General features: G+C 46.1%; 1 protein-coding gene across 2 annotated transcripts; it reads left to right on the top strand.

Annotated features, from left to right (window-relative positions):
- The first annotated feature begins 18,571 nt into the window (after positions 1 to 18,571).
- LOC144755296 (uncharacterized) lies at positions 18,572 to 60,791 on the top strand. 2 transcript variants are annotated; one of them, XM_078644084.1, is made up of 4 exons: positions 18,572 to 18,687; positions 19,712 to 19,844; positions 25,052 to 25,132; positions 58,425 to 60,791. In XM_078644084.1, exons 3-4 carry the CDS (start codon positions 25,082 to 25,084, stop codon positions 58,719 to 58,721), a joined length of 348 nt encoding a protein of 115 aa, XP_078500210.1. In that variant the 5' UTR covers positions 18,572 to 18,687; positions 19,712 to 19,844; positions 25,052 to 25,081; the 3' UTR covers positions 58,722 to 60,791. The 2 variants fall into 2 exon arrangements, with proteins under 2 accessions (XP_078500210.1, XP_078500211.1); XM_078644085.1 differs by lacking the exons at positions 18,572 to 18,687; positions 19,712 to 19,844 and adding an exon at positions 20,253 to 20,555.
- Positions 60,792 to 144,179: the final 83,388 nt, after the last annotated feature.

Here is a 144,179-nt window from a genome sequence, read left to right on the forward strand (position 1 = left end):
ACGCTAGGCTATTTGCATGCTTTGCACAGTACAGACTAAGTGTAAATGCGCTCCACACCGGTATTGTATACAGTTAACACTTGGTTATTTGTAGCATTTATTAAGTTTAGGTATACTTGCTCACAAGTGTCACCCATAGTGGTTGAAATGACACTCATAATAACACTTAATTTATGAAAATGTCACACATAGCAATCTAAAACCTTGGCAGCTATGACTTAAATGTTGGTGGAGCTGCTGGGCTCTGGATATTATAAATATCCATACTAATATTATAAAGAGAGAGCCCAAACCTTTGAGGTGGGTAATCTCAGTAACCACAGCATCAATCACAACACCCAATACAGTGTTGGGAAGGGCAGTTGCAGCAGAAGGACATAGGCTATGCAGACGACCACCATATACATTAAAAAAAATTAAATAAAAAAAATATATTACAATTTCAATATTTTTAAAAACATTTTTTTTCAATTTATATTAAAAATATGTAAAGTAATTCAAAAAAATAAAATATCTAAAAATAAATACTTTAAAACAATGTAGTAAATTAGTATAAAAAACCAATTAATACATTTAAAAATTATCATTTACAAAACCTTTGAAATTCACTGAAAAAACCATAGATTTCAGCCACGTTATAGTTAGGAATTAGCATTTAAAAAACCTTAGAAATTCACTGAAAAAACCATAGGTTTCACACATGTTATAGTTAGCTGGATATTTCACTCATTCAAAACCATTGAAATTCCCCCGTTATAGTTAGTTCAGCTAACTATAACTTGCGCGCCCACAATGCACTGCTGATGACGTCACATATTACATCACTCATGACATGGTCAGTGACATCACTCATGACATCACTGATGACATCTCAAATTACATCACTGATGACATCATCCTTGTGAAAGAGTGGCAGACCTCCTCTCAGAGTAACATAACCTTTGATACACACCTTCAAAAATAGAAACTACAATTTTCAAAAAAATGGAGATACCAATACCAGTTAGAACAACCTATTCAGTAATTCCAAAATCTACATACACATCCACTCATTCACCAACAGTTCTATATAGTCACTCATACATGTACTCACTCATCATATGTACTTATACACCTATACATCCTGTTACACACCGATACTCATCCATACAGTTACTCACACACATACTCACACATGCAAATAAACTATCAAACATCCATTTACTTGCATATACAGCTATACACACACCACTACACTCACTTTTACAGAAACATTCACATACTTACTCTCTTAAACAATCAGTTATAGAAACACATACTTATTTATACAGGAACTCTTCTAATCTCTCACACTCTCACGTATAATCACTTATATACATCAATACTCACATATAGTAAATTAAAACATATGTAGTCCATACTAATATTATAAAGAGAGAGCCCAAACCTTTGAGGTGGGTAATCTCAGTAACCACAGCACCAATCACAACACCCAATGCACAGTTGGAAAGGGCAGTTGCAGCAGAAGGACATAGGCTATGCAGACGGCCACCATATACATTTAAAAGGTAAAAGAACCGTGCCAGCAAAGTAGTCTCTTGTGGGCGTGTCTGCGTTGTGCTGTGGGCGTGGGATGGGGGCGTGTGGGACGGCCATCATATCGTGGGCTGTGGGCTTGTGACGGGGTGTGACAAACGCTGGGGGCGTGTGTCCGCCCTTCATGCCATGTGAGTCATACATACAAGTGCCAATTACGTTGCTGTGCAGCATCAAGGGGCACGCTGGGGGCGTGACACGCTGGGGTCGTGAGAAACGATGGGGGCGTGTGTCCGGCCTTCATGCCATGTGAACGCAATTGCGCCGCATCAAGGGGCACGCTGGGGGCGTGAGAAACGCTGGGGACGTGTGCTACGTTCCGCCCTTCATGCCATGTGGGTCGTACATTAATCAGAAGATCGTCTGCTGTGGCCGTGTGCTGGGGGCGTGACAAACGCGTTCAGCTGGAGGCGTGGTAGGTAACGTTACTGCAGCCTCTCCTGCGTGCTGTTACTGAACTCTCTCATTCAACGAAATTACACGCGCCTGCTACCATCAACCAGGGCTCTAGCCGGGCTCAGGCGGCGGATCAGTACACTAATTACACGCGCCTGATAACATCAACCGGGGCTGCCGCTGGGCCTCAAGCGGGTTAAACACGCGTCTGCTAACATCAAACAGGCATGCATCTGGGCCTCAAGCGGGGAACACGCAAATGAGCATGTCTGCGGGGACAATTACTGCAGCCTCTCCTACTCGCTGTCATCAACTCTCTCATTAAACGGATTTACCTGCGGCTGATAACTCGCTCATTCAACGACATAACACGCGCCTGCTAACATCAACCAGGGCTGTAGCCGGGCTCAGGCGGTGGATCACTACACCAATTGCACGTGCCTGCTAACATCAACCAGGGCTGCAGCTAGGCCTTCTCCGTCCCGATTCTAATGAAACAAAAAATTTTGTCTACCGCGAGATTTTAACATAAATTGCCCTTGCCAAATACACACATTACACACATTCTATTTCATACCCGGACAACGTCGGGACGGGCTGCTAGTATATATATATATATTAGCTAAGAGCAGAGAAATGTTTTTGTACCAAAAAGCACACATTGCTATACTAGTACCTGGTACTGAAGGTTACTACTTTGGGTGTGAATGTGCTCTTGTGAAAGAGTAGCATGCCATCACTCACACTAAAGTTATCCAATGGCTACATAGGGCTGATCCATTGGCTCATGTTGTATGCTACGGTGGGCGGGAGAAACATGTGAATGATGCAACAAGAGACCAATGGTTGAAGAAGACTGGCTGAAAGTGGCTTATAGCAAGTATTATTTTATATATAGTTTTCCTAAAATGTAAAGGTCTTGTCTACTTACAGACATAATAATTACAATTCCTGTGACCGACGAGTAGGCCAAGACCTGGAATCTGATGAGGCTTAGCTCCATAATAAAAGCAATGCACACTATTTTTTAAGAAGATGGTAAAAGGAATTAAGGAGTAGATCACATAATATATATTGTTTACCCAGAGTACACTGAAATACTGTGAATGTGTCTCTGAGCTCTAAAAATACGTCACTGCCTCTACAAAATAAATCTGAAAAGAACACACAATTTCAATACTCTGATGGAATTGAGAAGGCCCTCCTGGAAAGGTTTAGTGGTCGCAAACCACAGAGTTTCATTCCCCATCTCAAATTTAAGCAACTTTTTTCTTAAAACAAATGAAGGAAGTGGAGGATGAGAGAATGAAGGTAGGTAACCAGACACACACGGAAGAGTTTTGATTACTTACTTTAATAAATACAGCAGGGAGCTAGATGATTGCCAGAACTGAAGGCCTATTGGGGAGCACTTGTGAGCCATCTACAAAAATGCTGCACTTTGAAGACTTTCTTTGACCCAGTCGGCTATGCTGAAAACTAACTGGCCCCCCGCACATCGTCAATTGACTATCATCAGAGGGTTTGTGCGCCACTGCTGTATGTGCATAAAAAGATCACCGAGGTCTGCCCTTTACTATGGGTCAACACACCCTTACCATTGCATCCCCTCCTGCAGAGGCCCAGTAGAGAGTGGGTACGCTGGCTAGCCTGCAGGTCCTGGAGATGCTCAGAGCTACAATGTTGGAGGGCCAGGCGGTAGCTAAAAGGACTGGAAACTGCCATAGGACCAAAAAAGATAGGAGCAGAGAGAATAGAAAGTGGAAGATTATTTAACAGATTAGGAGGCGGCAATGTGAAGAAGTGAAAGCGTGGGGAAAAACAAGAATAAAACTAAATAGATGTGGAACCAAAACTAAGAGAAAGAATTTGAGTACACCGAGACATCAAGTAAGTTAGCTGGGGCAAGAGAGTGAAAACCCTTGAAGATTACACAAAGTTAACAAAATCTAAGCTGGAAGGAAAACAGTGAACAAAAGAATCTGAGCTAAATAAGAAGTCGGAGTAAGATAGTTAAGAGAAACGAGGAGGCAAACGTTTTAAGTAGCTTTGGAGTAGGGAGAGCAGCGATTAAATGTAAATGTAAATGTAAATGTAAATGTAAATGTAGTATACTTGTAAAGCGCACAGCTGCCCCAGCAACGGGGCGTCCCGGCGCTGTATAACTCTGGGGAACCCGTCCTGGCTTTCCCTGTGGGATGGTCCCTGCTGGGAGTCCCCAAGGTGGAGCCAGGCATCCCCAGAATTGGTGGGGCCGTTGTGGAGATTAGGCAAGCTAATGCCCAGAGTTGCCGAGTGTGATCCCTGATTAGAGTAAGCACCGAAGCGAGAATTATCGAGTCCACTGACCAAGGTCCATGACCCTGCCGCATCGGGAATCGAACCCTGGTCCCGGGCCGACTTCTGCTCTCGGGTCTGCCGCCTCTAACCAGTGAGCCACACTACTCCACATGTAGGAGGCAGGTTTTAAGGATTCGGTAATTTACCGATTCCTTATATTAAGGAATCGGTAAATTACCGAATCCTTAAAAGCTATGTAGGTGGCACTCAAGTGAGTGCATTTTTGCTATCAGGATTCGTTATTTACCACCAACTACAAGTTGGTGGTAAATACCGAATACCTTAAATAAAGCAATTTTTTGCTTTTTTCTCAGTGCCATGTGGCAGACATACATGCCCTTAGGGCATGTATGTGTGCCACATGTGCACACATGCACGAATCATGGGTGCAACAGGGTGTCAATGTGACACCCTGCCACCCTTGAATATGCTCCCCCTATTACCGATTCGGTATTTACTGAATCGGTAATAGTGAATGGCTTTCCATTCATTCCTATGGGGCTCCAGGCCCATAGAAATGAATGGGAAGGTGATTCCTTATTACCGAATTGGTATTACCGATTCGGTAATAATGAATTTTACCGATTCAGTATTTTTTACCTAATTTTTAACTACATATGAAATACCGATTCCTAAATACGGAATCTGTAAAATTCGGTATTTAGGAATCGGTATTTCATATTTACCTACATCGGGCCCTTAGCGCTTTGTACTCAGAGGGGATAGTGGTAATGTGGGGTGTTCTTTCGTACCCAAGTCACCAATTGTTGGTCTTCTGTTCTATTAAATGTGTGATGAGTGTGGGAGTAGTATGACTAAATTGTGTCAGTCGGGTGCGGATTTCTCCACATATCCATCAGGTCAGCCTCCCTCATTATCTTAACTAATGCATTCCCCATTCTTTGCTTCATCCCTATTTTGGGGTGGTATTTGTCTATGTTCCTGTAACACAATTTCGGTATGCTGCCCATATGAAACTAGCATCCAGATAGGGGGATGCTTCCTGCATTATTTCACAAAAAAACAATTTGTCGTAAGAATTTGGGGCATAAATGTGTACCAAGCAAGGCCCAAGTTTATATCTTCAGCAGGAATCAGACACTATCTCCCACTTTTGAAAGCAAATGCCCACAGCTCTATGCTCTCTTTTTGTTTTGAACGTGATCGATAGTCCATGCACTTTGAGCACCTGAAGGATCCACTTCTCCAGCAACTGTGAATTTGATGTTTCCTAACTTCCATAGAGAAATCACAGGAATAAGTAATTATAAATTAGATATCACCCTTCGGCTTTCTTAAAAGGTTTTGTTTCAAGTAGATCTCATACAATTTCAGTGTTTTGACATCTTCCTTGTTGTTTGGACCCTTTCCGCTATTATCTTCAAATCCATATGCAATAAGTTGGCCCCTACTGTCACTGTCTTTTTAATTCTCTGCTATCCCCTCGAGATAAGAATTGTCATTAGTATAATATTGTAGATTTCTTAAGCTGTTTGGCCAGACCCACTTTCAGGGACTTCCAGCAGAAGGAGTCCTTCTTAGGGTAGTGCTTTTTGGATTGTGTATTGAGTTATCGAGTTCCCCTATGTGGCCTTCATTGCTTTATCCTTAGCCATGTCTGCCTATACTGATCAGAGGAATATTCACCTGTGTATATGCACAGTAATGTCCTATTACTTACCGGTAATCTTCATTAATCCGGGTCCCGTAGTCCTCGACACCTTCATACTTACAAGTGGAGATGATCATCTCCCGACTGAACAAAACAAGAGGAATGCTGGGATACTAATACTGCCCCTCCCTCGGGAGTACATAAGCAGTACTTACCCAGCTGCCCTCCTGTACTAACAAGCCCAGACAGGAAGGCCGGCCGCCCGGGAGGGAGGAAGGGACCTATGAAGGTGTCGAGGACTACGGGACCCGGAGTAATGAAGATTACCGGTAAGTAATAGGACATTACCCCCAGGTCCCTCCGTCCTCGACACCTTCATACTTACAAGTGGAGAATACGAAAGCAGAAAACCCGGCCTTCCGCACGCACAAGCACACCCAGGAAACCACAACATAAGCAGCCACCCAAGGGAGCACCGAGAAGGAGGAAAGGAAGACCGCAGGAAACAGCCGGCCCGCAACCCAGAACAGGACAGCAGGGACAAGGACCGGAGATAAAGAAAAAAGGCCAGGGCTCCAAAGAAAGGAGGCCGCCAACCCAAGACACCGGAAACTGGAAGCCGGACCAGGACCAGGACACCAAGACCAGCCAAAACAACCCACCGGAGAAGACCGCCCAGGCCAGAACCAGCAGGCAGGCACACAGGGCCAAGCAGACCCACCAGGAAGACGAGACAACCCGGAAGAAAGCCAAAGAAGAAACGGCCAACAGAACGCAGGCACAAGCACCCAGCCCAAAAAGGAAGGAGAAGCACAGGCCAGAAACACGGCCAAACTCCCAAAAAGAAAGGACTCGAGCCCATGAGACCCGAGGAGGAAACCCCGCCGAGGAGGCCCAGGAATCAACAAGCACCCAGGAGCTGAACAGGATCGAGAACCCGACCCAAAAGACAGGGACGGGGAAGAACCCCAGAACCCAGCCGAAAGCCCACCAAACAAGGAGAGGCCAACAAGACCGGAAACCAGCAACAAAGAAAACTCAACCAGGTCGGGAACAGAGAAATCGACCACAAGCCCAGAAAACCCCAACCCCAAAGGGATGGAACACAAGGCAGGAGGGGAGCACAGAGCAACTGGGAAACCCCAGCAGCCGCCCAACGAGGCACAGAGGGCAGCACAAAGAAGGCGCCCAAAAGACACAGGACCGCCCAGGAACCCCACACCCAGGCCAGGCAAGCAGCAAGGGCAGGAGCAGCGGGAAAAAGAAAGCCCAGGGAGCACAGCACCCAGACCATAACCACAAGGCCCCAACCCAGCAACGCCGGAGAGGAGCCAAGCAAACCGCAAAAAAGAGGCCAACAAACCCCAACAGAACCGGGAAGCCAGGACCAGAGCCAAGCAACCCGACCACGCAGGAGAAATAGCAGGCCCAAGCAAACCCCGAAGGCGAGCAGAGGACCAAGCAGCAGGAAACCACAGACAACCCGCAGCCAGGAGGGAGGGACCCGCAGAGGCACGAGCACCACAGAACAGCACCCCAACCAGAGAGGGAGAGGCATCCAAACAGACCCACACTGGGAACAAAGCTCGGGAAAGCAAGGGAGGAAGGAGCGAGCCAGGACCACAGAACCAGGAAAGAACCCGGAAAAGGCCGGCAACAAACCCCCAGAGCAGACCAAAAAGGGTCAGCACAGCCCAAAAACCCAGAAGGCACAGCCCGAAGCCACACACAACCAGCAAGAAGCCGGCAGAACCTTAGCCACAGAACACCACACAGTCCCACAACACCGGGAAAACAAGCCCGGGAAGAGAACCAACTGCAGGAGAAGGCCCAGAAGGAACCACCAGGAAACGGCCCCAACGCAGAACACCCTGCCAGGACCCAAAGGGATACCAGCAAGGAAGCAGAGCCAAAAAAGGAGCCCAACAAGCAGGAGCAGCACGCCCCAGCCAAAACCTCAGCCAGGCATCCACCAAGGGAACCAGACGAGACCAGAACAACCCAGGGAGCAAACACCCCCACGAGCAGAAGGACCAAGAAGCCAACAGCACCCAGCAGCCCCAGGAGGCCAGGCAGGCACCAACCCGGCCCGACTAGGCAAACCCACCGAGCAGACAGCGGAGTACGGGGACAGCATACCACACCGGAGAACAGGAGGCACGACAGGGCACGGCAGCAGTCAGGAACAACCCAGGCAGGCACCAACGACAGAAACAGGAGGGGCGGCCAGGAAACCCCAGCAGCAAACCAAAGGAAAGCACGGGGAGGGCCATAGCACAGGCAACCAGGCCAGGCACACAGAAGGCCCCGGGACAAACACCAGAAGCCCCAGGCCGGAGCAAAGGGAAGCCCACAGCACCAGGAAGACCCAGACGGGCGCCCAAGCAGCCACCAACCAAGCCAGACCCAGCAAACCGCAGGGAACAGACGAGAACAGGCGCAGGCAGGGCGGAACAGAACAGAACAGCCGAACTCAAGGCAGCACAAGCCACCCAAGTGCAGGCAGAGGGGACAAAGCACCCCAGAGAGCCCCTGGCACGACACCGGCAAGCATCCAAGGACAGGAACCAGGCGCAGTCCAAACGCCGACCAACCTGAAAGAAGCCAGGAAGTGGAGGCGAAGAACCAGGGCACACCACCGGAGCAAGGCCACCACAGCCACCCCGCTGTGGAGACAAGGCCACCCACAGAGAAGGACGCCGAAGAAGCCACCCCCAAACAGACGAGCAGCAGAGGGCAAGACCAACCAGCACCCACCAGACACCCATGCACCGCTTGGAGGGGGGGCAACAGAGTACACAGAAGCACCCGCCACTGAGCACCCACAGGAAGCAAGCAGCGCGGGCACCGGAGGCAGCAGGAAGACCATCCAAAAAAGAAGAGGGGACGAAGCATAGCGCCGAACGCATGCACCCCAAGGAGGAGGTCCCCGCACAAACCCCGGCACCCCAGGCGACCAAGACGCCGGAACACGTCAAAGCCAGAAGGACAGCCAGCCCCACAACCAGGACAAGCCCACGAAGAAGAACATGGGGGCGAAACAGCCAGAGCGGGGACCAACAGCACAACAAGGCCCACACTGACACATGGAAAAATCAACACAGACCCAGAGAAGGGCGCAGGTGTACGAGCAGCCAAAGACAACCCAGAACACCTACAGACAGGCGAGGGACAGGGAAAGGAACACGGCACTCCAGTGCCCGAGACCAACAGCCACAAAACCCCCCAGCAGCCCGCCAAAAAGAACGGCATCCCAGGGTCACCAACCCCATGAAACCCAACTCGCCGAGCGCGGAAAGGCCAGGGCCAAAGGGACGATAAGTGACAGCGAGGGCTCCAGCCACATGCAAGTGGGCGAGCGTCCAGCAGAACCAACCCAGAAGCATCCACCAACAGCACAACCATGCCCAGGAAGGAGCAGGGGGCCCGCCCGGAAGCAAAGAAAACGAACACCATGAAGGGCAAAGCGGAGCAGAAAACAGAGGTAAAACGACACCCAACACAATGGCAATCACACCAACGAACCAATAAGGAAGACGTCACAACATGAGCATAGGACAATAGGCATATGGAGGGTCGGACACACACATTTAGAAAGAAGTAAAGACACTCTAGCAAGGGCAGTCCGTACTCCAAGATCAACCCCCCACAGCAAGCAAAATGGTACATGAAAAACCAACCAGCTGACCCAGGGGAGGCACGCACTCACCACCTCCGCATGGCCCAGGGCAAGCACTGCATTAGGACAGAACAGAGGGCACCCAGCCAAGGCAGGGGAGCCCCCGGAACCCGCAGCAGCAGCCGCAGAAGGACAGCACCGGCCCGGCATCGAGGCAGCCCGGGAAATGCAGCAGGGAGGGGCCGCAGAGGCAGGGGAGCTGCCGGAACCCGCAGCAGCAGCCGCAGAAGGACAGCGCCGGCCCCGGCACCGAGGCAGCCCGGGACATGTAGCAGGGCGGGGCCGTAGAGGCACAGAGCCAGCCGGGGAACACCGGACACAGAACGGAGGAAGCACTCGCCCAGCAACAGCCACACAGCACAGAGCAAGGCAACCTACCAACGTCACACCAAGCACAGGGGAAAAGGCAAAAAACAGCGTCAACCCCTAAACACGAACACTGCTGAAGGGCCCAAGGAAAGCAAGCGGTGAGAAAGAAAAACCCCGCAAGCGGGACCTACCCAGAGCGGGGGCCAACCCCAGGAACAAGGCCCCCACCCCACCGGCCTTCCAGAACCCAGCAGGGGTCAAAGTGTCCTCAGCATGCGTCACAACCACCATGCAGGGAACACTTCCAGGCCGGATACCAGAGTCACATAAATCGATGAAGCATGTCAACAGCACATCAAAGTACACCAGGAGTCCAAATGTTCCAAGTGCGCAAGGCAGGAAATAAAGGAACCCCGAAAACAGAACTTACCCTGAGCGGGGGGCAATCCCAGGAACAAGGCCCCCACACCACCGTCAGTCCAGAAACCAGCAGGAGCCCATCCAGCGAGGCACGGCTCCCCGGTCAGGCTCGGGAATCCGAGCCCGCGACCCAGAAGCAACCGGGAACTCCAGCACCAGCCATAAAGGCCCGGGAAGTGCAACAACCAGCACACAGCAAAGCCGGGAACATCGTCATCCTTCCAACACCGGCACCAAGCAGAGACTGACCCCTCAGCAAGCCAGGCAGGCCAGGAGGCAGTCCAGGGAACCCCGCGCCCACACAGCCAGGCAGCTGGGCGGGGGGAGAAGAGAAGAACCGCCACTCAAGCCCAGCAGGAGCAGCACCAGCACACCAACCAGCCTGTCGACAGACAGAAGAAAAGAACAGGAGGGCTGTTGGGTAAGTACTGCTTATGTACTCCCGGGGGAGGGGGAGTATTAGTATCCCAGCATTCCTCTTGTTTTTTTCTGTCGGGAGATGATCATCTCCACTTGTAAGTATGAAGGTGTCGAGGACGGAGGGACCTAGGGGTAATGAGCAGCACAATTCTTCGTCTGTCTTGTCAGAGGCGGTGGTGTCTGGTTCACTGTGGCAGGACAGAATTCTTAGAGCCTTTATCCAAGTCTAATTTTATGTTATGTTATAATAATTTGTAAAGCGCACAGCTGCCACAGCAAAGTGGCGTCCCGGCGCTATGTTGGACAGAGTAACACAACCAAATGGAGATACCAGACAGAGCTAAAGGAACAGATTAGACTAGTGGGAACAAAAAAGTTTTGACAGCTCTTCTGAAAGGCAGTAGATCCGGTATGGCACGGATATCAACGGGTAAAGTGTTCCAGAGACTCGCTGCCAGGACACCAAAGGGGCGGCCACCAACTCTGGCTTTCCTGAAGCGAGGAACACAGGCCAGAAATTGACCCGTCGAGCGTAAAACTCTAGAAGGAATGTAGTAGGAAATCGCCTGTGCAAGAATGGGAGGAGATGAAGCCTTTAAGATCTTAAATACCAGGCACAATGCTTTAAACTTGATCCTCTGCCCAACGGGCAGCCAATGTATGTCATAGATGGTACGCCTGGCAGAACAGAATTTAGGCAGGCCTACCAGCATTCTGGCAGCCGCGTTTTGCACACGCTGGAGGCGTGTAAGTTCAGCTTGGTTAACGCCCAAAAGAAGCGAACTGGCGTAATCCAATCTAGAGAGCACCGTAGCTTGGACGATGAGTTGCCTGGTAGGGGCATAAAAAAATTTAAAAATGGGTCTAAGGCTCTGAAGAACACCAAAACAGGTACCATCAACTCTTTTAGTATGAGGGATAAAAGACAAGTTGGAATCAAGCCAGACCCCAAGGTTCTTTGCCTCTGTCACAGGAATGGGGGCTTGGCCTAGCTCCGGTGGCCACTAACGGTCTCCCCAGAGATGAACCTGTTTGCCCAGAACTAAGACCTCTGTCTTCGCTGCATTAAGTTGGAGACAGTTGTCCGTCATCCAACTTGCCACCTCCTTTAGGGCAGTCTGGAATTTAGGGGCATCGACCGCAGAGTCCCCATTTAGTGCAACCGCTAGCTGGGTGTCGTCAGCGTACGACACCATAGTTAGACTCCATCTCATGGCGACAGCAGCTAGCGGCTGCACATACAGGTTAAAAAGGGTCGGGCTGAGTGCCGAACCTTGCGGGACCCCTTGGGAAATATTACGGGGGGCAGATTCAAATGGAGGGGTGGATACTTTGAAGGTACGCCCTGATAGAAATGAGCGAAACCATTCAAATGCTGTATTCTCCACACCGGCCTCTCTCAGACGTTGAAGAAGGATGGAGTGGGAGACAGTGTCGAAAGCGGCACTAAGATCCAAAAGGATCAGTGCCGCCGTCTGTCCTGAGTCCAACATCCTCCGCAAGTGCTCCACCATCGCCAACAGGGCAGTCTCCGTGCTGTGGCCTGTGCGGAAACCATTCTGAGATGGATCTAGGATGCCTGAATTTTGAAGATGGCAAGACAAGATTTTGTTGGCGTGGGCCTCCGCAAGTTTGGATACCCATGGGAGGAGAGAGATGGGTCGGTAGTGTTCAGGTTTTGATGGGTCCAGGGTGGGCTTCTTTAAAATTGGAATGACCGTAGCCTGCTTCCATTTACTGGGAACAGTCCCAGACTCAAAAGATAACCTAATAAGATCATACAAAGGGGGAAAGCAAACCTCAGCGGATTCTTTAAATTGTATAGGTCTTAGTGGATCCGCAGGCGAGCCCGATTTGACTTTCGTAACAAGAGATTTAAACTTCCTGAGATGGCTTAGGTAATGACGAAAGAGACCTAGAGGTCACAGGAGTGCATCCTAGGTTATTAGCAGGCACAGTTTGAGGGGGGAATGTTCGGTAGATCGCCTCGACTTTCTCCACAAAGAAGGCCGCTAGCTCTTCACAATGAGTCAGGGAGCGTTTTTCCATTACCGCAGTTTTCTTGCTAGTAAGATCTTTACAAACCTTAAAGATAAGTTTTATAGGGTTAGGGCTGTTCTTAAACTCCAAGGAGTAAAATGTAGCTCGGGTTTTGCAAATGGCTCGATGGTAGAACTTAATACTAGCCAGATAAATCTGCTTGAGGTCGGGATCGTATGCCTTACGCCAGGCTCTTTCAGCCCGTTTACATGCAGTCTTAAGAAGCCTGAGGGAATCATCATACCACGGGCTAGAGGGGCCAGACCGGACTTTACTCCATCCCGCTGGGATTAAGGTGTCCAGGGCTTGGGTCAACCACTCGCAGAAATGGTCATATCCCAAAGAGGCATCTTTAGGAGGGTCCGGTGGATGTAGTGACAGAAGCTGATGGAAGTCGGCCAGTCTCAATTTCCTCCAGGGGCGCTTAAACGTACTGCTTCACAGTTAACAGCATGATGCCAGCATTTGCGGTATTAAAAGCCTGTACTGATATTGAGCTGAGATGTTTCAACACTGTGTGCTTCTTTTACGTGTAATTATCAGCTCATACAATTACAGCAATTATCCTGCTTTCTAATGAACAGTTGCACCAATGGGTCCAAGTAAACCACCTCCCTTCTGGGCCCGAACCAGGACCAGTAGGAGCCTTGCTCCGCCACTACCCCATTCCTGCAATGGTATTGTATTGCCCTCCGATCCAGGCCCAATCAGTTATTCACGGGCAGACCAAGACACACGATCAAGGTCACTCCAGCCGTCCATGGCACAGTGATTGCTTCTTTCACCAGTTTCAATTAGGGAACCTGGCAGCCCCCCCCGGCTATCTCTCTAGTGCTGGGAAGATTGTGGGTTTAAGTATTCATGTTAATCACAGCACCTTCACGAGCTGTGATTAACATGAATATTTAAACAAAAGCACACCATCTCTCTCGCAGCCGCGCTTTACTAACAAGTATACAGCAAGTTTAAGAAAGTACACATTGTGTTTTTAAACTTGCTGTACTCTTTTGTTAGTAAAGCGCGGTGCGGGGAAGATTGTGGGCTTTTGTTTAAGTATTCATGTTAATCACAGCTCGTGAATGGGCTGTGATTAACATGAATACTTAAACAAAAGCCCACAATCTGCCTAGCACCGTGCCCAAAAAACAGCAAGCAAGACCCAAGCCAGCCTTACCTGCACTCCTGACACACGCGGGCCAAACCACATCCAGGGAGTGCATGTTTTTCGCGCCGTTCGCTTTTTAAAGTGGCGGCGTGAACTGTCTCTCGGGATGCCCTGTGTGTGTGCTCCCCTCATTGGGAACAGTGGTTGATGCCCCTCTTTTTATTGCATACTCACTTTGTTAGGTCTCGCCTACGAAGCGCACAAGTGCTGCTTAGGGGCACCTTTAGCTATCGCTCAGTACTTTTGCCTAAACGTTTGCATGTTTTCCATTTGTTTGTATTGCAACTCGTGCACGTTTGGGCGGCGCGATCTGTTTTTAATTATCTTGATCACGCTTTCAAAACAGATGGCGCCGCTGCTCGCTCCAGCAAGGGAAACGCCAAACGTGCACGAGTTGCAAAACAACCCAATGCAAAACATGCACACGTTTAAGCAAAAGTCAACGCTGTGTGTGTCTGGTCCCTGTTACCATGGTGAGACTGCTTGTTGTTTCTAATATTCAGCCTCTTTCTGCTCTCCCATGTGCCACCTTAGAGATCCTCCTTTCCTTCCGCATTCTGCCAGCACCCTCCTACCCAATAGTTGTCCACCACCACATCCACCACCACGTCCACCACCACCACCACGTCCACCACATGTCCACCACCACCACATCCACCACCACCAAGTCCATCACGTCCAATAACACCATGTCCACCACCACCACCATGTCCACCACCATCACCACCACATCCACCACCACCACCACGTCCACCACCACCACATCCACCATCACCACCACAACCACCACCACGTTCACCACCACCAACACGTCCACCACCACCACCATGTCCACCACCACTTCCACCACCACCATGTCCTCCACCACAACCATGTCCACCACCTTGTCCACCACCACGACATCCACCACCACCACATCCACCACAATCACATCCACTACTACCACGTCCACCACCATGTCCACTGCCACCACATCTACCACCACGTCCACCACCATGTCCACCACCACGTCCACCAACCCCACCACCACCACTACGTCCACCACTGTGTCCACCACCACCACCACATCCACCACCACCACCATGTCCACCACCATGTCCACCATGTCCACCACCGCCACCATGTACACAACCACGTCCACAACCACCACCATGTCCACCTACACCACACCACCAGCACCATGTCCACCACCACCTTGTCCACCACCACCACGTCCACCATGTCCACCACCACCACCACATGCACACCACGTCCACCACGTCCACCACCACCACATACACCATCACGTCCACCACCACTTCCACCACCACCACGTCCAACATATCCACCACATCCACCACCACATCCACCACCTCCACCACCATGTCCACCACCACCACGTCCACCACCACCATGTCCACCTACACGTCCACCACCACGTCCACCACCACGTCTACCTCCACCACGACAACCTCCACGTCAAGCACCATGTCCACCACCACCACGTCCACCACCACATCCACCAGGTCCACCACCACCATGTCCACCGCTACCATGTCCACCACCACCACATCCACCACCATGTCCACCACCACCACCACATCCATCACCACCACCACATCCACCACCACGCCCACCACCACGTCCATCACCACCACCATCACATCCAGCACCACGTCCACCACCACCACTACCACTCCACCACCATCACATCCACCACCAGATCCACCACCACCACGTCCACCACCACCACAACCACGTCTACCACCACCACCATGTCCACCACGTCCACCACCACATCCACCACCACCACATCCTCCACCTCCACCACCACGTCCACCACCACCAGGTCCACCACCACCACAATGTCCACCACCACCTCCAACACATCCACCACCACCATGTCCACCACCACCACATCCACCACGTCCACCACCACCACATCCACCACGTACACCACCATGTCCACCACCACATCCACCACCACGTCCACCACATCCACCACCACATGCACCACCACCACCACCACACTTACCACCACGTCCACCACATCCACCACCACATGCACCACCACCACCACACTTACCACCACGTCCACCACCACCACATCCACCACCATCACCACCACGTCCACCACCACCTGTGACGGGTAAAGTGTCACTGGAGGGTAGGGGTAATAGGAGTGTCAACCCCGGCTGTACATGGGACATTTGAGGATGCATTGGGTGCGAGAAGACGGTGATAGGGGCTAGAAGTATTACACCAGACCCAAGGTACATTTTGAAGAGGTGCAATGTCACAGGGGCTCCTGTAAAAGCACTTGCAGAATCTCTACCTTACAGTGGCATACCTGCACGAGCCACTCACTCAAAACTCCTTAAATGTCCCATGTACACTTAAAAGGTCCCAAAAGTGAGACCTATTGGTTATGCCAATGCTTGTTTTTATAAGGCACCGGAGCAGTTGTATGGACAGCAGTTTTGACAATTGCTATAAGTTTGAAAGACATTTAAACCTGTTCTTTAAGACGAATAATGTGACTACTGTTTGTAATGGCACTTTGTCAAATCTAAAAATGCTTTGAAAGCTTTTTGACTTGAAAATTTTTAACATTGTATATATTATTGTCAATTGTAATGGTTTTAAGTGACCACACAATAACGTTTTATCTTATCACTCTCCGGGGCATATGTACAAGGAATGGCGATAACTACAGCTAAAGCTTGTTAGCAGCAGAATTCTTACCGCCATGTACCGCCGAAAACTATCGCCTTGTTAGTGAGGTATTTACAAGACGTCACTACATGGCGATAGCTTCAGGGATCTGCGGTGAAAACTGCCGCTAACATTACCGTGATGGCGATAGGAATTCCGGCGTAAACGGGCAAAAAACAATGAAAGCCCAATTAGTGGCAAAAAAACGCATGTTAGTCAGCCTAACGTGAGTTTTTTTGCCTCTAAGGGAAAACATTGCCTATCAGTCGACCTCCAATAGGAAAATAGGCACACACAAGAAATGAAATGCAGAATGGAGCATTCAGCGTCAAATGCAGCACACATCAACAACCCCCTCAAGCCACCCAACATCCAGGATGACCTGGATGAGAGACTGGATGCTTCGCAGGACCTGCGTCTGGAGCCTGGATGCCTCGAAGGACCTGCGTTTGGAGCCCGGATGCCTCGCTGGACCTGCGTCTGGAGCCTGGATGCCTTTCTGGACCTGCGTCTGGAGCCTGGATGCATCGCAGGACCTGCATTTGGAGCCTGGATTGGGATGCAGAGTAGCTGTGGAGTTGGTGACCCGTGGCAGTAGACATTGAGGTGCGGCGATTACCCGTTCCTGGTGGTGAAGTCTGGCCAGTCTCATGGAGACACGTTGCTGACCTGTGTGAGAAGACCGCCTTGTGCCCCTTGGAGCTGTGAATGGTAGAGGCGCTCCTGTGCACCAATGTAGGGAGGTCTGCATCGAATACTACAATCCACCACTACACCGGGATGCACGGAGGGGATTACCAACGGTGGGCGGCACCTCTCTGCATCACCGGCTGGATGAGGTTGCGCTGGCCGGACGCCGTGAGGGTGAGGCCCCTGAGCTGCGACAAACTTGTGTTACAGGTTCATGTCTAAGGGGGCCCTGCTGCATCAACTGCATCGGGAGGTTCACCAGCGGACTTGGCGGCGACTGCTGAACTTAGGCTTGTGCACTCCCACCTGGCTGAGGCTCCTGCTGCCTGAGTAACAGATTTGGAGGGAGTTCATTCTTTTGCTCACCACACCACCCCAGTTTGCCCTGTGTGCCAGTTCACCGTAAGGGAGAAGGGTATGCCCAGACATGGGTCCCGTGCCCACTACACCACTGGATTCAAGCTAGCCTGGCTGATGAAGGGTGATGCCCTGAAACTGGTCCCAGAATGCTTGTTTCCGGTCCAGGGAGGACCTGATTTGGCAGTTCGGGTTGGACTGTTCCCACAAGGAACAGGGTCCACACTGATTTGCATATGAGTGGGTCCAAACTGGGGTGGTGTGGTGAGCAAAAGAATGATGGATTAAACCCAGATCATTGTGACTGGGGGTGAATGGATGCATTGTCCATCATTCCGTCCATCAATTATTTCTTTTCTGTACTTTATAATTCAAGCAACAGCTGGGGCCCATTTCCTTCTTTGCAGTAGGGCCCGTAACACGCTGGCTTAGCTAATGTCTGCTTAGTTACAATGCATTTTTGAAATGAACACTTTCATGATTCGGAGGACTTAGGTAAAGTAGAATACCCATGCATTGCTATGCAACCACTCTATAAAGGGGCGGAATGATATGCGAAACAGCCAAAAGCATGAGGTGAAAAGTACCTGCTACTGTGGGCATAGCTAAAGCATTCCATGTGGTAACAACAGCTATAGGACAGCTGAGCTATCAAGCCGGAACTAAAAATGAACGGTGTTGTTCTGACAAGTCACGCAAGTGTTTCCAAAGTTTTGAATGAAATATTCCGTCTCCACGCTTGGCTGTCCCAGCCCCACCCTCTCTGCCGCTCCCCACAGCTCAGCAGGAAGAGCAGGAATGTTGGCTGCCGGGCGCACGCGGATGGGAAGCGGCGGGGGGTGTTCCCGGGATTCACGGTTTCTGTCTCCTCCCCGTTCAGTGCCCTTCATGGGCAGAGCTCGAGGCGCTCAGAAGGATCCCCGGCGCTGCGCTCCTCACAGCCACTCAAGAGCCCAGCACCAGGCTTCAGGCCGCTTCTGCGGACCACAGGTAGGGGGCGCTGGAGGCGGTGAATCGGGGCGATGGATAGAAAACGAAGGGGGTGGTGGGTGGGATGCCAATGTTACTCTACTGCGCGAGTAGGGCACCATAAAGAGTACAGAAGGGGTGCCAGACCGGATATATTGAGGGGCAGACGCTCTGTAGGACAGTGAGGAAGGACAGGAAGGGACCTGTTGAAATACAGGACAGACAACGGGAGCTAGACGGGTGAAGGGTGCCAGGCGGAACCGGTGGGAGTGCGGTCTAAATAGGACATTGAAAAGTTTGTTCAATCCCTGGATATAACTTGCAGATAGCGCTGAATAAAGGTAGGAGGCGCTTGACAGGACAGATAGATGGAGATAAACCGAACAGGTAGGGGGCTCGGGGACAGCAGGTGAATGCACCTACGGGCGCACCTGGAGCTAGGTGTGCGTGTCTGAGGAGGAGAGGTACGGAAGCTGAAAAGGCCGGGTGGCACTGACCAGGACAGGTGACTGATGCCAGCCAGAACAGCTGGCATGAGGAGAGACGCATCGGGGCGTCTTAGAGGACACTGTGGGCTGTTTCAGGGTGAAGGTATGGTGCAGTACCCATACAGAACTCAATAAGGTACCAGGCGATGGTTGAGGGTGTTTGGCAGGACAGGTAAGTGTACTTGACAGGACGGGTAAGTGTGCTTGACAGGACAGGTAAGTGTACTTGACAGGACGGGTAAGTGTGCACCACAGGACAGGTAAGGGCGCCTGAAAGGACAGTGGGATGATTCTGCTTAGGACGGGGAGAGGTTGATGCGGGAGGCTGGTGCAGGAAGTGCTAGGGCAGGCCGACAGGGCCCTGGGGAGGACAGAGGGGGGCTTCAGAAATGACAAGTAGGTGGTGCCAGAAAGGATGAGTGGGGGAGCACCAGAGCACAGAGGGAGGCTCTGGACAGGCCACTGGTGAACCAGACACACTTTGTAGTAGTATTTTCTGCAGGGTGAGTGTTTAGCTGGAACAATCTTTAATATTTTGGGACTTTTCATTGGTACAGGGCAACGCTGAGGACCCGGGCAGAGGGGCAAAACTCGCACCCTCTAGGTGGGCGCCTGAGGCCCCGGAGCACCCCCGCACAGCCCGAGCAGTGGACACAGGAGGACGTGCAGAAGGACAGCGCCGAGAGGCAGGTGCGTGAGTAAGAAGAGCCCATCAATTCTGTCATGTACACCTTCAATCACTGATAACCGCACAGTGCCATGCCACAATATACCTGTCATGTCGGTACTTTCTGATACAAGCCTATCCAGGTACTGTGACACCCACACACCTCTGCACGATGGTGCACCTAGGCCTGGCCTGCAGGGGCTTAGAACCACACACAGACAGACTAACATCTGCAGTTTCACCCGCACCGCCTTTTCTTATTTGACAAGTGGAAACCCATCCATGGTTCTGCCTATGCAATCTGTGGCAGTGCTGTTCTGCCCAAGTCAGGCAATGCTTGAACCCTCTGGCCTCTCAAAGTACAGCGCATCTTCTGCGTCACCTTTATGATCGAGTCATTGAGAAATGAGTGTCCGCCCTGCTCCAGAACCGTCTAAATAAGGAAACCTGCCGGGCCGGTACCTCCCAGGTCTCTCAAGCGCACTAAAACGCTTTCCACAGACACGGAAGCAGGGAGCGGCGAGGCCGTCCTCGGATACCCTGTGGAAAAAGCCGAGGGCGGCCTCTGAGGTGGAGCAGCCCGCTCCCTGCTTCCGAGCCTCACGGGACCCTGCGCCTTTCCGGCTGGATTCTGTGCTTAGCTGTCGGTGCGCCAAGGAGACTCGCGGGGCAGGGCCGGCTTTAGCGCCAGTCAGCACAAAATCAACGAATGTTTGTGGCTCACAAACTGTGAGGTATGGGAGATTTAGGGCCCCCTCATCACAATCCGCAGGGGGGGGGGGGGCATCCTTTTGCATCATGCACTGGCATGGGATACTTGTCCACACCTTCATGAGCAGAAGGAAAGAGACTGCCAAAGGTAAAGATTCCCAATCCTCTACTTGGCCGAGGCCCAGGATGTGCGTCATGCATGACCCATCTCCCTGGCAGGGCCGGCTTTAGGGCAGTGCGACTGGTCCAACCACTCTGGGCACTGACCTTTGGAGGGGGCGCTGACCTGGGGGGTGGGGGGTCGCTGTGTTAAGCAATAACTTATGATTGGAGAGATGAGGTTCACTTTTGCTGCTTGGTGGTAGTGAGAGAATACGAGGAGACAGTCATTGGGTTGGGGGCAAACATGATTGTCGCACAGGGTGCCACCAGTGCTAAACCCGGCCCTGCTCCCTGGTCTGGAAGTCCCAGCTCGCCCAGCCCAGCACCGGTGATGCAGTGTCCTAAAGTAGTGCAAGGATAGCATTTTTGGAATACGGTTTTGGGTCGACACCTGGGTTGAAACTAGCGTTGTTAACGCTCTTGTAAAGTGTGTCCCAACAATTATGTGTGACTCGGAAACTTTCATTTGTTGTATAGGAAAGTAGGTCTGTAATTCTTGATGGAGAGGTTCTGACGCCCATTGGGACCTCATTCCTACAAATATAACATATCCTATATAAAAATGCAGCATGCAGGCTACAGACACCTCACACACTTGCACGCACATGTAGCATAACGGAATTTTCATCCAAGGATACTTTTCACTGCCTCTGCCTCTGCAGCATCACCTTCATAGAGATATGGAAGACATTGTCTCATCAGAGTCCCCATCTCTTAATGATTACATGTATCCTGTTGTCATCCCCTAAACACCACAACCTCTGTCCTAGTTTACCAAGCCTCTCTCGATTTAAGTTTCACCCTCCACCCTGAGCAGCTTTATACACCAACTTCTTCCTCTTCACCACTCAGTATGTCCAGAGTTCACCCCACCTTCTCAGATAACTACACCATGCATGCAAGCCATCAGGCCCTGAAGACAGAGCTGGCCTTTACTCAGAGAGCGCCCTGGGTGAAACTAAATTTGAGGCCACCTCCCACTCGCCCTCTTTAAATGTCCAAGTGTTGACAATTTGGCAGGAGTAGGAAGAAAGTGAGGGGAGCTAGATTAAGGAGCTCCATGAAATGAAGCAGAAGAAGGCTCCTCAAACCTCCAGTAAAAAATGTGTAAACACACTTTTCTTTGGACCTAAGCTGACAGGGAGACTGCTGCAGGGAGCTCTACAGGCCGGCACCCTGGGCGAGGGAACAGCTCACGCATGCTAAAGGCAGGCCCTGCTTCCGGACTAGGCACTTGGCTCGACTTTCTCGACAACTAACTCAAAATCTTCACCATAGACAAACCACCATACTTAAACCAGGTGAGCACTTCTTCTACAATAGATCAACCATTTGTACAGTTAAAGTCAACCAACCGAACTTATATCAACTTTCACCCAATCCGAGTCACTAAGCGCTGCTGAGCTCAACCCTACACCCAAATAGAGTATCCTACATCAATCAAGAGGATTCCGTTCTCAGTAATTGCCAACCTCCATCAACCAAGATCAACTCTTTGCCCAATGACTGTTACAATATGTTAATCATGATCTATCCTTGGGTAGTAAGTGCCATTGAATGTCAACAAAGATCAAGTCTTTGTCCATTCACAGTAACCCTGCATCAACTGAGAGTAAGTAATGGTTTGCCCAACATTAACCAATGTCACAAAACCAAGGGGGGCCATTTCCACAATATAAACCACCCTATGACAACCAAGATCAAGCCTTTGACAATATTAAATTAAATTACACTGACATAGAGACTGCTGGGGATGACAGCAATGGAAAAACTCAGAGACAGCACATTTTAAAGGCTTACAGTAGTAGAGAATCCTGCCCTCAGCATGGTGTGAAGTGGCACCATAGGTTGTATTAATAAAAATACATTGACAGAAACCAATCAAACTGTAGAAATTCTATTATATACAATAGACTTGTAAAAAATGGTGTTACTGCTTGGGCGAGGGGGTGAAACCCTACTCAAGCAGGAACCACAATCCTTATCAGGGTGATCTAACAAACAAACCCCAAATTAGCCTATCCTTAACTTAACCCTCTAGTAGCTTGACACAGAGCCGTCAGGCTTAACTGAGAGGCAGTGTGTAAAGTATTTATGCAGCACTTCAAACAGTAATACAGTAAAAACACAATACAAGGAAGATCCCACACTAAATTAGAAAAAAAGAGTACATTTTATTAGAAAAAACAAGACCAATTCGCAAAAAAAATCTGTAGAACCAGAGATATGCACGTTTAAAGGTTTCAGTGAAAGTAGCTCCACAAAGCACAAATCACCAACTGTGGGTATCAGGTCATAATAGGACAAAGTCACAAATTCAGGCTGACTGTGAGGGGGTGCGGGTCGGGTACAGGGACCCAACCATGTTCGCTGAACATGAAGGGGCTTGCATTGCAACATCCTGCGTTGAGGATGCATCATGTACCGGCTGGTTCCGAAGAAGCTGCAAGACTTGCAATGCGGAGTATTTAGTCATTATCGAGGAGGCCGCTGATGATGGGCTTATGATGCAAGGGCCTGCATCAGGGATGCATCGTACAACGGCAGTTCAGATGAAGCTGCGAGCTGTGAGGGGAATGCAAATCCTGGTGCCAGGAAAGTCTAAACAGCAGAGGCGATGCTTTGGTTTTACTCAGGGTTGGGCAACGCAGCAGAGGAGATGCACAGCGTATGGCTCACAGTTGCAGAGTCCAGGTGCTGGTTTCAAGGGACTAACCCTTGTGGTCACTCTGGTAGTGTGGGGTCCAGGTTGCAGGTCTAGTCCTTCTCACCCAGGCAAGAGGGCAGCAGGTCAGAAGGTCAACACAGCAAGGCAGCAGTCCTTCAGGCCAGTAGTCCAGTAAAACAGCAGTCTTTTCAGCAGCACTGTAGGCCTTCTTCCTGGCAGTCTTCCACAGGTCCAAAAGTGTACTGAAAAGTTGGAGTCTGACGTTCAATATTTATACCTGGTGCCTTCTTTAAAGTAGGAGAAGCTTCTAGAGGATTCCCTTTGAAGTGCACAGATCTCCTGCTTCCCCTGTCCTGGTTCGGGACTAACTACAGAGGGTATACAGCCCTTTATGTCAAGCCAGGCCACAGCCTATTCAGGTGCAAGTGGGGCTGTACCCAGCTCCACCCTCCCATCCTGCCAGTGATGGCCCAAACATGCACACCTAAGATCTCTATTGTGTGTGGCTGTTTGGAAGGAATACACAAAGACAAAGCACCAACTACACTTAGTCTTGTGTCCCAGGGACAGTCTGAAAGCACTGAATGGCTAAGGCAGGAAAATGTCAACTCTTTAAAAGTGGCATTTTCAAAGTTGCAATTTAAAATCCGTCTTTACCATAAAATAGGATTTCTCATTACAATTCCAGAGACATCCAACATGAACTGTTTACCTCTTCCCATTTGGAAGTTATCCTTATGAAGTGTAATAAGGTTACTCCAATGTTATCATATGGGAGAGGTAGGCCTTGCAATAGTGAAAAACACATTGAAGAGTTTTTCACTATCAGGACATATAAAACATATAAGTATATTTTCCATGTGTTAGGTACATCGCACCCTGCCCTATGGGCTGTTTAGGGCTACCCTGGGGGTGACTTATATGTATTAAAAAGGAAGGTTTGGACCTGGCAAAAGGTTTATTTTACCAGGTCAAAATTGCAGTTCAAACCTGCACACAGGCTGCAACGACAGGCCTAAGACATGTTTAAAGGGCTACTTAAGAGGCTGGCACAATCAGTGCTGCAGTTCTACTCGTAGCAATTAAGTTACAGGCCCTGGGCACATGTAGTACAACTTTACTAGGGAATTATATGTACAGTAAATATGCCAAACGAGGAGAAACCAATGGTACCATGTTTTAAGGAGTGAGTACATGCACTTTAGAACTGATTAACAGGGGTAAAGTCCACATAGTCCTATGGCCAACAAAAAAGAGATCAGGAAAATATGGGGGAGTGAGGCAAAAGGTTGGGGCCATGTTTCTTTAGCTGACAGTGCAACCAGACCATTAGTTATGCTAACTTAAAAAGCTTCATAATGTTTAATACAGCTCAAGTATATAATTTATGACCCATACATGTTAACGAAACAGACTTCAATTATTTATTGAAAATCCAGTTCACGGCTGCATCACCACTGCAAATTCCATGACTAGTGATCACTCACAGCCCCACCAGTGCACCTCATACCTGGCTTTTAATACGCTTTATCCCAACTCTAGACAGCACGGTGGCCTGCTAATGAGCCGCAGTTCTGAACTGTAACAGCCCATGCTTTACCAGCGCGTGAGCCCACAAACATCTCTTCCAAACCACCCCCGCCTTGATCTGCAGCAAATTCTAATGCTGTACCTCTCTCTCCCCACCAGGGCGGCAGGCTTCGCAGCTAGCAGCGGATAATGACCCGGGCATGCAGCTGTTTCCATGTCTCTGAATCTTCAGAAGATGAGGTAAGGCAGCAATTCATGTGAAACCGAAGTATAAAATGACTACTGTACAACAGCCCTTCACTGAGAGGCCAATGAGTGAATGACCAGGGAGCCAGGACGTCCACAAATTCAAGCAAGAGAAGTGCCCACAGTGCTGCCCTTACAGTGACCATTCTGTGTGCGAGGGAACCTTGTAACCGAGCATCGCCCATTTGAGACTTGGAAAGGGAGTGCATGCTGCACCTGTTCGAAGTGTCTGAAGGAAGTTTGTACAGTCTGTGCTGTACCTGTCGCATGCACGTGTGTTGTGGAGCCATAAAGAGCCAGGACCCTCTGCCTGTGTGACGGAAGCCTGCAGTTGTACGCTTGTTATGATGGATGCCTGTTCTGCTGTAAAGAAAAGAATTATACATACAACTAGATTCTATTTGCCTAAATGTGTCCTGTGCCTGTAGTTTGAAGAAGCTCTCCCCCCTCACAGAGGCAATATTCCACTGTTATTTCCTCCAGCTGTCACATGCCATGCTGCCATCCCCTTGTTATGTTACGTTAGCGGAATTTGTAGAGCGCATTACTGTCCGAAGGCTTCTAAGCACTACCCAGTTCCAGCTCAGAGTGTCGCAGGACAGTAAAAGCTACCAGGACCTGAACAACCAGGTCTTTACAGCTTTCCTGAAGGCAAGGGCTGGGTGCTGTTTTAATGCAGAGACGCAGTATGTTCCATGCGTTGGATGCTTCCATCACAATGCTCTTTCCCCCCACACCCTCATTTTTTGACTCTTGGAAGTACTGCTAATTTAGCGTTTACTGATCGAAGATTTCTGACAGGGAGATACTGTTTGAAGGGATGTATGACGTTATAACGCATACTATTACTCCGCAGACCATTACAACGCGACTTTTACTCCGCATACCGTTACAACGCATAGCGCCTTGGGGCGCTGGATAGTGGTAAGTATAATTTTCTATTCCAACACCAGTCCCCGTGGACACTAGGGAAGGTGTTGGATAGAAAATTAAACTTATTCCCTATCCTACAGCGCCCCCCAGCGCAATGCGTTGTAACGGTATGCGGAGTAAAAGTCGCGTTGTAATGGTAGTGCGGAGTAAAAAATGCGTTGTAACAGGTGTATACCGTTTGAAGCTATGATTCAAAAAGTCAGGACCAAGATCATGAAATGCTTTATAAACTAGTCATACAATGTTGAATGCAATTATTTGTTTAATAGGAAGCCAATGCACATTTTTATGTCTTGAGACACAGAGCAAAATTTGGGAATTTTTAACAAAAGTCTAGCTGCAGCATTTTGCAGTACCTGAAGTTTGGTCATATTGTACTCGTGAGTGGTCAGAAGAAGGCTGTTATAATAGTCTATTTTAGATAAGATTAGAGAGATGACTAATGTCTTTTGCAATTCAGCAGGTATAAAAGGCAACATCTTGTTAACTATTCTAAGGGTATTAAAGGTGGATGAAGTGAGCTTAAATACCTGATCTGTGAAGTAAATTTTCAATAAGCACTCCAATGTTGCGAGCTTTTTCCACTGGAAGAGGGATAGGGCCCATAATAACTGGCCAGGCGGATGGGCCCCAACAAGACGAATGGGGTCCAAAAATAAGAACTTCTATTTTACCTGCTTTAAATTTAGGGCAATTACTATCCATCCAATCGAGGACAACCAGCATGCAGTCATGAAATCCAAGCCCTTTGCCAGCATCATCTTTCCCTATGGAAACAACACTTTGAGTGTTGTTAGCGTAGGATGTAAGGGAGAATCCAAAGCTTCTTATCAGATCATATAAAGGGGAGACATAAATATTAACAAGCATTTGCAATGCAATGGTCTCGGCATCATTAAAGGTAGAGCTATTGGCATTGCTCATGACATTTCTTTTTTTTTCTTTAAATCATAAATAAATGGCATTGTCATTTACATTGCCAATACACAGCACTCTGCACTCAACAGAACACAGCACTCTGCACTCAACAGCACACACCACTCTGCACCTGCACTCACTGCTCTGCACACTCACTCTGCACTCACTACTCTGCACTCACTACTCTGCATTCTGCACTCACTACTCTGCAGTCACACTCTGCACTCACTACTCTGCACTCACTTCTCTGCACTCACTACTCTGCACTCACTAGTCTGCACTCACTACTCTGCACTCACCACTCTGCACTTACTACTCTGCACTCACTACACTTCCCCATTTTACCTCTGAGTGGTGACCATCCTCACCAATTATGTCGTGCGCCCGTCCTCTTCTCTGCCTCTCCTCATTTTACCATATTCATTCATTCACCATTCATCCACAACCTTCTTCTCAACCATGTGTCAACAACTGCCATTGTCAGCATTTATCCGCAACAACCTACTATTAACCACTGACAGATATTCAACAAGTCCACCCGAGTCTGTTTCACCCCTTTTAGCAAAGAATCTACGGGACGGAGGAGAGCTGCAGGCGGAGGGAGGGGGGGAGAGAGCGGGACGGAGGAGAGCTGAGGGCGGGGGGAGCGGGACAGAGGAGAGCTGCGGGCGGAGGGAGGGAGGGGAGCGGGACGGAGGAGAGCTGCGGCCGGAGGGAGGGGGGAGCGGGACAGAGGAGAGCTGCGGGCGGAGGGAAGGGGGGAGCGGGACGGAGAAGAGCTGTGGGCGGAGGGAGGGGGGAGCGGGACGGAGGAGAGCTGCGGGCGGAGGGAGGGGGGACGAGCAGAGCAGCTCTGGAAACCACCACCGTCTTTCTCCGAGGCAAAGCAGAAATGCCTCGGAGAAAGCATGGTAATTTTCGCATTTGGGGGCGTGTGTTTTGTTGTTCTGAGTGACGGGTGACGTCCCTGGTGAAAGAACAGCAAAATGTACGCCCCCAAATCCGAAAAAGACGGAGCCTATTCGGAGGGACAGCTCTCTCCTCCAATGGCTGGCCTCCGTTTAGGAAGCCAGCCAATGGGAGAGAGGCAAAAACAGAGGCGGGACAAATAGTCCACACTAAGAAACATTAAATCTCGGTACTTCCGGTTCTGCCTTCGGCAGACCGGATATTACCTCGACCTAAAAACAGTGGATACCAACAATACAAGACATTCCTATAAAACACAACTGTACTCATAGACTACAATTTCCAACCACCTAGATTCCCAAATCTCTTCCCAAATTTTTGTGAATGATCATTTAGTCTGTAAATCAGCTTTGCATGTGCAGCTACACCATCATTTCCAACCTTCAGTCCTCAAAAGCAGGAGGGATCGAGAATTTCCATTTGCTTAAGACATAAATGTTTGCAACTTCTCGCAACCTTTATGTTTGATTAAACCTTGAATATCAGACCTGTCATGTAGCGGGCATAGAGGGCGTGGCTTGCAGGGACAAGATGACGGACGTCCCTTAACGCTGTTATGCCACCCATCCCCGTTATCCTTTTTTTTCCTCTTCCAAATAACGGCATTCACGCACAAATGATGCCCTGCCATCCTACTTAAGTACCCCCACGTGCATACTTGTTGCATGCTGGACTGGGTTGTCTTTACCGTTGCCACTGTGGTCTGGAGGCCTGCTGCCAGTGGTGTGACAGAGTGGAGGGCTGTGCCTCACGGCTGGAGGTAGCTGGCCTGCGAACCCACTGACACCCGACACAGTTGGTGGTTGTGGGGCAGCAAGGACTGAAACAGCAGCAAGGTCCCTAGGATGCTGCTGCTGGGACATCCTACCTGCTGCTGCTGTGGACCGGGGGCCTGCTGCAAGTGGTGCAGAGGAACAAGGGAGTGCAAATTGTGGCCGGAGGCTCTGGGCCCACTGACCTTCTGACTCCTGACGTCACTTCCGACTGACTACCAGCAGGGAACGGTACAACTGTAGGGTCGTTGGAGTGCCGGCTGTGCGGCGGCCCATCTGCTGCTACGGTGATCTGGAGGCCTGCTGTGAACGACGCGGAAGGGCGGAGAGGCCGCGCATCGCAGCTGGAGGCGTCTGGCTTACGGACCTGCTTACGGACTGATGCTGCAGGCGGCCGATGGGCAGTATGGATCAAAACCGCTGTGGGGCCTCTAAGGTGCCGGCTGCCAGGTGCCTCCCAGACGTGTGGTAATTACAACTGCAGCATTACATTGAAGGAGATTCACAGCTAATGGCTGGAATCTGAGTGTCCCGGAGAACAACGCAGAGAGTCAGCACCCACCCCGCCTGATCCTTGAATAAGTGTGTGCTTTTGGGCTTTGGCTGTGCTTTGTCTTGTTGCCCACATCGCACAGGGTGTAAAGTCATGGGGCCCGCCTGATAAACTGTTGGCGCCCGAAGTGCAGTTAATGCCACCCTGTGACATATGGCTGAGCTCTCCACACAATCCCTGGACACTGGGGACCTGGATTTCTCCCTCCGGACATTGAGAGGGCTTCTTTCCTCAGGCTTGCCAGCACACTCCCCTAATACTGAATGCTGCTCGATATGTTATTTCCCATCTGAGATTACAGCAACTCTGTTGGGGTTACATGCAACGCGTTGCGCCACAATGCGCTGGTACGAGATCATAAGTGGATCTACAAACTGTTACATGCCAGCCCCATTCTACCTGTTGCTTGTAACCGGGCGGAGGGAGGGGGGGGGAGCGGGACGGAGGAGAGCTGCGGGCGGAGGGAGGGGGGAGCGGGACAGAGGAGAGCTGCGGGCGGAGGGAGGGGGGGAGCGGGACGGAGGAGAGCTGCGGGCGGAGGGAGGGGGGAGCGGGACAGAGGAGAGCTGCGGGCGGAGGGAGGGGGGTAGCGGGACAGAGGAGAGCTGCGGGCAGAGGGAGGGGGGACGAGCAGAGCAGCTCTGGAAACCACCACCGTCTTTCTCCGAGGCAAAGCAGAAATGCCTCGGAGAAAGCATGGTAATTTTCTCATTCGGGGGCGTGTGTTTTGTTGTTCTGAGTGACGGGTAACGTCACTGGCGAAAGAACAGCAAAATGTATGCCTATTCGGAGGGACAGCTCTCTCCTCCAATGGCTGGCCTCCGTTTAGGAAGCCAGCCAATGGGAGAGAGGCAAAACCAGAGGCGGGACAAATAGTCCACACTAAGAAACATTAAATCTCGGTACTTCCGGTTCTGCCTTCAGCAGACCGGATATTACCTCGACCTAAAAAGGGTAGTGCTCAATGAGTTTCCCGACGGGACTCCACATGGAAGGGATAAAGGACAAGAAGCAAAGTTCTCCAATTTTACCACTTGCTCCCGATCCGTTAAATAAGATTTTAACAAGTGCCAAGCCTATCACCACACAGGTTGCTAACAGATCTAGTAGTAATTCATGACTGACAGTGTCAAAAGCAGCAGAGAGATCAAGCAGGATAAGGGCTGCCCTTTTTCCTTGATCCAATACTTGCCTGCCTTGAGGTTGCCTTGAGCAAAGCTGTCTCCGTGCTGTGGCCTTTCCGGAAACCCAATTGGGTGGTATCTAGGAGTTTGTTGGACTCAATAAAGGTTACCAGCTGGTCATTCAAAAAAAATGCAGCAATTTTGCTGGTAATGGAAGACGAGAAATTGGACGATAATTGGTTGGGTCATTATGGTCAAGTGAGGCTTTTTTTTAGAAGGGGAATCAAGACTGCTTTCTTCCAAATGTTTGGGAAGATGCCCATTTTACACATGGCTTGATAGATAAGTGTTAGTTTAGGCAGGATAACTTCTGCTGCCAGTTTAGCTATGTTAGGCGGGCAGGGATCATATGGGAACCCAAAGTAGAAGTTTCCAGTAGATTTCTAATGTCCTCATTTGATGGGGCGATAAATTGTGTCAGGATTTTAGCTGTCTCGAAGGGCAGATTGCACATATTGGCAGATGATTTAGTGGGCTCTAGTTTAGAGTTTGAGAATTTTTCAAAACTTGTTTCTACTTTTTCTAAAGAGACCTTTGCCAGAGTATCACAAAAAGATTGATTAGCAGTCAGGGATTTGTTGTAGCAGTTATTAGTTAATTCTGTGATTGTACAAAAAAGTTCTTTAGTTTAGTCTTTAACTTCCTCAATCTTTTTTGTAAAGTATGAGGCCTTGGCTTTCAAGATAAGATCTTTATAAATCGCTCTATATTGTTTATATTTTGCCCCCTCTTCCTCTTTATATGCCATTCTCCAACTTCTTTCCTGTTTTCTACATATTTGCTTACACTTCCTAAGTTCCTATGAAAACCATGGGGAAGAGGGACTTTGTTGTTTTATTTTAACCGTTCTGACAGGAGCTACTTGATTTGAAGCAGTTTCCAGACATTTAATATATTGATTAGCTGCTGTCTCCATATCAATTGCAAGAACTAGGGGTGTATTCTCCGGTACTTAATTAAGATGGTCTGGCTGCACATTTCACCAAGCTCATGAAAGGAAAGTAGATGGTGATTTCTTTATATTAAAGTTAAATTGCAGAAGAGACAGTTCAAAGAAGACTGATCTATGGTCGGACCATGCTACATGAGATGTCTTTACATTGATTAGGTTGGGGTTATTAGTAAAAATCCCATCAAAGGTGTGACCCGCCTGATGTGTTGGTTCTCGTACTATTTGATCTAAGCCTAACGCCGAGAAAGTTTGCAGCAGTGCTGCAGTATCAGTGTTTGAATTTGCCTCTAGATGGCAATTAAAATCGCCCAAAACCATGGTGTTGGTTTCTGGGATGCAATGCTCCAGAAGGCTAGCTATTTCCTGAGGAAAACTTTATCTGGACCTAGGTGGTCTATATAAAATCATACCCTTACAAGATTGTTGCTTATTGACCTCTATAACTAAGGAGATTGTTTCTCTAAAGGAGAGGAGAGAGGGCTGGCAGCTAAAGGCAAAAACGTATCTAACAATAACTGCTACTCCACCTCCACACTTAAATTCCCTATCGCATCTATAAATATTAAAACCCTGTGGTAGTGCTGCCTGTATATATATTACAGGTGGAGTCAGCCCAGGCTTCAATAGGAAAAGCTAGCGCAGGTCTATGTGTTTCCATGAATAAATGGTTTTATTAAGGATCTGCTGTTTTGCGGTACACAAGATAACACATTTGGGGCCAGATGTAGGTAATCCCCGATTACCGATTCTTAAATACCGAATCATACCGATTCGGTATTTAAGAACTGGCAATCGGGATGTAGGTATTTTTACCAATTCAATTACCGAATTGGTAAGATTCGGTAATTACCGAATCGGTATTTACCGATTCGGTAATTGCCATTCATTCCTATGGGCCTTGAGGCCCATAGGAATCAATGTAAATTACTGAATCAGTAAATACCGATTCGGTAAAATTACCGAATTTACAAGGGGGACAGGGTGTCACTTTGACACCCTGTTGCACCCCTGATTCTGGTTTGTGAGCAATGTGACACACATACATGCCCTTAGGGCATGTATGTGTGCCACATGGCACCGGTGTCCATGCACAGATGTGCATGTACACAGAAATTCATTATTTACCACCAAGTATTATTTGGTGGTAAATAACGAATTCCTAAGGGCCTGTGGGACTGTTTTCAGTGCCACCTACATCTTGATTTACAGAATCGGTAAATTTACCGATTCGGTATTTTACCAAATGGGTAAATATACAGAATCTGTAACTTTATTGATTCTGTAAATTTAGGCCCCCTACATCTCAAACTCCAAATACCGGTCGGTAACGGCCGAAATCGGCCGTTACCGACCGGTATTTGGCGACCTACATCTGGCCCTTGGTCCTTTGTTAGCTACTTTACTAGGTCCCTTTCATTTGTAATTTTTGATCACTATTAATATTTTTTCTACTAGTTGCAAAGGGAACTATTTTGTATGAGTGGGGATTGATCGCAGAAGAGAGCTTACTGGGTTCAGCCATAACTTTTAGATTGCAAGAGGACAATCTACCAATGAATTAAATGTTAGTAGGGAACAGGCGATATTAAACAACTTTCCTTCTTACCTTTATTAAGCGCTAAATGGGTTTCTCAGTTTAGTTGCAGAGTTTCCTGATCTGATTAAAAAAGACCAGGGTGTCGGGCCCTGGGCCTGATTCAGGCACGGACGGTCGCAGACGGGCTTGCCTTAGGTGTGCCGTTGGCGTGCCAGCAGCACGCTATTGCGTGCGTCCAGAGCGCGTCCGGGTCTTCATCTAATAAGAGCCTAATCCCCGGGAAGTTAGAAAGAGCTGGACCACCAACAACAACCTAAAATGGCAGCCAGCTAGAGGGCGGAACTAGAAGTGCAAAGGAACACTCTCCGCTCAATCGAGAAACACCCACAGCGGACAGGAGAGTTGGGAGGCATACAGCAGGTAACATCCCCACCAATAAAAAGAAGATTCAATTAAAATACAAGCACAAGCACAGAGATTAATGGTTAAAAGCAAGCGATCTCAGTCGTCAACTGCAAGGTATTGACCTGAGACCAGAAGAACATAAAATAAAATGTTACGGTTATAGCAGCACCTTACTCGCACTAGTGTCCCTTCCCCGCACAATTGTGCCTTCTATTCTTTTGGGTGGCCAATGATTCCCTAATTCAGGGACCATGCAGGACATCATTTCAGTTACCCCAAGTTAATCTCGACTGCTGTGGGAGATGGGGATGCCAAATATTCCTCATGCAATTGTTTTTCGAGAAAACATCCTCCTTTTATCACCTTACTATACGGTTATGGCTGCAGATCGCAGTAGGTTTGTAATGTCTTGTGGTACCCCAGGGCTGTGCCAGAAACAATGGGGAGTGTTCCTGCCAGCAAAACAGCAAGGCCCCTGCTTTTTTCCACCCTTCTCTATGGGGGATGGCACAATCCTTCTTGCTCAAGCAGCCTCACCTGAAAATCACCTGAAGAAGCCCTGAAATCTACCCAGCAAAACTGTGTAGAAGGATCTTGTTTTACTGTATGCTTGTTATGTGTGATGGAACTGTCACCAGCCAGATGCTGCCGGGTGATATCATTGCGTTCGGTGTGGGCTGGTTGCCACTTACGACAAAGAAGATTTATTGATGACAACTCTCTGAGAAGAGCTTTATTTCACTATTCTGTGTCTGAATGCTTTTCAAGGCTTTCCTCTGCCTATATGTGTCCTGTGTGTGAACTAGGGTGCCATCCTGTGTCTGATGTGTATGATCAAAGCTGTTACAAACTAATGAGGTAGCCCAGAAATGGCCAAAAGACCTGGGTGCACAGTTCAGATTGCAAATGGTCCCATTGGCAAGGATATGCAATAATACTCAATATTGTATTCACATCATCCACAATTGGTATGCAGGAGAGAAAAAGATAAAGAAAAACAATTAGACACTCTACAATGAATATGAATTCAATTCTTTATATTTCTTTAAACAAAAAAACCATTTGCATACATCAATGCTTACAGGTTGCTCCTATTAAGTGCATAAGACAAAAGAAGTACTCATAGGAGGGTTCAAGTGACGTCAAAGGAGAAGAAATATGAATTTGAAAGTTATACACAAAGATAAAAGCAGTGACAAGGAACGTGTCACTATGGTAAGTCTTTCAGGAAAAGTCTAGCATACTTACAAAATATATCCATATAGGAGAGAAGATGCAGATCAATCAAAGCACATCTGTCTTTAGGATGATAAGAAAACAATCCAGTCTTGTATAATTATGTTGTCGACATTTCGACCCGAATAATACATGTGGAAATTAAAGACCTAATTAGCGGGTCTTCATCAGGACGTAAGGGACCCTGAGCAACCTTCAGTGGTGTAGGAAGGTTCCCGTACAATCTGAGAACATGGACGGGCCAATAGGCTCCTTGTCTAGCCTTGTGTGCTGGAGTTCTGAACTAGTAATGGAATCCAAGGGTACCACCGGTTCATGTCAAAATCAAAATGAATTTCCAGATTAAAGAGCGCTTAAACAAATTAATCAGAATGGATCACTGGCTTCAGTGTGAAGAGTCAGGCTCAGGGGCACCCCTAACAACTCAAATGAGGGGGTCACTCGATGAATGGTTAACCATTTAAAAATTCACTTCTCTTGAGCGAATGAACCCTCATTTTGAGTATTGAGTAGCCACCAACGAGAGGATGCCTGCCTGCACATGGGGCCTGTATTCCTGAGAGGACCACAACACCCAGCAGCCTCCAGCCACTTAAAGCCCCCCTCGCGTGCATAAGCGGGGCGATGTCTTGTGGTGCGGGACACGCCTGGGCCAAGGACGGGCCTGTCTGTGCCCCTCAAGTGCCCAGAAGAGGCTGGGCTGGGCCACCCCTCTGGCGTTTGGTTCCCGAGTTTAATAATATTGTCAGCATGGGGAAAAGAAAGACCAAGCAAGCGGACTCTTGATTCTTTTTTGGTAAGGGCTGCTAATGTGCTCTCTAAAGAGATAGAACTTACTGAACGTATACTGTCCCTTTGAAGAACCTAATAGTGGGGACGCTTCTAATGAGACTCATTTGGGCACTGTATTAGTCGACCCTCTGGGACTTATTAATCCTGATTCTTCCATCATTGAGATTGGTCCAAATAAAAGTGCAGTCATCTCCCTGAGGGAACCGTCAGTAAAAAGAAAAAGAGGTGGGGCTAGAGCACAGCAACCCCTGAAAATGAGGAACTCGAAGAGGGGCGATTACTGGAGTCGATCAACTGCACACTCAGGGTCTGTCGAATGAAAATATGCAGGAAGTTTATAAAATTAGAGCATGCCCTGTTAAATCCGATTCAGTCTTTGATAAATCGACTGGAGTCCTTAGAACAATGTTTAGTGTTATTAATTGAGAAGGGTAAGTCAGCACAGAAGCCTGGTTTGCTTGTTATTTGCAATGGTGCTTCAAAGGGCCTAACCCCCAGGTCAAAATCATTTGTCCCAAACCGGGTTGGAAACTCCAAAGAGTGGTAGCGGAGAGGTATGCAGGATCCGCAGAATCACCCACCGCAAATGTGTGCACAATCATTGGGTCAGTAACTACCACTTCCAACATCCTTATTAATTCAGCCCCTAGAGAATCCCAAGCTCTCAATTCTCATATAGGGACTGAACAGATTCAGTTATCGAGGAAAGAAGGGCATGTCCAAAGGGCATGCCAGTGAGGGAACAACGAGTAGGTTGGTAGAGGGAGGGAAATAGAGCTCAGACCCTTTCCCTCCCACCAGAAGCAAGCCCATATGTCCTCACGCTGGCCAATGTCCCGAAATTACAAACATCAAATTATGAAACAACAGAGTAAAAAATGGGAAAAGCACTTCATTGGCTGACTACATTTGGCAGAGTGGGCACATTTAGACATGGAGAATTCCCTGGGTGGGACCGTCCCCAAAATCCATCACAGGAGATTGTATTGTGATCAATTTTAACATTCAAGAATTTGCGAGGGACCTGTTAGGACCTGTTACCCTTTGCCCCATCAGTAGGAACAAAGATATATGCTGTACCATTAGGGTTTTGTTATAAGCCCCATGATGTTTGCAGGATTCAGGTAGGGGCAAGAGATAATGTGGTATTCTCCCCAAGGGAAATAAACCCCCTGAGAGGATTTAAAGAAGTTTATACTAACAATAGGTTAACCCCATCAGCTGGCTTAGAGGAATGTGATTGACTATTGGAGCAGGTTAATGTACGAGGCAATGACGAAGAAGATAGTTTATTGCTTAACAAGCAGTATGAGAAGGTCAAAGAGGGAATGAACATAATTAACCGCATGCGCGCTAGCGGTTTTCCCGCTGCGCGCTGCGATTTTGAAAATCGCGCGTTACGTGACAAGGTCAGCTCGTCATCCGCGTAGCGCAGGTTACGCACATGACGAGCTGACCTTGTCATTAGCGTCGAAGGGGTTAAAATAATTACCTGGAACATAACAGGTTTCAGTCACAAGAGGGACGATATAAAGTGGCAAAATTAGATAAACAAAAATGACACTGTGTGTCTCCAGGAAACCTGGGAGGTAGCACCAATATCTATGGATGGTTTTAGATCCTACCAAACTTTGGCAGTTCCATCTAGAGCTGGCAGGGCAAAAGGTGGAATTGTGAAATTGGTGGTGAATACTTTTAGTACTAGAGTATTATGAAAGTTTTTTAATGTTTCACCATATTTTCATTATTTAATATTTGAGAGACAAGAAGATTGGGACCTAGTAATAATCAATTTTGATAACAATAAATTTGATGGCATGATGGATACTGTGGTAACTGACGAGGAAAGGTTGATTGAAAAAATGAACATCCAACATCCTAAAACACTGAATATTATTTGGATGGGTGATTTTAATATTAGAGTTTGTCATTCGCTAGACAAACCTGTGTGGTGGGGTAACAGACTGCGGAGAAGACACACTTATTAATTTTCAACACAGTGCCTATGGAGAGACATTGAATAGGATGTTAGTAATGTGGAATTTGGGGATTGAAAATAGTATCAATGCTATATCGGGTGTTATAGATAAGGCCTATGAATGCACCAATGCAGGGTCCACCATTGATTTTATAATGTCTTGTGAACTCTTGAGTGCTAGATTTAGCAATAAACTATTTTTACGGTCGTAAGTGATCATGCCTTTCTTACATATGATATGAGGTGGGAGGCTAACTCTAATGATCAAATAGAGCTGGTACCAAAACCTGTCCTGGCCAGAAATAATGGATACATATTAAATAGGACAGAGTGGAGGGGGAAGGTTTTTTTTATTCCCTGATTGCCGCTAAGTACTCAGAGATCATGATCCGTCCAAATGACCCAGTGGAACAGGTGATTATAGCATTTGAAGAAGTCCTGAAAGGGATAAGAAATCATTTGACATGCCCATTTAAGAACAGAGAGATAATTCAAGAGCCATGGTTTGATCATTAATATACTGAAACTGCCAGGAACTTGTGTATTGCAGTTCAAACAGTGCCCAGAGATCGGTCGCTTAAACGATTCCTACGAGCAACTTATAACTAGGCGAGATGGGCTAGATTAAAAGATTTAAAAGATAAAGCATGGGAAGACCTAAGACAGGCATTGCTGAAAAGGGGGGACTCCGTCATTAGATACGCATATGGAGGAGGATGGGTGGGTTTTATATTTTGAAAACATATTTAGAAATACTATGGTGGCGATAAATAGTAACTACAGCATTGAAGATCAGCTTCTTACCCATCTAACCTTTGAAGTGGGAGAAATAGATAGTGCATTAGCCCAGACCACCCCTCTGAAGGTCCCGGTCCAGATGGGGTCCCGGTGGATGTTTTCTTAGAAACTAAGGCACTGTGGGGCCCTGCCCTGACAAATGTTTTTAATTTTGTAGCCAAACTGGGACAACCAAGTACATGGAAACATTCAATAATTATACCCATTTACAAGAAGGGTGATAGGCTAGATCCGAAGAACTAGAGACCTATCTCCTGAATAGATTGCACCGAAAAATTAATAGGTCGGGTGCTTTTAAATAGGTTAGAGGACTATGCAAGAGAGTTTTAGCGAAGGCCCAATATGGTTCTAGAAAAGGAAAGGGTACAATTGACCAGTGCCTAAATTTGACCATGCTCATTTCTAAATATACTCTGACCAAAGATGGACAGTTATGTATCACATTTATGAACTTGACACAGCCGTCTTCGACTGTGTGACCCACAATAAATTATAGGCAATCATGGAGGAAATGGGAATGGACCTCCCTATTATTGCCTTTATAAGGCAGTTATACATAGGAGCAACTACATGTGCCACTTAAGGATGAGTAGGGGAATGTACACGAGCTTTTAATATTGAGAGAGGGGTGAGACAAGGTTGTGTCCTTGCCTCCTTTTTATTTTCCCCATATACCAATGGGCGAGAGGCAATATTGAGTAAATGCACCAAAGACGTTCCATATGTGGAGGCATTCACCTTACCTATACTCCTCTATGCAGATAATGCAACGCTCCTGGCCAGGACCCCAGTGGCGCTGCAGAAGCTCGTAGAGGAGTATGCGAGATTTATGTCCAGTTTCGATTTACGTGTGAATGTTTGTAAATCCTTTGGGGCAGATTTATGAAGGCCTTGCGCCTCCTTGCGCCGCAATTGCGTCACGTAATGTGACGCAACGGCGGCGCAAACAATGCACCCTATTTACAACGTGACGCATCTAGGAGATGCGTCACGTTGGAAACCCCTGCGCCATAAGGAGGCGTTCCTGCGCAGGGGGGGGCGTTCCTGCGCAGGAACGCCTCCTAAAAGTGGCAGAGTGAAATCTATGAGATTTCACTCAGCCACTTTCTGCTTCAAGCAGGCGTAAGGGTGACGCACAATTCATTGGATAGGTGGCTCCTGTGCATTGCAGGAGTCATGTCGCACTTGCGACATGACTCCTGCAATGCGCCGCCCGTACGTCGAGAGATGCGTCAAGCATCCTCACTTCCTTGCACCATGGTGCGCCGCAACATAAATGCGGCGCACCATGGGTGGCGGAGCAGTGGCGCACTGTGGCGCATGTTAACTGGCGCATCCCTGGGGATGCGCCAGTTAACATAAATCTGCCCCTTTGTCTTAATTGCAGGATCGCACCCAAGAAAATCTCTAAACTTTCACATAGAGGAAAGAAAGGTGGAAGTGGTTGACACATTTTACTATTTGGGGGTATTATTTAATAAGAAATGATCATGGAAAAATATGGTGCTAAATACAAGGGCCCTCCTGGAAAAAGGTATTGTGGCACTTGCAAAGTTCTCTAAAAAATTGGGATCTAAGCCTATACCTGAAATGCTGAATATCTATTTAGCGTAAGGCAAGGCTAGTGCCCCATGTGGGGCAGCAATCTGGGGTACGTTAGATCTAAGGCCTTTGCAGCAAGTGGAGAACGCTTTCTGTAAGATAATTCTCTCTCTGCCCGTACTTGTGCAAACCATTCTGCCCATATGGAATTAAACTTATCATATTTGGAGGACTTGATTAGATTAGCCCCATTATATTATGGCTTTCCATTTGGAAAAGAGATTGTGTACAATTAAAACAGGTGGTCCTCAGGGATTGTTTAAAACTGGACTGGGATTATAAAATTCCTTGATCAAAATATGTAGAAACCTCCTTGACTGCATTGGGACTCCGAGCTCTATTTGACACTCCATTGCTATCTGTTAACTTCCCAAAGGCTAAATTAAAAAAGATTTTATTTAGCAAAACCTACGGGGATAGATAGGAAAAGAATAAAGAAGATGTACTATAGTTGTATATAGCTTACTTCCTCCTGTAAAAGGTGTATTGCAATCATACCTATCTTTTGTTCAGAACTCCCAACACCAATACATCTTAACCAGGTTTCGTTTGAATTATACTCCTTTAATGTTTGGCTTTCCGGACAATGTTCACTCTGTGAGTGATTTATCACCGTATCCTTGTAAGGGGAGATCACTTCAAACAAATTTACATATTTTATTCTTTTGCACATTTTATGGTCCCTAAAGGAAAGCTTTTTTAGTTCCTATGTTGCGTAAATATACATTTGCCCAATGTATACCTGCACGGCACTTTATTTAACAGCTGGGTGAGCCTAATGTGTGTTATGCTCTTGCCTCTTTCCTGTAGACGCTTGTCCTTTCAGATGTTTTATTATATTGTTTCATTGTGATGGGCATTAGGAATCTGTGTATTGATGAAATAACTCGTTTTAGGATGATGTTTGTTTCAAGCGTATTTTTAAAGATTTTTAAGATTGTAATATATGTATTTTTCTAATGTTTGTACTTTTATCCTTTGAAATAATGCGAAATAAAGTAAAGTAAAGAGTATTGTTGCATATCCTTGACAATAGGGCCATATGTTTTCTGTATCTTATGATCAAAGCTGGTCAGGATGTACCTGTTATGAGTGAGAGGATGTTGGACACCTATTACGAAAAACTGAAGCTTTTCTTCTTGTATCTCTTTTGTGTGATAGAAGGGGACAGCACTCATTTGCCTTTCTGCTTGTTCTTTATTTATGTGTTCATTTTAATATTTTCTGTGGTGGAACGCCTATGTTCATTTTAATGTTTTTGTGGTGTAACGCCTGAGCCATGCTAGAAGTGTATCCGAGAATTCTATTATTCTAAAACAGATCCTTTACCCACAAAGGCTAATTTAACTGCATAAGTAAAATGAGACTGTAAAATCATTAAAAGGCTCACTGGAAGTATGAAAGTTCTACGTTACTTAAAATACCAGAAGGAAGGAGCATCCCAGATCCACTGCCAAGTTTACTCCAGACTGGGACAATGGAACCAGGAAGAGCGGGCGTCATAGTTTGACCTCAGGTTTCCAGGACACAGGCCTCTGCTCCATAGTTACCTGGAAGGCTGCCATGCTGTCACTGTTCTCTGCGATGAAGCCTGGCCAAGGTCCCAGGCCCTCGTGGTTTAAATGCGGCCCTGGTTTTCCATTCGTTGCGATAGCAACCCCTTGGGCAGCCTATCTTTGTCCGGTGCACTTATCTGTAGAGAAGGGGCTTCACTTCCTGGTTCAGTGTAAGACGTGCATTTCAGGGACATAAATCATTTTCATACATGAACATTCTTAGTACCTTCATCCTGGTCAGCAGGCCCAGAATCCCCTCCAAGTGAGCCACGCACTGGCCACATGTCAGCACTTAATGGATACATGCATGTAGGCTGTGTGCCATACCTTAGAAGTTTATTTACATGCAGCCCTTTCACAGGAAGGCCATTTTTAACCATTCACATCTCTGCAAAGCCGGAGCCGGGAAAATGTAAGTACGCGTATTTGGAGGTTATAATCACTCTGGTAGCAATCATCCTGAAACATGGGGGACACACGCTTACCATAACAATACTGACTTTCCGTCAGCACTGGCTAGTTCACCTCCTCCCTTCCTGGGAGTAAATACCAAGAAGCATCCTGCGACTGCCATGGAGTGATGGCACAATAAAGGAGTACAGCAAACAGGTGTCAATGAGCAGATGCAAGGACAATCCCATGTAAGCCCCGTTGGGCCACCTAAATATTCAATTAGGCACAGAATTCCCTTCTGGGAAACACAGGCTTCTGTCAATGGCTGGATTGTGAGCTGGCCCTAACCCTTGTGCAGAGACGTGGATCCCACCTGGCACCCTAAACTTCCCCACCTAGCACGGTAAACGTAGAGTAGGATGCTGACGCACAGAGAGTTTCCCACTTACTGCCAACATAGGACTCAGCAACTGTGGGTTCGGTGACTTCATTTCATCCTTTGCGATGCACACTTGGTGGGGTTGGGCTTTGACATAGATGGTCTGGGTAATCTGTCTGCGGGTGTCCTGGCTCTGGCCAGGTGCGGGCTGGATAGCTCTTGGGTCCCTGAGGTTCTGGTCCATCCTCCAGGAGGGTGAGCCACCTTTGCTAGATGTCTTTCAAATAGTTCCTCTTCTCCTTGCGACTCATGCTGGGCGTGGCAGGGTAAGGGACCCTCAGTGCTGCAGCACCACAGGCAGCACAGTACCAGCACCTGTCTCTACTTAGACCAACCCAGACAGACTAACCTCTCTGGAAACTTCAGGGCCTTACTTATATCACTCCTCCCCAAATCACACAAATCATATTACAGCACTCCTTGTCAATGAGCCTGGACCTGGCGTCTGGCATAACTACTTACCTCTTTCCTACTAGAAGAGTAGAGATAGACTGTTGTGATTCCTCTTGCCAGCCGTGGTTCTCCTAGAACTAAGCAGAACACTGCACTGGCTCTAGTCCCGCAGCCCTCCACATTCACGCTTACACAGCCCGTAAGGAAGACAGCCTACTAAGGGTCTCAATGAACCACAAACCCTCTCCAAGCCACAGACTCACAGTCCCCAGACCAGCTTCCAATTTAAGCTGTGACAAAGAAGACGCACTCTGTGGTTGTAAAGATTGCACACAAACACTTTCCTCGCTCAACTTACAAGATTGGAAAGGTATTCACTTTTAATAAAGAAAATGTAAACAAATGATCATTCTTTTATTGATGAGAAGGTTTTCCAGATCAGTATGATGAACGAACACCTAGAAAAGATGGGATTGATATGATAGATGATCACACCACCCACCAGGTCATGGATAAATGAAACACAGGGTGGTTGCTATTCTGTACTTACACACCTTCAAACAACAATTTTGAATGTGAATGCCACTGACTGAAAGCCTTGATAAAGGAGACACTTACCTAAGGTTATTGAGAAACATGGTGGCTGATTGCTTAAAAATTGTTTTGACTTCCATAATAAATGTAAGAAATTGCAAAAGGTTAAGGGCTTTATTTATAATATGGAAGACTCTGTCTTCCATACTCGAAGTTCCACCACTGTTTAGAGTCAGGGGTACTGCCATCTTTCTGCTGACAGAGCCACCAGTGGAAACCGTTGACAGACTGCATGACTAACATTAGGCTGTCAAATAGTCAAAGTACCTCAAGCTGTCCACTCTGTTTTGGGGAGATGTTCCAAGGAATTTTTGTTTTAGACTGCCAGGGAAAGTTTGGTAATCCCGAACAGGAAAACACATAAATGACCGGCGTGTCAGTCATATATTTTTTGTTTTTCAAAAACAAACTCCTGCTTTGGGAATTTGGTTTGAAAAATAAGAAACTTTGCTGTTCAGACGCATTGAACATGGCGCCCACACAGCAAAGCTTCAGTGCCGCAGTCCTGACAGAATGAAGTACAGTCTATTATATGCTAAATGAGGCCCTAAAAATGAATCTTTAAAATGAAAAGAACTACTGTATTAGAGCATAAAAATATGCAAAACAACTATTTTTGAAAACGGGTGCTGTCCACTAAAATCCTGTGTTTGCACGAGTGTTACAGACAGCGGCGGCTCATCCGCAAAGAAGGAGGAGCGTCGCCCCACACGAAAAATAAAATGATAATAACATAACATGATTATCATTTTATTTTTAGGGTAGTGGCCCAGTTTTCTTTTTAAGGGGTGGGGCGGACTGGGCTGGACTGTCAGCCAGCAGGGGGAGGAGTGGTATGTGCACTTAAATGCGCATGACAATTTGGCCGGCTGTCTCAGGCCGGCCAAACCATCATGCGCACTTTGCATGTTCTTCACCCAGGCTGCATTACAGCCTGGGTGGAGAACATGTCCAGGCTTCCACTCTCTCTCTAAGTGCCGAACCACGGCGCTCAGACCAATCACAACGCTGCCATCAGCAGCATCGTGATTGCCTGTGACAGACGGGGTGCTTCCTGTTGCAGCGTCCGCAATAGAAGAAGAGCGGAGGAGAGGTGGACACCAGGTAACAGGTCTGCATTTTCAGTTTCAGCATCCTTCTGTAATAATTTAAAAAGTCTACGGTTGAGTGCTTTTGCTCGAATAAAATTAACAATTCTTACTACTTGCTTAATAACATCATTTTGTTGTCCTTGTTTTATTTTCATGCTCAATGCTTCCTGATGGATTATGCAATGATAATCAATGAAAGTGGAAGATGGAAGTCTATTTCTTAACAGAAATACAAAGCCCCTCTCATGTCTAATCATGGAGGGTGCCCCATCTGTAGTGAAACCTACAAGATTGTTAAATGGCAGGTGATTAGATTCAAAGAAATTGCACATGCTGGTCAATAAATCCTCTCCTCTTGTGTGACCATGCAATGGCAAAAGACAGAGGAGCTCTTCCTTTGGAATGATTTCTTGTTCCAAATTCCTCACCCAAACAATTAACTGAGCCACATCACCTACATCTGTTGACTCATCAACAGCAATGCTAAAGAAAGGGGCAGCTTGAGTGCATTGATGACCTGTTCTAGAACATTGTCACCCATTGGCTCAATTCTACATGTGCAGGTAAAATCTGACAGATGTAATGCCCCAATTTCCTTCATAATGTTCACTTTATTAGAATAGTTGGAAAATAAAATGTCTGCTGCCGAAAGAAAGTATTTCTTAACCAGCTTTGCCTCAGTAAATGTTTTTTTTAATGTTTTGCAAGCAAATAGCATAATTGGAAGGATACCTCAGTTACAGCCTCAGATTATTTTAACTGGCACAGAAAGATCTTTTGCTGGCCATTTTGCCGGCCATTTCTGTTGGGTTCCTTATGACCACTGCAGGAAAACAGGATTTGTGTTCACGACCGATGGCACAACCCCGTCTCACAACCAATGGCACAAAACCCCATCTCACAACCGATGGCACGAACCAGTCTTAATTACAGAGCTCTGCACACAACCAACGAGCAGACACTTGAGTCTAGCCCTGGGTGGAGCAGGTGGAGCGGGACTACGTGGAGGTCCACGGAGTTGGGAACAAACTCCTTGGAACTCACCTCTGCCACCCGCCTCCAACCCCCTATTAAGAAATAATAAAAAATGCATTAAAGGTAGAAGAATAAAGACTTACCTTGACTGTGGCATCCCCATGCTGCTGTCCTCCTCTTTCCTTGCTGTCTCAGTGTGATCTGTGCATGCACACATGCCCGCACATGTGCAATTCTTGATAGTCTTTGGGGCAGAGAGGGTCGTGAGCTCTGGTTGTTGTTGAGGCAGAGAGGGTCTTGTGCTCTGGTAGTTGTTGGGGCAGAAAGGGTCCTTCCCTCTGATAGTCGTTGGGGCAGAGAGATTCCTGCCCTCTGATAGTCATTGGGGCAGAGAGAGTCTTGCCCTCTGATAGTCGTTGAGGCAGAGGACCCTGCAAAATTCCTCTGCAGAAGTAAAACTATGAGTTTGAAGAGCAGTTTGCCAGCTTATGCTCTGTGTAAGTGGATTCTGAACATTTAGATGCAATAGTAAGCTATGGAAACCTGACACTTAAATACAAAGAATAAGAATTGTCGTTTTGCATTCGGTATAGAAAGCCTGTCCAAAAACCCAACAGACCATCCTCTTAATAATGAAAGTATCGTCAAGGAGCTGGGCATTCACAGAGGTTTCAACTGAAAATGCACTCCATTTATGCTGGGAAATTGGTTCTGTCAACGTGAGCGGTGTTACGAGAATCCCCAAAGTAAGTGCTGCCTAGCAAATTAGGGGTATTTGAGTCTGTCAAAATATTTTCCGTGGATTACAAATCTGTCAGTGCTGTGAAATCTGCGAGAAACATGTAATTCTATGCGTCGTAGCCTCAGAAAATGGGCTCCAGTATTTTCTAAACACTTTGCGTTAATAATTTTCAACTACCGACAAGTTGTGAGGAAATTGTCACTTAAATAGTAGGCGTTAAGCACGATTTTAAGTGGCTATTCCCTCACAACTGAAGAATTTTTTGTTGGCTTACAGGTACACATGAAGCATTCAATTGTAATAAATCACAAAATACCTTAAACTTTCTCTCAAATATCAGTTTTGAGAGGGATCCTGAAGCAGGCAAGAAGGATCCTGGGGACGGCAAGCAAGAGGGATCCTGGGGACGGCAGGCAAGAGGGATCCTATGGGCTAAAAGGGATCCAAGGGGTGGCAGGCAAGAGGGTTCTTGGGGACGGCAGGCAAGAGGGATCCTGGGGACGGCAGGCAAGAGGGAGCCTGGGGACGGCAGGCAAGAGGGTTCCTGGGGATGACAGGCAAGGGGGATTGTGGGGACGGCAGGCAAGAGGGATCCTGGGGACGGCAGGCAAGAGGGAGCCTGGGGACGGCAGGCAAGAGGGAGCCTGGGGACGGCAGGCAAGAGGGATCCTGGGGACGGCAGGCAAGAGGGTTCCTGGGGATGACAGGCAAGGGGGATTGTGGGGACGGCAGGCAAGGGGGATCGTGGAGATGGCAGGCAAGAGGGATCCTGAAGACGGCAGGCAAAAGGGTTCCTATGGGCTTCAGGCAAAAGGGATCCTAGGGGTGGCAGGCAAGAGGGGGCCTGAGGCAGACAGGTTAGAAGGTCCCATGCAGCAGGCATGTGTGAGGGGTACTGGAGTTGTAGACAAGAGAGGGTCCTGTGGAAGGTTTCTGAAATGCTAAAAAGGTTCAGACAGAGGCAAACCAAGCACTCAACATGTATTGTGCAGGCAGGTCATAGACACCCTGTTGAAGCTCGGTAAAGGCCTAATGAATACGCGGGCAAGAGCCAAACTGGATCATGAAGTCCTGGGGGGAGGTGGCTGAGGGTCCTGAGAGCATCCTCAAGCAGTCAAACAAGAGGAAGACTGAGCAAATGGGTAAAAGGCATCCTGTGACAGGAGAGGAGGTTTCCTGGGGCAGGCGAGGAATGGCTTCCTGAGTCGAGTGAGCAAGAGGAGCCCTGGGACACGTGAGCAAGAGGTGCCCCGGGGTTGGAGAGCAAGAGGTGCCCTGGGGCATGCGGTGGACTTGGGCAGAGGAGTAGCAGCTTCCTTCAAGGGAAGTCGAAGGACCCTGGCTGAGGCACTCAAGAGTAATTCTGGTGGAGTATGGATAAGCGGTCCTATAAAAGGCAGACATGAGGTCTTCCGGGGCAGGCAGGCAAATAAAAGCTGAAGTGGGCAAGCCAGGTTCGTAGGAGGCTTCCTGTGGTAGACTGGCAAGAGTGTCCTGGGGCAGATGGGCAAGAGGAGTCATGAGACAGGCTGGAAAGAGGTGACCATGGGCAGTTGAGCAAGAGATGCCATGGGGCAAGCATTGCTCTTGGGCAGAGCAGTAGAGGCTTCTTGGGAGAGATGTCAGAGGGCCCTGGCTGAGGCAATCAATCAGGATTCTAGTAGGGTTGGACAAGCACTCCTATAAAAGGCAGACAAGACGTGTTCTGGGGCAGGCAGGCAAGAGGCGATCGAGGGCAGGCAGACAAGAACTAAGCCGCAGCAGGGAGATAAGGAATGTCCTGGGACAGTCCTAACGGAAAGGTGAATGGAGTCCTGGAGAGGTAAGACGAGAGGAAGGTAGAGGTAAGAGGGACTCTGAGGAAGGAGGGCGAGATGGGCAACGGAGGAGGCCTGCTAGTAGGATGTTCCTGCAGGCTTGAGAAAGCGATGCTGATAAAGCAGTCTAGAGACAGGGTGGCACTGGTGTTAAATTTCCATTGAAATTCTTTAGGAGGTAATTTTGCTTCCTTAAAGTATTCAAATAACACACTAGAAGCCGTTGCCGCTCATGTAAGGGTGTGGACAAGGAACAAGGACACATCGCCGTAGTGAAAAGGATATTTCCAGCACACCCTGCACATTTCCTGGGCGCAGTGACAGCCCATAGAGGCATGCATCTGCGGTGCTCCGAATGATGCTTACATGGGATGTCCCATACATGACAACCTTCTACAACTGGCAAGTGTGAGATTTTGAAAAACATAAATAATTGGGGAATACATTTTCCCCATTGACATATATTGAAGTGGCAGCGTCAATTTTAGGCTAGAGACCGGTAAAATTAAGTATTTGTTTGCTTCAAAAATCGGGATTCTCCCGCATAAATGGAGTCTGAAGGCATGTCTGGTATTTTGTCATCATCGGAACGTCACCCATGCACAGACTGGGCCACGCCCTGCTCAGCTTGGAGGTGCCTTCACGGTGCCCACAGCCGGGGCCTGCTTGCACAGCGCAGACTCAGACCTCTGTAGCTCAGTGTGCCAGAAATACATTTTCTCATTGAAGAGATCACCATAAAAAAAAAATGCCTGGAGTCTTGCACCTAGCTGGCTTACAGGTGCAATGCGATGGGTGGCACAGCGTGTGCTGTGGGATCCAACACCTTTGGTACAGTAAAATGAAAAGTCACAGAGAGTGGGGGAGGAACAAATGCATGCATTTTTAGTTTCTTTTTGCAGCTACTACAGACAACCATCTCTACACTTCATCTTCGTCACATAAAAAAAGCTTTGCTAATATTTAACCTACTCACTTCACTTAATCGGAAGGCAAACTGTCATGAATATTTCAGGGAACAGCTTGTGGCCACTTCTGGTTGCAGATCCGGGCTCCACAAACAAGTAGGCATATCAGGGGTGGCCCATAATGTGCAGCAGGGGTTGAGGCAGGCCCACACACGCAAATTCTGTTTCGTACACGCACACACATTCACCCAGGACATACACATGCACACACCCATTCACAAATGCACATTCATACATACACACATGTACGCACCCAACATTACAAAAAAACGAACTTACCGGCTGCTGCAGTGATCTTGGGTGCCTCTGTTGTTACCTGGAGGAAGGGACTCTGTGAAAGGTCAGCGAGCTAGGTGAGGAGGAGGGCAGGTAAGTTAGCCTCTCCCTCCGCCGTGACGCAAGCAAATTACATCACAGAGGCAGATGGGGGTTGCGGCGCAGGTGAGCATTGAAGACACTGATTGTCCGTGCCTGCCCCTTTTATGCTTTTTCCAGCTAATGCAGCCCTGAGGAATCACAACAGCAGAAATGGTGCAGAATCTGTGACTGCTGTTGTTTTCCATGGGGGCCGCATGGAAAATCCTGGCGGGACGTTTTAGACTAACTACACACGCTGTGACTTATGGAACACTGCGTCTGAACATCACGTGACATGCACAAACAGAGCAGAACAGGAAAGGTACGTGTAGCGGACGCATTCTAGTTGATGCACGTCACGTAGGCGTGACGTGCGTCGGCCATGTTGGAAGCAGCGCGCGCGGAGAATAAGCACTGTTCGGAAGCGCCGGCCGGCGCTCCTCAGCATTCATTATAATTTAAGAAATAAAGTACTTATCACACCAGTACAGCTTTGTGCAATTTATTACATGCACCAACATTACAGTGGCGACGAGGACGGGAGGATCCAACGGGCATTCAGTAAGAAGAAAAAAAAATCGAACCCTCCACCACGTGGGCAGCAGCATAACAGGCAACCCCCTGACCACTGGGACACAGCGCAGAGCGGCGCTACCAGGCCAGAGTGTGGAGAGCACAAGGGGGCAAGGCTGAGCCCACCGAGAACGACAGGCTGAGGAGCGTGGCAGTGCCACAACAACCGGAGGGGCGGCGCAGTGGCCAGAGAGGCAGCACCGCAACCCACAGAAGACAAATCACCGCAATTACCTTCCCATCGCACCGTAGAAGGTAGGAACAGCGCTGGCTACCAAAGGGGAGGAAGAGGGGACCAGAACTAGGAGTCCCCAGGAGGACGCCCATACAGAAGTGAAGGACAGTGCCCCAGGGAGCCCCACCAGCAAGGCGACAGAGGTCAGGGAGGTGAGGATGAGCACACCGGCAGGCTATGCAATTGCGCCGGTGCAGTTCCTACCGAAACCCGGCGAACCCCTGATGAAGTGGGAGGATTGGAAGGAATATATAGATAATTTCATAGGGGTCCTAGAGGACGAAAATGAAGAGAAGTTCACCCCCCAAAGGAAGAAACGTATCCTGCTGCTGAATCTGGGACCGGAGGGTCTCAGGATTTACAAGAGCCTGGTGCCCAAGAAGAGAGAGGACACTGATACGGACGTCTATGCCCACGCAGTAGAAGACCTGGATGAGAGGTACCGTCCCACCATATGTGTGTCTGTGGATAGGTTCAACTTCCAGCAAAGGAAACAACGGGCTGGAGAAACCATAGAGGAATATGTAGGAGCCTTGAGGAAACTAGCGGCCCCGTGTAAATACGCACTGTGGGAGGATGAATTCATAAAAGACCAGATCGTGATGCACACGACGAGCACACAGGTCCAAGACAAGTTGTGGGCGAGCGGCGACACCACGCTCAAAGAAGTAATGGTCATCGTAAAAAGGGCGGAGCTTGCTAGGAGGTGTGCTGCAGCAACCAAGAAAGAAGTGGTCACCCCAACAATGGTGAACAGGATACAAGAGGGAGACCACCGTAAGGACCAAAGAGGAAAAGACCCAGCAGCCAAAGGAACCAGCAGATGGCAAGGGAAACAAACAGGGAGTGACAGCAAGAAATCGTGCTACAGATGTGGCAGTTGGTCCCACGACGCACGTGACAGAAGATGTCCCGCATTCCGAGCCAAGTGCCTACACTGCGGTATCCTGGGCCACTACGAAAAGGTGTGTAGGAAGAAACATTCTAAGGAAACAGTGAAATGCGTCGAGCAAGGTGAAGAAGATCTGGAAGAGGTTGCAGAGGAAGAGGTGGTCACCGTCCTGTGCATATATGACCAGGTAATGAGCATAGAAGGGAGGAAATCCACAAAACCCATCCTGGACATGTCAATGGGAGGAATCACCATCACCGTGGTGGCGGACACAGGATCCCCCTTCACCATCATCCAACAGGCAGTATGGGAAGAAACATTCAGACCCAAGTTGGGACCGGAGTTGGACAAGCTAGACATCCGACCGGTCACTTACAATGGCGACCGCATTCCAATGTTGGGGTTCCGCCGCCTACTGTTCGAATTCAGGGGCCGGTCAGCATGGTGCAAGCTGTACATTTCAGAAAAAGGACCCTCGGTCCTGGGATGGCTAGACCAGGGGGACCTAGGAATAAAACTGGATCCAGGAGGAAAAGAGCAAATATTACTCACAGAGCAAGAAGAATGGCCGGACATGAACAAATGGAAGGAGAACTACCCGAAAGTGTTTGGTGGGACGGATGGAAAACTTCCAACACAGGATTGTGCTCAAGGAAGGGGCCATTCCGGTAGCCCACAAGGTGAGGAATGTGCCGATTGCGGTGAGAGAAGCAGTCCAAACTGAACTCCAGGAGCTGGAAAAGAAAGGAATAATAGAGCCGATAACCTGTGCAGAATGGTTGGCGCCCCTGGTGGTCGTAATGAAGCCAAATGGGAAGGTCCGGCTCTGCGTGGATCTGAGAGAACTGAATAAGAATATTGTTGTGGAGAAATTTCCCCTCCCCAGAATCGAGGAAATGTTGACCAAGACCAGGGGGGTGCAGTGGTACTCCACTATCGACTTGACCTCGGCCTATCACCAAATTGCACTTCACCCGGACAGCAAACGGCTCACATCCTTCATCACCCCGTTTGGATGTTACCAATTTTGTCGGATGCCTTTTGGGCTGGCCTCAGCAGCCGCTGTCTTCCAGAAAATGATGCACCAACTGTTCAGAGACTGCAAGGATGTCCAGTATTTCCAGGATGACATCTTGGTGATGGGGCGAGACCAGCAGGATCACGATCAGAAGCTGGGAAAGGTGTTGAAAACACTAGAGAACAAAGGCCTCACGGCGGAGTGGTCGAAGTGTCGGTTGGGACTGCAGTCGGTAACGTACCTAGGTCACGAGATCGGACGACAGGGCGTTACCCCCAAATCGGAAAATGTCAAAGCCATCGCTGAAGCACCGCCGCCCAGGAACAAGGAAGAGGTCAGGTCGTTCCTGGGGATGGCGGAGTACTACAGCAAGTTTGTGGTACACTTCGCTTCCAAGACCCACAATTTGAGGCTGTTGACCAGAGACAGCACAGTGTTCCAGTGGACACCAGAAGCCCAAGCAGAGTTCGAATTGATCAAAAGGGATGTTACTGGAGCTGTTCCCCTCAAAGGGTACGACCCACAAGGCACCACTGTACTGACGACAGATGCCAGCGACAAAGGCCTGGGCGCTGTACTCATGCAAGACAGAGGTAGAGGGGAAATGGAGACCATCAGCTTTGCATCCAGAGCATTGACAGATACGGAGAGCAAATACAGCGTGATTGAGAAAGAAATGCTGGCGGTCGTATGGGCCATGGCGAGATTCCGGCAATTTCTGTGGGGAACACGCTTCCTACTCAGAACAGACCACAAACCGTTGGTGAAGGTGCTGACGTCGAGTGGACATGCCAGTGCCACTCCCCGGATATCCAAGATGTCTCTAAAGTTGCTCGAGTTCAGGTATGATGTCGAGTACATTCCCGGGAGCCGGAACCGAGTAGCGGATTATCTGAGCAGGGCAGCTGCCATGGAGCCAGGAGAGGAAGACCCTGTCAGCAGTGGGGATTTGGTAGCTCTAATAGAGGACCAAGAGAAACTAATCAGTCTACAAGAATGGACAGAGTCATATGAAGAGGACACTGACATAAAGGAAGTGAAGGGGTACATAGTACATGGATGGCCGGACAAAAGAAACGTGAGAGCAAGCCTCAAGCCGCACTTCGAAGTGCGGGAAGAACTGTCGATAGGAGACAGAGGGATCTTCATATACAGGGGAGATAAGGTGATTCCCCCAAGGAACCTCACTTCAAAACTGATGGACTTGCTACATGAGGGACACCTGGGCATAGGGAAACTCAAGGCCCGTGCCAAACAAAATTACTGGTGGCCAGGCATGGACATAAGGGCTGAAAGGCATGTCAGAGAGTGTCCCCAATGTCAACGGGCGGACAAGACATTAAAACCATTGAGGCCAGCGATAGGAAAGTTTGATCCCCCTTCAAATCCATGGGAAGAACTATCCATAGACATTTTGGGACCGGTCCTAGATGACCAAGGCACACAGAAATACGTGTGTGTGCTCATGGATCGATATTCAAAGTGGCCAGAGTTGAGAATAGATGAATCCATGGACACGGAGAACATCCTTAAGTTTCTGTCAGAGACTTTCACGAGGGAAGGAATACCTAAATCGATCTTGAGTGACAATGGACCCCAGTTCACGTCAGAAAAGTGGAACAAGTTCATGCAAAGAAATGGCGTCACTGTCAAACACACTGCAATCTACCATCCGGCCGGAAACGGTTTAGTGGAGAGATTTAACAGGGTAGTGATGGGAGCCATACAAGCGGCCATATCAAGTGAACAGAACTGGGAGAAGGCGCTAGAGAACATGGTATGGGCCTATAGAATAACCCCCACTGGCACGGGGTACAGTCCATTCCAAATACTGAGAGGACGTGAACCCTTTACCCACGACAACAGAATTTGGAAGGAAAAGCTCATCACCAGTGAATGGTCCCCTGCAGTGGTGCGGGCCAACCTGGAAAAAGCACAGACAATTTACAGCAACCACTACAACAAACGAAGGAATGTCAAAGGCACAGGTCTGGAGCAAGGAGAGTGGGTAAGAGTAAGACTGGCCACCCTGCAGAAGAAGGGAGACAGCAAGTACAGCAAGCCGTTGCAAGTGGTAGAAGTGTATGATCGGGCAGCCCTATTAAGCGACGGAAACGTGTGGTCCCAAGACCGCATGGCCAGGTGCAATAAGGTTTTGGGCTGGGAGCAGCAGGGCACCGACTGGGAAGACAAGGAAGGTTCTGAGGTGGAGAAGAGTCAAGAGGCCGTTGAGCAGCAAGGAGGAGTGAGAGCTGAAACGGAAAGTGAAGAGGAAGGAGAAAACGGAAGTCAAGGAATGGAACGGGACAGGTTGGAGAGAAGCACGCACGAGGAAGGAGCTCTGAATGAAGGAACAGTAAGCAATGAGTTGCAGAGTCAAGAGACAATGGAGAACCCAGTCAGGGTCACAAGGAGCGGAAGGCAGGTGGTAAGACCTTCCAGATATCGAGATTTTGAATTGGACAATGAACTGTAAGTGACTCTTTAATGTTTGATAAAAAGGGGGAGATATGTAGCGGACGCATTCTAGTTGATGCACGTCACGTAGGCGTGACGTGCGTCGGCCATGTTGGAAGCAGCGCGCGCAGCTTCATTGCGCGCGGAGAATAAGCACTGTTCGGAAGCGCCGGCCGGCGCTCCTCAGCATTCATTATAATTTAAGAAATAAAGTACTTATCACACCAGTACAGCTTTGTGCAATTTATTACATGCACCAACTTTACAGTACGTACATGAGAGCATATTACTGCACATCTCCCTCCCTCCCTTAAAGACATTCGCAATAAAAGCAAGTATGACTCAAGTACACAAAGTACTTGTTACTACACTCGCAATCACCTTATGCATTTACAGGAATAAAGTTTCCCAAGAACAGGATCGACCTCATTTCCATCCAACTGAAACCATGAACGTCCCTATGCCCACATCATGACCACATCAAGAAGACTCATAAACCCCACTGATAGGACAGACAGTAAAACCCTACCAATCCTCAAAGGACACAGAAAACCCATTAACCCCTGCATATCAATGCAGTGGAAAATACAACTCCTTGCCCACTGGAAGGTTTGGCAACTCACATACCTCTATCAGGGCATTTACCTATCCATACACACAGGACACAATACATCTGTACAAGCCTATCTCTCAAGGCACAAGGAAAGCCTTTTTATCGCGCAAACATAAACCTGCCGAACCTGTCTAGCAAGTGCCTAGCTAACAAACAAAACAACTGCAACCCTGCACCAAGCGTGCGCAAAGAGAACAACATCAAGACAGACATCAATATAAAAGAAACATTTGCAAAGTCAATAGGTCTGGCTTGTCGTTCAAGTCCTGACAGAAACATTTTTTAAAAGCCTATTGTTATGAAAAAAGAACACAAAATAGAAAACGATTGTTGTCTGTATACAATGCATATATGAAATTAAGAATTTACTGTTGTGGTCATTTAGTGTACTTTATAAATGTAGACTAAATTACCCCTATAAACATAGTCCCTTATGCATTCCAATATAAGCACTTCATAGGAGGCGAAGTGATAGGCCAAACAGCCAATAGCACGAGGTGAGAGACATATCCTCATTTGGGTGGAACCTAAGCCTGCTCTGTGTGTTTTCTAGCATTGGTAATAATAGATCTGGAGACAGCTGTTCTGTCAAGACAAGACTAAACATCCCTTCACCTAACATAGTGCTTTACCTCCTCATCATTCTTAGGCCTGGCACCCAAGACCATGTCAATGTTGTACTAAGCGGAAATTCAAACTAAACACACTAAAGACAGAATTCCTCTTAATCGCCCCCCCCCCCCCTCCCCAACCAAACAAACACCATCCGCGAATTGGATGAAACACCTAACTGCACTTGACGGTCAACCTCTCCTCATCGATTCCGCCAAATCCCTAGGTATAACACTTGACAATAAACTAAATATGCAGAAGCATATCAGCGCTGCAACTAAAGGAGCACATTTTCAGATAAATACCCTGAGAAAACTGAAACCCTTCATACCCGCAAATGACTTTAAACAGGCAGTCCAAACTCTAGTAATTCCCAGAATTGATTATGGAAGTGTTGCTCTCTGTGGCCTTCCTAAATCAACGACCGCTCCGCTAAGAGCCACAGTCAATACAGCTGCTAGACTAGTCACTGGCAAAAAAAGAAACTGCCACATTTCACCTGACCTGCAGACCCTCAATTGGCTCCCTTTTGAGGCCAGAATCCACCTAAAAATCGCCTGTATGACTCATAAGGCATTGCATCAAAAAACCCCGAGGTACCTAGCAGAGAAACTAGTATTATCGGGTGGTAACAGATCTACCAGGAGTTCGGATAATCTTCTACTTAAACCACAACGTTTTTCCAAGAAGAAACCATATAATCGTACCTTCTCAGGAATGGCTCCCAGGATCTGGAACGCTTTACCCCCAGAAACAAGACTAATTCCGTCCGCAGCCTTTTTAAAAAAAGAAGTGAAATCGATACTCATGTCTAAATTCACTTGAACTGTTACTTGTAAATTCCTGTAGATATATGCTAATTTTTAATAATTATCAGTACTGTACTCATAACTATGTGTTTTATATGTATTTGTCCTCCTCTATTTGCCCTGTAAAGCGCTCTGATACCCGCAAGTGTCTTGTTTGCGCTATATTATACACTAGGAGGTCTAATGGGAGACAGAAACTCACCCAGAAGCATACCACTCCCTGACTATATAGAATTCACACAAAGTACGTCTGTTCTCTAACAAAATGGGGAAATGAAGACACTCGTCTGTTGGAGAATGCTTTTCTTAGGACAAGAACCCTCACTCATCCATAGATTACATGCTTCATCATTGGGTTCCCTCCTCACACCAGGACCGCAAAGTGCCTGGTGTGGGCTTCAACTCTCCAATGGAGAGGAGCAGAGGTGTTTTGTGTTAGATGAGCAATATGTTCAGAGTGATGGGCAGAGTGCAAGCAAAAGGAGGAAGTGGTATGTGTAAAACTATCCCCTGGTAGGCTGAATATCAGCTTTATTCTGGTGCCCCCTGTGGATAGGGTATGTTAGTTTTGATGAGTTGTGAGTTTTTGGTGAGTGAGGGTGGAGAGCTATACCAAATTATGTAATTCCTCGATTGGTATGGGTGCGAATTTTCCAGAATGTATATGTGTGACTATAAGTGGCTGATGATAGCAAATGCTGAAGGATGCCTTTATTGTCAGTAATTGCGTATTTAAGTGAAATCAGCTGTCTGCCAAGGTCCATCCAGCCTTCCCTCTACCCTTTTTCCTATACTGGGGCAGTAATAAGGGAGAAAGACTCTCCCCACAACACATCAGTGATGTGTGCTTATATCTGGGTGTCTTTTAATGAGTGGTGAAAAGGTCCCGATTGTGCTTCCACTTGAGTAAAAAGAAAACGCCTGGCAAAGTAGATGTCAATTAATTTATAATAATGAGCAAATAATTAACGTTTTTATATGCAATTATTACTCCTCAGTCCAACGTGGTGCTCATTTCATTGAGCTGGGGAGCTTGAAAGGATGATCGAAACGGGTTTTTTGACCTCCTACATGGAAGTGAGCATTTAAGTCACCCACCGACATCAAATCTGTTTATTGCTATGCATACATATTCCCAACTAGATGTTTAGATAGAAGGCTCAGCTCAGCCCAGGTGATTCCATGAAATATTAGACTATCATAGGAGGTAAACTAATATCTGTCAACTATTAAAGGGAGAGGTGTGGCCCAGCGGCCAGAGCGGCTGACTCCGGAGCGCGGGGATCGTGGTTCAAGCCCCACTGGCTGCAGCTCAGCTCAGCATCATGTGACTCGGGGCAATAGCTCACTTAATCGCCCTGACAGCCCTCAGTGCCTGGGTACCCTTAGGGGGGATAAGTCGCACTTTACAAATATGGGGTTTTGATTTACAAGAAAGTGACGCATCTGTAGAGATGTGTCACTTTCCCTGCGCCACCATGCAAAACCCTTGCACCACCGTGGATGCGCCGTATTTACAATACGGCGCACCATGGCGCAAGGATTGAACGATGCGTCAGATATTCTGACGCATCTGTTGACGGAAAAGTCACGCATTGCTGGAGTCGTGTCGCAAACACGACGCAACTCCAGCAATAAGTGTTGCGGCCTATTCCCAATACACTGCGTCACTCCTTTTACCTGCTTCAAGCAGGTGGAAGGTTTTGACGCAGCGGCGTCCTAAAAGTCACGCTGGGAAATCTCGGAGATTTCACCATGTCACTTTTACGAGGCCTTCCTGTGTGGGAACGCCTACCCGTATAATGTGACGCAGGGCTTTATAACGTGACGCTGTCCCTAGATGCGTCACGTTGTACATGGGTCGCAACTTTTATGCCGCTGCTGCATCACAAATGTGACGCAACAACGGCGCAAAAGTGATGCAAGGGGCTTGTAAATCTGCCCCATGGGATTTAGAAAGTCAGGGGTATGTTTGTCATGATGTCGTTGCGTGAAGGTCTGCTTCGTATTTTGCTCTGTCAGTAGTTACAAAAGTAATCACAGAAGCATTCCCCCAGAAGATTATTTGTTGTTGTTCAGCCTAGACCCGTCATTAATTATTTTATTGTATGTCTTTCCCCAGGAAACCGCAAAGGACACCGGGAAGGAGGAAGAGGAGGAGGCAGAGGCCAAGGGTCCGGGTGCAGAGGTCGTGCTTGCCCCAGCCGCCCTGGCCATACACCGCAGCCACGACCGCCAGAAGGACCGCGAGAAGGAGCGTCACAAGCTGAGGGAGCGCGAGAAACGGCACGAGGCGGAGAAACAGCGAGAGCGCCAGCGACACGCCGAGCAAGAGCGCCAGAGGCAGAGGGAGAGGCAGAAGCAGAGAGACCGCCAAAAGCAGCAGGCAGACAGGCAGAGGCAGAAGAAGAAGAAGTAAAGGGGCGGAGTGGGCAGAGGAAGAGAAGAAGAGAGCGGTGTCAAGAAGGGAAGGGGGTGCATAGAAAGGAGAAGACGGGGGAGGGGCATAGGGGCAAGGAGTGTGTGTGTGGTGAGAGAGGCAGATACCAACTAGAAGTTATAGGGATTCATGAGTAAAAGGAAAAATGGTGGAGGGAATGAAAAGAGAGCTAGAGGTGAGTGCAGATGCCACAAGCAGGCATACCCATCCTCTCTCAGACTGTCCCTCCTGGTCCTCTAACACCTGTCTGGCTTCTTAAAGTTGGTACCTTGAGAGCCCCCTCATGGTATGTCAGACAAGAAGATCCAGACTCCGGGTTTACATGAATAGTTCCTTATTTATTCCACTACATACAGGGCTAATACGCTTAGAGTACTTTCTTACAACAAGAGAGCGCTACATCTAGGGCATGAGTTATATGTGCCCGCCAGCCCCAACCCATGCAGGTAAGAATTATTCATTTTCCCTCGTTGTTGTCTGACGTGATACACCCCCCACCCCACCCGGCCTATCGCCCACGCTCTTACCTGCACGGGCCGCGACTGGTGCCCGCTGACTTCACCTTGCCTCCCTGACAGAAGCAGGACAAGATAACTCTTGCCTCCCCTCTCCAAGTCATGCACCTCAAATTATCCATAGACCCAAAGAAGAGCAACCTCTGTACGACAGTGCACCTTCAAGTTGGTTCTACACCCGCTACAGCCTCCTTCAAGATGAAGAGAACAGAGCTCCAAGAAGCACCCACCTCTCTGTTAAGAGTCAGGTTCCAAGGCTTCACTCTTCTAAGAGAGGTAGAGGTGGATTGAGAGGCCAGTTGGCATAGGTATTGAGTCTTATGGGGTCTATACAGAGCCGGTGCTTCTATAACTGGAGGTAAAGCAAAAACATTAGGGAGTCACCAACAATGGCCACATTCTGCATCTCACTTTAAATCTGACTTCGGTCTCGTATTGTATTTGGCCCAATTTCTGATTTTGAGTTGGACACACATTTTGGATGGATTCGAGTTTTTTGCTCAACACATATTCCACTAGGTATCACCTGGAGCAATTTACAAAGGAAAAGGTTGGAGAGAGGAACAATTTGCCATTTTACTAATTGTTAAAACTAAAACAGCTAGTTATTCCTCATTCTGGCATGTAACTCTTAGAAAATGGTGGTAAACACCCTGAGCATGGAGTAAGCAGTGTTTATATCAAAACTTGGAATTCCACTCCCTTCCATCGGAATCTACCAACACACTCAGAACTAGGGCCTTGTACTTGAGTGGTGAGAACTCCTGAGGCAAGGTGTTATTTTATCCTGGCAGCCATACATCCATCCATACATCATTCCTGAGTGTATGTCTCTGTCCAAGGTGAAAAGGGGATGCTGCCCGTGTGTCACCCAGTGGGAACTCGTAATCCTACTAGAAGATAATCTCATAATTAAGGTCAAACATGGAGATCCGAGTTTGTCACCCAGATCTAAACATGGTTCCTTCTGTCAGCCCCAATAGCACAGAGAGGAGCATGATTCAGACACGAAATCTGAAATCACCCCTAACACACAGTGTGTGTGATTGAGATGGTCACCTTTCTTAAAAAGCTTGAGACGCTTCTGCCATCCATTTTTAGGCAAAAGATCAAAGAGCTGATATGACACCTCAAGAGGCCTTAGGACTGAGACATTTGAGAAACTAAGAGCAAAAAAAATGTTTTGTCCATCTCTCCTTCATTAAAGAGAACAAACAAGAGTCAGAGGGACAGAGTGGTGGAAAGATAAGTGAATGTGAGGGTAGTGATTTAGCACATGAAGCAAAGAAGCCAGAAAGAGTGTGTGAGGGTATGAAAAAGAATAGGGGTCGAACGAAGTAGAGTAGGGCGTGGTCACGAAAAACAAGGCGAGTGTGAGCTGAGAAAAGAAGGGGGGTCTTAAGTCGGAGAAAGCGCACCTGCTGCAGTATCGACATATGTCTTCTAAATGCAATAACTGGAATATTACAGGGAACATAACTGACTGTTTTAATCACCATAAAGCAAAGGACTTTAATAAAAAACATTTAAAGAACATTATCCTCCAAGATTTGGGTTCTGATTATCAGAAACAGGCACCTACACCCTGCAAACTCAACAAAGGGAAAGACAACCAGTGAGCGCGACAATTTGATGTAATTGTAAAATAGTCAAATGGTCTAGACTTTCTTACGCAAAAGATATTGGGAGGGTGTGAACATAAATGAAACATAACACACCCACACTGATGGCGACAAGCAAATGTTAGCGAAAATACCATCCGGCTCAATTACTGCTACCAAGCAAGGAACCTGATCAACATCTGAAATAAATAGCCATGACTATTGTAGTCCAAATAGCAGAACACGAGATGCCGGTTTTGTGATCGGAACATTAGGGAGCACAGAGGAGATTTAATTCGGTGAGGAAGAGAACAAAGCAACAAGACGGTGGCTTGAAATGGGAGAAGTCCTCTGTGCTTAGGCCCTGTGAGAGAGTCACAGGTGATGCATAGCACTTCACTTGAAAACTGAGACTGGCACCTGAGCTCTGACATCTCTAGGGCAGATGCTGCAGATTGAGAAGTTGCTGCAGAGATGGGAATTCTTAGGAAACAGGGCTGTGGGAGACTTTACTGCATGCTTGTTGTAAGGGAGGCATTGATTGGATTTTAAAAGTTTGTAGCTTTTCACTCTACAGACTCCAACTCATCTACGTACGAGAGATCATACAGCCATCACCAGGGAACAAACATGCTCACCTGAAAGGTGTATATTTTGGGAATTGCCATGTATTGTAGCATTCACGGAGAAGAGAGATTGCAACTGAGCTGGATATGTGTAGGGAAAGGGTTCTACAGTCATGGGGCACAAACGGTGACCCTGCACCGCTTCTACAAGCCTAGATGTGGGCTTCGGTGGAGCATGGTTAATAGTCTGGGCAATAAGGGGTGATATATTTGCTTCCGTCCACTGTCATCATATCAAGCACACATTTGGAAATGAGGCATGTTCCATCATGAATGGATTCAACCATATTTTTTAGACCAGATTCTAGTCAGACTCCTACATTTTGGACTGATTGCAAGCATTTATGTTGTAAGCAGGAAAACCTTTGTAAAGCTTATTGGCACAGCACTCCTTGGTATTAATTAACGAGGCAATTTACATGATTACCATTCAGTGGAGATATGATGTCTGGGAAGCTGGATCTCTTTATGAAATATCAAAATGAGATATAGCGTCCAAAGAGTCCAGGGGTTCGATTATGTGTGGACAGGGACTTGCTCCTGCAATCCCAAAGTTCTCAGGTAGTGTGGTCGAGCATTCTTACGCTTATTAGAGAGGAGTGTTAGACATCTGCAAATACACACAATAGTCAATGAATGATCTGCATGGCTCAATGGGGAGAGCCACACCCATTTATTAAAAAATAACACAAATCTTTATACACATTAGGCACCAGAACCAATTCGATCAGGTAAGTATGTGTTGCAATAGAAATACTTATGTATTCAAAAAGTCGACACAGTAGAATTTTTAGAGGCTGCAATGTTATCCTATGGGAGAAAGAACAAGTACAGCATTCAGGTACAGTACAGCGACTTACGGGACCAATCTCCAGAAGTTAAGTTGAGCGGTGGGCAAACACCAGCAGAACACCACCAGCGTCAGTAGGGTGACCGGGAGCAGGGGTCCAACCAGCATCGGTGCCCAATGTTACTCTGCGGGGATCGGTGTTTGCGTAAAGAGATAGCAGGCTTTTAATGGGAGGCCAGTCGGGCTGAACCAAAAGGGGATCTAGGCCTCATGATGTTCGGGGACATAGGTTCTCTTCTCCATCGCACAGGGGCGACCAGTGCAGAGGTATCATTAGGCGTCTGGTTTTCTTTACCGTAGCAGTTGCGGTAGAGGGGGCCTGCGTGCAGAGGCTGCAGGAGACGATGTGGAGACGATGTGGAGTCCAAGATGGAGAAGAAAGGAGAAGTTCGACAGTGGACGTGGTCTTTGGAGAGCTGGGGAACCACGCTGATGCCATTGGCCCACTTCAACTCAGGCTTGGAGCGATGGGTGCAGTGATGTCCTTAGGCATCAGGTTTTTGCGGTCTTGAAGTCCTCTCAGGTCTCTTGGGTTGCATGCAGGGGCAGAAGTTCCACTGCTTCACAAGAGTTCTTGGGTGAGGTACTGGCAGTTCTCCCTGGCTTTGGAGACACAGCAGCTGCATGAAAAGTCGTCTTTTGGCATAATTGTCGTAGTCAGCAGGCAGGTCGACTGGCAGGCCGACCGGTACAATTAGTGACATTTGTGCTTACATAATTTTATTGAGATCACAGCTTTATTGAAAACACAGGTTTCCGTTGCACTTTTTCGCTCTTAAGATGGCCGCGAGTTTAGTCCAACTTTTATGTTGGTTAGTCATGTGACACCCCGTTAATCTAATCAGGATCATTCACTTTTTCACGTCATTTTAACTTAAACACTTACGATAATTCTACCGTATCACCCCCATCACAGCCGACAGCCGCACAACGGTCCGACCGCTAAGCGAAGCAGAACCCAACTTTTACACTCGGTAAGTCGGCTTTTATGGCCGCCTTGTCACCATCATTTCACCTGGTCGAACTCATTCGAGTTCTGATAGCGCTCTTTATTTTCGTTACAGCTACCTTTGAGCTGTTTGAGATTCAGTCACGTAAGTGTTTTCTATTTCGTTAAACACATGCCGCTTCTCACATGCCGGTTAGTTTTCACGAGCACTTTTTGAAGACACGTCACATTCACCCCGGTTACTCGTACACCTAGAGCATGATCTTATGTCACCTGTGAATTCTTATGTGTATGCTTATTTGTATTTATGTAGTAATTGGCTATATCTCAATTTTTCAAATTATAGAGCTCCTTGATAAAGGGCTAGGAAGCCCGAAATGCATTGGAGCAATTAATGGAATGATTCACAATAACGTTTATGGCTTAAATATAAAGCTGATGGAATTGATATGATGTGAAATATCCCACATGAACTTTTGTTAACTGCAAATAAATGATAACATTCAAGTAGAACGAAGAGGAGTCTGTTATGTAGAACCTATGGAGTGCCCTGAATCAGGGATGCATTCACAGTTGATGTATGCACTTATGACAATCACCATGAAGTGCTGGCATGTATGAATAAAACATACTGCTGACCACAGCACTTATCTGGGAGTTCATGCTTAGGTCTGCAGTCCTTATGACCCCAAAATATTTGCCTCGGTGACATAATTAGTGATCTGGTCAAAGAGTATTTGAGGACAAATATTTTTGGGAGCAGCCCTCAAAGGTCTAGAATGATTAGCAGTAGAACCTTTATTTTGGCCTTTCTGAGTTGTAGCCCAGTGGCTCCCATCCTTCCCTGCTCCTCCTCATACACCGACAATCCAGAGGAGTCCCTCTCAGAACCACCTTCTCATATATAAATCTGCACCATGTCTGCACGTAAGTGATCAATTTACCAGTTACCTGTCATTCTGTCTAACAGGAATCTGATGTATGTATTAAAAAACAGGGTGGAGCTTGAGAGATTGAGCACAAAGAAACTGGTACAAACACGTCATTTACTATTGCCGCAAAGTGTACCCTTGCAGCAGTGGATTCTACCACGCTGACTGTCAAGCAGGTTTACTATCTTCCACAGAGATTACGCCCTAGTGCAGATCCACACACAGGAGGAAGTTGGCTCTCAAAAAGCAGCAGTACAAAACAAAGTAAATGGCCTAGGCTGCTCGACGAAGATGTTGGACAATGGTGCTGCGTGCAGAATACGTTAATCATATGGAATGTGAATGAGAAATCCAGAATGGCCCTCGAGCAGAACCGTAAAGTGAAAAGACTCATCACTGAGGCTTTTGTACGTCTTTCCCTGCTCAGCACCTTGTTCCCTCTTGAAAAGGAAGCCATTTTACTCTGCCCTCTCCTGTAGCTTACAAACTCACTTAGCTACAACAATACTGATGGTACAGAATTCTAGAGCTGTAGAAACCTTCTGACATAGACACCTATGCCCTTGACCAATGCAGAGCTATTGGTGGCTCAGCTCCTCTAAGACTGGGATTCGTACCAACAGATCCTTGTCTAATTACAATCCTACCACCGCATGGCACCCGGACCTTGGACTGACACCAGCTGCTTCGACCAAAGAAAGGAAGCTAGGCGTGATCAGTAACTTCAACTTCTCCCACCAACTTTAGGTTATCAAAGTGATCAAATTGCCTTCTATACTATGAGGACGCTTTTTTCGTATAGAATTCCCTCGCAGGGTGCAAACCACCATTGCACTTGTGTTGTCAAGCTTGGACAACGCGTATAAATCGGGACCCCTTGGTATCTATTCCGAAAGCTACAACAAATCGAAAACCGCATGGCCAGACAACTTCTACATGGCTGACGATTGCAAAATCCATCTTTTTCAAGACCCTTTGATTTGTTCACAGTGATCCTATCCAGAAAGTGTGGCGCTCAATTATCCTTTCGTTTTAAAATGCTTGTGGTGGTGATAGTTGTTTTTTCAAGTGCAGACATCTGAGCCCTGCAACATTCTACCTTCACAAATAAGAATAATTAAGAAGTATCTAGAACTTTAGAAGAGAATAAGAACCTAGGTCTTTACTAAAACGTGATCCATCTGGCACAGCGTACAGTGTGTAATGATATGCCACTATCCTTCTCAATCCAAATAACTAACTAAAATATCCACCACTGAAATTATTTTCATATTTCACTGTACTAATTCACTAGTAATCCTTAATGGGTTCCGGAGTAGTGTGCTACTCATAGAAAAAGCACTTCAACACCTTATCAGGGGTAGCAAGCACTATATAAATGCAAACCTTTTCCCTCTTCTATTGCTCCACTATCCTTCTCAATCCAAATAACTAACTAACATATCCACCACTCAAATTACTTTCATATTTCACTGTACTAATTCACCAATCGTCCTTAATGGGTTCCGGAGTAGCGTGCTACTCGCAGAAAAAGCACTTTGACACCTCGTCAGGGGTAGTAAGCACTACATAAATGCAATTACAATACAATACAATATGCGTATGCAGTCTTCATTCCTTAGCTCACTCGCTGTTCACAGCACCTTCAGGCACACGCCATGACACACTGTAAACCCACAATCTACCTACCATGCACAACCAACTGGGTAGCCACATGTGTGACCCCTCTGTAAAATTCTTTAAAGCATCGTTAGGGGGTATGAAGCGCTAAACATGGAGTAATACAAACAGAACTGGCTGAATGTAGGTTTGCACGTTGATATGGGACCTTACAACAATGGGTCTCTGTGCCATTTTACCTCAGAAAAAAAGACTTGCAATAACTTATTGTGTAATGGCGTAGGGAGAGTGAGGGTTCCTCTGCACTGAAATGTAGCCTTGCACAAGAGCTATAAAAGACTGTGTGTGTGCTTGCTCTTCAGTTCTGCATGAGCTGCAGCTTGCTCTGAAATGTAAACAGTGCTCTGAGCAGCCTGTCGCCTGTACTACGAGCAGCAGAAGAAACAGCGCGGGATTCGCGCCTCACCTCCCTTTATCATGTTTAGATTTCTCCAGATTCTGTTGTCGCGGGGAGTCGCCTCCTTCTCCACTCCTTTTACATTAGGACGTTTAATGCTTTCCATTTATAGAAGTAAGGGCGCCGCTTCCAAAGCTGAGGGACTTTAATTTATGAACGGCCAACATAGCCTGAAATAAACCGATGGCTGTGACGGATTTCAATGCAGTTCACATTCTCCACACATTACAAGTGGCACAACCACAACAGCACTCAGCACTTGAGTTAGGAAGTGTCCAAACACAACAGAAATAGGAAACCTCGCAGGCAAGACAAGCGCACTGTGTAAACACTGAACTAAAACAGAAACGGACGAGGCTGAGGTAGGGTATCAGAGCCTAGAACATGTGAAGAACGAAGCATAGCCCAGGGAGGTAGGAGACATGCCCCGGAGGCAGCCTCACCAGCACATGATATTGCGCGGGGGGCGTGGCTTGCTAGCCAAGCGCATGGACGTGTGCCGCTAGAGCTCCGGCGCCGATCGGGGCACAATCCTGCCGAAATCGCCTTGGGAACACCCGTGGACGCTACCTAGTGGACCGGAGGCGAGCTTCTATCCCCTGCCTCCCCTGCGGTCGCCGAAAGTGTGGAGAAACGGCCCGTAGGGCAGCGGTTGCGGTGGTGCGGCCCTCGGTGAGGGTGGGACGTGAGAGGCCGGGACCCACAGTACGAAGCACAGCCGCCCGGGCTGTGACCGACGTCACCGGAAGTGCCGGGGAGTCCCCGGTTGTGGCTGCACAAAAGACTGGGGAGTGCCCGGGGCGCTACTGAGGATTGTTGGAGGACCCCCCCCAGAGTGTGGAGGAGAGGCGGGAAGTGGGCGCCGCTGCAGGAACAGCCGGGCTGCGGGGCGCCCGGGAGGCTCCGACCGCATGGGGGTGGCTACTGAGCGGTGCCGCATTACCGGAGTCGGAGGTAAGAGAGCGTCCCCTCCGTACGATTGCCCCCCTGGACCTGAGTTCACTCTTGACCCCCCTGCACCCTAGGGGCACCGGAGGCGCCGCCCGGTGGGGAGCCGAGCGCTGATCACAGAGCTGGCACGCGGGCCTGGGAGGACCCAGCTCACCCCCCTGGAGAGAGAGGACCATGCACGGGGGGAGAACGGACATTGCCAGACACGGACGGGGGAACACGCTGGGGGTGATCCCACCCTCACCCCCTTCCCCCCCCCCTTTCTTCTCCACCTTCATAGGCGGCGAGCAGAAAGTGGTGCGCAGCGGCTGCGCAATCTGGCGGAGGACCGCGTGGGTGGCTGGGCCTGAAGTCTCCACATTGGCTGCGGCGCCTCCTCTGCCCTGCGGGAGACTGGATTGAGGATCCCTACCTGAACTTTCCCCTGCGAGGTGCTGCCGAGGCGGAACTTACCCGGGGGGTTGGACACAGCAAGTTGAGCGGTGCCCACCACTGTAGGCTCCACGTAGTGCTACGCATTGGGGACTGAGCTTACCGCACCAATGGTCCGTAAGGGGCGAAGCAGTCGGAGAACCCCGGAGGACCGTCGACGGCCACCACAATGCCACCGGCTGCTGACGAAGGGGCGCCGTCGCAACCTGGGACGGAGGGACCCCACATGGATAAACTGGACATTATCCTGAAAGAAATCAGGGACTCCAGAGCGGTGTTGGAGCAGCAGATGGGCACCCTGACGACGAACCTGTCCCTCCGACCATGGCAAACTGGCGGACAGGGTCAAGGAACAGGGCATATCCATTGGCGAGATCGCGCCAACGGTGGCGGAACACACGACCTCCATAAGACAACTACAGACTCAGATGGCCACTCTTTTAGACCGGGTGGAGGACGCGGAAGGACGTAACCGCCGCAACAACTTCCGCGTTATAGGCCTTCCGGAGAGATGTGAGGGCCCTCAGGCGGCGGACTTCATGGAGCAGTGGTTCCGAGACCACATAGCGGAGGAGGGCCTCTCCCCACACTTCTGCATGGAAAGGGCGCACAGGATCCCGATGGGCAGACCGTATCCCGGACGACCCCCACGCCCGTTGATAGTGAGGATTTTGAACTACCGAGATAGGGACATCCTGCTGCAAAAGGCCCGTGAAAAGTCCCTTATCCAGTATGAGAACCACAAAATCTCCCTATACCCGGACTACACTAACATGGTCCAAAAGCGTCGTTCTTCCTTCCTGGACGTGAAGAAGAAACTACAATCCGCTAATCTCAAGTATGCATTGCTTTTCCCGGCCCGTTTGAAAATCATACACAACAGGAAAACGCACTTTTTCGAGAGTCCTGCAGATGCTGAGGAATGGTTAGAGGTGATGGGTATCAATGGAAGCCGGGGACCCTCGCAGACATCGGATGTCGGGCAACCGAGAAGGCCTCGCGACGGGAGCGGAACAGAGGCCCCCAAGCCACGACGGAATGGAAGGAGCCGGGGCCCGTCGAAGACACAACAAAAGGAGAAACAACGGGACGCTTTGGAGGTGGCAGGGTCGTTTCGGGAAGACTCCCAGAAGATACTGACAGACTCAGAGGACAGCACGGTCCACTCGGACCTCAGTGTATTGCTGTTCCCCAATGTCACGCCCGGTACGGCGGATGACGTGATGGACAATTGCGGTGGAGATGACCAGACTGGCGGCAGCTGAAGGGCCCAAGAACCGTATTGTATTCCCTGCTAACCTTGATTGACTGTTGTATTATTGTTGTGGATTGCTTTGAGGAGGGAGGCAGGGGTAGCACATGTGGGGACCAATGTTCATTATAGATCTTATCCTGATGTTTTTCTTTTTGGTATGGTCGAACCACAGGTAGAGGGTAGCTGACACACGGGCGATTTGCACATTCGATTCCCCTTTGAATATTGGTAACATGGCCCCATGTCGGCAGCCGTAGAGCCGGCGGCGCACGCTGAGCAGCAGGTACAGATCACAATGGCGCTCGACCATCCCCCCGATGGCGAACGCACAGGATTCCTAATCCTTTTCTATTTTGTTACATTGTTGGTCTCAGCTTGGTTTTTAGGCTGTGCCGTTAGAGTTCCTTTTTGTTTTTTGGGGTGGGGGAGGATAGTCTCCGGGTGGCAATCATGTGGGTTACGAACCGGGGGGCAGGTGCAGATACTTATCAGGTACACCTATGAACATGGCTGATACGGTGGGGAACTATAACATCACGGCCTGGAATGTGAGAGGGCTGTGGGCGGTCCAGAAGTGACACAGAATACACACGTTCCTACTGCGTCACCACACGCAGATCGCGTTCCTACAAGAATCCCACCTCACGGCTTCTGAAGATATCAAAATGCGGAAGAAATGGAGGGGTACAATTCTGACCACAACGTATTCCGCCTTCTCTAGGGGGGCGACAATTTGGATCAGACACGGCACACCCTTTCTTGAAGTAGACAGGAGAGTAGATGATCAGGGACGGTATGTCTTAGTGAAGGGCACACTAGATAATACTCCGGTGGTACTTGGATGTGTGTATGCTCCGAATTATGATCAAGACAAATTCTTGCAGAAAGTGGGTCTGGCGTTGGCGGACTGGACGGACGCTCCCTGGATATTGGGTGGGGACTGGAATATGGTCATGGATGTTGACAGAGATAGGTCACACCCTCCCCTGCAAATGACAGGGGTCTCCAAGTTGACGGACTTGTTTTGCACATGTGCGACTGGCTGGGGCCTGAGGGATGCCTGGAGGGCATCTCACCCAGAGAGCAGAGAATACTCCCATTACTCATACACACATGCTCTCCATACTAGGATCGACAGGTTTCTATGCTCTGAGGGCCTGATAGCTAAGACTGACAGTCCTGAATACCTTGCAAAAACCTTCTCTGACCATAGACCCCTGACGCTCACCCTTCGTTGGGGCAGAGTCCTGACCCCGGTTCCCACCTGGCGGCTAGATCCACTCCTTTTGGAGGACGGGCCTTTCCGCACGTCCATATCTGAGACGCTGGATAAATACTTTTTGGAGAATTGGGATACTGCCTCCTCGAATTTAGTAGTCTGGGACGCCATGAAGGCGGTAGTTCGGGGTGCATCGATCGGACAGCTAGTGGGGGCCCAACAAGAAACCTTTAGGAAGCTGCAGGACATAGAAGACAGATTGAAGGCCTTGCAAAATGAGGTGGGGCTAGACCCTAATAAACGTGATGCTCTACGGCTGGTGAATATAGAACATGCTGACACGCTCGAGACACTGCGAGTCATAGATCGTAAAGAGTATCTGCGCCGACAGCATGCCGAGGCAGATAGATTGGGAGCGTTGTTGGCTCGCCTGGTGCGGGAACACCCAGACATACCGGTGATAACTAGGATACGTGCTCGCGATGGGCGTATAGTGGGTACGCAAACAGACATTAATCAAGCATTTTATGACCACCTGACTGCCTTATATACCCAGCCGGAAGTAGTTGACGCAGACCAGATCGCAGCCTTCCTGACTGACCTCCCTTTCCCTGTCCTGACTGCAGATGCCCAGAAAGATCTCGAAGGCCCCACAACGCGACAAGAAATCCAGACGGCTATCAAGTCGCTGAACCGCAACAAGACGCCGGGTATGGATGGCCTCCCGGTGGAGTTCTACGTGACGTATTCGGACATACTGGTGCCGATACTGGAGAGAGTATACCGGGAGGCACTGACAGAGGGCCGTCTGCCTGAAACCACGATGCAGGCATTGGTTGTCTCCCTGCCGAAACCCGGGAGGGATAGTCTGGACTTAGCAAATTATAGACCATTGTCCATGTTAGCAACGGAATATAAAATCCTTAGTAAAGTGATAGCCCAGCGATTGCAGCAGTACCTCCCAACACTGGTCCACAGGGACCAATGCGGGTTCCTGCCAGGCAGGAGCACCTCTATGAATATACGTAGGCTGCACGCACTTATGGCGTCTGCTAACCCTGACCTCCCTAAGGCGGGCTGCATAGCCTTGGATCTACGCCAGGCCTTTGACTCCCTAACCTGGACATTCATGTTCTCGACCCTGGAGAGGTTCGGATTCCGGGCCTCTCTCATAGCATGGATTAGATTGCTCTATACTGCCCCCACGGCTAGGGCGCGAACAGGGCGGCATATCTCGGATACATACACAATCCATCGTGGCACGCGGCAGGGATGCCCACTGTCGCCGCTGTTATTCGTGCTGGCTCTGGAACCCCTGGCCATAGCCCTACGAGCTGCGATGGAGCACAGGGGGATACCAAGTGGTGGCACTCTGCACCTTCTGTCCATTTACGCGGATGATATTATGTTGTTCCTAAGGGACCTGGAGGCTGAGATTCTCTGCTATCTCGGGCCTCACTATTAACCCTGAGAAGTCCACTGGCTTCTATTTTAGAGCTACCCCGGATCCCGGAGTATTGCGGTTCGGCTCTGATGTTCTTCCGATCGCTCCGGACACGTTTAAGTACCTGGGGATTCAGGTTTATAGACACCAGGAGGATCAGATAGAGGGAAACATCAAGAAAGCCATGGCAAAACTCCGAGCCTCTGTAGGGTTCTGGACGACGCGACCCTTATCCGTTACGGGCAGAAATGCGATCTCCAAGATGGTAATGCTCCCTAGACTACTATATTTCTTTGTGAATATTCCAGTGCTTTTACCACAATCCATCTTTGATGCCCTTAACACTCTGCTAACCACTCTGATCTGGGGGACGGGTAGACGACGGATAGGGCTGCGTAAGCTGCAGCTGGGGACCAGAGCCGGTGGAATGGGAGCTCCAGATTTCCGGGGGTATTACTATGCTGGCCAACTCTAATGGCTTTCCTACTGGGTAGCAGGACGGAACCTCCACGAAATAGGGTACACGACCGACAGATTGAAACGTGGGGAGCTCCATGCCCTGCTCCTCCCTGGGAGCCGCATTCCAGCGGACTGCCACCCACTTCTCCACACGGCGCTGAAGATTTGGCGAAGGCACTAGCATACACGACTGCGACGGTGCCATATGCGCCCAACATTCCCTTACTGGGCATCCCAACGTCGCAAGGTAGACTGACGAACAGAGTGTTGAGACCGTGGTCTGAAACGGGCGTGGAGGTGGTAGGCGACTTGTTTGGTGACGGCCATCTCCTTACACATGATGACTTCTTACAGGCCACGGGAGCTCCCCCTAGAATGTACTTAATGCACGCCACAGTCACACACTATGTACAACACAGATGGGCACCTCAACGCCTTCAGCCCCCACAACATCAACTGGTACACTTAATGTATCTTATGGGATTGGGAGGGCACCTGGTGCGTTGGCTGTATGCAGGAGTTAGGGCCCACGCTGCGGTGTCACTCATTACTCTCCGGCATACTTGGGCTCAGGATATAGACCGGGCCATCTCGAGTACAGAGTGGACCGCAATACTGGAGCATCCCAGGCGAGTCTCCCGCAATGTTCGGTTACGATTCATTCAAGGGATGGTCCTGCACAGAGCATACCTGACCCCTACTCGCCTACATAAAATGTTCCCAAACTCCCCCCATACCTGCCCACGCTGTGATGAGGAAGAGGCCGGGCTCATTCACATGCTATGGTCGTGCCCGCGACTCCGTGGTTACTGGATGGAAGTGTGCCGGACGCTGAGGACGGTCACGACCCTCCCGGTGCCGGAGGAGGCACAATGCTGCCTGTTGGGGTTGCGCAGAAGGCCGAAAGAACTGAAGGCTCAGCTGAAATTACTAGATATGGCACTGCTGCTAGCAATTAGCACGATTACCATGAGGTGGAAATCACGTAGACCGCCTGGGGCACACCTCTGGCACTCAGAAGTACTTAAGTGGGGACGGGTGGAGGGGACAATACTTAGAAGGGAAGAATCAAGAGGCCTTAGGAAGTTCCCTATCTCCTTGGAATGGGAGGCTATGCTCATTACACTGGAAGGAGAAGACCAAACACTAATAGGAGACAAAGAGCAGGTGAATTAGATGGGAATAGTTCCACCACGTCTGACACACAACAGTATGCCCTGGCCCCACTCACATTCACCTACGTTAACCACTACCACACGACAAAGTGACCCACGTAATGGCACATATTAGCACCTATGCTTACCGGGAAGGGACCCATTTTCAACTTTCCTTTTAGATGATTGCCCCTGACGGATGGCCAGGAGACGACCAGTTCTTGGAGGGAAGAGGGTGGGGGGAGGTGGGTGGACGGGGGGTTGTTCGTTTGATGTTATTACATTACCTCATGCAGTGAATATCGTGGCATTTTGAGACAAATGTTTATGTAACGTTGTGATACACTATATGAATGTCACTGCTATAAGAGATGGAGATTTGAGTTGGGGAGAAAATATAAAACCCGGCTGTAGCACTAGGAATAACCAATGTATTGTTATGCTTGATGCCAACCAGCTGTGAATAAAGTTTAAAAAAAAAAATATTGCGCCAATGGTGCCCGCTTTACCTCCATGCGAAGAGCTGAGATCTTCAGCAACAAGCCCTTTGAAGTAGTTCAGGGGGTGCGGGGTGCTAATACACGACATTGTAAAGGTTGTAGCAGGTGGATTTCCCACCATTGACACACTGCTCCTGACCTGTGCTTTCAGGAAACAAGTCAATGCATTCTGCGGCTGGAAGAGCCGGTTATAACTGAATATTACTTTAACCAGCAGGGTGAAACCAGCATTGAGCCTTAGAAGGCCCGTCCCTGCGCCCATCGCAGCACCCCACGCAGAGATACCCGAGACCCACTAACAGAACTTCTCAACAGCTCTCTAGAGGAAGAACCCCACAGCTCTAAACACTGTCGGACCGCCACTCCCTACAACTGGATCTACAGACCCCATAGCTACTGTTCCATCACAGACTCCCAAAATACTTCAAATCTTGCTAGAGGATTTGGTGCCCATCTCTGTGCCTACACCGGATCCCAAACACCGGATCCTGGAACATACACCAACCTGGCACCTGGCCATGCCATGGGACAGAGATAGCCCCAGTCACAGTATCAGGCAACATGTTAGCGGGAGCAGGCCGGAGTGCCCTCAGCGTCCACAGGCATCTAGACCCCTCCACTCCCTTTGTTACTGTGGCCACATTGCCCTCCCCGTCCACTGGTGGCAGGTAGGGCAAAAGACTCAGAACACTCAGTTGATGAGCTCGAACCATCAGCGCTCAGCGGCTTCCAGAGTGGTGTTAAGGAGGCCTGCCCCCCCCCCTCTTGCAGCCCAGCCACTTACAGAGCTTATTAAAGCTTTCTGCCCCACTCCCCCTCAGCGTCTACATCGGGGCAGTAGTAGGCCTCACCTGTACTCACCACCTGCACTTCCTCCACATACACTCCTGTTTCACTGGCACACCAATATCCTGACTGGTCTCAAAGGACTTCAGGCAATCAAGGCCTAGATGAGACACCCTAGAACGAAATGACTATGAAAGCAAAAAACAGCCTAACTGCAGCTCTCAAGCATCATCAGCTTTCGTAGCCGCAGATAACCACCCATATTAGTTGGCCTTCCTGTAACCTACCACCATGGCTGTCAGTGTCTTCGGGTCACCTCATCTCCAGTCTGAAAAAAGAACCCCCGTCGCCTCCCAACCCAGAAGCCTTCACTGGTTCCCTCACTGCAGCCAGTACTTCCTTTTCACAGCCGTACGTCACCCATAAGTACCTGTAGGATCTGCTCCTACAGCCCTCGTAGCAGGGGCGGCCTTAGGCATGTGCAAGCTGTGCACCTGCACAGGGCCACCAAACCTCAGGGGCCACCACGCCAATATATATCCTTAATATAATAATCCTCAGAGAATGGATACATATTTGCGTGGCGGCCCCTGGCAGGGATTTGGCGGTCTCCGGCTCTGTTCCACTTCCAAACACCCTGCCCCCCACCCCCCTCTTCACTGGCCTCCGCGTTCCGCCCCACCCGGACCCCTCTTCCGGGGCCCCCTACATACGCTCCCTGCCCAGGGCCGCCATGAGCCTAGAGCCGCCCCTGCTCGAAGCCTGCGCACCCCTGCTGTCTGCCCGGGCTAGCCCCAGCAGCTGCCAGGGATATTTATTTATTTACTTATTTATTTTATGCGTTTTTATATAGTGCAGACTTTACCCGAAGGTGTCAGAGCGCTTCACAATAGGAACGTTAATGATACATGAGGAGAAAATTACAAGTGAACAAATTACAAAAGCAAAGGTTAAGTTACATGAGGTAAAAGTGACAATTGTGAGCAACAAAATACAAGAGGTAGCAAACGGTACATTACAGGAGGAAAAAAGTGACGTGTGCAAGTTACAAAGGCGTACAAAGTACAAGTAAGGAAAAATACTGCAAAAAATGGCAGACACTCAAACACAGGAAAAAAACGTTACATAGGCAATGGTGGTCCTTGTGCAAGTATCAGTACCCAGCCCAGAGGAGGCCGACACTTTTTGATCTCCCTGACGAACCCTTCCCTGGCCTGTGGCCTCCATATATCAGGGCCTCCCCTGGCTGTCTTTTGCTTTTTGAAAGCTAGAAGCTCATCCCCACAACCCTGACCCCGGGGTCAGAGCACACTCTGGGCTTCAACGAAACTAATCCCTGATACACAGGCTCACTAATCCTGACATACCAGGCAACCCCGAACTAAGATGCACCTGCTGCGTCACAGCTGCAGCGATGCTCGTGATAGGCCGGGCTTTGTGCGATGCTTGTAAAATGCCTGTGTGTAGACGTGTTCCTACTATAGTAGATATCTGCCCATAAACATGATCCTGCCTGTTTGGATCGTGAAGGCCGCGCCATTGCTGGCTAGAAGCACGTCTGGCTTTCAGTGGGCTCTACACACACGAATACACATGGCATTGAAATAGTCCGTAAAAGACGGAATAAGAGCTTTGTGACCCTGGCGACATGAAAGGTATGTTAGCCATCCAGGGTGCCTGCTGCACAGACTCACTGGCAAGATCTGGTCTTTCTTTGAGCGAGCTGCGTCCTTGCGAGGTCTAGGCCCAGCAAGATTGAAAAACAAGGTTTCAGACCGGTCTCTGTCCAGCCGTTGGGGTGCAGGGAGACCTGGGGGTGTTTTCACTCTGAGGGTGCAGGGAGACCTGGGGGTGTTTTCACTCTGAGGGTGCAGGGAGTAGCAAGCACCTGGTGAAGCGCTGCTCGCCTCAGCCTGACCGCTCAGGGAAGCCTCTCACATCCACATGAAAGAGGTCGAATGCCGAGTTCATCTGGTCTAATAATGTAAACACCACTGCTGAAGCGAATGATGCGTGTTAAAGGACAGAACTGCAAGACACACTTTGTTCACGTCTGAGTGTTTGTTTCTGGTACACCCTTAAATTGGTTTGTTACATCTGCCGGTTTATTGGGGGTATCATTACCCTTGATGCACAAGAGATCCCAGATGATGAAGGGCGGTCTCGAAGGTGGACTGATGGGAACTCGTTCACGCTGAGTGGTTCTTTCTTAAGATTTCTTACTTGTTCATCAACACACTGTTGTTGTAGGTTAGATGCATAATTGAGTTAGTCTTTTGCCTTACTGCTATTTTTTGTTGGTGTAAGTGTACAGTTAGGGGGCATAGCAGTTCAGGTCGTTAAACCTCCCCTTGGACCTTCATTTTCGTGTCATGAAAGGACAGAACTGCCAATCTGCAGATATGGACGGACCTTCAGTGCAAGAGAAGGTGACAAGGACGGCCTGTTGCTGAGACTCGCCAGAAACCACTCACAAGACAGCAACACGGGTTTAACATCATTAACAACGAAGCACTTGCTGCCCCACTTCGCACAAGAGAGGCCCACAATAGAGCGCCTCTCTGTCCTGGCAGTGAGGGGCCTTGAGTACACACTGCTCCGTGGCTCTTAGCACTTCGAGTCATTGGGAATGCCGGGCCCAAAACAAAGGCCTCAGTAGGGATGTTTGTTTCAAGTTGTGCTTTGTCCTGGGGCGGTTCGAGACAGCATCTTGGCCAGCACTCCTCCCTGCTCTCAGACCCTGCACCTCCCTTCAAGGGCTGTCACTGGCAACCGGATAGATAGGTCAGTGGTGTAACAACCACTGCTGACACCAGACACACAATAGTGACCAAAGGCCAGGTGCTCGAGTTGCACCATTTGTGTGTTAATTGGTGCTGAGCATGTCTGGTCCTGGGTACAAACACACATGTCACACTACTCACGGCTCATACTTTGGCCTGCATCCTGCCTGCTGATTTCCCCCTGGAGTCTGGGTATTTTTAGTTTCTAGCAGCCTCATTCATGGGCTCGAGCGGAGCAGCATGGCTGGCTGATGGCAGCAGCCACAGAGGTCAGGTCACCTCGCACAGCAACTTCAGAAGTAATGAACAACTGAAAGCCTTTGGCTGAAACAAAGCATAAAGATGACGTTTGTCGCAAGTTATTAAATGCTGTGTCTAAGTTTAGCATTCCAAAATGGGAAACAGCCCTTACATCGCAACTTTTACAACGCACTTCTATTACAACGCAACTTTTACAACGCTGGATCCATTACATCGCATGCCTTTACAGCGCATGACATTACATAGCAGATGCTATTACAACGCATGCCATTACAACGTAAGTATAGGTAAGTATATAATTTTATTTTATATTTTATTTAACATTATTTAATTATTTTATTTAATATTAAAAATAAATAAATATATTGGGTTTTGGGGTACAGGGGTATTTTTAGGTTTCAGGGTTGGGTTTGGGTTTTGGGGTACATGGGTATTTTTAGGTTTCAGGGTTGGGTTTGGGTTTTGGGGTACAGGGGTATTTTTAGGTTTCAGGGTTGGGTTTGGGTTTTGGGGTACAGGGGTATTTTTAGGTTTCAGGGTTGGGTTTGGGTTTTGGGGTACAGGGGTATTTTTAGGTTTCAGGGTTGGGTTTGAGTTTTGGGGTACAGGGGTATTTTTAGGTTTCAGGGCTGGGTTTGGGTTTTGGGGTACAGGGGTATTTTTAGGTTTCAGGGTTGGGTTTGGGTTTTGGGGTACAGGGGTATTTTTAGGTTTCAGGGCTGGGTTTGAGTTTTGGGGTACAGGGGTATTTTTAGGTTTCAGGGCTGGGTTTGGGTTTTGGGGAACAGGGGTATTTTTAGGTTTCAGGGTTGGGTTTGGGTTTTGGGGAACAGGGGTATTTTTAGGTTTCAGGGTTGGGTTTGGGTTTTGGGGTACAGGGGTATTTTAGGTTTCAGGGTTGGGTTTGGGTTTTGGGGTACAGGGGTATTTTTAGGTTTCAGGGCTGGGTTTGGGTTTTGGGGTACAGGGGTATTTTTAGGGTTCAGGGCTGGGTTTGGGTTTTGGGGTACAGGGGTATTTTTAGGTTTCAGGGCTGGGTTTGGGTTTGGGGGTACAGGGGTATTTTTAGGGTTCAGGGCTGGGTTTGGGTTTTGGGGTACAGGTTTTTTTTTAGGGTTTAGTTTTAAAATACAATCTTTTATTTTAATTAAAAAAAGTAATTTTAATAATTTTATTATTTATTAAAAATAGTTCTTTATTATTAAAAGTTCTTTTAAAAATAAACTTAAAGTAATATATGTACTAAATAATTATTTAAAAACAATTTAATTTATTTAATTAATTAAATTTAAATTACTTACATTTAAAAAAAAAATAATATACTTACCTATACTTACATTGTAATGGCATGCGTTGTAATAGCATCTGCTATGTAATGTCATGCGTTGTAAAGGCATGCGATGTAATGGATCCTGCGTTGTAAAAAATGCGTTGTAACGGAGTGCGTTGTAATATATCGCGTTGTAACGTCATACATCCTTCCAAAATACGCCTCTCACGTGTACAATACTTTCTTTGCAGTGTAATGTTGTGAGTTTTGTAAAACGCACTGTAACCCGCAAGAATGTCCTAGAACTGTTTGTAAAATAAACTGCCCTGACAGTATTCTGTAAAAGCAGTGTCAGTTTTAGCACAACTTTCCAAAATGTACTTCTGTGCGGTTTGCAATAATTTTTAACTGCTTTCGAAATAAACTATTGTTTTCTAAATTGAGTGGGCTAATGTGGTAGCCTATTATTAATTGCTGACAACACACTTTCCATTGACTTGGTCACTAAATTTGCTCACACATGCAGTTTTATAGATACATCTATTCTGCACACAAAGGATACTGTGAGGAAATCGGGTTTCAGAGAATATTTATTATTTGTGAATCACCGGGTAAATAGTTTTGATTTGTTCTGATTCGACTAAAATCTTTGTTTCCATCACACTTCAGAATTTTTAAAAATGCGCTTCATTTTGCTTTCCTAACTGCTGCATGTGTACAGTTCATTTACTGTTATTTACATTTTGTTGTGTGTTAGGAAAAAAAGACATCCTTCACTTTTCCTTTTACACCCATTGTACCCCAGGAGGTTTGTCACATACTTCCTGTTATTTTCCTTTATCTGACGCCAAACTGAGAGGAGGTTGTGAACACTAGTCCCCTTGTAACAAAATAAACAGCAGCAGACATAGCCTGACTTTTGACCTCTGTCTTTGACCGCAGCAAATGTGACAGGATAAATACAGAATTTAAAGGCATCTTAATCATTGCCTGGACTTCTGAGACCCACCAATACTCCCCACCCACAGTTTTGGAAACGCTGCCTTAGTCCATTCATTGCCCGTACACTTTTTTTCTCTTTATGTAACCACAGCAGTATGCAGAAAATAGCCACGGCCAAAGGTAAGTGGGCAGTGGTCTCTATGCTCTTAGAGGTTGGGAGCAGGGCCGGCGCTAGGCATGGGCAGTGTGGGCAGCTGCCCAGGGCCTCCCACTCAGCCCACCAGCACAGGACCTGCACAATGCCAACACCCCACTAGTCCTCATGTACCCCTGCCGATCCAATTGAATGAAAGGGGTCTCTTTACAATATGGCCCATGGGAGGAGGCCCTCTTCCTGAGCCTCTCAGGGATGGTGTGGGAAGGCCTAGGGGAGCGGGACAGCTCTCGGGCTGCCCATTCAGAGACTCCGCAGGACGCCCATTGTCAGCACTTTAGCCTACACAAGTTTAACTCTCAGACCCCAAGCAATTCTCACAACTTCAGTCCGAAATGGGCTGTAAAAGATGTGCTTGAGGGTGGCTGAGAGGAGGAGCTGCTCCCAGGCTTCACAAGCCCAGAATGTGTCAATCATGTAAATTTCAGGGGCCTCGTATATTCCCTTTTGCTCAGGGCCTCGAAAATCCTAGAACCAGCCCTGGTTGGGAGTGGTTGTATGATGGAACCAAGCATATGTTTACCACGCATGCCGGTTCCACGAAGGCTAAACAACGAAATTATGAATATGCCTTTACCAAGCATGCCTTTCCAATGAATCATTCGTTAAGGCATATTTGGTAAATACATAGCCATAGTTAAAAACTCACAGGTAAGTCTTAACCGCAGCCCCTGGCCCTTGCCTAAGGTCCTAAACTACCCCACACCTCCCAGCCTTAGTAACTTTTTCACCTGCCTTGAGCATATCCCTTAAAACTACCCCCAAGCCCTAAAAAAGACCCTGCCCTCTTAAGTCCTATTTGGTATTGCAATCCCTGCCCGCGCACTAAACCCTAAAACAACCCCCAAGCCCATACAATTACACTACCTCCTAAGGACTAAAGCGCTAACACAACCACGCCCTTAACCCTAAAACGGCCTCACAAGCCCTGAAAATGGAACTACCCCCGAAGCCCTGAAAACTACCCCAAACTGCCCCCCACTTCAAAACTACCCTGACCCAGCCCCCAGCCCAGAAAACTACCCCAACCCTCCCCAGCCCAGAAAACTACCCCACCCACACTCAGCCCACAAAACAACCCCAGCCCACAAAAGTACCCCGACCCAGCCCAACTTTAAATAACCCTGACTCAACCCCAGCCCAGAAAACTATCCCGACCCACCCTCAGCCCACAAAACAACCCGACCCACCCCCTACCCCACTCGCTTCTGTCGATCTGCAAGCTCTACCGTGCATATGCCTTAACCACGCACATGTGTGGTTAAGGCATATGCACAGAAGGCTTATGTAGTACAGCCTTAGTTGTAAAGGCTGATCATTGTTCAGTCTTCGTGGTAAAAGCTATTTCCCGTAGGGAGTTAGTGAAAAAAAATATTAGGAGCAGCCGCACGCTGCTGAACCAGAATGTTTACCTTCCAAACCCATTGGAAAATCGCTTTTCGAACCATTAAACTATCTCTTGGTTCTTTTGTGTGTTTTTTTTAAACCATTTCCTCCTTATTTGTTTGGCTTTCTTGGGGAAGAAAACCCACAGCAGCTTTTCATGAAACCACACAACCATGAGTTGAAGCAGGGCGCTTCTCCTAATCCGTGTTTATGAAAATCTACCCAGCACTTTTTGCTGTAAGTATAATCGTTTTTGGGTCTAGCTGGCAGCATATCGAAGGGTGCCTTATGTGATCATCAGAAAACAAGCTTTATTAGGTCTTGATTGACAACGTATTTATAGCTTTACCTTAAGTGATCCTTTGGCGCCCTCCACATCTTGTTTAACTTGAGAACATCATTTCATGGGGCACAAGTTGTGTTACTCCACTTTTAGTATGCTACTCATGCCTCTTCTGTACCATTGAGCTGTGTGTCAAGTGACTCCTGAGAATGAGGACACAGACCCTTTGGCAATTTATGGCAGTGGTATTGTGTGTTAGAGGTGCACATGTTTGTTAAAATAACATATATTTTTAAGGTATTTCTTGAAAATTGAGAAAGAAAGAGCACAATTCATCTAGGTCTGTTGGTGTGTCTGCCTCTCTGCCATATCTTCTTGGGAATTCTCATTAATCAAATTAAAACTGAAGCGAAAAGATCTCCAAGACTACAGGAAAACACTTCAATACCAGTGGACTATCTCCTTCTTTCCCACCCCAGCTACAATTTCATTGACACAAAAGTTGTAATGAAAACTCCACACATGCTGCCAGGTAGCACAAGAAGTGTATATGTACTGCCCAGGCAGTGAGCATTGCCAGTGCCCTCCTATGTGGTGGAGAGGAATTGCACCAAATGTGTATGGGACACCAGCATGGAGTCAGCAGATGTGTTCCACTGATAGGTACCACTTCTGTGCAGGTGTCCCAGATGCAAAGGTGCTCTTTTAGCGTTTCTGTCTAGCTTCTTACCTTTACCGCCACCACCAGTACCACCATCAGCAGCACAACCAGCACCACCACCATTAGTATTACTACCGCCAGAACCACCATTACCAATACCACCATTACTATCACCACCAGTTTCATCAGTAGCACCACCACAGTACCACCAGAACCACCACAAGCACCACCACTAGTATCACTACCAGTAGCATCTTTAGAACCACCAGTATCTCCACCACCAGTCCTGCCTTCACCAGTACCACCACCAGTACCATAACCATCAGTGTCAACACCACTATTATTGGTACCATCAGTACAAAACAACCATTACTATCAGCACTACCACCACCACCACCAACATCACCACCATCACCAGTACCAAAATGATTACTATTACCAGTAATATCATCACCTCTACTACATGCACCATCGTCAGCAACATCAACACCAGTACCACCACCACAGTAACAATACCACCAGAACCACAATTGATATCGCCCCAACAGTAACAATACCACTGCTCGCACCCCCCAGTATCACTTCTAGTATCACCACCACAACTATCACCCGTACTGCAAGTACCACCATTACCACCACCACCAGAACTGCCCCCTCTAGCACCATCATCACCAACACCACCACCACCAACATTACCACCATCACCATTACTACCACCGATATTACCACCAATAAAACCACCAGCATCACCACCAACAATAGTACCACCAACAATACTAGTACAACCATCACCAGTATCACAGTACATCACAATCACCAGTATCTCCACCACCACTGCCAGTACCACCAGTACTACCAGCAACACCACCAGTACTACCACCACCAGTACCACTGCCACCACGTCTACCAGAACTATCATCACCAGTATCACCACCACAGGGACTTCTACCACCAGTACCACAACTACTTGTACCAGTAGCACCAGGAGAAACACCATCACCTCTACCAGTAAAATATCACCACTGGCATCACTGGAACAAACAGTATCACCACCGCCAGTCTTACCATCACATGTCCCACCATCACAGTACCACAGCCATCAATACATTAATAAAAAATTAATTTTAATAATTTTATTATTTATTAAAAATAGTTCTTTATTATTAAAAGTTCTTTTAAAAATAAACTTAAAGTAATATATGTACTAAATAATTATTTAAAAACAATTTAATTTATTTAATTAATTAAATTTAAATTACTTACATTTAAAAAAAAAATAATATACTTACCTATACTTACATTGTAATGGCATGCGTTGTAATAGCATCTGCTATGTAATGTCATGCGTTGTAAAGGCATGCGATGTAATGGATCCTGCGTTGTAAAAAATGCGTTGTAACGGAGTGCGTTGTAATATATCGCGTTGTAACGTCATACATCCTTCCAAAATACGCCTCTCACGTGTACAATACTTTCTTTGCAGTGTAATGTTGTGAGTTTTGTAAAACGCACTGTAACCCGCAAGAATGTCCTAGAACTGTTTGTAAAATAAACTGCCCTGACAGTATTCTGTAAAAGCAGTGTCAGTTTTAGCACAACTTTCCAAAATGTACTTCTGTGCGGTTTGCAATAATTTTTAACTGCTTTCGAAATAAACTATTGTTTTCTAAATTGAGTGGGCTAATGTGGTAGCCTATTATTAATTGCTGACAACACACTTTCCATTGACTTGGTCACTAAATTTGCTCACACATGCAGTTTTATAGATACATCTATTCTGCACACAAAGGATACTGTGAGGAAATCGGGTTTCAGAGAATATTTATTATTTGTGAATCACCGGGTAAATAGTTTTGATTTGTTCTGATTCGACTAAAATCTTTGTTTCCATCACACTTCAGAATTTTTAAAAATGCGCTTCATTTTGCTTTCCTAACTGCTGCATGTGTACAGTTCATTTACTGTTATTTACATTTTGTTGTGTGTTAGGAAAAAAAGACATCCTTCACTTTTCCTTTTACACCCATTGTACCCCAGGAGGTTTGTCACATACTTCCTGTTATTTTCCTTTATCTGACGCCAAACTGAGAGGAGGTTGTGAACACTAGTCCCCTTGTAACAAAATAAACAGCAGCAGACATAGCCTGACTTTTGACCTCTGTCTTTGACCGCAGCAAATGTGACAGGATAAATACAGAATTTAAAGGCATCTTAATCATTGCCTGGACTTCTGAGACCCACCAATACTCCCCACCCACAGTTTTGGAAACGCTGCCTTAGTCCATTCATTGCCCGTACACTTTTTTTCTCTTTATGTAACCACAGCAGTATGCAGAAAATAGCCACGGCCAAAGGTAAGTGGGCAGTGGTCTCTATGCTCTTAGAGGTTGGGAGCAGGGCCGGCGCTAGGCATGGGCAGTGTGGGCAGCTGCCCAGGGCCTCCCACTCAGCCCACCAGCACAGGACCTGCACAATGCCAACACCCCACTAGTCCTCATGTACCCCTGCCGATCCAATTGAATGAAAGGGGTCTCTTTACAATATGGCCCATGGGAGGAGGCCCTCTTCCTGAGCCTCTCAGGGATGGTGTGGGAAGGCCTAGGGGAGCGGGACAGCTCTCGGGCTGCCCATTCAGAGACTCCGCAGGACGCCCATTGTCAGCACTTTAGCCTACACAAGTTTAACTCTCAGACCCCAAGCAATTCTCACAACTTCAGTCCGAAATGGGCTGTAAAAGATGTGCTTGAGGGTGGCTGAGAGGAGGAGCTGCTCCCAGGCTTCACAAGCCCAGAATGTGTCAATCATGTAAATTTCAGGGGCCTCGTATATTCCCTTTTGCTCAGGGCCTCGAAAATCCTAGAACCAGCCCTGGTTGGGAGTGGTTGTATGATGGAACCAAGCATATGTTTACCACGCATGCCGGTTCCACGAAGGCTAAACAACGAAATTATGAATATGCCTTTACCAAGCATGCCTTTCCAATGAATCATTCGTTAAGGCATATTTGGTAAATACATAGCCATAGTTAAAAACTCACAGGTAAGTCTTAACCGCAGCCCCTGGCCCTTGCCTAAGGTCCTAAACTACCCCACACCTCCCAGCCTTAGTAACTTTTTCACCTGCCTTGAGCATATCCCTTAAAACTACCCCCAAGCCCTAAAAAAGACCCTGCCCTCTTAAGTCCTATTTGGTATTGCAATCCCTGCCCGCGCACTAAACCCTAAAACAACCCCCAAGCCCATACAATTACACTACCTCCTAAGGACTAAAGCGCTAACACAACCACGCCCTTAACCCTAAAACGGCCTCACAAGCCCTGAAAATGGAACTACCCCCGAAGCCCTGAAAACTACCCCAAACTGCCCCCCACTTCAAAACTACCCTGACCCAGCCCCCAGCCCAGAAAACTACCCCAACCCTCCCCAGCCCAGAAAACTACCCCACCCACACTCAGCCCACAAAACAACCCCAGCCCACAAAAGTACCCCGACCCAGCCCAACTTTAAATAACCCTGACTCAACCCCAGCCCAGAAAACTATCCCGACCCACCCTCAGCCCACAAAACAACCCGACCCACCCCCTACCCCACTCGCTTCTGTCGATCTGCAAGCTCTACCGTGCATATGCCTTAACCACGCACATGTGTGGTTAAGGCATATGCACAGAAGGCTTATGTAGTACAGCCTTAGTTGTAAAGGCTGATCATTGTTCAGTCTTCGTGGTAAAAGCTATTTCCCGTAGGGAGTTAGTGAAAAAAAATATTAGGAGCAGCCGCACGCTGCTGAACCAGAATGTTTACCTTCCAAACCCATTGGAAAATCGCTTTTCGAACCATTAAACTATCTCTTGGTTCTTTTGTGTGTTTTTTTTAAACCATTTCCTCCTTATTTGTTTGGCTTTCTTGGGGAAGAAAACCCACAGCAGCTTTTCATGAAACCACACAACCATGAGTTGAAGCAGGGCGCTTCTCCTAATCCGTGTTTATGAAAATCTACCCAGCACTTTTTGCTGTAAGTATAATCGTTTTTGGGTCTAGCTGGCAGCATATCGAAGGGTGCCTTATGTGATCATCAGAAAACAAGCTTTATTAGGTCTTGATTGACAACGTATTTATAGCTTTACCTTAAGTGATCCTTTGGCGCCCTCCACATCTTGTTTAACTTGAGAACATCATTTCATGGGGCACAAGTTGTGTTACTCCACTTTTAGTATGCTACTCATGCCTCTTCTGTACCATTGAGCTGTGTGTCAAGTGACTCCTGAGAATGAGGACACAGACCCTTTGGCAATTTATGGCAGTGGTATTGTGTGTTAGAGGTGCACATGTTTGTTAAAATAACATATATTTTTAAGGTATTTCTTGAAAATTGAGAAAGAAAGAGCACAATTCATCTAGGTCTGTTGGTGTGTCTGCCTCTCTGCCATATCTTCTTGGGAATTCTCATTAATCAAATTAAAACTGAAGCGAAAAGATCTCCAAGACTACAGGAAAACACTTCAATACCAGTGGACTATCTCCTTCTTTCCCACCCCAGCTACAATTTCATTGACACAAAAGTTGTAATGAAAACTCCACACATGCTGCCAGGTAGCACAAGAAGTGTATATGTACTGCCCAGGCAGTGAGCATTGCCAGTGCCCTCCTATGTGGTGGAGAGGAATTGCACCAAATGTGTATGGGACACCAGCATGGAGTCAGCAGATGTGTTCCACTGATAGGTACCACTTCTGTGCAGGTGTCCCAGATGCAAAGGTGCTCTTTTAGCGTTTCTGTCTAGCTTCTTACCTTTACCGCCACCACCAGTACCACCATCAGCAGCACAACCAGCACCACCACCATTAGTATTACTACCGCCAGAACCACCATTACCAATACCACCATTACTATCACCACCAGTTTCATCAGTAGCACCACCACAGTACCACCAGAACCACCACAAGCACCACCACTAGTATCACTACCAGTAGCATCTTTAGAACCACCAGTATCTCCACCACCAGTCCTGCCTTCACCAGTACCACCACCAGTACCATAACCATCAGTGTCAACACCACTATTATTGGTACCATCAGTACAAAACAACCATTACTATCAGCACTACCACCACCACCACCAACATCACCACCATCACCAGTACCAAAATGATTACTATTACCAGTAATATCATCACCTCTACTACATGCACCATCGTCAGCAACATCAACACCAGTACCACCACCACAGTAACAATACCACCAGAACCACAATTGATATCGCCCCAACAGTAACAATACCACTGCTCGCACCCCCCAGTATCACTTCTAGTATCACCACCACAACTATCACCCGTACTGCAAGTACCACCATTACCACCACCACCAGAACTGCCCCCTCTAGCACCATCATCACCAACACCACCACCACCAACATTACCACCATCACCATTACTACCACCGATATTACCACCAATAAAACCACCAGCATCACCACCAACAATAGTACCACCAACAATACTAGTACAACCATCACCAGTATCACAGTACATCACAATCACCAGTATCTCCACCACCACTGCCAGTACCACCAGTACTACCAGCAACACCACCAGTACTACCACCACCAGTACCACTGCCACCACGTCTACCAGAACTATCATCACCAGTATCACCACCACAGGGACTTCTACCACCAGTACCACAACTACTTGTACCAGTAGCACCAGGAGAAACACCATCACCTCTACCAGTAAAATATCACCACTGGCATCACTGGAACAAACAGTATCACCACCGCCAGTCTTACCATCACATGTCCCACCATCACAGTACCACAGCCATCAATACTGCCACTACCAGTACCACATGTATCACCACTATCACTTCTATCACCACTATCAGCATAACAAGTACCATCTCCAATACCACCACAGTACCACAAGTACTGCCACCACCAGTACTACCACCTGTACCACACTTATCAGCACTATCATCAGTAACACCACCAGCAGTATGGCCACCACCTCTAGTGTCACCATCACCAGTCAGGACAACCAGTAGCGTCATTGGCACAATTAAATCCACCACCTTTGTCAGTACCACCCCCCCCCCCCACCAGTCTCAACACCATCATTACTCTTGCAACCACAGCAACACCAGTACCACTGCCACTGGCCCTAGTAGAACCACCAACCCACAACTACCAGCACCACCAGTACAACCAATGAAGTCACCAGTACCACCACCAACAGTACCAGCAATACCATCAGTACCATCATCAGTAGCCATAACACCAATACTACCACACCAGTATCACAATACATCACCACCACCAGTACTACCAACACCAGCATTAAAGTAGGCCACCACCACCAGTACCACCACTACTAGTAACACTACCAGTACCACAGCCACTACCACCAATACAATCATAGCCAGTGCACTCACCACCTGTACCATAGCAGCAGTTCCAGCTCCACCACCACTACCAATAATGCCATCACCAGTACCATCACTAGCACGGCCAGTAGCACAATCGCAAATACTATCACCAGGACCACAAGTACTACCACCCCAATCACAAGTACCATCACCAGGGCATAGCTTACATTGCTGCAGGAGATGCAGTTGCACCAGGGCTGAGATGTAAGGGGCACATTACACTTCTATTATTACTGCCTTTTAATGCCCAACTGAGAAACATGGTGGCATATCTTCTTTGCATGAATTAGGAGCATTTGCATCCTTGCGCCGCCAGCGGTGGCTATTAAAAAACCTGCCAGTGCAAATAGCTCCTGGCCAGGTCCTGTAACAGCATTGTTTAGTAATTTTTAGAGAGTTTTACTTCTATGAGTTAAAATAGGTGCAAGTCTAAGATAGAATGGGTGTTGTCACTCATTATTTTATAATTGTATAACATAAACATCCTTCCTCAGGGATCACTGACACAATATTGTGGTAAACATTATCATAGACAAAAATATTCTTTAAAACTATTGTTTACAACTCTGTCATGCTCCTATACTTTTAATGGTAGGCACACACATATAAGACAAAATATTGTTGACACTAATACAGTAAAGAAATAGACAAAAATATTGATTATTTTAAATATAAATAGAGTGTAAAGTAGTACATATTAAATATTTAAATATATAAATCTAATATGAGGTAAATTAAATATAATCCTCTACTTTGTATTAAGTTATATATAAATATATATCAATGTGATCAAGTCCGGGTTTCCCGGGCGAAACGCGTCATGTTGCCGTTCCCATCGATGGAATAAAGCACTACATTAATCTACTAAACCCTTGTTGTGGTCTGTACCTGTGTTCTTGTTGGTGCAGCCGGCGGGTCGCTCGCACTGCAGGATTGTGGAATCCTAAATATATATCAATATTAACACATATATATGCTTATATCTATAAATAGATTTATTGTGTAACATATTTTATATATATATGTATATATATATATATATATATATATATATATAGTGTAACATAATATAAATATTTATTTTACATCAAATTATATATATTTTAAACGTATTGCTATTAATTATAATGATATGATATATATATATATATCATATCATTAATAAAAAAATTATGTTACATTAAATTTATGTATATGAAAATACGTATATATGTATATATATCCCAGGCACTCCACCAGCCACTGGCGATTCCGAATTTCACGAAAGATAGAGCACGGACCACAAGATGAGCGTTAGAAGATGTTTATCCTCCACAGATGTATATATATATATGTATATATATTTGTAGAAATAAAAAAAAATACTAAATATAATGCACTGTAAAATAAATATTTTTATAATTACATTACACTTTAATTATATTACACTAGCTATATCTATCTAGATATGAAGGCAGCCATCATGTCTACCACTTATATATTGTAGTTGGGACTACATTGACCAGATTACCTTACTTGAATTATTGAAATAGTAGGCAATATATAAGTGCCAGACATGATAGCAGCCTTTTTATGTAATCAAGACACATTGTCAAAATAGGTAATTGGAGTGGTTTGTTTGAATGATTTAGATTAAAGCACTGCTGATCCTTTGTGAGTGCCTCCTGCTCTTCTTTATTGAAAAAAAATATAAAACATACATACACAGTAATTAAATAAGAAAGATTATTAATACTGACAATAAATAAAATATTAGAAATTGGCAAATTCAAAACACACATTTACAAAAAATACTATAAACAATAAAATAAATTTAGAAACACAAACAGCTATTATAAAATATTAAAGAAATATCGTTATTAATGCTATAAAATCTATTTAACCAATAAAATAAAAACTATTGGAGTCTAAGATGAATACATATGCTATTCCCACTCTAGTTTATGCAATGGTAGGGAAAGTGTTGGATTGCTGAGGGGTAAATCTTACTAGTCCCACTCCAGTCAGTGTAAAAGTAGGGAAAGTGTTGACATTTCGAGGGGTAACATTTACTATTCCCAATCCTGTCTGCGCAACAATAGTGAAAGCTTGGATGTTGGAGTTGTGACATTTACTATTCTCACTACAGTCTCTGCAACAGTAGGCAAAGCTCTTGATTTGGGAGGGACAAAATGGAATATTCCCACTTCAAACTGCGCTATACTAGGGAAAGCATTGGACTTCAGATGGGTTAACTTTACTATTCCCACTCCAGTCTATACAACAGCTGGAAAAGCGTTGCACTTCAGAGGGATTTAATATACTATTCCCACTCCACTCTAAGAAACAGTAAGGAAAGCATTAGCTTTTGGAGGGGTTACATTTACTATCCCCTCTCCAGTCAGACTAACAGTAGGGAAAGTGTTGGACTTTGCAGAGGTTAAACATACTATTCCTACTCCAAACAGCATATCAGTAGGGAAAGAGCCGTACTTTAGAGGGGAAAATTTACTATCCCTACTCCAGTCTAAGCAACAGTAGAGAAAGTACTTCACTTTGTACACATTACATATTTGAATAACCCTATTATTTTGAAAAAACATATTAACTCTTAGGGGTCGATTCTGATTCGGGAAAAAAAACGTCTGTACGATTTGTATCCGGAGCCCTCTCCGTACAAATCTTACCTGTCTGTCCGAGTCGCGTAGTATGATCCATATTCCGTGAATCCGTCCGAATCGTCGCGATCCGTACGTATTGCAAGGCTGAAACCGTGAACCGTACGACTCGTACACATGCCGTACGACTCGTATACATGCCGTACGACCCGACGAGTACGATCCGGACCGGGGTATGAGGACGCGATTCGTACAGTCCACGTCAGGTAAGAGCGAGTCGTACAGAAAAGCACACAAACACATACACACCGTACGGTCCGTACCCCCCATGATCGCAGAGGTACGGTGCGTACCTCTGCTATCATGGGGTGTACGCACCGTACCCCATGTACGATGGGTGTACGCACCGTACCCCATGTACGATGGGGTACGGTGCGTACACCCCATGATCACAGGGGTACGCACCATACCCCTGCGATCATGGGGGGTATGCACAGTACCCGGGGGGGGGGGCGTTCCGTACCTGTTTCGGCGTGAACTTTGCTTTTATGGCTGTTTTCAGCTCCCGTAGAAAAAGGGTCGTACGGTGCGTCCCCGACACGTATCGTACTTGCTGGGTCATAAAAACCAGCCGCGAACCGTACAGATGTCGCGTACAGCGGGTTCCGAGGGAGAATCCTACAGAAATTAGAGTCGTACGGTCTCTGTACGACTCGTATGGATTACGGCTCCTGGTATGAATCGTACTTCGTCGTAGGTCCGGGGGACGTTGCAGGGTACGATTCGTATGGGAAAAATGCTCCAAACGGCTATTCAGAGCGGTTCTCCCGAATCGGAATCGGACCCTTAATATAAAAATTAGAAAATAATATTAGAAATAAATATATTTATTTTTAAAAAGTAAGCAATTTACAGAAATTATAATCAATAAAATAATTATTAGTTCATAAATTATTACTATTTTAATAATAATAGTGAACTATTAAAAAATAATTTTAATAATGTATTACTATTAAGAAAATAACATTAAAAAAGTATTTCATTATTATTTCATTACCTTCACACTCTATACTCTTACAAACATACCAGCCCACACCTAAAATAAAACTAAAATAGCACAATTTACATAACTATTATTCAATTCAATAATTGATTAATAATTAATTGATTACTTAATTAACTTCCCACCATGTACCGCTACAAACCCTCCAGCCTGCACCTAAAATTTAACTGAAATATATAAGTATTACACAATATACATAATGAACAATCAATTGAATAGTTATCTCTAAATTAATTGTTTATTATCACTTAACAAATCCCCACCCTAAACCCCTACAATTCTAGCAACCTGCACCTAAATTATAAGGGAATTTCACAATTTACATAATTAATAATCAATTGAATAATTAATTCTAAATTAATAATTAATTCTTAATTGAATGAATGAATGATGAGTACTTCTATAGCGCACTGCTACTCAGAAAGAGTGCCCCGGCGCTGATTAGGTGACTCAAAGCAGAAAGGAGGCATGTACCACTGATCTCTTGTCATCCTACAGTCTGAATAGGAGAGTTTTCAGCTCCTTTTTACATTTTAACTAATTAATTATTTAATGTAATTAATTAATTATCTCTTAATTAACTCCCTGTTCTAACCCCCTACAAACCTAGCAACCCACACCTAAAATATAACTAAAATATATAAGTATTTCATTATTTACATGAATAATAATCAATCAAAACATGAATTCTAAATTAATTAATTAATAAAGCTTACTTAACTTCCAACTGTGCAGACATAGCAGCCCTCACCTAAAATGTGAGAAAAATCAGTATTACACGATTTACATAATTAATATAAACCACATAACTATTTGAACATTATTATTAATTAATTATTACTTAACTTCACACCCTATCCATCTACAAACCCAACAACCCGCAACAACTCTATAAATTACTAATAACAAATAAATAAAAATTCGAAATCACTTAAAATTGCAAATTATATTTTAAAAAAATGAATAACAATTATGCAAACAATAGTGACACATTAATGACTATATGTACTAAAACACATTAATATAATAATAAAAATATATTTTTGCAACCATATTACTGAAAATGATATTAAAAACATTGAATTCTTAAAAACGATATCACTAACCCAAATTTTTTATTCATGAGAGCAATATTTTGACAACACAATATTTATGTATCACAATATCTTATTTCAGAGATTTCTGTCTCTCAATATTTATAACTCAATTGTTGTCCAAACACCTTCACACATTGCTCATAAGTATGCACTAAGAGAATCTGCTTCCCGCCACATTGAGTATGTTCACAATAGAGGGTTCTGTCCTTCAGGTGCACAATGTGATTATTGTTGGCTATTTGGGATCAAACCAACTATTTTGAATTGGGAAACGCACACACTTCATATCTTATAAACACACAACTCCTGTGCCATTTTCTGGAGGTATTTTGTTAGTGCTGTATCAGCTGCTAGCGTTGAACTGAGGTGGCATGGTGTGCAAAATAACAATAAACCAGGAAGTGAGTACCGAGTAATTATCAGTGGCGGAGATTAATGCAAGCATTCCATCCACCACTTTTTTTGTATACTTCAGTTTGACGCCCTAAGTGGGACGGGTATGCCCAGACTTGGGTCCTGTGCAGACTGTGCCACTGGAACCAAGCTATACCCAATTGATGAGCCCTAATATGGATTAAACAAGTCTTGGTTGCTTCTGTTCCAGTTCAGGGAGGACCTGACTTGACAGTTCAGGCTGGCCTGTTTCCATTTGAGCAGGGCCATGACTGATTTGCCTATGGCTGGGTCCAAACTGAGGTGGCATGGTGTGCAAAATAACGATGGATTGGGATGCATCCCCAAGTAGTTACCAGTGGCTGAGATTAATTCAAGCATTCCATCTATTACTTTTTTGTTTAAATCAGTGTGACGCCCTAAGTGGGATGGGTATTAACAGATGTAGGTCCATTGCAGACTTTGCCACTGGAACCAAGCTATACCTGACTGATGAACCCTAATAAAGGCGAAATTGGTCTTGGATTGCTTCTGTTGCGACTCAGGCAGAACCTGGCCTGGCAGTACAGGCTAGACTCTTCCCATTGGAGCAGGGTCAAGACTGATTTGCATATGGCTGGATGCAAACTGAGGCGGCATGGTGTGCAAAATAACAGTGGATTGGGATGTGGTCACAAGTAATTACCAGTGCTTAAGATTAATTGAAGCATTCCATCCATCTCATTGTGGTATACTTTAGTGTGACACCCTAAATAGGATGGGTATGCCTACACTTTGGTCCCCTTCACACTCTCCCACTGAAACCAAGCAATACCAGACTGATGAGCCTTTATTAGCGCAAAAACGGTCTTGGGTTGCTTGTGTTCCAGTTCAGGTAGGACCTGGCTTGGCAGTTTGAGCTTGACTGTTTCCACTGGGCCAGGGTCAAGACAGATTTTACGTATGGCTGGGTCCAATCGGAGGTGGCATGGTGTGCAAAACAATTGGATCAGGATGTAGCTCAAGAAATTATCAGTGACTGAGATCAACTCATGCATTCCATCCATCCTTTTTTTTGTATACTTCAGTGTAATGCCCTATGTCGGACGGGTGTGCCAAGACGTGGGTCTCGTGCACAGTGTACCACTCGAACTAAGCTATACCTGACTGATGAGCCCTAATGAGGGTGAAACTGGTCTTAGATTGCATGTAGTTTGTTTCAGGGAGGTCCTGGCCTGGCTGTTTGGGCTGGACTTTTCCCTTTGGAGTAGGGTCAAGACTAGTGTTGTCAGTGAGAAAGATGTTTTCCGTGGTTGCAAATACTAATAATAGCTCTTTAAAGGGGCTTTGCTGTTTTAGTATAATAGGAGCCAGTACAAAGAACTTTATGAAACTGTCTGTTTCATTTATTTGCTCACTCCATCACTAGTTCATGATTCGTGCCCACCCAAATGCTACTCACTTTTCATTCTGATCATGTCCCTGTGTTTCAGTAATTGTGGATTTCAAGGACCTGTACAGCGGGAGTATCTTCTACTCAACTGATAACATGCAATAAAAGAATGTTGAATGTGTAATTTACGTACTGTGTATGCAGCTATGGACTGAGCGTGCTTTGCCATGGGGATGTATTCGTTTTATTGTTTTTGTACAGTGCTCACACAAGAATGCTTCCGAGTACTGAGAGTGAGGAGAGGACATACAGTAACCTTTGAAGCAAACAAGTGGAGGGACAAGGTAGCCTCTAGTCGGATCATCTGTCTAAAAAAGGTCTTACTTTTCTGTTTCGCCTAAAATCTACCTGCAATGTACAGAGAAACTGGATGAGTGTCAAAGGATAGTGAGCACCACATTGTGTGTTCTGAGTAGCAAAAGGCAGTTGTTTGGATACTGACCATAGTTGAGAGTGCCCAGAAATGCAATGTAGTACTTGGTGGTTTTGGATAGAAAAAAGAGACATGTGAAAAGTATTCCAATGCCGTAAAAAATAGATTTTATTTTCCTTTCTCAACTTTATAAATATTAGCAAGCATTGGCAAAATTAATAGGTCTGGTTTAATATGCTAAAGCACGAAAACACACCAATGCAAAAATGCAGTCTGCCTCCAGTAGTGCTTTCAGGCCAGACATATTATTAACTTAGACAATGATTGTTTCCCTACAGCAATTAAAATTCAGGGCCTGATTACAATGTGGGCGTACTTGCGTCTGCCCGATACCCTTGGGGATTGGAACCGCCAGACCATAGTTCAGCGGTTCCGACTGCACAATTTGCATGTGACTGCCCTATATAATATAAAAATATACATTTTTCAATGGCAGCTTATGCGGCGGACGGAAAAGGCCCACAGTACAAGCTGCCATTAAAAAATAGATGTTTTTAAACATCCCTGAACCATTTGGCAGGCACCATAGCGGAGGGCCAGGGGCCCTGCTAAGGGCCCCCAAAGCCACTTTCCGACAGCCATTCCATGGCAGAAAAGCCAACATGGAAAGGTTGTTGGAAAGCGACATCATAATCCTGACAGCAGAGCCGAGGCCGGCTCTGCCGTCATTATGGGATTATGTGTGTTTGCGATGCTCCAATGGGCTCCTTGAGCCCATCGGAAGTGCAGCGGAAGGTCCCTCCACCCGTTGTCTCCGCCTGCCCCATAGTAATGCAGCAGATGGACTGCATTGGCAGATATCGGGCGGACTGCAACTGACGGTCAGTCGATTGCGGTCCACCCGACATCGTAATCGGGCCCTAAACTATGTACTTTTAGGGCACCTCTGAACTTTGCCCCACTTGATTGACCTTGACCTTGATTGACTTTCACAAAATTCTTCAGAGTTCGTGCACTTTCATCAAACTATGCAAAAGTTGTTTGAGACTTTAAGAATGCGTTTCATATGGAGAGTGCTAGGTAGCCATAGTTAAAGAGTCACTACAACTTACATAGTAGTTTATCATTTTTAGAAGTCTTCATATCAGCTCTTGAAACCTTTGTTGGAAATGTGTGGCGTCACACATACAAGGCCACAATATCCACCATAGTTCAGGTCTAATCCTTACACCTCTTTTTCTAATTTAGACCCTAAAAGTACATGAAGGTCTCAAATGTAGATTGTTGTTTGATACCATCATTGGAGTACGTTGATCAAATTTATTTTAAGAGCTGTGGCATCATAGGTAAAAATAGAATACCACAGATTCTTCTATGCAACTATTTGAAATTCCTCATGCTGAACTGAGTAAATGAGGGTCTTACATATTTTCATCCTTTATTAAACATTACTAGTACCATACAATGTAAAACAAATAGTGATTTCTATGTGATATCCTAATTAATTCTGAAAAGAAAGATTACTGCACAACAAGAAAAAGTTAACTCTTTTGTAGCACTGTGAGTCATCACAGTGGCTGGCCAGTAATTGGAGACTGCTAGGCATCAGAAAAAAATATGCATCACAAACCACATCTTGGACGATTAAATCTGTCACAGTGTCAAAGTTAAGTAAATATGTGTAAAGTATAGTGATACATGCGAACGCCAATACTTGGTCAGAGAAACAATTATACACAATAACTTCATAGTTTTTCTAACCTGATCATTGAGAACATCCAAACAGATAAATTCCTCGATTTTGAGCCCGATTCCGGTCTCGTTCGGAATGCATTACTACCAAATCGGTCTTGGAATGCTTTCCAAACGGCTCAGATCAGGGGAGTCCGACAGAGCGATTTGGATGTATCCAGATGCTTCCAGATACGATTCGGTCGGACTCCCACTGACTTCAATGGGAGCCTGTGTTCCGAACAAGAACACAGGCACACATTGAAAAAAGGGGTAGCTAGGAAAAATCGTGCACCTTGTGGCGGGCATCCCATGGTGCATGCCACATTGTGCATGGTTGGAAAAGGGGGGTCTCTCGGGTACCCCCACCGGCACAATTCGGAGGGCCCTGAGTGAAGGGGGGCCTGCTATGGGTACCCAAAGACAGATTCTGGCAGCTGATTGGTTCCGGAGAAATCGAATCGGAACGGCTGTCCGAATCGGTCATCGTACTCGCTCGCTCAGAAACTGAGTCCATTGAGCTTTTACGATTTGGCTAAAAAAGATGCGTCCATTCCGAATGCCTTTCGGAACCGATTCGGACAGCCCTACCGGTTTCCAGGCTTCGTACTCGGTCATTGGGAAGTGTGTATGATTTGGTTGGAAACAAGGGCTCTGGATCAGATTCGGCAAACACAAATCTGATTCGGAGCCCTTCCAAACGACATCGGAATCAACACCTTTGTGTTAATTAAAGACTGTAACAGTCCGGTCAACTGATAATTTAGTTACGTCATTACCTCTAGGAACTTTCTGAATTGACTTTGTATGTCTTAAATTTCCTGATGATATAGTGAGTCTTTTGTAATCAATATTAGAAAGTATAATTCTTTCCGTATTTTCTGTATATTTTTTGTATACTTTGGATATTTCATGCTGTTTTTTCATAATTTTAAGGTGGTTTTCGAAATACTTGGGTGAGTTAAGTGTCCCATTAGAGTCAAGGGATTATCAAGTCTCTTCTGCAGGAGTGTGCTTGGAATCATTGCCATACAAACTGGTCAATCCTTGCTTCAAGTTTGGTTAAAAAAGTAGTAAGGGCATATACATAAATAGGCTGCGACAATAAGGACAATTTCTACATAATTACCCAACCAATGAAAAGCAACAAAATCAGAAACTCCTGATTCTGATCTAGTAAGATTTTTATATCTGATCTTTTTTGTTGACAGCTATGAGCAAGACAGTCATCAGGGTTTGCCAGGACTGTCATTTTCAAATAGCAATTTCTCAGCTATTTGTACAGGAGCCTGTGTATGTTTTGTTCGTATCACATAATCTCAATCTTTGTCTGCTTCAATTCAACCAATTTGGCTGAGTTTGATTAGTAATATTTTCATTGTCTACTGAGCCACAAATTCTTAGGTTAGAACCATCTTCATACAGGATAATCGCATGTGGGTAGCTTGACGATGTGGACACAAGGATAACGGGAGAACCACCTAGAATTGTTGCAAGTGGACAAACTGGTGAACAGAAAATGAGCCAGTGGAATTCCTTGACAAGTGCATTTCCCTATATTTTGTAGTTGTCCAGCATGACCACATATGATCGGAATGCATTTACCACGTCAGTAGATTGCCCTTAGTGCACAACTGGAAGTCTTTGGGAAGTCCAAATACCTGCCCTGCCTGTTGCTTTTAAACTTTACCATGAACCTTGACACTAAAAATCCTCCTCTACTCTCACATGGATCGTTGAACTTGATTTTATGCTGTGCCCTCTCTTGGTATTTAAGTAATCCCCAGCTAGTGGTTTTTATCCAATCTCTTTGGACATTTATTTTTACAATGGTTACTTTTCTTACTTTCTTCGCCTCTCCTATGGAGTTTCTATTGTGTGGTTCTAAATCCATAGTTTTTGTCAATTTACATTTTTACACAGTGCTTTGTTAATATTTTCATGCTTTACATGCTGACCACGCAGATTTTAGCTTGGCTGTTTGCTGTTCAAATCTGTATGGGTGATGGTATTATCTTATGCATTAGCTTCTTCATCATTTTAACCAACTCTCTCAATTTCTTTCACCTGAGTTTTTATCTCTCATACCTTATATGAATTTGGGCCTCATTATTTCAAAATGTTCTTTTTTTCAGAGCATAATTTATGCCATCTATAGTTATCATATTAGGAAAACAGATTCAAATGTTGTTTGGCATGTTTTTGTGCACATATACTTAGTGCCAAACAGTACTTGACAAAGTGTGTAAAAGGGTTGTAAGCAGTGGCCACAGATTCCCATATGTTATATGGGAGTGGAGACAAAAGTGTTTTTATATTGGGAAAACATTTTTCCTGTTCAGAATAAAGAAATATGAATGTTATGGTGCATATGTATATTAAAAACAAACAATGTGAACGCCAATAGTTCTCATTATTTCAATGCTTGTTTGCTGTCAGTATTGGATATGCCAATGGTTGCAAAATGTCATCACAAGGATTGACAAAGCCGTTAGTGGTGGGTGTAATATCAGGCTGTTATTTTGTTCATTTCCAAGATGGTGGTCACATTGAATGTAAACGCAACATGAGGCCATCTTGGAAATATAAAAAATAACATTTCAAGATGGCCGACTGTTTTTTCTGAGATTCTATGTTGGCCACCACATTGTATTTAGATGCAATGTGACAGCTATCTTGAAAGCATAGAAATAATGGCTTTGCCAACACAATTCTATAAGCATTGGAAAAGGCAATGGTGGCAGCAGTGGGCAGCAGGTCAGGCTTAGCGATAGAGAGGCAAGAGAGCGAGAGAGAGAGAGGGCCCGAACCGCAGAATTGTCTGTGGTAAATTCAGGAGGAAAGAGCAATATGGAGGCTGGTGCAGGGGAAACCAAGGATGGCTGGAGAAGAGAGAACTAAGGCTGATTATTGAGACAAGGGGCGGGAGAGAGACAAAGGCTAGAGAGAGAAAAGGAAGGAGACAGAGAAGAATAAGCATCTCCTTTAAGTGCTAAAGCTCAAATGACACAGAAAAATACAAATTGAAAAAATAGTCACATCTCAACAGTAGAGTAAGCATACACTCAACCACTAAAAATCCAGAGTATCCTAGATGCTATAGGTGCATATCAAATGCATGACTATGAAGGAATGTCAACAACTAAGGAGCAGGGAATTGATGCAGGTGAAACAACGATCGCTTCTAATTATGAGCAAGAGGCAGACACAAAGCCACACTAAGTATAAGTTAAAGTATTGGCTACAATGCTGTCTGTGATAGACAACTAAAGCTGTTTTAGCACACTCACAATCACCATACACAGGTAGATTTTCATATAGTAGTAAAAAATCTACACTTCATAAATGTACGTCTTATTTTTTGTGAATTCCATAGTATGGAAATATCTAGGAGAAACTGATTTTATAACTGCTAGAATTGTCATACTGGTGTGAAGGAGGCTCAAACTACTATTTTACTGAACTGTGCTCTTTTATTGTTTAAATCCATTCTGTTATGTGCATACTCTTTGTGGTATTTCTTCCACTGTTCATACATCAACGTATCAACAATGGTGGCTCCAGTTTCACTTTTTATGTAGTTTCTAAAAACACATATTTTACCTTGTACATCATTATTTGTCACGTCTTCAATTTGTATGTACACCTTCCAGCCAGTTGTATTCTCTTTGCCTTCTTGTCTCACCCCTCTTCTATGTTTCATCTAAATTTACTGTTGTTTTACTTATTTTCTCTCTTTATCTTATTTTAGGAAAAATATGGAATGCCAGATAATGGGCACGTTGTTTAAAAATTAACCAGGAAGTAACTTCTTGCGAAGGCATTCCCATTCCAGTTCCAGATGGCTGTCATATTTCTCACCTTTAGGATGAATTTTTATGCAATATACGTTTTGTCGTCTGCGCCCTTTTACACCACTAAGTAAAACTTACATTATCGATATTACTAGCGTGGTACATAACAATTGATGCAAACCGTATATCCAGTATATTTTATATTGTCTTTCTCCAGTAAATGAGTCCCTCCATTGTTTTGCACACTAGCCCTTGTGCAGTTCGATTTGTGCATGGAGCAGAGATCCATTTCCATGTAAATCGATGCTTATCAGTGTCGGAACATGCAACATGTTTTCCCTGCAACACGATCGGACACAATTGTCTCATTATGGTCCTTTTAGGCATCACTGTCTCACTGGCTCCTTTTCCTGAGCCAATCAAGAAATGTGCTTTATGACTGTGTTACTTAATGCGTGTGTACCACATGCTGCCTCACTTCCCTGGGCAGAGAACATGGCAATAAAAGTTTATTCCACTTTTATCTTTTATTAGATTTGGTGCAAGAGGATAACCCAAAACATCTATTATGGGACTTGTTCAGCAACTTCAAAGAGATCTCCAGGATGCAACCTTCTACAACAATTTTTTTTTATTATTGCAGATAAATGAGTGGACAAATAATTAAAGAACATATATTTTTAGTAGATACAGTTTAGATCAGCGGAGTAGAAATTCTAGTTGTTTTGTAATGTAATAGTTTCAATTGGAAAGATCGCCTCCCACAATGGCTAATGCAGACAAATCCCATTTCTTAGTAGGAATTTGTATGTTTGGATTCCCATGCCAAGTAGACAAGCTAACTGAAAGGAATGTGGGAATATGAAAAGATCACATTAAATTCACATGATGTAGTTGTTTATGTCATAACCTTTTTTGGTACAAATCAACTTGATAAGTTTAGTAATTAACATTAATATTTTAGAAAATTGTGATTTATTGGTGTAGGGCTCCAGATAACTGCTAACCTGTCCAGTCAATCTGTATAAGACGGGACTGGATACTGTGTCAGATAGGTGTGCCCGCCCCTCTTATTTATTTTGGCTTGGGGATCACCTCAATGCCAGTTTTTCATTTAATTTACTGAATGAATAAGCTTCTTTACCATTACAACTAGTCTAGAGGAGGACGCCAAATGGTTCTATGTGGGTGGATAGATATATTAATACATAACTCATAAGCATCCCGAAGTAGGCAATTCAGTTCTACATTTCAGATTGGTACCACAATTGCTGGAATTTCTGTCATGAGTGACAGCGCCAGGATATTTGTTGCAAGGATCAAACTGGAAGTTAAAGTAGTAACCATTTTTAATACATACCATGTATCGATACAATACTAATACTACATAAAAATTCACAAATGGTGTCTTATATGAGTTGTTCATCAGAGATCAATGGGGCATTTTAATTTGCCTGCCAACAATCTCCTAGACTGAAGAAATTTCCCTCAGACAAAGGACTTCAAGATGGAGGGATTGAGACTATGGACTACTGTCTTTGTGATATCGATCCCTTTCAGGTCCCATGAAATTGTTCAAATGGAGCAAGTTTAGCTAAAATATAAACAATTGACATATTGGACCAAAAGAGCTTACATTAGAAATAATATAAAAGGATCATAAATTCAGAAACTAGTACTTGAACTCACTCATTATATTAAACATCAAAATAGTAGAGTACACCAACTCTGGCACAGCTGATTTTACAGCCGTGCTTTAAAGGTACATTGGTGGATTATGCATCACAAAAGATGAAGAAAAAAATGAAAAAATTGTCTTGATTATAATGAAAGCGGAAATTCCTGGGCACATCATATAAATCAAACTGCTTTACCAAGCCACATTTACAATGAATTGAGAAAATAACATTTCAAATCTCCTTCCTCATTAACCATCATGGAATATTTACTCTTTTCAGGGCACAGTATGCTTTTCGGAGAACTGGGGATTAATGTGGAAACCTTTATTGATATGGATTTAAAAAATAAAGAAACACCTGGAATTTGTGACCCATATGGCAAGGTACAAAACCCAGAGTATGTCAATAACTTGTTTGGATTGTTTTTTAAATCAACCTATAAAAAAGTAGTATCCACAATTAGAGATACTTTACTATTTTAAGTAATCTCAGTATGTCCAAGGCAAAGCCTGAAGCTAAGGAAAAATTCAGAGGTTCGGGCCACGTTCTCAGATGTGGACAAAACTATTACATCTTTGAAGGGGAAACCCTAGATTACTTTCTTGGAGAATTTTATAATGTCAAAGAGCCTTTGAGGATACCTTTGCAAGATCAGTGTTTTGCTGGTTGTTGTCCTGTTGGCCAGTTGGCCCTAGATGTCTTTTGAGTTATCTGCTTCTTAGCTTAAAGTAACATAGTATCTTTAATGTTTTGATATTGTATCTAAACAGGTCAATGGGACCCACATTTTCATTGCCTAATCAACCTGTGACACAGAGAGCCAGATCATTTCCTAGTGCTCTAGCTTATGGTACAATTGCAAAAAAATGATAGAACCTAGATGTTCACTGTTATCATACATTATAATTGATGGTTGTTTTTAATTCATTGTATGTGTCTCACAGCATTCACAAACACACTCGTTTTAGCCTTTAAACATAGCTTAGCAGGAATGAGTGCTAGTATAATTTCTCTGGATTAATCGTATTACCTTGGCCTGCATTACCTCCTCAATGTGACAACCCAAAAACTGACAACATCACCCAGCCAAATGCACTAAGTAGAACAAACTAATTTGCCACCCCCATCACTACAAAAATTGCAGTGAGAACTTGAACATTTTAGTCCTGAGAAGAGCATTATATTAGGTTGATTTGACAAGTTACAAAGACACATTCATGAAAGACAGGTGATTAGTTCTCAAATAATTCATCCTCATAAATCTCAAATGTACAAACTTGGAGTCGGCATTATCTTTGACCTAAGTAGGATCATATTTGGTATAGTTGGGAAAAAGCTGTTGACGTATGTACCCAGGTTTAATAGTCAGTTTCCACAATAAACCATGCATCTAGAGTTATCATACAATAAACAGGGGCCACAAACTTGATTAAATATAGTGCTCTCTTAAAGAAAATACTAAGCGCTGCTTGTACATAGGCTGTGCAGACTGCATTTTTTTCACATGAAGGAATCAAAGCCCCCAAGTTTCAGGGTCTGTTCTAAAGTTTGGTGGATGAGAGCAGGCCACTAAAAACCACATGTTCAACCGTCTGCCAACGTAGAAGTCCTTCTGCCCTATTTAGTGGATGAGGGTGTGATGGACGGAAGTCTGGCATACATTTGCCACCTCTGCCACATATTTCTTACTCTGTCAATGGTTGTATATCCTAAACATGGCAGAGGGAGCAACAGTAAGTCAGTATTGCGTCCATGTATTTGAAGTATAATTTCAGTCATTGGAAACATGGCGGTTTGTCCTCCTCACCCGTGATGAAGTGAAAAGGGTTTAAATTGCCAACAGTGCCCACAACACCCCCCCACAGCATGTCCCTGTTACTCCAAGCCCTGGGATTCTATCTGGCAGCGATGGATAAGCAACAACACAGTGCACAACAAAACAGAAGGAAAGTACAACTCTTTACACTTTTTAAAATCATCAATGTTAGCTACCATTGTCGCTAAAGTTAATTTTAGGACAAACACTCACATGCCAGACTCAAAACACAACTGTAGAGGTCTTTTCGTGCTACAGAGTAATATGGCGCACACCTGGGTAACCGCTGATGGGTATATATTCGCAAAGTAAACAGTGTAGGCAATGGGGCGAGTGGTAACACCTCCCAACCACTCAATATAGACCAGAAACTGGTCTGTAACAATTTCAAACTGCAGTGCCCCTGCGCTAAACACAAATTGTAATAATATGATAATGCTATGTATCAGCATGCAAAAGTTGATTTAAATCCAAACACATAGTGATTATTCAAACATTCAGTGTTCAAGAGCACAAATAAAGGCTGTAAAAAGATCTATAGTCCGTTTTTATAGTGTTCGTTTTCTGTTTAATGTTCCAAAATCATAAGCCAACACGTGTTTCATCGCAGGGAACAACTGCGAATCTTCAGGGCTGGAAAAGATGTTTCGTGTGGTAAGTGTTTCAAGTCGAGAACACTTAAGATATAGAGGCGAAAAAAGAGCCGGTCAGTGTGTAGACTCTGGTTCTTGTCGGGAAAGAGAGGTGGAGACACCAGGAACACGGCGCCGGGAAATTCAAGAGGGGGATTTTCTTCACCAAGACGAAATACTCCGTGAACAGAGGCACACCCGCCCTGTCACGAAGACCTGTCTCCTCCCGGTTTTCACTCCATTTGTGAACAAGCATTTGCAATGCAATAGGTCTCGCATTCACAAGAGTTTGTGCTATTGGCATTGTAAATATCAAAGCCTTTTATTCATATATTTTAAAAATCTGCAAGCGGTGCCTAAACATGCACCTTGTGCATATTTGTGCAGTTGTTGCTTACGGAAAGCAACACTGACAGTAAATACGCCTTTTTTAATGCCAGTCTTTCTTTTCATATGCAGGGACTATGAGTGCGTGTTTACCCACCGCTTGCAGCTTTTCCGAACACATAAATAACAGGCATTGTCATTACAATGCCAATAGCTCAAATTCTCGCAAATGCAAGACCTATTCCATTGCAAATGCTTGTTTAGAACCCAGAAAGTGCTGGTCACTGTTTTCCAACAAAACATTTATTTTTAAATGAATACTGAGTTATAGCACAGCGTCACAGGAGAGCAATTACAGTACATTACCCCACTGTGTAAATACACATGCACACGTAATACTTGTTTATATTTAACCCCTTGGCTGCGGGCCCGATTCCCCCGCTGTGCTGGGGGGAGGGGGGCGCGCACAGCGCCCTGGTGCCCATGACGAGCTGAGCTCGTCATGAGCCACGTTTCTCGTGTGCTCATGACGAGCTGAGCCCGTCATGACCACGCCCATTTCTTAGAACGCCCAGCACAGCAGGGGAATTAGCCCCGCACCTGAGCGTTCTAACGGCTCGTCATGAGCATACGAGAACCGTGGCTCATGATGAGCTGAGCTCGTCATGAGCGTCGGAGGGGTTAAAGAAAGCTCTGGAGGGGTAACGTTGCACCTGCTACCATGTGTATGCAACATAGCTCCCAAAGTTTCAGATTGCTACGTGTGACATTTTTATAATTTCAGTGTAATTATGAGTAACGTTCAACGACTATAAAGTGACAATTCCCTGTTTCTGCAAGCAAATTCATGGCTGCAATTACAATTTTTAAAAATGTTTCCAAAGCTCCATTGCAAAGACCAAATGAAATGTTTGAGATAGAACCATAGCCGCAGAAGAAGAAAATGTAGTACAAGCAAGCATTCCCTTTCAATCTGTTTTTAGTAGAATACAATAAGCCGTGTTAAAAAAAAAAGTAAAGGTAAAGAAATCATTGAGCATGCTATTACATTTGTGTTAACCTAATACAGCTAAGCCCATGTTGCTGATAACAAATAAACACAGGGCACAGCGTGACTAACCTGCCTGCTGCCAATTCACAAGTGCCTGGGGGTCTCCGAGCTGAGCGCTTCAACCAAGCTTTGTTTACATATCTTCAGCTGCCACGTTTCTTGGGCCTTCGGGCTGGAGAGTCAGAGGCAGGTCTCCTCTCCTAGGGACGTCTCGCTCTGGTTGGCAGCAGTCTCAAAGGCTTGGAAACCCACTGCCTGTTGTTTTCCGGCAGGATGTTGGAAAATTAAAAAGCATGCTGCCTGATATCAGTCATGCGTGCTGAATACCCTTTTACTGGCTGGCAGCATGCAGAGAGTTCAGAACCAATGTGACGCGGCGTGGACAACAGGATACCAGGCCCACGCGCTCTCTGCCTGCTGTGGGCGCCGAAACACGAAAAATAATGTTTTAATTGATTTGCCAATAATCCAACACCTGGTCTTCCTGCTAACTGGTGCCACAAAAACATCCTGCACGGCACCCTTAGTACCTTGTCTAATTAGGTGTGGGCACCAAGGGGAAGAGTAATACTACTGCTGCCTGCCAAATACGGTATCCAAGTGAAGCTGGGCCCGCCTCTCTGTGTTGTCAGTTTCACGCTGAATGCACATGGCACAGAGAGTCTGGGCTGACATCCTCACGGTGCCGATATCATAAACAAAGTATCAGGCTCTGACAGCCTGCCACAGTGATCTGTACAGCAGTGCAGGCTCTAGCCTCTGCCCAACACTGTGCAGCCCCCAGCCCTCCCTACCTGCCCTGACACTGATGGGGTCTCACAAGGAGTCTCTGACTGCCCTGCTGCAGTTTTTCGTGGTGCCTAATAAAGCAGAAAGGTCCGACTGTAAACCAGAGCAAAAAGGCGGGAAGCTTGTAACAGTCGGAATCTATTCACATCTGCCGAATTCACAGCACGAAAAACAAGGCTCGCGCTGACAGCTGTTTAGGTACAGATTAAGTACTTCCGACAACTGAAGAGTGAGCGCTGGACAGAGATGTCCATACACATGACAACAACGATCCTGGCGACGTCATACGCACAGAACAGAGTCTGAGAGCGTCGAACGTGAACTATACCAGGACGCCTCCCTCTCCTATCGCATTGGATCACTGCGCGTGCGCACGCCCTGTGCTTTAAAGGGACAGCACGACGGATGAGCTGCGCTCGCTAAACAGGCTTCTAAAAAAGCAACGAGCATGCGCATCCTGAAAACGGAAGTTCGGGAGCGTCACGCCTGTCTTGGGGCGGGACTTCCGTTTTCCTCAAAGCCCGCGCCCACGGAGTTGATGCCCCGCGGTGGCTGCAGAAGTCAGGACGGAGTGGCGGCGATGCGGTGAGTAAGCTCTAGTTGTAAGGGGGGTGGCGTGTGTATGCAGGGGGTTGGGAGGCGGCAGCGTCTGTGTGTGCGTGCAGAGGGGTGGGGGCTGGCTGTGTCTGTGTGTGTGCAGGGGCTGGGAGTTCGTCTGCGCAAGCGCGGCTCAGACGCGCGCTCCCGCGGTCAAAACTGAGACTGCAAAAGCGCGCGTCTGAGTCGTGTCCACTCTCCTGAATACGGGCCACATTAGGTCTGTAGCAGACTCTCAATGCTCACGCATTGAGAGTAGTCTGCTCGACCTAAAAATCGAGATCATTACAAAAAACGCTAAAAAACGGCCTTTCACCCGAAGTCCGAAAATTGAGAATCCGGAGTTTTGCCTAGACTAGGCTGTGCTCATTAGAATAACTACGATCCACAACCTCTCTTTCCCGACAAGAACCAGAGTCTACACACTGACCGGCTCTTTTTTCGCCTCTATATCTTAAGTGTTCTCGACTTGAAACACTTACCACACGAAACATCTTTTCCAGCCCTGAAGATTCGCAGTTGTTCCCTGCGATGAAACACGTGTTGGCTTATGATTTTGGAACATTAAACAGAAAACGAACACTATAAAAACGGACTATAGATCTTTTTACAGCCTTTATTTGTGCTCTTGAACACTGAATGTTTGAATAATCACTATGTGTTTGGATTTAAATCAACTTTTGCATGCTGATACATAGCATTATCATATTATTACAATTTGTGTTTAGTGCAGGGGCACTGCAGTTTGAAAAAACTCACATGCCAGACATTGTACTCATATACGTAACCAAGGTGTAGGCACACTTAGTGTATGGCTACATTTTATTGCTCAAATAATAAATGAAAACCTAATCACGCTCACTGCTACTCTGTGTGACAAACACACTAGCCCCTCACACCACCACTTTAAGTACCTTTAACACACATTAGAAAGGGAATTAACTCTTCTGCCACAATGCAACACAAAGGAAATCACAAGATGTGAAGGTTTAAAGGGTAGCTAAAGCAACATATTGATGTACACAATCACAACTGGCAAACATTATGCTTTTCATTGTACAAACAGTCCCAAAAAGCCCAAATGCATTTCAGTCCTAGTGTCCTTCACCTGGGGGGAGTTGATCGTTTCCCATACATGTATTCTGGGCGCTTATGCGGTTCTGTAAGAAAGTATACTCGAGGATCAGCTAAAGTGGACAGTTTGATCCACCTCTGGGTTTTTGTGCACTGAAGAGCAAAGTCAAGATACGTATTTGGATGCTTGATTGATACAACTTATATGAAATGATGATATCGTTTAATAAATAAAGACAGCTACTTCAAAAATCAGGTGTCTTCATTAACAAAATAACATTTTGTGTTGAATTAATTAGCAAGCCATTGCAACATGTAACAGTGTGTATTGGGGACTGTATTGTCTGAGGACAAATAGCATCCATACAGTGACTTGGATGAAGTTCTTGGAATGGAGGGCTTACTAATACAGCATGCTAAAAACTATTTAAGTCTTCAACATGTGATTTAATTTAATAAGAGAACGGCATGTCTAAGGAATCCTCTTTTTCCACATAAATATTGTCCATAATATTAGAAGTGCCATATTATTTAATGCACTTGAAATGGAGTGGATATGTTTTCTGCAGTGTGTGTGAAGTATCCCATCTGCACATATTCAAAATCAGGCACATAATGTTGTCTTTCATTTCTTATATCTTTGGTATCAGAAATGTTCCCTGCATTGCATATACTCCTAGCCCATGCCCTGCATTTACATTTGTAGTTATCTGATATCACACTTTATGTACTAGAGGGACCTAACCTCAAACAAAACATCTGTGTAGGCATATGTGTGTACGAAAGCCTAGACTACGTTTGTGACAATACTCTGCTTATACACTTGCCCAGGGCCTGGATGTCCACTTCGAGCGTCTCGTCAAGCAATGACCAAGGAATGCTATTTATGTCACAGAGTAGTTACTTTAGCATGGTAGTGGCAACACATAGGGGCGTATTACTATGTCGGTCGGAGTTGCCTCCGACTGACAACGTCTCAGTCTCAGGACCGACCGACCTTCGGTCAGCAGTTCCGATCGCCTGATTACGATGCGACCGAACACTGTTCAGACAGATTCCCACTGTTCTCTAAGGGAGCTTGTGTGACAGCCGTAAATCGGCTGTAATACAGGCTCCTATGGAGAAAAGGGGTTCTTTGTAAAACCCTGCACCCTTTTTAAACATAACAATGTCACATGATGAGAAAGGGGAATCCCTTTGTGTAGTGTCAAAAAGCCTGAATAGGCATTTGTTGAATATGGCTTAAACACTGAGTTTGTTTGGACAAGAATAGTTTATGGAATGAAAACTGAAAATATACAATGGACTATGGATAAGGCTGTTGGAATGTATTTGTTCATGAATTTCTCATTCAGCTGTGCATCCTGTACTGGAACCTGACAAGGCACCAACCTGTCTTCAACATAAGTAGTGTTCTTAGATGGAGCGCACTTCAGGGTTGCACGCTGTAATACTCATAAGCCTTTGAGCTTTCACAAATACACAGCAAGTTCGAAATAGGGCGTATATTCTACCACTTTTTAGGTCTCGCCTGCATTGCAGCGCGCAAGCGCTTCTTCGCCTTGGTGAAATGTATTGTCGTCGATTTCGTGTCCGGCTTTTCTAGAAGCGGGGTTGGTGTCCGCCCTGTCGGCATTAGGCCCTGCCTGGACTGGAGAGTTCGCTCGCACACACTCGTGCGCGGCGTCTCTTCCAGACACGTTTGTTTATATATGCATCGCACTTTCACTTAAGGTGAAAGCGCGGTGCATATACAAACAAGCGGCAGAAACGCGTTCTGGGTGACAGCAGGATTCTGACCTGGAACCATTTCCTTATAAACATTTCTTATATGGTTCACGCATAATTATCGGTCCCCTGACTCTTACCCCAACTCCCCAGGATCCTCCCAGCAAAAAATGCACTGGCTCGTTCTCAGTGCTCTGTGATAATACATTTCTGGGGGGCTTAGTCATCCTGGCAACAGGACACCCCTGGCGGCCCCTCTGGTGATGTAATGCAATGCTGGACCCGCATCACCTGCAAGGAAAGTGTGTTTGCAAGCAATAACAGAACACGCAGCCTTCTTCAAACAAAATGGCAGCTCTGACGCCGGCTGCAATTTATATATACTTCTCCTGAACACGTCACTAAATCCTTTGCAACCCAGATGTGCTTTTCGCAGGGGGAAGAATGCCAAAACATATTTTTATTGACTGAACAGACTGAAGAGTGAGTGCTTAGAGAGCGACAGAACAGAGCAGTGCAGTCTGTGAAAGGCGCTTGCTCCACTGCCTGTCAATTGCCCCAGGTTGTACAACGTGTGTGCTGATAACATGCAGTAGGATGGTGTTTTGGTCATAATGTTGAAGTTGAGGACTGTTACTGCCACCTCTGGGACTGAATTGTCAGCTTTTCATGAGGCATTACAGCATTCTCGGCGTACACGCCCGTTCTTTTCATCAGCATTCCCACCCGACTCGGGCTTTTCATACATCACACCAGGGGCTTTGCCAGCTGCCGCAGAGAACATACTGAACAGTACGCGTTTCCTTTTCATGAGACATTACAGCATTCTCGGCGCACACGCCCGTTCTTTTCAGCAGCATTCCCACCCAGACTCAGGCTTTTCAAACATAACGCCAGGGGCTTCGCAAGCATTTGCAATGCAATAGGTCTCGCATTTGCGAAACTTTCAGCTACTGGCATTGTAAATGACAAAGCTTTTATCTATGTGTTGATTTTAAAAACAGATAAATAAAAGGCATTGTCATTTACAATGCCAATAGCTTAAAAGATTGCAAATGTGAGACCTATTGCATTGCAAATGCTTGTTTGATGAAGTGACTGCTCACCTTCCTCATACGATAGTGAGGCTTTGCGTGTCCTCGCCAGTATCCACCATATTACTATATTGTGTCTACATATCTGGCAGGGAAAGTATATTGATTCATTTTATTACATCACAAATCCTGACATAGTAATGTACAACGTATCCAAAAACAGACCCAGAGTAGTGTCCCTGTTTTACAAAAAAAGAATACTCTTGGGGTCTGTGGTCAGACCATGCCTTTGAAGTGCAAAAGCTGAGCGGTCACCCAGGGTGCTGTCATTTGTATGTTCAAGGTAAACTAAATGTGAAAGAAGTGACCAAACTCAAATCTTTGACACACACTGGGTACAGAAAAATATTGCGTGCCAGTTTCTTGTGTGTCAGTCACAAACTGGTTTGATCAGAGGTTTGGCAACACAGGTCACATAGCAGATGTGACATTTTAAACATTTGGGTCACAGCATCCGGTCACTCACAATATTATGAATTCAAATGTGTCTTTAAATGTTATGAAACTACATGTATGTAGCTTAGCTGAGTCTCTGCTGGACCAGATATCCACCTTCTCTGGAGTGAATTTAGAGGCCCTGTCTCCTGCACTTTTAGCCTTTGTGAGTCCCAGCAGATGGTACAAGTGAGCAACAGTCAGGGAGGATGTCTGTTACAATGCAAGTGACCTCACAGGTTTAAAAACGTGTACACCTTAAACTCAAACCCCGAACAACAGATTCCATCAATGGCAGAGCAGTTTAACCAGTGAGGAACTCCAGCTTCTGGAAAAGATAGGTACATGCTTGACTTACTATCCCATTGTCCGTGATACTAAGCATCTGCCATGTTTGATCCATTGTCAAAAAATAACATTGTCAGCATAGGGTTTGCCTACAATATGGCAGACTGGCAGTACTTCTTTGACATAAGCATGGTCATCCGTGATGTTGATTCTGTTAACAAGAACATCGCTTTTATAATCAATAGATTTAGACTGTCAACAGTTTAATATTTATCAACTTTGATGGATTTCTGAAAAGAAAAAATATTAATGGCAAGATGTTTCACTAAATATATCTTTGCATTTTTTTAGTGTTTGTACATAGTTGAGTAAGGAGATGAATGACTTTATCCAATTTCGACCCGATAATGCTGTACTCAATTGCCAAGACCAAATTCTGTGTATTGGGAGGAATACCACATGTGGTAGGTGCCACTGAAAGAACCCAAGTTGCATTTGTGTCACCTTATGACAGGGAGCAAGTCTACCACAATGGAAGTTATTCACTTCATCAATGTGCAGGTGGCTTGCATTGCAGACTTCTACTTCACAAGTGTCTGTGCAAGATTTCAGGACTGCATTGAGCATCACTGGTGCTATGCAACAGCTGCATACCACAACAGACATCAATCTTTGCACCGAGGAGTGCCAGGCTTTCAGCTGTTATGTTTATGCCATTTTAAATGTTCTTATATACCTATCCAAACATCAGTTCACTAATGTTTGCTTTTGTGATTCTGTATTCCAGGATACTCATGGTACATGGTATCTGAGTCGTACCTGGCTTTAAATAGCTCTGAGGAAACCATCAATAACAAGGGAAGCCCACTTCAGTGAGGCCCCTGTGTGATCTAGAGGTTCTGTGGAGCATGGTTTTGGGCTCTTGAAGGCCTCTTTCGTGTGCTTGCACACGAACAGATGGGTCCTCCTCTACTTTCCTGGCTAGGTCTGCAAGATTGTTGTGTTATTTTGTAGAGTTCACAACATCGCCCTGCGGAGAACCATACCATTCAACCCTGATGATGATTACAATTGGTTACTGCAGGATGATGATGGTGAACTGTGTCAGCAAGATGACAGTGATGAGGATGAAGGCACTGACTTCAGCTGTGAACTCACTGAAAACATCTTTGCATGAGGATACGTGACTGTAATGAAAGTGTCATTCGACTGTTCTATGGACATTCGTTCTTTTACGATTGAACCTACTAATCAACAAATTTGCTTTCACATAGTGGTTTGTTTAGTGTTTTAAAAGTGATATTGAGTTGAATAATGTGTTTGAACTTAGACTATTATATTTTCACAAACACCAATATTCATCTGCATGATGACAAATTATGTATTACAGCAGTTGTTGCTGGCTTGTAAAAACTGTAAAAATGTTATAAATAACAAATGTCAAAAAAATGATAGCCTAAAAGTTAAGAATATATCTTCTTAATCCTTCCTAGATCATCTGCTTGGGCACACGCAAATAATTGGTGGTTACTTTGAAGTGATGCACAGGTACTGGATTTGTAGAGATATGTAGTGCAAGTTGCCTCACTAGTGTTGGGATGGATGTGAATCATTTTGTGGTACAGTTCCTCTCAGTCTTGGAGTGATGCCAATATACATATGTTTTATCAAAGGTGCCTGGCAAATGTGGTTCGTGTTTCAAAGCCTAGAACTCTGACTTGATGTTATCAGCTGTAGCCAATCCATGAAAAGTTGGTCTAGCTTATGTCTGCATATGTGCATTGTCTGTGGAAAGCATGAGTACAAACCAATGTGTGGCTGAAGCCTACTTTAGTGCTCCTATTGTATTCAGAGTGCCGATTGTCACTGATATGCAACACTGACTTTATACCTCCACAAAAAGTTGATTCCTTACATACCTCGCATGGGAACCATCAAATTTCATTTTTCATCATGCTTCATACAACTTTTTATATTCAGATGTCTACTTCCTAATGTGCATTCTCTGCTTAGTCTGGATTTAGACAAGTGTTTGTACGCATTGTTGACTTGTCCTTCACCGTTGCTGGGCTTTTAGGGGTATTTGGCCAAAATATCAGGTTGTAAATATTGGGAGACATAAATAGCGAAAAAAATATATCATGATACAAAAATATTGTGATGCAGAAATATCGCTGTCAAGAATATCATTTTTTATCAGGTAAGTAAATTGTTCTTAAGAATATTATTGTTGTTGATATTGTTTTCAATCATATATTGTAAAAAATATTGTTTTTAATTATCTTAATTTGTTTGAGTTAATATATTAATTGTATGTGTTATTATTGTTTGGATAATAGTTAATAATATTTTTCGAATATAGCTTGTAATTTTAAGTGGTTATTAATATTGAATGTAATTGATAATGGTAAATTATGGTGTTTTAGTGGGTTGCTAGGTTTGTAGGGGTATAGGGTGGGAAGTTAATTAAGTAATAATTATTTAACAATTAATTATTAGTCTATTATTAAAAATGTATATTGATTATTAATTATGTAAATTGTGAAATAATTATATTGTGTAGCTATATTCTAGGTGAAGGCTGCTGGGTTTGTAAGGTTATAGGGTGGGAAGTTAATTAAGTAAAACTACTCAATAATTGATTATTATTTTATTATTAATTATTTAATTGATTTTATCAATTGTGTGACTTATGCAATAATTTTATATTTTTTTATATTTTAAGCATGGGCTGTTGAGTTTGCAGGAATATAGATTGGGAGGTTAAGTAAGAATTAATTATTCAGCCCCTACATTATTTCTGTCTTATTGTTGTTGTAAGGTTTTTTTCTTCCATTTGGTACTCACCAAAGTCCACCAATATTGTTCTTAGCTGCATTTCGATGGGGTTCTCCATAAATGGTACTCAATGTACTTGAGTGATTGCAAGGTCCTCTTTAATACCAGGTAAAATTTGAATTCTAATTAAATCTTCAATTACTTCTGTGGCTGACGAATTTCACTCTTTTTTATCTGGTATGTCGACAAATCTTAAGTTAGATCTTTGCATTAGGATTTTTTTAAACTCTAACAGTGACCTGAGGGAGTTCGGCTACCTTGAATAGGTGGAAGTCTATTTCCACAAATTGTATTGCGAGACTTCGTAATCTGAAACCCTTTGTTGCAATTCTTTGATCTGGGTGGAGAAGCAATCTATTTTTTTCAATCTCCTGCATTTGCTCATATAGAAAGGAAGCAATCGAAGCCTTTTAATTTCTTTACCTCTACCAAAATGTTTTTAAACAGACACTCAGTAGCAATATTTTGGATCACTTCGGGGCAGGGCCGGACTGGGAACTAAAACTGGCCCTGGCAAAGAGCTTGGCCGGCCTGGGAGGGGGAGTGGGGAGCGCTGTGCTAGCAGAAAGCTTTGTGCCTCTTTTGTTGCTGGGGGCCGATGCAACACCGGCCCCCCAGGGATCTAAACCCACCCCCCACCCTGGGAAAAACACCTGATGCCCGCTACAACCAGTCCAGCCCTGCTTCGGGGGGAGGATTGTGCTTATTCTTTGATGATGGAAGTTCAGTCTGTGAATGAGCAGACATCTATGAAAAGATAATTTGATTACCACGGACAGTTCCCTTCATTGTCGAGGAAGCAAGGCTTTCCGCCAGCTGTAACCTATCAGTGGGCAGCATCACTAGGGCTAGGCCCTTATCCCAAAATCTTTCAGAAAATGTCCTGACTTTCCACAGCATAAACATAAACTGTTTACACATTTTCTTTCTTTCTCTTACTTAGATGTGGCCCCTCTTAAATCTCCACACTGCCGTGGCTAAGAAAGTTTCCTTAGTCCATTATAAAGTAAAGGATCATTTCTCTCAACAGCCAAGATACTCCAGTTGGCTGCAATTCTCTTTAGCAAAGGCTAAATTGGTCTAACCATCTGGAAATGTCACTGGTTTCTCTAGAGAGCCTCTACCTAAGTGCTAAACTATAATCTGAGTCATTGCAGAACAGAAATGTGGGAAAAACTTTGGGCCTCATTTATGAAAAGTGAAGCATGGCTGCGTGAAAACAGCGATGCATCACTTTTCATTGCATCCTCCTTGCGACATGATGGATGCGTCATATTTACAGTATGAAACATCATGTCGCAAGGAATGACAGATACGTCAGTTTTACTGACGTATCTGTCGGCACAAAAATGATGAATTGCTGGAGTTGTGTCGAAAGCAACTTCAGCAATGCAGGGGTTAGGGTTATGGATATGGCACTGCATCACCCTTATGCCTGCCATGAGGAAGGCGTAAGGCGTTGATGCTTTTGCGTCCTAGAAGTGACGCAGTGAAGTCTCATAGAATTCACTGCATCACTTCTACGAGTCTTACTTGCGTGGGACCGTCCCCCTTGCATACATCATACCTTACGCAGGTCTAATGCAGCGCAGGGATTTACAAAGTGACACATCTGCTTAGATGCCTCTCTTTGTAAATAGTGCGCAACAGGGGGCATGCTTTAGGCCGCCGATGCATCACAAAAATTGACGTAACACCAGCTCAAAACTGTTGCAAGGCCTCATAAATAAGGCCCTTTGTATCTATTGAGACAATCTGACTATAATCTGTGCAGTGGCGGTTCCTCCTTGGGAGCAGAGGAGCGTCACCCCCCCCACACTGCTGGACAGAATGCTTCAAAAATAAAATAATAATAAAATGATTTTATTACCATTTCATTATTGAGGCTTTCTGCAGCAAATGGAGTGCGAGCGCAGAGCGTGGCTGGGCCAGGGCGCCACTGCTGCCAATGATCGGCAACACTGAGGAGTGGCCACTTAAGTTTGAAGTGCAGTTGTTGGTTTGGACGACTACCTTGCTACGGCCAAACTTACATGCACAATTCAAACCTCTCCAACCAGGGTACCTTGGACAGCTAGGTTGGAGAGCAGCCACAGGCCTACAGGACCTTTTGGAGAGTGAAGACAGCCCGCTCCGGCGAATCAAAACGATTTACTCATACTGTTTAACAGCATGAGAACATTTGTTTTTGACAGTGAATATATATGTAAATGTATTATATATATATATATATATATATATATATATCCAACACAGTGAGGGGACCCATTAGGAAGCAGCCACACACGAACTCAGTAGTGAACTCTTTAATTTTCAAGAACCTGCCAGCAGGAATTCAAAGGTGACGATCTTCAAAGTAAATCAGCTGCCAAATGCATTTCGAGAGACGAGCTCTCTTCTTCAGTGGCATATTCGCCATCTGCCAGAACTCTCCCCCTTACTTAATCAGTCCCCGCCCTCTGGGCGTTAGCAATCAGTGGCGTTGTGGGATCTGTAGTCCGTGTCAGGTAGGGATTGTTCCTGGCGAAATGGATCCAAATTTCAAACCAAGTGGAAATGAAGGCCCATCTCGATTGTTTCCCTGCCTTGCTTCCAGTTCTCAATAGAGTGTTCAAAAGGGCTACCCCTGCATATATATATTGAAGCTCTGTCTCGCCTCGTATTTCCAAAAGAAAGAGAAAGCACTCTCAGGAGCGGGTTTAAGATTTATTGTTTCAGTTGAAAGTGACGGGCTACTGGGTATGTCATGTCACAATTTTTGAAAGATTGTTTTATAAGCGGGCGTATGTTTAAAGTGATTTGAATTTTGTACGGACAGTGCCCATTCAGGGCTAGATTGAAGGGCGAATATTAGGGAGAATGTGAAGTGGGTGTAAGCCCATCCTGGGCGTTATTGGAAAAAAATGTGTTGTAATATTACAACGATTTAATATAAAGTGAAAAATAGCCATTAAGGAATGAAATGTTTCGTTTTGCGATATTTACGCAATTGTGAACAGTTGGCTCTAAGATATATATGATCATGCAAAGATGGCGCTCACATTTCTATAGATTTGTCCTCTTTCTATGTCGGATACTGCAATGCATGTATGTAAATAAAAATGGCTGCCTCAGACGCGCAATTGACCATCGAAAAAGGCAAAACACCGAAACGCGTCTGGTCGCTGTGGGTTTTTCACAATAAATCTTAAACCCGCTCCTGAGAGTGCTTTCTCTTTCTTTTGGAAATACGAGGCGAGACGGAGCTTCAATTTATTGCGGGGACACCGCCCGCGAAAGCACCCGCTCGTTGAGTGCGCGAAGTAGGTGCAAAACGAGGTAGCTTTGATATATATATATATATCTACAAAAGGAGTGACCAGAGTTATGCTCCGGACCCTGATTATCCCCAGGTGTGAGGAACTATGAGGAAACGAGAACCGGGACTGATGAAAGCTAAGACACTCGCTAGAAACGCGTCTGCCTGGCGTTTCCTGGACTTTGCTGTTATTTTACACGGAATAAATCCCGGTGGGAGCCAGCACATGTCGGGCTCATTCTTTCTTTTGAGGGTGAGCGTGGGGTTCATATAAAGAGCCAGTATGCTGTTCTCTGGCTCACCGGCATGCCCTCTTGGTCTGGTGTGACACGATAAATCAGCAACTTTTGGTATTGTATAAAACTACAACGTGTCACCCCCCCAAGCGGTCTCACAGTATTTGGCTGGGACTTACTACTTTGGGGAAAGAGGCTGCAGCGTGTCTGCAGGGGCCCCACCTGGTACCGCGAAAATTATCCCTGAAGGCGAGGTCGGGGGGGTGTGAAACTTCGAGTCAAGCCACTGGGCTTTGGCCAGCCATCACTGTATGAGCTGTAACCGAGGACTCGAAATACCAGCATGCCTTTGGCCTCGACATCGTCACAGGAGGCATTACTGCTGAAAGCGGAGGCGGGGGATCTACATCTACAAAAGGAGTGACCAGAGTTATGCTCCGGACCCTGATTATCCCCAGGTGTGAGGAACTATGAGGAAACGAGAACCGGCACTGATGAAAGCTAAGACACTCGCTAGAAACGCGTTGTTAAAAGTTAAGCTGCAAACGTCAACATTATCGGCGCCATCTTGCTCTCCTTGAACCCATTCGTGCACGTAAGCGGCAGCCATTTTGAGCACCATGGCCTCCCTGCCCCTCGCTGATAGCCAGCGCGTCTCTCTCTCTCTCTCAACCTCGCAAGCATTCCCCCGCACGCTGACAACCCCCCCGCTCTCACATGCCCTGAGTCATAAACCCCTCTTCAGCGCGACTCTGCCTCAGAACCCCATCCTGTTCCCAGCGCGACACCTCCCTTCATTCCTTTTCATGGTCCCAGGCCCTTTGATACAAACCCCCTTTCCTGTGTGCCCGTTTGTCTTGCTCTTTCCCAGGCCGACACCTAGCTCTGCCGATACTGTTTATTGCCCCTCCCCGTACAGTAGAAAGCTTCCCTCATCAAAGGACCCCCGAGTTGATCAAAGCCCCCACCCTATGAGATCCGATCAAACCCCCACATTCCGTGAATCGGCGGAATGTCCAGCTGCGCGATAATCATCACCTGTTGTGACCGGGGTGGGGACTTCAACTGTAAATGTGTGTGGGAACGGGCCTGTAGGGGAGATTCAGAGGATGTCCTTTCATACTTCAAAGCATTACAAGACTGTGTTACCTGCAATAAAATTCATTTAACTGTGTATAAGAGGCCAGGCCTCAGAGATGCGGTTAGAGCACCTCGTGACGATACTTGCTGTCCGAACTGATGTGTTCTCCTCCGGAGAGAATAAAACCTTTGTTTCCTGCCTTCCAGTCTCCAGCGCCTGCCTCTTCATTGGTTAATATCTTGTGGGTATAAGAGGCGACACCGCCGGGCAATACTTAAGGATCTCTTATTCTGGTTGGTAGCCTGACCTTTTTAACAATTGGCGTCCCAAACGTGGGGCCCATCAGTGACTCGTGGATCCAGTGGGCGAGGTCCTGACGACAGAGTGAACGACTGCAACGATCGGGGAGTGCACCTGTCCGATAGACCCTCGTCTGACAGCCGATCATCCGAACTTCACTGGTTCCGAACAGACCTCTCTCGAGTGATCTACGGTCCTGACTGGGAACCATCAGGAGTGCCGCGAGGATTACGAAGAAAAGAGGACGATCGGGCGCTGGATTCGGAAGACAAGAAACTGTCCATGCGGTCCGGGTAAGGTCGTGTAAACACAACGAATTGCGAAATAATTATTTGAATTGTTTAGAAAATACTAGTATTACTCTTTGTTAATTTATTTGGAGATCCACTGTCCGCAAACGGAGAAACAACAGGCTCTCTCTTTGCAAACAGTGGAGGATAGGTAATACAACCGTTGCACCTATCTTTCTCCCCCACTGATTAATTATTTGAAACTGAACTATTGTTCGCAGACTGTTTTCTGGAGATTCTCTGTCTGCAAACAGGAAAGAGCTCCCCTCCCCCCCTTTTTACAGATAGTGAAAGGGTAGGTAACGCAGACCTTTGCGGGCCTACTTATTCTCCCCACTGAATTGTTTTGACCGAACGTTGACTATTTGATATTTGTTCATGAGGTATTCACTGCCTGCAAACAACGTAGAATAGGAATATTCTGTCTAGTCTTTGCACGCAGTGATAAGATAGGCAGTGCTGACTTTTTGTCCCCGTTGTGCTCCGTCATGTCTGTCTTCTCCCCACTGATTGGTAGCCTGTTTAGCCCGGACCGCTTATTAGAGGTGAACCATCCGGCTCCACTGGAAGGCACCCCTAATAAGGACATGTTCATGAAGCATGGATTGATCGCTATAGCCTATAACAAACTGTGGCATAAATATACGAAAAAGGATCGAGAAAGTCAGTGGCCACTGATAGGATCCTTCGATGATGACAAAATAAATGCGCTAGAAACAGCCCTTAGTAAAAACAAGACAACTCCCACTATGCTTGATAGTTTCGGCATGTGGCGCAAAGAAACTGAACAACGTAAAAAGAAAACTGAGAGTAGGTTGGGAAAAGAGCTGCGAAAAGCAGCCCACCTAGCTGCTCAGAAACTAGAAGGAGAGATTAAGGAAAGAGAGAAAGCCAAACAGAAACTAGAAATGGAAACATCAAGTCAGTGTCCGGTTAGAACGTCCTCCATGCTCTACCCCGATTTACCCTCGAGACAACGAGCCAACGATGATCTGCTGTTAGGTCCTCCGACCATCCACATGCCCCCTCCATACGCCCCTTCCCAACCCTTAGCACAGCACCTTCCACCCCCAGGTACAAACGAAAGTAGCATCACAGCTTCGGCCCCCATGGCCTCTGTGCCGGCCGAACCCCTTGTATCAAATACTACACAAACGACAACGTTAGACGACCCCGAGACCCCAAGGGCTGGTTCTGCTAGAATAAACAGACTAAGCAAAGATGAGCGAACAGGGATCGACAAGATAGCAAGGACACTGGTAGAAAGGAAGGAAGATGAAGAGTACATCACGGATATGTTTAACTCGTATACCGGGAGTCACAGGCGACATTTTACCGTACGACTGTGTTACCATGTCTTGAACGCATACGAAGACCGATATCGAGACAAAGGTCCCGAGAGCCTAACGACTCTGTACCGGAAGGTCGATATCGGGGATGAGGGCGAGTGTGATGTGACGGACCTCCTTACGCGTACGCTTGAGGTTTTCTGCCACCTCACTGAACGAGAATCGGGAACAAAACCTACGACCTCCGTAGTGACCGAGCCGCAAACTGAGCAATCTAACACCATGATGCCGATACGAGAGGCTGCCCCTTATTGGGTCCCTCCACGAGGTGCAGGGACTAACGATGATACAAACCACCCAGATGCAAAGGGAAGGGTAGTGTACAACTGGGTCTACCAGCCATGGGACCGGCAAGAGATTCTGACATTCCGGAAATCCCTGCCTGACCTACGTAAAAACCCCACGGCCTTCTACACTGAATTGGGTACAGCCCTAGGATCAACGATTATGACCCTGGCTGACATCGACTTGTTTTTCGGGTTATGTCTACCAGCTGATGTGTGGAAACAAATCCGGAAAGTCGACCACCTTGAGCTGTTTGGACATACCTGGTCACAACTCGATGACATCGATAAACAACGAGGACCTGGACAAAAGCCTTTGAAATCCATTCTAGACCTTCCAGACAAAATCGTACAGAAATTAAAAACCTTGATCCCAGAAAAGAAAGTGGACTGGTCGATAGTAACGGCCTGTCGCCAGAAACCCCAGGAGGATGTATCGGAATACTTCTCCCGGTTTGAAACGGTGTTCTCCGATTACAGTGGCCAGGACATGACTACTGCAACCGGACACCATCTGTTTGTCCAGAATTATGTTACGGGTCTGTCAGCAGAGGTCTCCCAGAAACTGCAGGCTAGCGAGAGTAGTTGGGCAGCCTCCAAACCTACGGCTATCCTCCAGATGGCCCAATATTATGAGCATCAGAAAAATGAAAACGATAGGGCAACAGAGAAAAAGAAGAAGGACTTGAAAGAGAGGGTGATGATGGCCCAGCTGCAAGGGGTGACTATAGGACGAGACCAATACCGGGGAAACTACCAGACGAATGCCCCTAAGGCTGCATTTCCCCAGGACCGCACTTTGACTCCCCACAGTGGACGTACAGACCTTAGAGAGGACCAGTGCGCTTTTTGCAAAGGAACTGGCCATTGGAAATCCCAGTGCCCAGTTCTTCTGGAAATAATCAGAAACAAAGACCCCAAGGACATAGTAAGTGGACCGAGAAATAAGGGACAACAGCGAGGGCCCCCAAATGACACGACTAACGATAGATCAGGCAGACCAAATACATTTGATCGACCCAGACAGAACCAATACCAGCAATCTGACTACGATGACGCCCACAACTTTGCATAGGACTGCCAAGGGCAAGGGAGGGATCCAGTCGAGCTCTATGTTGACCAGCAAGGCCCTTACGTCACTGCTAAGGTCCTGGGTACCAAGTCTCCATTTCTGGTAGACACTGGCGCAACACGTAGTGCGTTATCTAAACGACTGATTCCGGGGGCACCCTTGTCTGGCTCACTTATAAAATCGACAGGTTTCGATGGAACGCCCTCCACTAACCCTTTGTCCGCCCGATCCTCTTTGACGTAGAAAACAACACCACTGACACCACGTTCTTACTTTCCTCCAATAGCCCTGACGCCATTATGGGACTTGACTTATTGAAACACTTCCGAGCGACGATCAGATGTTCTCAAGATGGAGTTCCAGTTTTCCTTTACGACAACCCCGTTCTGCTTAGACATTGCCCTCCCCGACGCATGTTTTCCATCACCGACGTTGACACATCCCTGCTTGACACTCTGCCTCCGTATCTGTGGGCCAAGGCGGATTCGGACGTAGGGCGCATGTTGATTGACCCAGTGCACATTACTGTCCGACCAGACGCAACACTCCCAAAACTTCCACAATATCGGATATCGCCCGAGGGCGAGAAGGCATTGGTAAAGATTATTCAGTCGCTGATAGATGCAGGAGTGGTAGAGGAAGTGGTAAGCAACGTTTGCAACAGCCCTATCTTGCCCATCATCAAGAAACAGGGAGAGGGAGATGAGAAGGCATACCGTTTTATCATTGACCTTCGAGAGATTAACAAAGTGGTGATACCCCAGTACCCTGTGGTCTCGGACATCACCACCATCCTGACTTTGATTCCTTTTACAGCCACCACCTTCACTGTCATTGACCACAAAAACGCATTCTTTTCCATCCCCATCCACCCGGACAGCCGATATCTCTTTGGCTTCACCCTAAAAGCCCGCTCATATAGGTTCTGTCGAGCACCCCAGGGCTACACAGAAAGCCCTAGCATCTACAGCCAGGCCCTCAAGAGACAACTGGATCAAGTCCAGTTACCCAATGGAGTGGTGTTAGTGCAATATGTCGATGACATCCTCTTGGCAGCCGACACCACTCCACTGGCAGTTACAGCCACCATTCAACTCCTGCGCTTCCTTGCGGAAAATGGCCACAAGGTCTCCAAGAAGAAGTTGCAATTCTGCCAACCCCAGGTCACTTACCTCGGCCACCTTTTGTCCAAAGAGGGAAGGAAACTCACCCCTGATCGAATCCAAACCATCCTCGAAACTCCTGTCCCGAAGACCCAGAAACAGGTTCGCTCCCTACTAGGCCTCACCTCCTTCTGCCGACAGTGGTTACCGAACTTTAGCCTCGTTGTGAAACCACTGCTTTCTCTGCTAGGTAAAGACGTCCCCATTCCACTCCCTTGGACCCCTGAGTGTCAAACCTCCTTCACGGAACTACGAGATGCCCTTTGTTCAGCCCCTGTCCTAGGTACCCCCGATTACAAAAAGCCCTTCTCCCTTTACACTCACGAAAGGGAGGGGTGCGCTTTATCTGTCCTGACCCAGGCCATCGGCCCAAAGCAACGACCGTGCGCTTACTTCTCTGCCACTCTTGACCCTGTAGCCAGAGCCTTGCCTGCCTGCCTTCGAGCTGTAGCTGCTGCTGCAATCTCTATCCGACAGAGTGAGGGGATCGTACTCTCGAATTCCCTCACGGTACTGGTACCCCATGCAGTTGACACCCTCCTGAACCAAACCAAGACACAACACCTAACGAGTGCACGACTGACTGGATACGAACTGACTTTGCTTGCACCCCATATCACCCTGAAAAGATGCACCACACTGAACCCGGCAACTCTGTTACCCTTGCCAGAGAACGATCCCAATGTGCACCCTGTACATGACTGCGTGACTCTTACGGACGAACAGACTAGAAGTAGGGTTGACCTCAGAGACACGGCTTTCCCTGACCCTGACGGGGAGCTGTGGGTGGACGGTTCTTGCATCAAACTCCCCGATGGCACCACTTCCGCTGCCTATGCGGTCACCACGGCTCGAACTGTAGTCGAGACGGCACGCATCGCGCAACGATCTGCCCAGGCAGCAGAACTGATCGCCCTGACACGAGCCTGCATTCTGGCAGCAGGAACCACAGCGAACATTTACACCGACAGCCAGTATGCCTTCGGGGTGGTCCACCATTTTGGGCTCCTTTGGAGGGAAAGGGGATTCTTGACCTCACATGGCACCCCCATTTTACACGGGGATCTAGTCTCCCCCTTGATCGAAGCCGTCCTTCTCCCCAAAAAGCTTGCAGTCGTCAAATGCCAGGCACACAAAAGGGTGACAGACATCATTGGGCAGGGAAATGCACTAGCCGACATCACGGCCTGAACGACAGCTGAAAATAGAACGACAACACATATGTACGTGACCAGGTCACAAGCAGAAAGATGGACTGACGCTAGGGACACTATTAGAGACATTCAAACGGCTAGCACACAACACGAGCTGACTGAATGGACACGGGTGGGATTAAAGGATGATGAAGGCTGCTGGCGGACAAAAGACACAAACAAATGGTTGCTACCTGACTCATACCTGATTCCCATACTGGCTATGGCCCACTCCCCTGCCCACATAGGATCAGCCCCCATGATTGAACTTGTCTCCAGAGTTTGGCACTATGATAAGATCACAGATTCCGCCAAACGTCTAGTCCAACAATGCTTGATATGCCTGCAACACAACCCCGGGAAAGGAACTGTAGTACCCCGGGGAGGATTTGGGGTCCCAAATCACCCATTTGAAGTCCTGCAGATGGACTACATCCAGCTGGACAGGTGCCAAGGCCTGAAATATGTACTTGTCGTGGTGTGCGCATTTAGCAAATGGGTGGAAGCATATCCAACCCGTGACAACACTGCTATGGCCACTGCAAAAGTACTGTTAAAGGAGTTTTTCCCCCGTTACGGCCTTTGTCGTATTTTATGGAGCGATAACGGCCCCCACTTCATAGCCGAAGTCATCCAGTTCATCTTAAAGGGGTTGGGCATCAAGCAGAAATTTCACGCAGTCTTCCACCCCCAGTCTGCTGGACTAGTTGAGCGACACAATGCCACTCTAAAGCTTAAACTGGCCAAGATAGTGGCTACCACGGGTCTGAAATGGCCAGACGCCCTCCCACTGGCATTGCTATCAATGCGCTCCACCCCCACCAGACATCACTTAACACCCTATGAAGTTGTTTTCGGTCGACCCATGAGTATCTGGTCTGCACCGAAACCAACTTCCATTCATGACGTCCCGGACGTCTTAATGTCTGATTATCTGTATAAATTGACTGAAACTCTGTCTGTCATTCATCAACAGGTGCAGCACGCCATCCCCGATGCTTCCAGGGGTCCGGGTCATGCCATCCAACCTGGGGATTTCGTGCTGATCCGGAACTTTCAGCGGTCAAAGAGTTTGGAACCCCGGTGGACGGGCCCCTGGCAAGTGTTAATCACCACCCGGACGGCTCTTCGTGTGGAGGGGAAACGGCACTGGCTGCATGCACACCACTGTAAGAAGGTCTCCTCGACCCTGGCCACGACGGAAAACATCGACAACCAGGAAGAGCTCCTGAACAAAGACCGACCATCGCTAACCTGCTATCCTGACACCGAAGCGCTTGAACTTTCAAAATTCTCTGATCCCACTGTGCCATCCAGAGAAGGGTATTTCCTGCGTCGAAAGGAGGGAGCTTCGGCTAAGTAGACCACGAACTAAGTTGAATCTCAGAACGGTGACCCAAAGCAACCAAGGGTTACCTGGAGAGAAGCTAAACTAAGTCTGTGGTTCTGCCCACTACCGAGCACCTTCAAAATGAAGATGATGGAAGCGCCAGATAAGAAGATGATGGAAGCGCCAAATAAGAAGATGATGGAGGCAACAGGAAATACCCACTATAGAAACCCAAGGACAGACAGACTCCATAGCTCAAAGACAATTGCACTCTTCATCGCAATCCTTTTCTGCCTTCTCCTCATGACCACACTCTGGATTGTGGAAGAAAATGCACCTGCTCACGAAACATTCCTGACCACTGCTCAGCCTACCACCATGAAGGAACATTATCTGATTTCGCTCTCTCCTCAACTCAGAGAGAGACGAAAGGAGTTTTGAAATAACTCTTTCGTACAGCTCCTTCACCAGCACAATCTCGCCACCAATGCCACCAACTGTTGGATATGTGGGTTGTTACCCCACGCCGCTGGACACTCGATACCATTCATCCCCTCACCCTTCTCAGTTCATGGCTCCTGCCTTGCTTGGCTGATCCTCCTGCAAGAAAGCTATAAGGACAATGCCACCTCCGGCAAAACCGTAGCGCATTTCTACCACGGGGTCTGGCGAAACAAAACAAAGACACACTTCTGCCCGCAGACTTCCAACGACTCAATCCACATGGACATCCCTGCTAAAGAACGAATTGAAATGCAGGTGTTCAACAATCCAACCAGACCCACCTTCTCCTACCTGCGGAAACGCACGGCTGCCACTCTGACTGTGGCCCTGTCAGTCATCAACGTTACCGGCCACATGTGCATAGAAGGGCATGGGACACAGCTGGTAGGCCGCAGTGCTTGCCGTTTTACCAGAACTTTGGACTCTACGGATCCACCTTCCTTTGTGTCGTCCCCGAACATGTATTTCGTCTGCGGCACAAAGGCCTACACCTGGCTCCCCAAAGGCTGGGGGGGCACTTGTTTCATCTCTTTCATCCTTCCTCCAACTTATGTGGCCCCGGCGAATCATCATAGACAAAAACGAGCCAAGGACATTGAGCAAGCCGACTCGACAGGAGCACAGTTCCTCAATGCTATGAAGGGACTTGTTCCCCTCTGGGGCCCGATGGCGAACAGCCGTGCCATCCGACATCTGACTCAGGCAGTTGAGACGACAATGAACATCACAGCTGGTATCTTTGCTAACAACACCGCCGAACTTCAAGCGGTCCGCTTGGTGGCCCTCCAAAACCGCCTTGTCCTAGATGTGGTTCTTGCGGACCGTGGTGGAGCATGCCGCATTATTGGGTCCAGCTGCTGTACATACATACCGGACAACTCGCCCTCAGTGTACAAAGCCATCGAACATCTTCACAGACTCTCTTCAGAAGTCCACCAGGAACAGGAAGAATGGTCGCTTGGTGGTTGGTTCTGGAACACTGTTAAGAACTGGGGCTGGAGACTGTTCACCATTATCCTGATTCCTATAGTTGTAATATGCGGTCTATGCTTAGGAATCCAATGTCTGCCACCCCTGTGTTCATTATGTGCACAATGTATTTGCCCTAAGACTGTGGACTTTGGAAACGAACGCATGGGAGCATTATATGATGTCGAGGTTAGGGATTTGATGAAGATTGACCTTGAATAGACAAGTTGGCTAGATATGTTGAAAAGGGAGGACTGTTAAAAGTTAAGCTGCAAACGTCAACATTATCGGCGCCATCTTGCTCTCCTTGAACCCATTCGTGCACGTAAGCGGCAGCCATTTTGAGCACCATGGCCTCCCTGCCCCTCGCTGATAGCCAGCGCGTCTCTCTCTCTCTCTCAACCTCGCAAGCATTCCCCCGCACGCTGACAACCCCCCCGCTCTCACATGCCCTGAGTCATAAACCCCTCTTCAGCGCGACTCTGCCTCAGAACCCCATCCTGTTCCCAGCGCGACACCTCCCTTCATTCCTTTTCATGGTCCCAGGCCCTTTGATACAAACCCCCTTTCCTGTGTGCCCGTTTGTCTTCCTCTTTCCCAGGCCGACACCTAGCTCTGCCGATACTGTTTATTGCCCCTCCCCGTACAGTAGAAAGCTTCCCTCATCAAAGGACCCCCGAGTTGATCAAAGCCGCCACCCTATGAGATCCGATCAAACCCCCACATTCCGTGAATCGGCGGAATGTCCAGCTGCGCGATAATCATCACCTGTTGTGACCGGGGTGGGGACTTCAACTGTTAATGTGTGTGGGAACGGGCTTGTAGGGGAGATTCAGAGGATGTCCTTTCATACTTCAAAGCATTACAAGACTGTGTTACCTGCAATAAAATTCATTTAACTGTGTATAAGAGGCCAGGCCTCAGAGATGCGGTTAGAGCACCTCGTGACGATACTTGCTGTCCGAACTGATGTGTTCTCCTCCGGAGAGAATAAAACCTTTGTTTCCTGCCTTCCAGTCTCCAGCGCCTGCCTCTTCATTGGTTAATATCTTGTGGGTATAAGAGGCGACACCGCCGGGCAATACTTAAGGATCTCTTATTCTGGTTGGTAGCCTGACCTTTTTAACAATGTCTGCCTGGCGTTTCCTGGACTTTGCTGTTATTTTACACGGAATAAATCCCGGTGGGAGCCAGCACATGTCGGGCTCATTCTTTCTTTTGAGGGTGAGCATGGGGTTCATATATATATGTATACATACATATATATATATATATATATATATATATATATATATATATATATATATATATATATATATATATATATATATATATAGATTCTGAATCAAAGCCTTCGTTTGTGAGACAATCAGCCGCACTCTCACCCCATGTCCCACGAAGATGGCACAGCGCTGTCCGAGTGCTCAGTTATATTTTCTTTTCTTTGAAAAGCAGCAACACCTAACATAGGACGGCTACGCGTTTCGGCTTGCACCTTTAACCGGGCAACCCCGTATACCACAACCACAGTATTTTAAAACCATCACATGATCGTTATGCATTTCCTGTCGTCAACACAGCTTGTCTACATACTTTTATATTCACATCTCAAAGCAGTGGCCATATTCGAATCACAATAGTATGCACACATTTCTAAATCATTTCAAGCTTTTTGCGACAAGAGGAGCAGCACCAATTGAATACATTTTTAGTTTGTACATGGTGAATTACTGTTTAACATAAGAAGTTCTTCTAAGGAATTGACATTCACATTAAATTGGTCACATTTAAGACATATCACCATTTTCTACTTCCATTGAGTGTTCCACATACTCTATTACTGCTCAGGTAATATCATGTTTCCATTTCACAAGTGCCAATTGCTCAAATAAGGTGCTTATACATCAATCAACCAATTTGAGGCATATCTCCGTTTCTGTACCTTCATTAAATATTATACTTGCACTGTTAAAGTGCCAATTGCTTAAATATAGTGCTAATGCGTATATTTTAAATATCTCTACTGAACAACTGTTCTAATTAACATATAAACTCACCCTGAGGAAACATTTCTAAATAAAGTACTAATGCATATACTACAAACATCTAGAGCGGGTGACTCTGATGGATGTTGCACAATCCCATCTCAGATCTCCTTACCAAGTAAAGTGCCAGTGCATATAATATTTAACATTCATCATATTTTTTAAATGGGATCAAAATACCATATGTCCCCTCACTCAAACCCTCCTAGAGGATTCAAATATGTGACAATCCCACTGATATACTGTATTATTGCACAAACCCAAATTAATTGCACACAGTTGTACATAAAATGTCATCCAAATCTGAGGTAAAGAAACATGTCTCCAAAGGCAAATCTACCAACAATAATCCAATAACAATCCAGTCAAAGCATAACCTTTCACAGCCAACTGTGGTCCATATTTTTTCAGTGCTTGTGCCCATGACTGGTGGCAATCACTAATTTTCACTTTGCTTGATAAAAAACCAATCGACATGCTATAATGAGACATTGTTCCAAAAGCGCCATGACAGACATCTTAATGTTCCTCATTCAATAAAGTGCCAGTGCTACAATATATCACATTATCAATCTTAAATCCATGTATGTACAAATATGCCCATTCATGTTATATTGCATTACCAGATCTACCAAATTCATATATTTCTTTTTCCGATATGCTTCATAAATGGAGATGTAGCTCTGCATCAATATTATGAACCCACAGCCTTTCGTTGCCCAGGAGAACAATCATTTTGGATTCACATTGCCGCGGCTCTAATTCCCTGTTACCTCTGTGGGGATGAGCTTTGATATGCTTTGTACCATAATATCGCACGATGGTCAGGCTTCTCTGGTGCACTTCCAAAAAATGCTTGGTCATGGGATGAGTTCTGTCCTGATGCCTGATTTATTTATTTATTTCTTGTATTTGTAGAGCGCAACACTCATCCCGTAGGATATCACGGCGCTGTAAGAAAAAGGAGACTGCTGAGACAGTGCTGGGAAGTTAGTTTTCGGGAAAGAGTTGGGTTTTTAATTTTTTGCGGAATTGGAGGAGGTCTGTGGTGTGTCTGAGGTCTGCCGGTAACTCATTCCATCTTTTGGCCGCTAAATATGAGAAGGCGCGTCCGCCTGTCCTTGCCTTGTAAATGCGCTTGGGTTTCGCCAGGGCTGAGTTGTTGGATCTTAGATTCCTGTCAGGGATGTAAAATTCGATTTTCCCTTGGAGGATGGTAGGACCCGTTTTGTGGAGGACTCTGTGCGCGTGACAGAGTAGTTTGAAGGTGGCCCTCTGACGCATTGGTAGCCAGTGAAGTTTTTTAAGGCATGCGGAAGCTGAGTCTCGCTTGCCTTTGTTACAGACCAATTTAGCCGCCTGGTTTTGCAGGACCTGTAGACGGGAGAACAGTTGCTCGTTCATCCCTTCGAACAGGGCATTACCGTAATCCAGGCGGCTGACCAGGAGGGCCTGGGTAATTGTGCGTCAACAATCCAGAGGTATCCAGGAGAAAATTTTTGCTAGGAGTTTGAGAATTGCGAAACCTTTGCCCCAGAGTATGCGTATGTGGTCCTTCATGGACAGAGCGTCATACATCATGATACCAAGGTTTCTGGCGTACTGTTTCGGGATGGGGGCTGATCCCAGAGACGGTGGCCACCACGTGTCATTCCATGAGAGTTTGGCTCCTCCGAACAGTAGTATCTCCGATTTCCCGGCATTTAGTTTTAGGCAATGGTTACGCATCCATTCTGCCATTTCGGAGAGGCAACTGTGAAGTTTTTTCTTCGTTGTTTCCGACCCTTCCTCCATTGTCACCATTAGCTGTGTGTCATCGGCATAAGAACATATGCCGATGCCCCACTTTCTTCCAATGTCGGCCAGAGATGAAACATAGACATTAAAGAGAGTGGGGCTTAGTGAGGCCCCAATATGCTGATGGTCCTAATATGCTCTAAAATCTGATTTTGACCTTGTAGACTGTGCTGCTCACGTACCTCATTTGACAACCACATTCTAGGACACAGACAACAAATTCAGGGGCATATTTACAATGCTTAATGCAGCACACACAGAAGTTGCAAAACTGCATTTAAAAAAAATGATTGTTATGTGCAGGAAGGGGGACCTTCCTGTACATAAACAATAATTGGCCTTTTGCTGTTTTCATGTGTGCTGCACAACACAGAACACATGAAAACAGCAAAAACTAGGAGAAATAAAAATTTCTCCTCATTGCTCCAGGGTGAGACTAGGTCTCCCCTGGTCTTTATTCTTGCGCTGCCCCCTATTTACGCCTCCCATGTAAATAGGACGCAGTGTCAGAATCAATGGGTGTTGCAGTGGAACGCACACATAAGCACCCATTTCCCTCCCCTTTCACGCTAAGCATAACGTGAAAGGTGGCCTTATTTACAAGGCAGCGTTACGCCACGTTAAGTGGCTTAACCCTGCCTTGTAAATAAGGAGAGGCCCCTATTGCCATCACAACGTCACTGAAAGTGATGTTGTGATGGCGATAGGGGCTTGTAAATATGACCCTCAGTCTTACATGGAATCTCCTCCCTGATCATGCAAGTTCTCCCTTCAAACATCTCATAACTGGCATGGTTGGCTCCAAACTTACAGGACATTCCCTAAAACAAAAATTTCTGCTCGTAAGTCAGTCAGGTTTTTGATAAAACATGGATCTAGTTAAAATACCACCTAACGATGGTGACTTGCAGTATGTAATACTAGGGTGCTGGCCCACAACATCCTTCAAATGCTCGTCATGCTGTAATACATGCCAGTTAGACTTGATGGGGAGCAAATAGATCCATGCTCCATATTGTAACCCATAAAAATCTTATCACGTTGTCTTTCTCAAATCCATCTCCTATTGTGGTTTTAGACTTAGACTATGGGTTGGTGAACAGTAAGTCCTCCCTGTTCTTAGCCAGGACATTTCCCCTCCCTGAACATTTGTTCCGGGTATCCTCTTTCAGAGAACCTGATGACCATAGATTTGGCTTCTACTTCAAACAGGGCATCAGCAGAGCAAATTCTGTGGGCTCTTAATAGCTGCCTGTAAGGTATGCTCCATTTCACTGAGCGTGGATGACCACTAGTGCCATGTAGAATCGAATTACATGAAGTCTTTTTTTGAACAATGGTTGTTTGTAAAGAGTCCCCAACCACCTGCGGCTTTACATCCAAAAATTCAGTCTCATGGGACCTTAACTTCACAGTCAGCTGTTTATTGTATGGGTTGCTGTTCAAGATTTCTATGTACTCACTCAACGATGTTTCATCTCCATACCAGAAGGTGAATAAATCATCTATAAAGTGCACCCACATTATAATTTTACTGACGTGGTGTGCATTACAGTCAGCCTATGCCACTTTTTTCTCCCACCATCTCATATAAATGTTGGCAAATGCCGCCCCATCGCAGTATTGTATATGGAGGTATATCTTCTTATCAAAGAGAAAGATGTTATGTGTGAGACAGAAGGATAGCATTGTGAGCAGCATCGTAGTGTGTTGAGCGAATGCCAGGGGTCTTGTTCTCAAAAAGTATTGACATGCCTCAATGCCATAGTGATGGGCATTGGATGTCTATAGTGAGCAAATATCCATCATTACCATAATATAACTGCTACGCCACAGGATGTTATTAATCTTGCACAAAAAATAATTTGTGTCCTCTATATATGATACAAGACTCGTGACGTAATGGCATAAAAACAGATCTAAAAATCTGGAACTGTTTTCTGATAGTGAGCTCATCATGCTAACAATCGGTCTCCCCGGCGGATTCTGAAGGTCTTTGTGCACCTTGGTGTCTTAGAATGATCTGTCTTTAGGTACAGGTATTCATCATCAGTTGATAGCTCAGAGTCGGCCATCCCTTGAACATAAGAAGGTATTCTTTTTGATGGTCACAGATAGGGTTACTCTTCAGTTCCTGATAATGCTCTCTGGTCCTCAGTTGCCTGTTTATTTTTCTGACATATTGGTTGCTGTTCATGACAACGACATTCTTACCTTTGTCAGAGGGTTTCAGGATAATCGATGTATTGTTCCTGAGGGCAATTAGCTCCCGCCAGCCATGAACCTTAAAGTTGTTGTGATTCTACTGGTGTGTGGTGGGCCTGAGTTTACTGATGTCATCCCTTAGTATTTCATGAAAGACAGCTACCAAATTGCCACTAGGCAGCTGCGGTATAAATCTACTGCTGGGTTTTAATCCACTATCAACAGATGAGCACATACAGAACCCCATTCGCTCAAGTTGGGAAATGTCCATTTCATTTGATGTCAAAGCGGGATTACTGGTTTCATTTCCCATCTGCAGGCTGTTAATCTCCAATATCTCAGAAATATCACTGATGGAGAATTGCATTGCTGTAGGGTCAGGATGGGTCACATTGGTCCTCTTTGTTGAGCTCATGGTGAAGTACTTGAACAATTGCAACTTCCTACTAAATTTATAAGCCCCAATCCTGAGACTTACAAAGTCAGGTCCAATCAAGGGGCAAAAGCTAGAGCCATAGTTCCGGATTTTCAATTGACTCGATGTAAGAGGAACATCTCAGATGTTAATAACACTGTTGGTATCCTCCGCCTTCGATGTACCAGAGGAAGTTAGTCCTGAGTTTGCTTTGCAGTTTTTACTTTTGCCCCTCCTTGTTTTGTACTGCCTCGCCTTTGACCTCGATTTTGCCCACTGCCAAGTTGGGGCGTCACCATCCGGAGCATCCGAATCTCCTTGTAAAAATCCAGTGTCTCCCTAGGTGCTTCATCTGCCGAGGACCCTGGTTCAGAACTCCCATCCATATCACTAATATTCACAATGCACGACTCATCATTTTCAGTCTCTCTGGAGAACCGGGCCTTATGGGCCAAGCGGCGCAGGGCACGCCTAATATCTCCGGGTTCACCTGCCTTGACAGACAGAGACACGAGACACTCTGTAGGGCGTAGAAAAGCAAGTTTATTAGCTGCAGCTAAGCACAGTTATCTAAGAAGTACCACACAGGTAGGTTCTCAAGAGACTGCCACTTCATTCCGTGGCGTACAGTCTTTTATACAGAACAAGTTTACATTGACAACTCCCAATATACACAAAACTGACAAATAGGAATAGTTGGAAAACAAACTATTGGATTTCAAAAACACACCCTCCTTTCAGACCCCGTGTGCTCTCCTCCCCTCAGGTTAATCAAAACTAGTGCCCGTAATTCAATTTGCAGGTGGTAGAACATGTATAGAATGCTTCAAAGGAAGGGCTATATAACAAGAGAACACACGAAGAGAATAGCGAAGGCCAGTTAAACAAGATAAAGAAGAGAAGAATGGTGAGACCCAAACAGTGGAGTAAGACATGGATTAATCAGTCTAGACATGGCTTTACGAACTCGGCCAGACCCTGACATCGGTTTCGTAAACATGAACAAGGGTTGTTCTTTAACAGAAAAACACGTAGCAGCTGAAAAGGCAAAAACACCATATTTACCGCGTTAGCCATGCTGCCTGAGTGAGGCAACACAAAATGGCGGCTAAGCATAAAATGGCGGCTGAATACAAAGCGGAGCCGAAAACTACGTAACCTCAGACCCCCCTTTTGCCATACTCAGGCAAGGCACAAAGGGACCCATGTTAGTCTGAGTCAATATCAATGGTCATGAGGTCATTGAGTTGTTGCTGCAACATCATCCTAATATTTTCTGTTTGCTGTGCTACTGGCTTGGAGACACAGACAGTGGCACAAAGTCCACAAATAGCTGGGCCACACTGTAAACAGAGACAGCAAGAAAAGATTATGGCTAGAATCATTCCAAGGAAAGTTAACACTTTCCATCCCCAAGTGGACAGTAGTCCCCAAAACCATCACATCACAGTCCAATCTCCAGTGTCCTGATGAATGGATTCAGAGATGACATGTAGCTTAGAGATGGCTTGGTATACTGTAGGGGCATTATCCGGAATATAAATGCAGCAACTAGACCCAATCAGTTTACAGACTCCACCTCTATCTGCAAGAACTATATCTAGAACCATCCTATTCTGTAAAGTCATAAGACGATCCGCCTGAAGTTCGGCTGTCAAATTCTTCAAGGCTCCAGAACTTACATTTATTGTGGCATCAACCACACGAATCAGGTGTCTAATGTTTCTGCTATTTGCCATTGGACCCCAAAAGGGAAGAAACCCTTTCAGAAAATCTCCTCCCTCTTGTCCAGCTGTGTCTTCCGAATCTACAACTCCTCTACCAAATCTCGTTCTATGGTGATCAGCAGAAGCAGTATATGTAGGGGGAAGGAGAAAAGCTATATAACATGTTCCTGAAAAATGTGTGTGAAGCCATGTATAAGCTCTATCATGACAGATAAAATATGTACCTTGAGATGGCACTAGTGGTGACGAAATCAGGGGTGTATAGACATATGTATGGGAACAATTACCCTTCTCTTGCTTAATTTTAGTATTCTGGCCATTTATTTGCAGACACAAATGACCTCTTTGGGGTAGAACCCAAATCGGTGTAAATTTCTTTTGTTTAACTTTGTCAGTGAGGCTGATAGTATAACGAGTCACATTCCACCCATCATATGCTTTCTTCTCATCTGCGGGAATTTTACTAATATCAGCAATCTTTGCCATGGTTACTATTCCCTTTATCAAAGGACTGTGACTGAAATCCACTCCACCATTATAGGACCCATCAGGAGGATATCGAAGTTGATTCTGGTATGCATTGGAAAACATAGCCAGATAAGCCCAAGCAGAGCCTTCATAAGAAAATGGAAGGACTAGATACGGCATTCCTCTCTGTGTATTATGCGTAATGAGACCACAAACCCAACAATCAGTAGTATTTACTATCAATTGATGCTGGTGTAACAATTGAATGAATGAATTGTTAAAATATTCCATTCTTCTCATTTGCTCATGGTCTGGGAGTGAGTAAAATTTATGCGGAGAAACGGTAGTAGGGGAAATTAGAGAAACAGAAGTAGGAACAGGTGCTAGCTGCAAAATATGTACAAGCCATCCTATGCATGCTAATAAACTGCATAAACACACTAAAACACACAATGCTACGCCACAACGACTAAATAATAATTTCTTATAATGAGCTCTTTTCGTCATTTTAATATCACTCCCTTTTCCTGCAATATCCATTAGTCTAAAGGCGTTGCTCACGATAATCTTCCTTAATCACTTGGCTGTGATTGTTAGCCGTCCTATGACACTGCAAGTCCTGTTGACCTAGTCACTATTCAGGTCACAGCTCAAGACTCCTACCGTGACCCTGCAACTTGATGGATAAAGGAAAAAGGAACGTTTCTTTTTTTTTTTTTAAATACAAACAGAATTATGAAACACAGAATTAATTGTCTTTAAGCAACCTCCTTCTCAGGTTGTATCGTCTCTTTCCCGGTATCGTTTGATCCTTGAATAAACCTTCTGGATCTGTGGTATTGAGTCTCAAGTGTAAAGGTACAGCTTCCTGTAAGACGTCGTCGTCTTCCTTCTCCGAACTAGTCCAATCCAGGCGTGCATTGCTGAACGGTACAAATCTGGGTACCTTCTCACACTCGCTATCACCGACACCTTCTAGGACCCATTGGTCATAAGGTAACGGTAATGGTACCCTTTTGCAATGCACGCCGTGGATCCAATTCTTCTTTCCAACGACTTTTACAGCTGTACGAGTGGTCAACAGTACTTGTCTCGGCAGCCCCCAACGAGTTTCCAGGTTCTTTTTCCTCTGGAAATTCTTTAGACAAACCCAATCCCCAGGTCGGATGGAATGTCCTGGATCTGAGGAGGCCTCCGGAAAACCGCTTTGGACCTGTTGACGAATAACATGCAATTTAGTGGTGAGGTCATGCAAGTAGTCAACCAACAACGGGTACGGAATGTCTGAGTACTTTTTGGGTCTGGGGACTCCCCAAACATTGGCTGGGCGTCCAAAAACAATCTCGTATGGGCTAAGCCCCAAACGAGAATGAACAGTCGTTCTAGTTGAAAGAAGTGCCAAAGGCAAGGCATCAGGCCAAGAAAGACCTGTGCTGGCCTGAATCTTCGCTAGCTTAAGTTTGAGAGTGCCATTATAGCACTCTACCAGACCCGCTGACTGAGGATGGTTTGCCGCATGGAATTTTTGTCTAATACCCAGGCCCACATACACCTTCTGCATAATTTGGCCTACGAATTCACTCCCATTGTCACTCCAGACAATGCGCGGCAAACCAAATCTCGGGAAGAATTCCTTCAAAAGTATTTTAGCAGTGGACAAAGCAGTGTTGTCCTTTAGGGGGTAGGCCTCTATCCATCTGGAAAAGGCACAAACCACCACCAGGACATACTTGAGATTGTTAAAATGTTCCATATGGATATAGTCTATTTGCAGTACCTCAAATGGATATGTAGGGGGAGCAAAGTGACCTGCAGGAGTTGGAGTTCCCTTTCCTGGATTGTGCATCAAACAAACAATGCAATGTTTCACTACATTTTCTGCACATTTGGGAATACCTTAATTTTGCCATACTGGAGCTAAAAGTTTGCATATACCCCTTGAGTTAATATGGGCTGGTCCTTGAGCCATAGTAACTACAGGTAGTACATACGCATCTGGTAACAACCATCGCTGATGCTCTGATAATTCCGTCCAACATCCCGTCGTATCCAACATTCCCGTACTCTCTTTCCACGTACTCAATTCTTTCTCAGTGGCCTCATTCTGAATCGCTTTCACGCTTTCTTTTGTGTTTTCACACATACCACCTTCCGCAACCCATCTTGCAGGGCCTGCAACATACATGTGACTTTCAACATTCCTCGCTGTTTCCCTCGCTATTTCATCCGCAAACGCATTTCCTCGACCCATATCATCAGTAATCTTTTTATGTGCACTGCACTTTACAATTGCTATTTGAGTAGGTAAACAAGTGATTCTAGAAGGTCAGTTACTAACTGACCATGCTGTATTTTAGTGCCGTGGGAGGAAAAGAATCCTCTTTCCCTCCACAAACGACCAAAACTATGGGCAACGCCAAACGCATACTGACTGTCTGTATAAACAGTCACTCTTTTCCCTTTTGCCAACACCCATGCTCTCGTTAATGCAATCAACTCTGCAGCTTGCGCTGAGTTCTGTGAAATACGTGCGGTTTCTACCACTGTGTGCAAAGTTGTAACAGCATAAGCAGCTGTCGTCTCGCCATTAGGACGCTTAAAACAAGACCCATCTACCCATAGGATCCCATCCGGATCCACATGTGGTGTGTCTTTTAGATCGATTCGACCTTTTGTTTCCTCTTCTGTACGAAGAAAACAATCATGCTGATCTGGTACATTTTTCTCATCCAAAACAGGCAACAATGTTGCTGGATTCAGAACATTACATCTTTTGATATGTATATGACTAGCTAAAAGTGTCAACTGATATCCAGACAAACGAGCGCTCGTTAAGTGCTGGGTTTTCGTCCTATTAGGAAGAGTATCTACTGCATGTGGCACCATAACGTTAAGAGTATGATCCAACACCAATCCAGCAGATTGACGAATAGAAATCGCCGCTGCTGCTGTAGCTCTAAGGCAACTAGGTAATGCCTTAGCTACCGGATCTAATGTAGCCAAAAAATAGGCACATGGCCTTTGCTTGTCTCCGAATTGTTGTGTCAGGACTGATAATGCGCAACCTTCCCTTTCATGAACATAGAGTGTAAAAGGTTTACTGTAATTTGGAGTACCCAATACAGGAGCAGAACACAAGGCAGTACGCAAATCAGAGAAACTCTTTTGACATTCATCAGTCCAAGGAAGAGGCTGGGGCATATCTTTAAGGGTAAGTGCCAACAGAGGTTTAGCAAGTAGGGAAAAATTCGGAATCCACTGTCTACAGTAAGAGGTAATGTCTAAGAAAGCACGCACCTCTCTTTGTGTGGATGTTACAGGCATCCGTGCAATTGCATGAATACGTTCTGGGGTCAATCGCCTTCCCTCCTTCGACAAGAGATGACCTAAATAGGTAACCTCTTGTCGGCAATATTGCAGTTTAGATGATGATACTTTATGGTGTAAATCAGACAAATGTTGCAGAAGCGACACAGTCGCACTTTTACAGACATTTTCCGAATCAGCAGCCACTAACAAATCATCAACGTATTGAATAAGAGTAGCACCCGAGGGCAAGGAAAATGTGTCAAGATGAGACTCCAAAGCTTGGCTGTATATTGAAGGACTATCACAATAGCCTTGAGGTGCACGCTTAAACCGGAAGTTTCGGCCTCCGAGAGAGAAACCAAAGAGATCCCTACTCTCCTCAGCAATAGGAATGCTAAAGAAAGCATTTTTAAGATCAATGACCGAAAACCAAACTGCCGAAGCAGGAATCATAGTGAGCAAAGCAGTGATATCTGGCACAACAGGAAACTGAGGGACAACAATTTTGTTGACCTCTCGAAGATCAATTACAAAACGGTACACAGGTGGCTGAGAGGGATCAGTACGTTTAAGAATAGGCAAAACAGGGCTATTGCAAACATTCCCTCTAGTCTCTTCAACCACGGCCTTCTGAACCAGGTCATGGACAATAGCCAACAACGCTCTCTCACCATCATTAGATATTTTGTAATGGGGAACACGTGGCAACTTAACGTTGGGTTTAACGGTAATCACATACGGTGGAATTTGAAGCAAACCAACATCATTTGGACCCGTAGCCCAAAGCGTAGCAGGAAGTGAACGCAATTCAGGTGGCAGCTGTTCTTTAGATACATACATTGGAGAAGTCAATTTATCACCTAAAGTGAGATGTACACCAGAAGGTGAACAATACAGCGTAGCATGCATGCGTTTTAATAAGTCCAAACCCAACAAATTCTCTCCACAACCCGTTGCTAAAAGAAGCGGAGCTTCCAAATCGTACGGACCAATAGAAATGGGCAAAGGACACAAGATCGGATTAGTAACTGGGGCGCCAGAGAATCCTACAGAAACATTCGTTAATTTTGGAATGCATTATAGAACTTCTCATTGCACCAGTATCCAAGAGAAATGGTTCTGTAACACCTAATGCTACAACATTAATATAAGGTCCTTCCTGATCCACTGGAACTGATACGACTCCCTTACTTTGTCTACGGCTGTCCTAGCTAGTATGAAAATCAACGTTCTCATCATCAAAACTATAGTCGTCCTTGTAATATTGTGCGGACTGATATTTTTGTTGATCAAAACAATTCATGGAATCCTGAGGGGGAGAGGGACGTCGTTCCTGAGTCGACGCACCACGTCCCCTACCTCTGGATACGGACCGAGAATCACCACGACCCCGTGGTGCTAACGACCCACCATAACGCTGCAATAAAATCGGACGCGCATTCTTAAAATGACCATCCTCTTTACAATAGGCGCATTGATTAGGACCCAACGGAACTCTCGGAGCTGAGGATACCGGTTTCTGCAACAACTTCTGAAACTGTGGGGGCTCTTGAAATTGAGGCTCAGCAGAATGAGGGGGATAAGCCTGTTGCAGAAGAACCTTCGTTTTTAATTCCCTAGTCTTTTTCTCCACTTTTTCTTTATCCTCCTTATTCCTATTCTCATAATATTAAGCAGTAGCTAATATCTGGGCAATGGAAGAAACGGCCCATGAACTCTCTGATTGTTTCAGTTTATGCGATAATTCTGGAAGCAAATTAAAGACAAACTTATCTGCGAACAATCGCTGTCCACCTTCAGTACTCATATCTTGACCACTATGGTCGATGAAAGTCTCCTCGAAGCGAGTAAAGAAATCGGAGACACTTTCATCCGTCTTTTATTTGCTGCCACTAACTTATCCCAGTTAACGCTTACCGCAGGTATCATTGTTTTCATAAGATCTATTATTTTACCAGGTAATTCCGTGATTAAATCATCAGGTTTGGCACCACCTATTTGTCCTGCATCTGCTGCTAAAATAGCAGCCCTATTATCGCCCAAAGCTGCATCATGATCTTGTTTACGAATCTTAGTCCATATCGCTTGTGGGACTACATTTCCCATAAGTAAATCAATATCTGCCAAATTCATAATGCAGGCATCAACAGTCTGGGACAGCTCTTTATAGTACCCAGCAGGATTCTTACGAGGGTCCGGTAAAGACTGCTTAAGTGCCAATACTTCTGATCTTTTCCAAGGATCATGTACCCATATACGCTGAAAATGAGCAGGAATACCTGGGTTAGCACCTGCTTGAGGAACCGCATCTCTCCATAGTGGAGGAACTTCTCGCATAGGATATTGCGCCATTTTACGATGAACCATGGGATCAGGCTCAAGAGAATTTTGAGAGAAAAAGGCGGATCGGAGAGTAACAAGCTTTTGAATAGCACGCTCCACAGCAGGACCCACAATAAGTCCCTTATCAAATTGATCCTGTACTTCGAATAAATCCTGAGGAGGTGAATCCAAATCCACATCTCCCCATCCTTTCATCAGATTATTGAACATTGCATTGAACATGTATCTCTGCGTAGGCGCATTCCATTGAAGGAAAGTATCTAAAATATCATGTACACTATACTGTACACGACTCATAATCCAATTACGAGCAAGAGAATCTAACATAGTCCGTTCTTCTAAATTTGAAATCTGACTACGAGATTGTCTCCTAGACGATGCAGGAGAAAAATAAAGAGGCCCAAGAAAAGGTGACAAAAGACCTGAAACAGTGTCGACTAAACGTTGTCGGGCTGTAGGGGAATCTGACACTAAAACAGGAGACAATGTATTCTGTAAAACAGAAGAAGAATCCGTAGCAAAAGAAACGGCAGATGAAGGAGACAAAGGCACAGAAGTTTGGGGTACAGAAGTCGCTGGCAAAGGGGGCGGAGCTGGAATCACAGGAATAGGCAATTGTGCAGGAACCAAAACAGCTGCATTAACAGCAGGTTGTAATGGCGGTGCATTAGCACCTAACACATAAGGTGGAGGTAATGTCAGCAGATGAGATATAAAACAATCTTCGTCGGGATTTTTACTCTTTGGTGCAGTAGGTAACACAGGATAACATCTATTGCCATGCGATGTTGTCTTTCCGATACCTCTATCACCTGATCAGCTTCGTCATTTTTAAACTGTTTGGCAGCCTGTAAAATCGTCATACTCTGCTCTTTCTTATCTTTCTTCATTTGCTTAATTTCTTTCTGTTTGGCTTCCTTACGCCAGAGGCGGAAAGAGTCAAACACTGCCGGCCGGGCTTTTCTCTTAAATAGAATCGCTTCCAAATTATCTAGTATATCGGACTCAAAAGAACCATTTTGTGGCCACTGTAAGACACCATCCTTTTTTGTATATCGGATCCATGTTTCATTAAAAACAATAGGACCCAAACCATGTTTTGAGTAGAGCTCGTAAGTGGGAGTTCCAACTGGAGGAATCGGACAAGAATCCTCTAACCGGGAATCCCTAGAACAACCAAAACAACAAAATTTCCTAAACTTACTAAATCTAGGCATTTCGTAACGAACTGGACTTTCTTACAAACGTCAAAGGGTGTTTAGA

This window comes from Lissotriton helveticus, chromosome 5_1 (assembly GCF_964261635.1).
Source record: "Lissotriton helveticus chromosome 5_1, aLisHel1.1, whole genome shotgun sequence".
NCBI lineage: Eukaryota > Metazoa > Chordata > Amphibia > Caudata > Salamandridae > Lissotriton > Lissotriton helveticus.

Coding starts and splice junctions, on each gene's coding strand:
- LOC144755296 (XM_078644084.1), top strand. CDS start 25,082: ATGACCCGGGCATGCAGCTGTTTCCATGTCTCTGAATCTTCAGAAGAT. Junction 25,133..58,424: donor CTGAATCTTCAGAAGATGAG/GTAAGGCAGCAA, acceptor GTCTTTCCCCAG/GAAACCGCAAAGGACACCGG.